The following is a 143,138-nucleotide window of genomic DNA, read 5'->3' on the forward strand; positions in this document are numbered from 1 at the left end:
TGGAACATCCACCTCAAAACTGATTCTATCTGGATACAATGGATTCATCATTATTACCTTCCTAGTGTCTTTATTTGGGATGCTTTATCTCTACGAACCTCTTCGCCAATATGAAAGTCTATTACCTCTCTTAAGGACCAGCTTGTTACAGAATGTGGTAGCCAGCACCAAGCTATTGCACTGATGACTACTTGGAGCAATGGAGAACTTCCTTTTACTGCTCAATCCTATGATTTCTTGCATTTCAAATGTGATCTTGTCCCTTGGGCTAAAGTGGTTTGAGAAACTTGGTCTTTGCCCAAGTATAATTTCATTTTGTGGCTAGTGGTTAAGGGGAAGCTTCGCACTCGTGATAGGCTTCGGTTCTTGGATATTAACCTTTTATGTGTTTTCTGCCGACTTTATGAAGAGACCCATAATCATTTATTTCCAGCTATCCTCGGACTTCTCTACTTTAGAGGATGGCAAAATCATGGCTTCGTTTGCATAGGAGCATGTCAACCATTAATAGTGCAATCCGTGGCTTTCTTTCTAACAAAAACAATTTTGTTGGCAGAATGTGTAAAGTTTCCCTTGGTATTTTGATCTACTTGATTTGGGAAGAGAAAAACAAGAGGGTATTTGATAATTCTTGCACTCATGTATCTCTTGTTTTTCATAAATTCCAGATTCTCTTCTATATGGTTCTGCATTTTCATGAATAAATTATCTTTCAGGGCAATTGTTGTTTTGTTTGTTGGGGCCTAGTGTTCTTTCGCTGCTGGTGATGGCTTTTCTCGGATGGGGTTGTAGTGTTGGTTAGATGTTGTCCATCTTTTGGTTGTGGCTATTTGTGATGTCTTATCTGCTGGCTTGCTTGATGGTTGTCTTGATGGAGGGTGTGCTTTGATTGGTTGATGTGGTTAGTGATGCCTTTTGCTTTATTTTTTGTCGTGTGTTAGGTAGGGCACCTTGTCTTTGATTTGATTCCTTTTCTAATCATTGTCAGCTTACTTTTTCAGTTATTTGTAACTCTTTTGGCTTTGTTGTATATGTTTTATCAGGGAGTTTGTTCCCTTTTTGTAAATCCTGTATATAAACTTACTGGTTCTCCAGCCTTGTAAATTTTTTGATCTGCTATATATACTTATATTTTGATCAAAATAATAATCATACTACATACCTTATTATTAACATAACCTAGTATGAAAAATGTTTTACCTTTGTTCCTTTACATCCTCTTCATAAACTTGAATACTCAAAGAACTCCTTATAACCAAGGATTCTCCTTGCACAACATACTTCATATCACTAAAATCATCTAGCTTTGACATTCCCTCCAAATCACCCTTACTAGCCAATTACACCTCTCTATCATCTCTTATAATCATAATTCTCTTATTTGGATATTCATGTGCACGATACCCAAGCCATTAACATCAAAAACACCTAATCTATCACTTATGCTTTAGTTGAGCAATATTTTCCCTTTTTTCCTTCAAAGCCATAGCTTGCTTCCTAACAAATAAAGGTTCAGCTATTTTAGGTGTAGTCATTGGTTTCATTGGTGCATTACCTTTTTTCTTAAAATTCGACTTCCAATCTTAAAAGGAACATGAATATCCACTTGGTTTCACACTACACTTTCTCCTAAACTATTTCTTTATTTTTACAGCCATATGTATCATATCATCAATCTCCATATAGTGCTACAATTCCACAATATTATCAATTTCTTTATTTAATTCATTCAAAAACCTAACCATCATAGCTACTTTATCCCCGGAAATATTAGCTCTAATTATAGTTACTCTCATCTTCTTAAAATACTCATCCACACTCCTAAAACCTTGTGATAAGGTTTGCAAATTAATTATAAATCTCTCTATTATAGTGAATACGTAAAAATCTTTTCCTCATGATTACCTTCATTTCCTCCCACGTGTCTATTGTCTTCTCTTCATTGCACCTTCTATTTATAACAAGTTGATTCCACCAACTAATTGCATAATCAATGAATTCAACTATAGCCAATTTAACCTTTTTTTTCTTTTAAATATATATGGCAATCAAACACAAACTCCACTTTTTCTCTTAATTCAATTAAGCCTCTAGATTACTCTTTCCTTGAAACATTGGGGAATTAAGAGATAAGAGGATTTTAGCTTTTAAATAAAATAGTTGTCGGAGAATAGTCTTGCTTATACAATGCGTTTTATCCCTTTAATTATACGCAACGTTTTAATTGCTTTAGTTTGATTTAAATGAGACAAAACGTGGAGCCTGCAGAGGGGAATTAGTTACAATCTGTCATAAATTTTCTAGAAGGCTCAGTCCTCATTACATCTTGCATGTAACAGAATTTGTAGGGAAGTTAGGAAACAAATTATTATGGATGAATAATGAATTCTGAGAATCTCTCTCTTTCTCTTCTTCTTCTTCTTCTATGGACGCTAACTCTTACCATCCATGGTTGGCCTTGACGGGGTAGCCTCGAGGCGCGTTTGAGGAGATTAAGGATCTTCTTCGTGGAATGATAGATCAAACCAAATATATTTTGCTGAAGTTGGAAGGAGATCACTACCCCTACAAGGCTTCTGTGATTGGTGATAAGGCAACAAAGGATATCACAGATATGAATAATGCTGTGAAGAATGTGGCTTCAAGAACACGTACAGATTCGCCTTTCTTTGGCAATTCTTTGTCCATTAGTAGTCTCACGTCTCTACCTAGTGTCCCTGCTTCAACTGTTGCACTTACAACAACTTCCAGTACTACTGCTCAATCTAAGCAAGATGAGTATGATGATGGTGGTGGAGAGGATCTATTCAACGACAATTTCATGGATGATTATCGGAGAATGGATGAGCCTGATCAGTATGAGCTCGTGGGGCTGGACGAATCGTTTGAGGATGACAGGGATACTGATCAGGTGATTCAGGATCGAAGGGCGGCTAAGTTGGAGCTTGAGGCTCGTGATGTTCGCTTTTCAAATCAGAAGCTCCTTCAGCTTCTGCATGACAATGATACGGATGATGACAGCTACAGGCCTTCAAAAGGGTCTAGAGCTGATTTCAGGCCTCCAAAAAGCTATGATGATGTTGATACTGATGATGATTTGCAGAGCTCACCAGGTAGATCACAGAGGAGCCATTCAAGGGAATATGTGCCCATGCCTGATCAGACAAAGGGTTTTCAAGATGAGGATGAAGATGGTGATGAAGGCGAGTTTGAGATGTACCGTGTCCAAGGAACTCCCAGGGAAAATATAGGTTGCCAGAGATGAAGTTTGTCGTTTCATTGCCAAGAAGTTTAAGGAATTCTTACTTACATATGTGAATCCAAAGAATGAAGATGGATATTTTGAATATGTTCGAAAGATAAACGAAGTGGTGTCAACCAATAAGTGTAGCTTGGAGAATGATTACAAACAATTTATATTTGTCCATCCCAATATTGCCATCTGGCTTGCTAATGCCCCTCAATCTGTCCTAGAGGTCATGGAAGAAGTAGCCATGAAAGTTGTCTTTGATTTACATCCTAACTACAGAAATTTCCATCAAAAGATCGATGTCTGCATCACCAACTTACCAGTCTATGATCAAATTAGAAACATTTGGCAGCTTCATTTGAACACTATGATTTGTGTTGGAGGAGTTGTGACTAGGCGATCCGGTGTCTTCCCTCAGTTGCAAGAGGTAAAATATGATTGCAACAAGTGTGGAGGGATTTTGGGATCATTCTTTCAGAATTCTTATTCAGAAGTCAAGGTTGGTTCTTGCCCTGAATGCCAATCAAAAAGGATCATTCACTATATATTAACATTGAACAGACAATATACAGGAATTACCAGAAGCTTACACTCCAAGAAAGCCCCGGAATTGCGCCTGCAGGTCGGCTTCCAAGATACAAGGAAGTGATATTGTTGAATGATTTGATTGACTGTGCACGCCCTGGGGAAGAAATTGAGGTCACTGGCATATGTACAAATAATTTTGACTTGTGTTTGAAAACAAAGAATGGATTTCCTATCTTTTCCTCTGTAATCGAAGCAAACTATGTCACAAAGAAGCAAGATCTCTTTCCTGCGTACAGGCTCGCTCTAGAGGGCGAAGAAGAAATTAAAAGGTTGTCTAAAACCCCAAGAATAGAGGAAAGGATTATCAAGTCTATTGCCCCATCCATCTATGGACACTAGGGCATTAAAACTGCATTAGCTTTGGCTATGTTTCGAGGCCAAGAGAAAAATGTTGAGGGGAAACACCGGCTGCGAGGAGGTATAAATGTGCTTCTCCTAGGTGATCCTGGCACTACAAAATCTCAATTTCTGAAGTATGTTGAAAGGACTGGACAGAGGCCCATGTATACTACTGGTAAAGGGGGTTTCTATTGTTGGTCTAACGACTGCAGTGCACAAGGACCCAAAGACATAAAAGTGGGACCCTTGAAGGAGGAGCCCTTGTTCTAGCTGATAAACGGATCTGCCTGATTGATAAGTTTGACAAGATGAATGATCAGGACAGGGTGAGCATCCATGATGCAATGGAGCAGCAGAGTATTAGTATATCCATAGCTAGTATTATTACTTCTCTCCATGCTCGGTGCTCAGATATTGTTGCTGTAAATCCTATTGAAGGAAGGTACGACTCCTCCAAAACATTTTCACAGAAAGTCAAGTTGATAGGTCCTATCGTTTCCCGTTTTGACATCCTTTGTGCTGTTAAGGATGTGGTTGAGCCCATAGCAGATGAGATGCTTGCAGAGTTTGTAATTGATACTCATTTCAAATCATAGGCCAAGGGTGCTAATATAGATGGGAGGTCCTATAGCGAGTCTCAGGAAGATCAAGCCTCTGCCAGGCCAGTTGATCCAGAGGTTCTTTCTCGAGATTTGCTGAAAAAGTATATTACCCATGCCAAGTTGAACATATCCCCAAGGTTTCATGATTCTGATATGGAAAAACTCACACAAGTTTATGCTGAGATGCAGAGAGAATCTTCGCATGGACAAGCGAAGATTCCCCGGGGGTTATTTGTGCAACCACCTCCAAGATCCCTCTTATTAAGGACGGTGCAAGAAATCTGGAGGTGATTTGCAGCAGCAAGAAATCTAGAGTGATTTGCAGCAGCAACCAAGCCTAGAATCATGCCTTGTAAATTGATACATTTAAGAAAATATAGTCCTTGAATAACTTTTGATAGCTGCAATTTCTCCTAGATGGATTTGTAAAGATAGTATAAAACAACATCATAAGCGTCAATGAAAGATGTTGAAAATCCCATTGTGAGCATCATCTCTTCAACGAGAATATGATCCTCATTTCACACATGTTTTCCACAAATTAGTCCAACTCCTCAAAACTCCCTCTTGTTGTTTTCAACATCACAACTCAAATCAATGAAAAACTCACACCCTTATTTTTTCTTCAATGGCGAGCGCAATATGAGGCTCTCCTAATTGACTATGATCTAATGGATTATGTTAATGGAGAATCACAATGCCCCTCCTCTGATGGTAACCCATCATCTATAGCCATGAAAAACCGATGGGTAAGGCAAGACAAGCTAATTCTTAGCGTCATTCTTGCATCCACCTCACCTTCAATCACGCCTTTCATTGCCACAGCCAAAACCTCACATGAGGCATGGAAACAATTATCAACACTGTATGCAAGCAAATCACGTACAAGGGCAACGCAACTCAAGGAAGAACTGACCTTGATTCAGCGTGGAAATCGACCAATCTCAGAGTATCTTCATACAGTTAAAAGCTTGGCTGATAAGATTGCTCTCATTGATCACCCCATCTCTGATGATGACTTAACCCTCTATGTCCTTCACGGGTTAGATCCAGAATTTCGTGAGAATGCCGCTCCTATTCGAGTAAGAGAAAAATCCCTTGCTTTTAAAGAGCTTTATGATTTGTTTGTTAGGCATGAGAGCTACTTGAGGAGGATGGAGGCTGCTACACAGCAGCTCGTGGCTACTGTAAATTTCACTAGCCATCGTTTTGGTTTCTCTACAACCCAGCAAACGAGGGGATGTAACAGAGGAAATGGACCTTCACGTCAACAAGGTCAACACCGTCCTTCAAATGGCTCATCTTGAGAGCGCCAGCGTAACAATAATTCAGCCCGCCCTATCTCAAACCACAGACGTTTCCAGCTAAAATGTCATTATTGTGATCAAACGGGTCACACAGCAAAGACCTTCCTGAAACTCCAATCCTCTGCAATGACTGCCATCTGTGCTGGCCCCTCAGATGGTCAAGAAAATAAATGGTTAAGTGACTTTACAGCCTTCATAATATCACGGGTGATCTACAAAACTTTTCCATTCACTCTGAATATGACAGGACTGATAAAGTTCTTCTTGATGATGGTACAGGTTTGGCGGTTATACATATTGGCTCTTTAACTTTACCCACGCCTAAAAAACCTTTCATTTACATGATACTTTATATGTTCTTCATATTCACAAGAATATCATTTCAGTTCATCACTTCACCAAACACTATAATATTTTCCTTAAACTTCACCCACTTTATTTTCTTGTGAAGGAACAATCCACTGAGGCAATACTTCTAAGAGGTGTGTGTGAGAATGGCATTTACATGTTTCCTTGTTTAATAAAATACCATTCCTAGTGTAATCAAGTGAGAAAATATACCATGTCATTTTATCAAATGGTTAATGAGGCTTGCTGTTTTTATTATTAGCTAAGTTGAAATCTTAGATGCAATGCTTAGATTTTAAATTTATTAAATATCTGTTAATGCATCTATTCAGGCTTAGTTTTCATTACCATTAACAAACACATAAAAGAATTTAATTTTTCACTGTATATCAAAATACAAATAATTATGAATTGGAATAATAATGTTCGTTTTATCATTCAAAGACAAATATTCAAACTTGTTATTAAGAATAACATGATTTTTTTCTTAGTACTCATTAGTTATTTTTGAATTGATATGAGCATATTAGTATGTAGGGTTTTTTTTTTATTTACTTTTTAAAGTATAGTAAAATGTCTCAATTATCTTTAAAAGCAAAAGTTTTTAAACTAATGTATATAAGCTTTTTCATATTTTTATATAGATGTTTTAATTATAATTAAATTGTATAAAGGACAACTTGGTTTTTTAATAAATATAAAGTATTATTTAAAAAATAAAAGTGACTGTCATGTATAATACATGTGCTAGTATGTGGGACATGCACACACCTTTTATGCGGCATATGACGGGGTGACAACCAAACAATGGTTTTGGGGCAGTGTTTGAATTGTCATGACTACCCCTCCATTCATGGACAATATGGTGGCCAATGGATCTCTAATTTTGCATTGATGATCTTTTTTTCCTGTCTTTCTTTCTCCTCATTGATTTTCTCGACTAACCTTCTAAATTTTCAAAGCAGCCTTCCAATTTGTTTTTTCTTTCATATTTGGTCCATTTTCTTTTGATTATTATTTCTTTTATCTTAAATAATTTTTAAAATTAGATTTTTTTTCAATTTCAATTAAGTGAATCTCCTTTAATTTTTTTATCTGTTAGATTTGGTCCCCATTCTTTTGATTATTATTTGTTCATTTGAGATATTTTTTTTAAAAAAAATTTAATGATTTCATCATTCTTCAATTTTTTTTCCTATTAAATTTAATCTTCATTCTTTTTATTGCTACTTTTTTACTTTGATAAAAAATTTAAATTGATATTTTTTTTATTTCATCTTTCATTATTAAATTAGTGGGGAATTGAGATTCTTGATTTAGTTTGATTCTAAGATTTCACAAGTTGATGAGTTTGAGAGATTAACCCAAGTTTAGGAGATTCGCTTGAATTTGCTAGGCAAATTTTAAAATTGAATTGTTTTCTGATTTTATCCTTAAATATTAAATTGTTTGGGAATTGAACTTCTTGATTGAGTTTAGGTCTAGGATTTCATGGGTTACGAGTTTGGAAGATTAATCCATGTTTAGAATATTTGCCCAAGTTTGCTTTTTTTTTTGCTTTTTTAAGCTCATGATTTTTCAATTTTATCATTCAAAATTTATTTAATTGGGGATTAGGCTTTGTAATTTTTTTTATTTTTTTTCTTTAGGATTTTTCACTAATTTTAAAAATAATTTAGATTATCTTGAGTCTTTTTATTTGTCATTCATTGTTAAACTTAGCTTTTTAAAAAAAGAAATTTTGTTTTTAAATTAAATTAATTGATTAAATATAAGCATGAAACGTTTACATCATGATATTTTATATGGTTTACTTTTCAAGTCGTTGCTATAACGAAACATGCGAGCTTTTTTAATGTCATCGTGCAACTTTTTGTTGTGATGTTAGAATTGTCACGATGAACTCTTTTTGGTAATGAAGAGGTGTCCAAAATGGAGCAACAATGAGTTTTCAATGGGCTTTTTTTTTTAGTATGATATTACTAGTTTATTTTTTATAGTAAATTATCGCTAATTTTTTTGTTTCCTCTATTTATGTTCAATTTCTTTTAATTATATTATTAAATTAATTGAGTTTATTGAATTCATTCAAATCAATGAATCGTGTCTAAAGTTTTTTTTTACTTATTTGAAAACACTATTATTGCATGGATATTTTTTTATGCTAGGAAAAATTTAGTTCATCGTGAGGAGTTATGCACAATAACTAGATGGCATGCCCGCGCACTACTGCGGGCTTATGAAAAAAAAAATATTTGATGATGTTATAATTGCAAACCAGTACTAGATAAATAATAGAAACTGAAGGTGTGATGAAGCCTATATTTCATGAGGGAAAAAAAATTGTGTTGGTGATCAAAAACTTAGAGATTAAATAGAATGAGTTGTGTGAAAAATATCGAAATTGTAAAGATATTGGAAGAGCAAAGACTTACATGATTGGAGAAGATTGATAGTGTCATTGATCATATTTTAAAAGTTAAACAACACACAGAATATTATATCTATTAAAAAAACATTAGGAAACCATGTAATCACTAATTATAAACAAAATTAATAGGGGCATTAAAGAGTTGCATTGCTTTCTAAGAGAGTTATATGTTGTTGAAGTAGTTCATAGGGGCATGCGAAATTAATAGGAAAATAGCCTGTGAAGTCGCAATAGCCTGTGAAGTCGCTACATAAACAAAATTATTGTGTGGTCCTGTTGATGGAGAATTCCTGCAAATGAAAAGGCAAGTAGCCATATTAGTGGTCAAATGAAGAAAAAAGTTGCAAAAAGAAAGGGAAAGTGGAGATAATGTGCTGTCAATTTGTAAAAAAAGAAAGAAGAAGAAGAAAAAAGTAAAGTTTAAAATGATAGTAGACGATGATGAAAAAAAAGAAGTTAGAAATGAAGGGCATGTGGTTTTCATAACTAAACTTGTGTGTAGAATCAATTGTGAAGAGTTGTTAAATAGTTGTTTTATTTTTTATAATTTAATTGGCATGAATAGAATGAGTCATCTATGAAACTTATAAACATGAAATTGCTCCACCTAAAATGTTTGTTTTATTTCTTAAAGTAACGTAGATAATAAAAAAATTATACTATTTCTACACCTAAAATATTTATTTTATTTTTTAAAGCAACTTTATAAAAAGTTACACAACAATAAAATAACTCAACGATATCATTATATTATGAACAAATAACAACACATCCACACTTAGAACATAGAGTAAGAAACATAACCAACAAATTAAATAAGTAAAAAAAAAAACTAAAAATCTCAATGCATGCTTTCTCGACATTTTATGGCAACCAGTGTATATATACAAACATCATAATCAAGTTGAAGAACAAAAAATCCTAAAGATGCAAAGAAAAAGTCTTTGAAAAATCTAACTAATTGAGGCAACTTTAATGTGCAACAACTTGAAACTACCATAACATAAAATTTATAGATGTGATTAAAAGAATATAATTGCTAAACCCATATGATAAAAGCATTAAAAAGCAATAAATGGCTCTACCCACAATGATCAACAATGTAAATTTGACACTTTGTTTTTACAACCCAATCAAAAGTGCTCACATGTTTTTTTTTCGCTCTTTGTATGTAGCCTAAACAAAGATACAACCTAAATGATAATAACTCTTTATTCACATCAAAAAATCCTCAGCGCTAGTAATTCAACATACCATCTAAAGACTGTTTTTCTTGTTGAAGTGAATTCAACACACCTACAATCATCATCAGTTTCAGCTCAACAACATGCAGTTATGGCAACAATATTCACCCTAAAAAAAGCATTAAAAACTCTCAGACCCCTATCTTGGTTAAGGATGCGCAGAACAAAGCAACTACCAACTTGCATTCTTGTTTCTTAAATTCCAAGTTCTAAATGCAACAATCCTTCTCTTCATTTTGTTTTCCAACCACCAACCACAATTCAAATAGCATTCGTTTGGCCTATGAAGTATTTTTCAATAAAATCTACAATATCTATTTACTAGCACTTGCAACCATATTTTTTTCTTTTGTCCAAAAGGGAACAAACCAAAGCTTATTAGACTTAGCTAAAAAAATAAACCAAACAAAAAATTTGAATTTCTTACTTATAGGCATACGATAGCAAATACCAAGTTAATTAATCTACCAACTTAAAAAGATTGGCCTAAAATACTCATTGACTTCTAAATTGTTTTTTTATAAAAAAAAAATTGTGTGCAACTAAACATCAATTCAAATGAAACTTGTGTGACCAATAAAGTATTTTTTAATAGAACCTAGAGTATTTACTTTCCTTGAAAGGAAAGCAAATCAAAGTTTATTAGACTTAGTTAAGAAAGAAATAACAAAAAAGAATGAATTAGTTACTTGAGTCATCACTATCATTATATGCCGACAGTGGCAAAGACCAAGTTAATTAATTTACCAGCTTAAAAAGGCTGGCCTAATATGTTCATTGACTTTTAAACCGTTTATTATAAGAGGAAACGTGTGCAAGTACGCATCCAAGTGACGATAACAATAAACGCTCAAAGGATTGGTCGAAGTGAAGAGATTTTAAGGTACCTAAAATGCAATCTTGGTGAGCAAGGGTATAACAAAATGTTTAACTTGACCAACCAATTATTCAAAGCAATGCGCCAAACTTAAAAAACATTTCATGCTGCACTAAATGAATGACTGGAATAAAAAAGGGTCAACCATGAAAAGAATAAACATAAATTACAATATGAATCGGCCAAATAAATAAAGATGGGAATTTAAAGCACAAATTTGACGGCCATTAAAGGGGAAGAAAATAAAGGACAAACATTTTTCAAAACAAACTCCTAGCAAGCAATGCCTTCGCTGGGTGGTTAAAAAGCATATGGAAAAATAGAGAAGCTAGTTATAAAGTCCAACAAAGCAAGAAAGAGACAACCATTAATTTTTCAGACCATAAATACTTACATATACTAGCAGAGTAAGGCAAGCAAGTCTTAATCCCAACAAAACAGCAACCCAACCGAAAAGAAGGATAGAAAAGCTCAATAAATTTGTTGATAACAAACGTACCACACAAATTAATTATGAAGAAAATACAATGCAAGCAGGAAAAAATAACAAACCAAAGCAAAAAAAAAAAAGAAGCAACGTATACAGTTAAAAGCACAATGAAATGCAAGGAAAGGCAAAAATATTGGTGTAATTTGTAAATGAATAAAGAAAGAAAATATATATATCTCATATTGGAAAGAAACACTCCTTCTTAATCTCAAAAGTATAGATTTCTATTATGTAGTAAATTAAGTCATGGTAGACAAACTCTCCTATTTGGCTTCTTAATGCTATTATATGGATATTTATAATATCAAAAGATAGCATTTAGAACTTGGAACTTAATATGAACAGTTATATTGTTTGATGAACACATATATTGTTTGATGAATAGTCATAGTTTTTCATCAACAATCATATTATTTCATTGTTATGTTTTAATGTCTATAAAAGCATGTTACTACACAGAATATATATATATATATATATATATATATATATATATATATATATATATATAATTTTCTTGGTCTTATCTTCTCATTCTCTTAGAGGCTTAGATGGCTTAATTATATCCTAGAGCTGTTGTCTCTATGTGAGACAAATAAACATCTTAAAGATAATGTTTTCACACCTCTAAGCCAACTCTATATTTTTTTTCCATACTAAATATTTTTAACAATTTTAAGGTGTTTATGTGATGGAGACAAATATGAATTCTAAAGTCAAATTTGCTAAAGATGTCAAAATTCAACTATCTCGGTTCGATGGTACGAATTACACAAGATAGATGGACAAGATGGTATTTCTGCTTACTTCATTAAAGATTTAGAGGGTGCTTGACAGTGTGGTAGCGGTTGCTTTTCAAATAACTTTTTGTGCCGAAATGCATGCCAATGATTTTTTTTATTTTTTAAAAATTATTTTTAACATCAGCACATCAAAATGATCCAAAACGTACAAACCATATTAAATTTTAGCAAAAAAAATTAAATTTTTTGGGAACGCGGTGCAAACCGCGTTCCCAAACATGTTCTTAATATACTTTTTACCCGAATATATCTACACTACCTAAACCATAAGAAGATGAATCTGCTACCATTAAGATTGCATGAGTAAAACGTGAAGAAGATGTATTGCTTTGTCGAGGGCATTTACTGAATACTTTAACCAGTCGACGTTACGACATCTTCTCCAAATTAAATTCGCCAAAAGAAATTTAAGATGCCTTAGAACACACTAAAAGCAGGAAAAATCAGGTTCTGATCATTTTCTTACTTTTAAATTTTCTAAGTATGAGATTGCTATTAATAAGCCAATCATGGATCAAGTCTATGAAATTCAAATGCTGATATCAAAACTTAGTGATTTGGATATCAAAGTTCATAATTCGCTTTAAGTGGGGGTTATTTTATCAAAACTTCCTCCATCCTAAAATGAATATAGGAAGAAGATGTTGCATTCTACAGACAATTATACATTTGAATAGTTTCAAACACACTTGCAAATTGAGGTTCAATCTCATATGCGTGAATTGCAAACAACAAATTCTAAAGTGAATTTTATTATTGAAACTGGTTTGACAATGAATCAAAACAATCAACTACTAGAAAATCAGCAAAAACCAATGGAATTACCAACAGAATTTTTTTGTCTGTAATTTTTACCAACGAATATAATTATATCTCTAATTTGGTGGTATATACCGACAGACCTTTGTTGTCGGTACTAATTATTGACGGCATAGACTCCATCAGCAATACAGTCGATATATACAAACAGACTTTCGTTGGTATATACCGATCGTATTGCCGATGAATTAGAATTTTGAAAGGGTGAAACAGTGTGATGATGTGGAGTTTTTTCAAATGATTTTACCAATGAAATGACCAAGGGATTCAAACCAGGATCTCCGTGCATTGATGTGGACCATTCACCGTCAGAATGACCGACGGGTATACCGAAGGGATGTGTCTGTCGGTGATTCCATCGGTAATAGCCAATATATACCCACTCTATCGACTCTCTCCTCCTCTATTTCTACTTCTTCTTCCATATCCCAAATCTCTCCTCCCAAACTGCAACCAACCACCCATCTCAACTCTCCCCCTCTTCTCAACACAAGCACTCAAGTTTCTTATACTTTTATACGTGGTCACAACATCCATTTTTTGATTGATTTATTATGGATTTTATCATTTTTTTTGTAAGTAAATCTATCCTTTTTAGTTTTAACATTTAAATGTCAATTTTATTATTATTTTATTTTTTTAGTATATGTATTTTGTTAACGTATGTACTTGTTTGATTGTTATTTGTCAAAGAAACTTGTAGTATGAATGTAAAATTTTATAGTTGTTATAGTTTGTTTTCGATTTTATCAAATTATATTTGTTTGTAAATTGTTGAAACTTTGTTTGAATTACACCGAATTAGATGTGTTGTGATGAAATAAATAATAGTTTGTTTAACAGGTCCGTTTTAATTTTTATCAATTTTATTGTGGAGTTGTGATTTCTGTAAATTTATATATGTATAAATTTGTATGAACGTTGATAATTGATAATTGATAATAAATATTTAACATAAGTTTTTTTTTAGTTTGTTGGATAATGTCGGGGCAAACCAATATTTTTGTAAATTTATTTACGTAACATAGTTAATTAATACATGTTGTCGTCATAATTTTATAGAGGTTCGATAGAAGTCATGGATGTATTAAGACTCACCCCAAGAATTACGGAGGATGGATCATTGTAATGGGGTTCAGGGTTTTATTAATTTTGCAACATCTATTCCGAGGAATTTTACTGATAGCGGTATAGGTATCCATGCAGGAAGTGTAAAAATAAAAAGTTTCTACATCAAGATGTTGTGACGATGCATCTTTTAACCAAAGGGTTCGTGGAGGATTACCTGTGTTGGTATGTACACGGAGAACTATTTATTCCTAATGAGAGTATGGTAGAAAGGGTGGTTGGGTCAACTTCTAGTGCTAGCAACGTGCATGAAGTTGTAAATGACAATAGTAATCCTTATAGAAATATGGTTATGGATGCAATAAGAATGAATGAAGGTAATGTCAGTTAATGTCCAATCATAGAAGAAGAACCTAATGCAGATGCAACAAGGTTTTTTTATCTGTTGAAATATTCTGACGAACTATTATGGGATGGCTACATGAACCACAGTAAATTATGGACCATAGCACAGGTGTTCACCATCAAGTCAGATCATGGGTTAAGTGAGGCTGGTTATGACAAAATTATTGAATGGGCGAGAAACATTTTACTTAAAGGGAACAGGCTGAAAGAGAACTTCTATACTGCAATGTCCATGATAAAACCCCTCGGTTTAGGATACCATTAATTAACATATGCCCTAACTTCTGCATTTTATACTACCTTAAAAATGTTGAGCTGACCGAGTGCATGACATGTGGACATTCCCGTTACAAACCCAGAACTGGCAGGGGAAAGACTCTCGTGGCACATAAAAAACTTAGATACTTCTCAATCACACCTAGACTGTATAGGTTATTCATATCATCAAGGACTGCTGAGCACATGACATGGCACCAATCATATAATACGGTTGATGGAGTGATGGTGTATCCTTCTGACGGCAAAGCATGGAAACACTTTAATAGTGTGCATCCTTATTTTTCAGCTGAATTAAGGAACGTGCATCTTGGGTTGTATACAGATGGATTCAACCCATTCGGGTCATTTATTGCTCCTTATTCTTGGTGGCCGGTCATACTGATGGTTTATAACTTGCCACCGGGAAGTGTATGAGGCTGGAGTTCATGTTTTTATCTATGGTCATACTAGGTCCAAGCAGTTCGGGCTGGAATATAGATGTTTGTCTTCGACCGTTGATTGATGAGTTGACGCAATTGTGGTCCTCCAGAGCTTTGACTTATAATATCTCGAGGAAACAGAATTTTGTTATAAGACCGACTTTGATATGGACTATCAATAATTACCCAGCTTATGGAATGATTTCTGGTTGGAGCACGCATGGAAAACTAGTATGTCCATACTATATGAAAAACAACAAGTCATTCACACTAACAAACGGAGGTAAAACTTCTTTTTTTTACTATCACTATCGTTTTTTGCCACCAAATCACAGGTACAGAAATAACAGAAAGGATTTCTTTGTTAGCAGAGTTCAAAAGGATGTTGCACCCCCGTGTTTTTCTAGTGAAGAATTGTATGATGTTGTATCAGAGTACGATGACATTATGTTTGGTCTCCAATCAGGTAAGCAGAAGTTTCCTGATTTTGGTTTGACCCACAATTGGGTAAAGCGAAGTATCTTTTAGGAGCTTCCTTATTGGAAGACCAATCTTCTCCGCCATAACCTTGACATCATGCATATTGAAAAGAACATGTTTGAGAACAATTTCAACACCGTCGTAGATGTGAAGGGGAAGGCAAAAGACAACATCAAGGCTAGATTGGATTTAGCGTTTGTTTGTAACCGTAAAATTATGGAGTTGGTTTGGGATGAGTCACGGGTTGCAAAACTAAAAGCAAGCTTCGTGTTAGAGAAAAACGCATAACTACTAGTCTATAAATGGCTTAAGAGTCTGTGTTTTTTCAATGGACACGCCTCCAACATATCAAGGCTGATCAATATAGAGGAATGCAAATTATATGGAATAAAGAGTCATGACTGCCACGTGTTTATGCAAACACTCATTCCATTAGCTTTTCGTGATTTGTTGCCAAAAAGGATATGGAATGCACTCACGGAGATCAGTCATTTCTTTAGAGATATATGCTCCAACAAGTTTAATGTTGATCACATTGAAAGGCTTGAAACAAATATCGTCGAGACAATATGCAAACTTGAGATGATATTTCATTCATCATTTTTTTACTCAATGAAACATCTACTCGTACATTTGCCGTATGAGGTAAAAGTTGGAGGATTAGTCCAGTATAGATGGATGTATCCATTTGAGGGGTTAGTTATTACAATTGCAATGTAATTCATAATTAAAAGTTTTTTCATTATTTTTTTAATTGATAATTTTTGTTTAATTCTATATATACAGGAACTTTTTCAATCTTAAAAACAAAGGTTAAGAATAAGGCGCATGTTGAGGCTTCAATATGTGAGGCCTATATTGTTGAGGAAATCTTAACATTTATCTCATACTATTTCGAACCTCATTTGAGAATGAGAATCAATCGTGTTCCACGGCATGATGATGGTGGTGAAGTGCTTTCAAGTGGGAATTGTTAATATTCTCCAATCCTAGTCAATCCACACCTAAAAATGCCATAAGGGGAAGATATTTGTTTGAAATAGAGTTCAGACAAACACACAATTATGTCCTATTTAACCGTGATGAGCTGAGACCTTTTATTAAGTAAGTAAATGTACTACTTAAACTTTGTCAAGAGTGTACTATTTATATATTATGATATCATAAACTCATATAATTTGGAATAACCTTGCAGGCAACATCGATGATATTTACTGTCCAATAACTCATAGTTGACCGAATCCCAAATCTTTCAATTATAAGATGAACAATTTGTCACGTGGTTTAGAACACATGTAAGTCCTATCACAAACTCATTATCTCTTACAAGATAACTGTACGTCAATATTACAGAATGTCTGTTTATTGATTATTGTTGTATTTGATATACAAGGTTTATCAAATGAGAGGTAATGCTGCTATTTCACTATCTTAAGTCAAGTGCTATAACGGGCATTTCATTAATGGATATATGTTTCATACTGAAGAATACAGGCATGAAAGAAAGACATACAATAGCGGTATTTGTATTAAGGGATTGACTTCTAGTGAGTTTGAAGTTTACTACTATGGGAAATTAGAAGAGGTCGTTGAATTGCAATATCATAGCAAGTAGAATACAATATTTTTATTCAAATGTTATTGGTATGATACAACTGACAGAGAAATAAGAGTAGATCCTCACTATGGTCTCATTGAAATCAACTCAAAACTAGACTTCGCAATGTAAACGATGTCTTTGTTTTCACAAAGCAATGCCAACAAGTTTATTACATATACACCCATTCCTTTAGAAAGGACCGATCAAGAGTTGATTGGTTATCTGTTTTAAAAACAAAACCCAGGGGTCATGTCGAGGTTGTTCAGGATGAGAACGAAGACACAAGTGTGATAAATAAAGTCTTTCAAACTAATAAGTTGGTTGAACCATACCGAGTTACTCCTTCGATTGACTTAGAAGAAAATTCAAATTTTCATGTTTTCGATTATAATTTTGTTGATGTTAATGCAAAGGAGTTAAATGTTGTTTTGAGCTCTGGTAGACTAGAGAATGTTGATGAAAAAGATGATAACCACATTGAAGAGTGCGATGAAGCTGATAACAATTCAATTGAGGACGAAGATGAAAATTCTGACTAAATATGATCAGAACACAAAAGAGTAAAGCCTTTTTTTTATTATGTAATATTATGGATGATATTTAGGAACATAAAATATTTATTTTATAATTGTTTGTTATTGTTATTGTGTTGTGCGTGCGGTAAGTTTGCAATTTAAGCGTTTGTGCAGGAGGATAAATAGGCAATACAAACAAAACATGTAAAAATATGACATAACTACCGATGACATGTGTCCCATCGGTATTTCACCGAGAGTTACAAAAATATTTACAGCATTTACCACCATCACCAACGGCCATACCGATGGAATGTGTCTCGTTGGTATTTCACCGAGAGTTGCAAAACAATTACAGCATTTGCCACCATCGCTAACGACCCTACCGACAGAAAGTGTCTCGTCGGTATTTTACCAAGAGTTATAAAAACATTATTGTTCATGCCACAATCACCGATGGAATCACCGACGAAAGGTGCAAATTCCAATGCGTGCGATTGTTAGACTACTAGGTCGGTCGGCACATTTACCAACGGAAGCTGCAAATCCAATGCGCGTGTGCTCTGACACCTTTTTATTGATGGACTTCAAAAAATCTAGAGGGATTTTAAAAAATTTAGTGCGAAATTCAAAAAATACCAACGGCAATTACCGACGGAAATGAACGTCACCGCCCAAGAAAATATTATTTTAAGTTCCGTCGGTAATATTGCAGTATAAAACCCAGCCCCCCTTCTTTGGTTCATTTTTTCTTCGTTCCTCCTCCTTCATCTTCTCTTCTCCTCTACGTTTCTCATTTCATTGTTATTGTTTTGATTGTAGTTTTCAACATATTAAAAGGTATGATTCTCCTTTCTTTATCTTTGTATTTTTTTTACTTTTTTTTTATTTTAATTATGATTATTTTTGTTATGTTTTTTGTTTTGTGTATTGCTTGTAGATAAAATCTTGAAATCAACACACTATTAAAGAAAACATTTTTCATTCCTAAAGTCTTTAGTTTTTTCTTTTTATTTGTTTAATTTATTTTATTGTTTGTATTGCCATAATAATTGAAAATTTTGTTAATTTGAATTGTTATTGTTGAATTTACCTTTAAAATGTTAATTGAAATATAGAATTAAATTTAATTATTTTATCTTAATTTTATTATATTATTGTTTGTTATGTTTTGTATTATTTCGATTAATTTTAATTGTTATTTATGAATTTATATAGATGTTAGTTGAAAATATATAGATGTTAAATTTCTATAGATGTTAGATTGTATATAAGATTTTGCAATGCAGTCAATTGGCTTGTGGATATTATCAATATTTGTAGGTATGAAAACTGTGGGTAATCTCTAATATAGAGAAGATGCTGATGAATTTTTTTTAAATAATTAAATTTAATTATTTAATTATTCGTATCAATTTGTGTAGATGTGTAAAATGAACATTTAATTATTTTATTGTTTGTATTGTAATAATTATTTGAAAATTTTGTTGAATTTTAATTATTATTGTTGAATTTATCATGGAAATGATAATTGGAAATGAAGAATTAAATTTAATTATTTTGTCTCAATGCTATTCTATTATTGCTTCTTATGTTTTTTATTATTTCCATTAATTTTAATTGTTATTTATGTATTTCTATAGATGTTAGTTGAAAATATATAGATGTTAAATTTTTATAGATGTTAGGTTGTATATAAGATTTTCCAATTGGTTTGTGGTTATTGTAAATATTTGTAAGTTTGAAAACTGTGGGTAGTCTACAGTATAGGGGAGGTGCTACAGAATTTTTTTAAAATAATCAAAGTTAATTATGTAATTATTCGTATAAATTTGTGTAGAGGCGTAGAATGAAATCAACAACACATCGTCAGCAAATGGTTGCAGCTAGTTCTTTTAGCAGCGATGATGACTTATCCTTAGGTGCTGATCATGAAGAGACACTTGCGCCAACTTGTGATGCTGCCTCTTCTAGCGCGATTTCACAGTGTAGAAGCGGTGTGCCTTCACATCAAGGTCAATTCACCCGCAAGTACCGGGCATAATGGAAGGATGACCTTTCATTTTAGTTTTTTTTTATACTTATAACATAATTTATGAACAACTAATTAATATTTTATTAATTTTATTTAATTTCAGGTTTACAAACATTGAGGCTGCCCCAACAATAACATCGACGTTTAAATCATCGATGGAGATTCCATTATTTCAATGGAGTCAAGTTTCCAAACATCCTAAGTGGAGATCTAATATTGATGCATGGTTTCGACGATTTCAAGTAGGTGTTAACTTCTAATTTCCAGCTTATTTTTAATCAATTATTTTTATAATTTTATATCTTGTACTATTTTTATTTTAAATGAATTATTTATACACAACACAAATTTGAGTGGGATAGCGCGAACAACAATGTTGTGAGGAGGGTATGAGAGAATCACGCGACAACTAGGTAACATCGAAAATAATGTAATTTTTTGTTCTAAATTCTAATTTGTTACTATGAAAATAAGTTGTGTAATTTTTGGTATGACACACAAAAAAAACAAAAAGATATGCGAGAGATAATGGTTTAGAAAGCTGGAATGAGGTGGTGGTTTGACGGGAATTCAAACTGTCATTCATATCAGGGGATATATGGACGCAATATATTGAGCATATAATGTCTGAGCGGTTCACACGACACTCACAAATTGACACAAAACCACATCAACTCTCCCAATACTGTAAAAAGATCCAATGTAAGAGCAAATAGGTGTTATTAATAATGCCCCTGCCCATTTATTCCTGTAGCATAACTAATCTAAGAAAACAGCTGAAGAAAGGCTAGCGAAGCCAAACCTTATGCATGTTAGTGGAAACAATAGAAGACGAAGCAAATCCAAACAAACTAGCCAAAGTCTGCAATAGCTAACCCATCCATGAACCTGAAGGAAAAAAGAACACTAAAAGCATATACGGGCTCAAGGGACTCTTCCAATCAACAGTCCCATAAGTTTGAGTGAATAATATTTTTACAACATGATTTAACTTTTTTTTTTTGTTAATTATTAATTATAATATATCACGTAAGTTTAAATAGAGAAACTCGTTAAGGAAAAGAAAAATACATGTATGAAAAACTTATCTAGGAGGAGGCGAATTTTGCAGCTATGGTAAATAAAAACATTGTTTTCATTTTTATATAAGCAATTTGTTTTTCGGCAAGAATAATTAACAGAAATAAAATCCTAAGCAAACCACATTTTTTTACTTTGATTGTGTAGTTTTTATGTTTAAAAATATTTTTAGAAAAACTTGTATTTTTTTAATATTTTAAAATAAAATTTTTAAATATTTTAATATATTAATTTTAAAAATAAATTTTAAAAAATAAAAAATATTATCTCAAAATATTTTTAAAAAATACTATAAGAAAAAATCAAATGAATTTTTTGCAGTGTTAGTTATGCGATAATAGTTATTAAAAAAATAAAATAATATTTTTTTAATAAAAATTTTGATATTAAAATGATTTAAAAATATTAAAATAGTTTAGTTTAAATTAAATTTCTTTTAATTATTTTTAATAAACATAAACAGACCATCATTCCAGAGTATAATCCGCAAAACAGTAAGAACAAAAAGCACGCGAACACCCTACCGCCACATAGTTCCAAACCCACAGCCACCAGCCAGCCGCAACCCAGTGATCTTCATCATCATCATCATCATCAGCAGCAGCAGCAGCAGCAGCGGCGGCGCCGTCGTCTCCACTCTGCAGCAATGGCAGAAGTGCCTTCACTTGGTTTGCCTTCTCTTTTCGAACTTTATCTTACTTTCGTTTGATGAAATTGTTGGATTACTTTTGAAATAGTTTGTTTACGTGTTTGAGATGTAAATCTGAAGATTCTTTGCATGTAAAATTTACGGGGCATTCTTGAGATGTGAGATTTGATTTTTATTTGTTGGATTTGGTAATACGGTGTGGATTAATTCGCTGAAATGGATGGATTCTGGGATTTGCTTCTCTCTCGAGAGAACCCATGTGCTGGTTCCTTTCAATTCAAGAGATGATTTGTTAAGCGGGCACGGTATACCCGTTTATTACTTCTTTATCCTTTAACATGATACCCATGGGGATGTGGGCTTGGGCTGGGGTATGGTCAGGTATGGTTTATGGAGTATTTTTAAACAGCTTTGGGATGTGTATATGCATCTATTAATCAGGTTCCTCTACCCATTTCCATGATGAGGACAATAAAGATACAATTCTTGGTGATATTTTTGTTTTTGGTTATGCTTTTAAGTGTTGCATTAGCAATCAAGTGGAGCTTTATACATCTCAGATTGCAATCAATTTTGAAAATTTCGATGCTTACTTTGTTTACACATGTTTTTTAATGATAGATATTGCGGAGGAGATTCGTTCGTTACAGCTTGACTCAGCAGGTTGTGTTAGCATTTTATTATTTAAATGAAGTATTAGTTTTACTTTTTATTTATTTATTTAATGTTCGGGATAGAAATTGAATTATTTAATGTAATCTTAGCATCAGAGGTAAATGGGGTGATTAATCCAGAAGATGCAAAGCCAGAAGAAGTTGAGGAGGTGGATAAAATGGAGGAAGGTTGGTGGTACAGTGAAATTCTTGCCTAGAACTTTCTTGTTGTAATTTTTTGTGTGAAAATAAGTGTACCTTAATGTCCAAAAGGTTGGTGGTACAGTGAAATTCTTGCCTAGAACTTTCTTGTTGTAATTTTTTGTGTGAAAATAAGTGTACCTTAATGTCCAAAAGGTCTGACATAGTTCTGGTATGATTCTGGCTAAATTAGAAATGGGGTGTCTTCAGTAATGCTTAATTTAACTATTCTGTATCTTGCAGATAGCTAACTATCAAATATATGGAAATTGAATCAAGGTGCTAAACAAAATTAAAGCCCTGACTAGTTGTGGAATCAATTAGCTTCCTTTTCTGCATTTGAACTTGTCATGGATTAGGTGAATGTCTTCTACAATTGAACCATTTCAATTGTGATACTTAATGTTATGATTTTGCATATAGGAGTTGATGGATTGGTGTAGATCTAGCATCCTCTATATTTGGGTTCTAAACTTACTATTGACAGTGGTCTATTGGATACCATGAAACATGAAACACTTAGTGACGAAATAAATGGAAGGAAAGTAAGGACTATTGGATACCATAAAACATGAAATGCTTAGTGACGAAATAAATGGAAGGAAAGTAAATGCTTGTCCCATTTGGTTATTGACCCCTCATCATGTTGGTCCCTGTGTTCTTTCCTTCTCAGTCGTTGTGGCTTAAATTTGCAGTTTGTTTTACTGATGAATGAGCATTTCACTTTTGCCTTATAGTTTAATAGAGCACCATTGGGTGATAGTTCCTATTAGATTAGACAATGTTGTCAAGAGGCGCCTAGGCGCTCCAGGCGAGGCAAGGCAAGGCCTCAATGCCTTTATTAGTCTCATGCGTTGGATTTCAATGGGGCGCTGCCCAGGCGAGCGCCTTGTGAGTGGGTGCAAGGTGCTAAGGCTAGCGCTTGCTTGAAGTTCTTCCTTTTTTGTTGAATTTATCGTATTTTTTAAATGATTTATGAATTGACCTATTTGTCCATTTTTTTAATTTGCCACAAGAAACAACTTAGGGGTATTTTTTGTAAAAACTAAGATTAGGGTAAAAGAATTAAAAAAATCATTAAAGTGGGAGACAAACAGACAATGAAGGAGACTTAGAAGAGACACCAATCACATTTTCTTTTTTCAATAGTGGGAGTCAAAGAACAACACATTTGTATAGTTAATACTTTAATTTTTTCTAAACAAGTGCAATATAGTTTGAGAGATGAGGATTTCAATTATAATCATGAAATGGAGGATATGGAGGATTCAAGTGAAGGAGAGGAAAGCATGGATGGAGATGTTTTTGAAGATTAATGAATAATGATGATGATATTTAATTTTGCTTTTTAATCTATTTGGCTACTTACTACTTTAAATTATCTTATTTTGTTTTAAGGGTGAAAAATATAACTTTATATGACTATATTATGGTATTTTATATTCTCTTTTGATTTTCTAATGATCTAATCTTAATTGGAAAGATATATATTTTAGATTTATATAATATAATATATATTTTTAATTTATAGCATATTGCCTTGGTTCATTCGGGTGTGTGCCTAACGCCTCGGGCATTTTACAGGCGTAGTGCCCTTTTCCTTTTACAACATTGAGATTACATACCTTGAAATATCTCGTGATAAAAGAAATGAAAGGAAAAGAAAATGCCCTTACCAATAATGGTGGATTGATCACTCGATGTGGTGCTTGTGTTTGTTTCTTCTCTGCCAATGCGGCTTCATTTTATATTTTTGTTGGTTGTTTCATTGCTCTTTGTTTTTCTTCTCGTGTCTTCATCCCCTTCACTCAGCTGCACACCAACTTATGTGCATAAAAAAAATAATACAAACAACATATGCTTAGTGCTTGTTTGTCTTGAAAAAACATCAAATTGATGTTTTTTTAGTGCTTTCCGATGATTTTGATGTGCTGATGTCAAAAATAAAAATAAAATATGAAAACAAATTATTTTGATGCATTTCGAAGTGAAAAAACACTTTTGAAAAGCTCTTTGCACCACAATACCAAACACATACTTAATGCAAATGTATACATGTTTGTATATCTTAACAAAAGAACATACAAATAGCACCGTACACCTGTTTTTTGTTTGCAAAGCAATTGATATCTATGCATCTTCTGTATTATTGTGAGTAGGTATTTCTTTTTTACTGCTAATCTGATATACTGTTGATGGGCTCCCACTTTTCTTGTTCAGATATTAAGATTTGTGGATAAGTTTGATATCAAACCATTGTCTGACAGGTTTTGCTTTGGATGTTTTCAGATTCAAATGATAATGTCACCATAAGCACTCAGGAAATGCAGGTTGAGACATCCAAAGGTATTTTGGGAGTATCCTTCTATTTTTCATTATACATTGATATTTATGCATGCATTATGATTTTTGACGTATTCACATGATGTTTTGTTAGTTATACACGTTCTTGTTACCATTCCTTACTTGTCTTTTGTTTTGTAGTGAAAGATAAGCAAGTACCTGTATCAGAAGATGTGGGAGCTCCGGTTGAGATGGAAGAAGACAATAAGAAGCGACACTTAAATGTTGTTTTTATCGGTCATGTTGGTAGGTTAATATGCTTCACAATTTTGCCAAATTAAATGATGGCCTTGTGATTACTTATTTGTTTTGTCCTTTTGCTACTTACCCAATGGTTACTACACTACTGCCACCATGCATTAGGTTGTTGAGTGGTTATTGTTACTATCATCTGATTGGTGCATTGTTGAAGTAAAAATTATTGTCATGCTGCAAGTAGTTGTCTTGATTGGTGCATTTTTTTATTAAGAATGTTGTTTTCAATTTCATTATCTAACTCTGCAATGGCGTTCTGTATCTGGTTTACTCAGTTTTCGTGCCTCTTCTAAAAAATTAGTTGTTATCGTCCATTAGTGTAGTAGTTAATGTTCTGTGTCTGGTTGCAGATGCTGGTAAGTCAACCACTGGGGGCCAGATACTCTTTCTTAGTGGACAGGTGGATGATCGCACAATCCAGAAATATGAGAAAGAAGCCAAGGAAAAAAGTAGAGAAAGTTGGTAGGTCCTTTTTTTATATATATAATTTGGATTTATCTGAATGGTATTTTCAGTTCCCCTTTTTGCAAGGGTATGCAAATTGGCTGTTTTATTTGGTATAGCTTTATGACTGGTCTGCATTATCTTTTTTTTTGTTTTTTTCATTGTGACTTCCATTATTTTTAGATTGCTAGATTGGCTGTTGTTATTGCCTAGAATACATGTAATGTTGTTGAAATTTCTTGTCTTTCATTTGGCAGCTGGATTGGAAAAAACATGTAACGGGAGAAACTTGTTACAGTTGTTTGTAATGTTATTTTAGTTTTCTCTTTTGTTTGTGGTACTAACTTGTAGTGATGCAAGGAAAGACAAATTGATACAACATGATTCAAGATTATCATGCTTGAACTCTTTGCTTGCCTCCATTGTTTTGCAATGTTTCTGATTGATGCATGTGAATGATAAACTCCTTTTTGAGCAAAATCAGGAAACTATTTAATTAAATTCCTAGGAAGACCAGTCTTGTGGTGGTATGGAAGTCACAGATTCCTTGAATGTCCTGCATCCCCTTTTGGTAATATGGAAAGAAATTGTCGACCAGAACCACATTCTGTTTGCGTGTGGTTGTAGCTAAGCACCTGACTCTTTTAGTCTTAGTTTGCTCTGTTGCGGCTGGTACTTGTTTGTGTACGCTTGAAACCACCCAACAAACAAGGAGAGAGGCTGCCTCTGGGCTTCTTAGAATGATTTGAGATGAGCTACAAATCATACATATTACATATTAAATAATACATGTACATACTACATATTAAATCATGCATGTCTGAACCTACCAGGTGCAATAGTTTTAAGCTTACTGAAATTTTACTCTGCAATGGGCTCCTCTGATATAGAACTTATATGATTTGTAGATGTTATCTAACCACCTCTATAGAAATTAATTCTGTTAGAGTTTGTGTCAACCGTAAGGGTTAAATATATGAGCTAATCAAGGGGAATAGTTGTTGTCTTAATTAATCTTTAGATAACAAGTCACATAACAGGATTAGAATGGTTTTGTTCCAAAAAAGAACTTATCAAATGAGATTAAGCGATTCATTTACTCAAAAAAAATTCCAAGTATACATATTATTTGCTTATGTTCAGGATTATGTTTTTTTAATAATCCTGCATTATTCTTTCTTCTCAATCTCATTGATGCTTTGAGTTTTTTCTGCATTTTTATCAAATGATCCCTCATTCTTAGTCTTTCAAACTGTTGCTGTTTTTCCCAAGTTCTGAACAGAATACTCCTTAAATAATTTTTGCTTCCATAGATTTGCTTAATACGTTTTGATGACCATGATTATTTTCCATTTGCTAGGTATATGGCTTATATTATGGACACCAATGAGGAGGAGAGGGTTAAGGTATGGTTCTGTAACAATTGTGTATCCGTGGAGCCAGATTTTTTTATTCTATTTTTGTTAATACTGCTTCAATTTCCATTATTTTAATGTTCATTTGTATGCCAAACTGATTTTAATCCCACTTTAAACATTTATTTGTATAATGTTTATTGCAGGGCAAAACAGTTGAAGTTGGAAGAGCGTACTTTGAAACAGAGACATCAAGATTTACAATTTTAGATGCACCGGTGAGAAATTACATCTTCAAAATATTGTTTCCACTTTCTTCACTCCAGTTATTTCTATCCATTATTTCAATGATAAATGAGTTTTGCTAGATGAGATATTTATAGTGAAAATGAAGCTAGCTATGCATGACATTCTTCTCCCGAGGAGTGGGTCCTGAAAAAAAATGTTATTGGTGCATGTTTTTGGCCAGCAAGGAAATATGGTCAATTCAAGTGTCGAGGGGGAGAAATGGACCATACATGGCATATGTTGAAATGATAAAGAAGAATCTAGCATTTAGACATCTTACGAGAGATTTTACTCCACAACCTAGTTTTGTAATGATACTAAGTTGAGTGGAGTGTGTGGTTTTTGCTTGGTTACTTGCCTTTTTTTCTTTCTTCATCTCACTCATTTCCATCCCTCCTTGTTTTCTATCCATACTTCAATGTGCTCTGCAACATTTACCCTTGATATAGACCACTTGATATAATGTAAATACTGTAAATAAAAACTTCCTGACAATATTACTCAATAATAAAAGTACAAATAACTTGAAAAATTGTCCTTGTATGTGTCAGCCTTTATCACTTAGATTAGTTGTGCCTTGTAGTGGGAAAGATGAGAAAAAGCCTTCACAAGAAACTAGTCTTCCATCCTGTTACGTTGCAGTAATAGGGTTTGAAAGTAATGGTTGTCCTTTGTTGTTGAGAGACTTTGTCTTACCAATTGAAAAAGGATAATTCTGATTTTTCATGGATTTGATCACTGATTTCACAGTAACTAGAGCAGATGACCAAGTGGTTAGATTCTGTGATCATCCTTTGCTCCTTAAGGTCTGTGGATGATGACATATAGTCCTCAATGCACATTGTGATTCTTTCTATAGTGCCATGTATTCATTTGGGGAGAGCTTGCAAAAGCTTGTAGCAGCATTTGTTCTTGTTAGTTTTCATCTTTCTCAAGTTCTTGTTGCAGCTGTTTGTGTTTGACTGGTTGATATATTTAAATTGAAGGCTTGTTTGATTCGAGGATGCTTGAAAACATCAAATATATTCTCACCCAGCAACTAGGAGCTGCTAGATTCAAGGAAGCATTCTAGCAAAATATAATAGTATAGAAAGAGGATATATTCAAGACATGCTAGAGTTGTTCTACCAAGCTCAAAAAAATGGAGTGTGCATTTGGTTCCAACCAAAATAATTCGCTAAACTGATGGATTGTCTTCAGTTGTTTTTTTTCCTTCCTGAAACAGAAGATAGCAAAACTTGAAAATAACAGGACTAATCATTCTTTGAATTATCCAAGTTATTTGGAAACAAGATATCATTCTTTGTTTCAAAAGAGGATTTCTTGATTCCTCTTCTTTCTTCAAAACCATGTATCCTAGTACCCTTTTTCTGCCACTATATGTGCATATGCATGTCTATTGACCTACGCATCTATAGAAAGAGAAGGTGCAATGATGAGATCACTATCTCGTTAATCTGATATTAACATGGGGAAAAATCTTGTCCATTCATAAATGGACTGAGCATCTTGTCTTTGATTTTTCCTTTTTCTATTATTTTCAAATCTTTTCCTGCACAATCATTTGTGTGACTGTCATTTCATGGCATTCCTTCTGTAGTTATTGGAAGTGAAGTTCTCATTGGTGCTTTGAAATCTCTTGCAACTCTCTTTTTCTTTCTCTTAAGCTCTTTCTTTGAATTTATTCAAATTGAGCAAATCAAAATTCAACATTTTAGCTATTCCAGTGGCTGACATTAGATTCTTAAATAGTTTTAACAGCTCTCATGCTGCAACATGTTCTTTATAGAACACTTCTAATTTTGAGATGTATTAGTCTCTTGATGGACATGCTCCAAAAGGTATAGAAGGGAACATGCTTGGTTTTGTCAGTGTGATTGAGGTGATATGCAATTTCTTTAAACATGGAATGGTTTGGGGAAAGAATTAGAATGGATAGCACTGTCAAACCATGCAAAAAGAAACTTTTGTTTCATTTCTTTTGAGGCAACTTCGGCAAAACTAATAGTTTTGGCTCCATTAGAAATTCTTCATGATTGTCTGATCACGTTCTACTCTGAAATTATGAGCTGCGGCAATTCTTTTGTTTTTCTGTGCTGATTTATTTTTAATTTCATGCAATAGGAAAGAAACCCTTCCTTGCATCTTTAGGTTGTTTTGTGCTGATTTATTTCGAATTTTGGTTTTCATTTCTAATTTAATATCCTCACTTTTTGTTGGGAAGTACCTATAATTTTGCCGTTCTTGAATCTTCAGGGCCACAAGAGTTATGTTCCAAATATGATTAGTGGAGCATCTCAGGCTGATATTGGTGTGCTAGTAAGTTTGTACCAAACTCTTTGTTTTCCACTTTTACTTTCTCTTTCATGAATTATTGATTTTAAATTTTTTGACAGACCTCTATCTCATTATTAGGTTATTTCTGCTCGGAAAGGAGAATTTGAAACTGGCTATGAGAGAGGAGGGCAGACCCGTGAGCATGTTCAACTTGCAAAGACCTTGGGTGTGTCTAAGCTGCTTGTTGTTGTGAATAAAATGGATGATCCAACTGTGAACTGGTCAAAAGAAAGGTGCTTTTCCCTGTTCAGCAGTGTGTGCCTCCCGTGGATGTGCATATAATTACATGTCCTTTCTTTGTGGGCATAATGTGCATGTGTGGAAGCACCTGCATGCTTCTTCTGGGTTTGTCCTGTGATAGTTTCTTTCTGCTGGCTGTTTTGATTTTTTTTCGTAATTTCTCCCAGGTATGATGAGATCGAATCAAAGATGGTACCTTTCCTCAAGCTTTCTGGCTACAATGTGAAGAAAGGTACTGGGGCATTTTCTTCTGTGGTCTAATGCTTTAAACTTTTCCTTTCCTAAAATGTTTAGGCTTTGTTTGGAGCTTTTGTTTTTGTTTTCATTTTATTAACTGTGAAAGGGTCTGAGGTGTTATATAGATTCTGAATCTGGACACCTTCGTAGATTGCTTGTTTAGTAATTAAAGAGGCCTGAAACTTTGAATAATATACAGCGGGGAATGAACTAAATTTGGTAAATTCTGTGCAATGCTTTGATTAAGATTCCTTAGGTGTCCTTTTGATAAGAGAGTTGTTTCATATTTAATTCTCCAATGGGATGAAGTAACCTCAAGTCCCATTCTCATCTTTTCTAATTACCATACTTGTAGCGTTGCTCTAGAAATCCTGCTGGGTTATTCGGTCAACATCTTTACTGTTAAAGGTATGTGTCAATGGTCTAGGTACATTTTTATTGGTGAAATTTGCAAACTAGACTTTGTTTGGGTAAGGATGGTTGTAGCCTTTTCCAAGCTTTTTAAGCTTTTATTCTAAAAGCCAATGTAAAAGGTCTATTGTGAACTTTTAAAAGTTGCTTTGAAAAGATTTGGAAGCCAAAAGTAAGAAGCTACCAAATGAGGCTTGTAGGCTTTTGAATCTTGTTTAATATAGAACATGCTACAGAACATATTACCAAACACCCTTACAACCAGTCACAACTACAACAGCTACAACTTACAGACTTTGTTTGGGTAAGAAGCTACGACAAAAAAAAGTCGTAGCTATAAAAAATGGAGCCTAAATCTTGTGGATGTTTTCAAGCATGACTGGTTGTCAAAAATTTCTCTGAGTTGACATGGTTACTATTTAAATTTCTTGCACATTTGGCATCATCTTAACTATTTGAACATCAAGGATAACATGCTGTCATCTGAATCTGTCTGATTGCTTTTTCATGATGATTTTGTCTCTAATATCAGTAAATGGTTTGATTACATGGGATGGTACTTTTTTGTTACAGATGTCCAATTCCTACCAATATCTGGTCTGCTTGGCACCAACATGAAAACAAGAATGGGTAAGGCTATATGTCCATGGTGGAATGGCCCATGCCTTTTTGAGGCCCTTGATGCTATTGAAGTTCCTCCACGAGATCCAAAGGGTCCTTTTAGGTAAAGTTGCATCCCTGCCCCCACTTTTTCTGTCCATCCCTGCATCGAATTTTTCTCTTAGTTGATCTTTTTATCTTCTTTTTTTCCCCTTTTTGGCATGCATGTTTTTCTACATGCTTAAATTGAATGTAATGGTACCGACACTAACAATTCTTTTGAATGAGTTGAAATGTTCTGATATGAGAGAATGCTTCTTGTGAAGTTTTAGCAGCAGTGGTCATGGCTACTATATTGATGATATTTTACAAGAAACATTGATTGATTTAATTCTTTACTGTGTCAAAATAAATTTCTTATTATATGATTTTTAAATTTGCAGGATGCCTATTATTGACAAATTTAAGGACATGGGAACTGTTGTCATGGGCAAAGTAGAGTCTGGTAGTGTGACAGAGGGTGATTCCTTGTTGGTCATGCCAAACAAGGTGTGTGTGCTCTGACCTGTGTTTCACTTCTTGCTCTCTCTATTTTATTGTTTAAGTTGTGATATAATGCCTCGTGTACACCTATCCACAGACTATGGTGAAAGTTCTTGCTGTATATTGCGATGAAAACAAGGTAAGATGTGCAGGACCAGGAGAAAATGTACGGGTTAGATTATCTGGAATTGATGATGAGGATATATTGTCTGGTTTTGTGCTTTCAAGTGTTGGTAAGTTTTTTTAAGTTCGTTCTTAGAAGTTACAAATAAAGGTTCATTAATCTTTGATGTTGTGAAAAGAGCTAATTTGATCTGCAACAAGTTGATGTTAAGTATTTGGTTGTGTGTGAGTTTTGTCATATTTTCCTCTGGCTTCTTTGTTGTTGGCCTGACTTTTTTAATTTGTACTTCTTTATGCAGTAAGGCCAATCACTGCAGTTACAGAGTTTGATGCACAGTTGCAAATCCTTGAACTAGTGGATAATGTATGCCTTTGAGTTTTAATTTTGTTTTTCATTTTCCTTTATTTTCTCATCTCTTTAGTAGCTTGTCATATCTAGGACTTTATCTTAGATCTGCCTTGATGTAACTAAAGCAGAAAATTGTTGTTGCTATTCTAGGCAATTTTTACAGCTGGCTACAAGGCTGTCTTGCACATACATGCTGTTGTTGAGGAGTGTGAGATTGTTCAGCTGCTGCAGCAAATTGATCCAAAGACAAGGAAACCTATGAAAAAGAAAGTCCTCTTTGTGAAGAATGGTGCCATAGTTGTCTGCCGTGTTCAGGTATTAGGATATGACTTGCATGGCATTTTTCTCTAGAAATTGGTGCCTGCAACTTTGCTTTACTTTTTAACATTTATATGCCCACAATTGTTTATTGTGCATGCCTGTACATTCAAACATAGATTACTTATTAGTGTATTTCAATGAGACATAATTAATTTGATAAAACTTTTTTAATATTTATTAGATCTTCCCTTGCCATTATCCCTGTTAGGTAAACAACTTGATATGCATTGAGAAGTTTTCAGATTTTGCACAACTCGGCAGGTTTACTCTTCGTACTGAGGGTAACTTACCACACTTAACATTTAATGATGTGTGATTTGTTCATTTGTTGAGATCCCATCTCAAGTGGAGTGTTGTGTCTTCCAGGGAAAACAGTTGCAGTGGGAAAAGTCATGGAACTTCCTTTGGGTTATAATTCTTAAAACAATTTTGCGTTAAAGGTGAGGGTGTTGCATTCTAAACCCATGCATTTTTCTTTATCCGTAATTAAGCTGTTATACCATGCAAACTAAGTCCAGCTTTGCACTTGTATATGCTCTCTTGTATTGGAATGATTGAAGTTCTATTTTGTTGTTTTGGTTTAAGACGTAATATTTGTCTCTGTTTTAAATTAATAATTTGTACGTTTCTTATTTTGGTTTGTTTGCTAAACATTATTTTGGCATTCGTCTGCTGCATCAGTCTACTGTCCTTATTGTGTACATGCCTCTGAATTTTGTTTTTTTGATGGGACCTCAAAATATATTACATGCACTTATTCTATGTAAATGGACAAATGTTTTGATTGGGAGCTGGCCTTTTTTTCTTCTCAATATAGAGGTGATTTTTATTGAATTATTCTCCAAGCAGCTTGTTTAAAATCATTTCTTCATCTAATTGTAATGCTAGAAATTATCCAATGCCATTTATCTACTTGGTTCACTCCAAAGGAAAATCCTGATTGCTTGTGTTGTGAGAGAAAAAATTGACTAATAACTATCATTAGACTGAGTTCCTTTGTGAGTAAAAGATTCTTATTTTGCACACAATTGGTCCACCTCGTCAAAGTAACTGATTTTTTATGACAGGCAATCTGACATCAAAAGGACAACTTTGTGTATTTCGGCAGTACATCTACATGTGTTGGTTCGTATATTTGGGGGAAGGAGCTCCTTTAGTAGTTTTTGGATGCTGGGTTATGAGCATGTGTTCCCCAAACCGCCCCCGCCCCCCCCCCCCCCCCCCCCCCCCGTTCCAGAGCATTGATGCTTTAGATGCTTAAGCATAGAATATACCTGATATACCAATGGCTGCTCATTGATAAATTTGTCTGTTGAAGTTTGTCCAGTATGGGGTTTTTTCCTGACTTGATTCCCATAAAGCAGAACATGTTATTGAGTTAATTAAATGTTTCCAGTGGGTGTTTTTTTCGCGACATGATTCCCAAGATGAGCATATTTATGGCTTTCATTTTGATGCCCCCTTAGTTGTACACCTTTTCTAAAGCTCTACTTTATTTTTTTTAATGGGAAAATATACGCCTAGTTACTTTTTATAATTATATCTTTGCAATGACATGTCAAAGCCTATATGTTTTCCTGGAAGATTAAAATTATTCTTATGATTATGATGACATTTTTGCCAGAAACCGCTATATGTTAGAATTAAGGGATTATAATTTTGTTTTCTTTTATTTGAAAATGAACATGTCTATAGTGAATAGTGATAAATTTATTCATTATCAATACTAGTGTTTTTAAAATCAGGATTTTAGGTCACAAAAACATGGAACTTGGGAGATGATCGAAAAAAGACTACTTGAGTACTCGTTGATAGGCCTCCCAGTTTTATTTAAAAAAAAACAAACGAGAAAAGCAGGCCTGGGCTTCCAAGTCTAAGCATGCCTAGTTTTTTTTTACTATGGCGAGGCATGTGAGTTTGATCTATTAGTGTTTGAATTTTTTTAATTATTTTTACTAGTTATTTTTATTTAAATATTGATTTTTTGTAGTTGCATAATATTTTAAAAATATTAATTTAATTTTTATTGAATTTTTTATATATATTTTTTATATAAATTAGTTGTATTTGTATGGATTTATTTTTATAATAACATATTATTTTTTAATAGTATTTAGCCACTAAGATAAAGTGAATGAAAAAGTTTACAAATAAAAAAGATAAACGATGTAAAATATTTGAATGTGTAATTGTTTTATATTTCTACTGTGAAGATTAATTTTTCATTTTAATATTTAATTAGTTTCAACAATTGTTTTTTGGTTTATCACTTCATATATTTCCTAGTTTATTTGATAAAGTATAAACATCTTTTCATTTATGAATTAAAAAAAAAATTGATGCAAAAAACATATCCATAACTTTAGAAATTGACTTTGAAATCCTATTTGCAATGTAAACAAGAAGTTTTCATTTATGAATTAAAAAAATTATGATATTTTAAAATACATCAATATCATTAACTTTTTTTTATTATTATATTCAAAATTAATTTAGAATTCTACCTATGGTGTAATGCAAGTGATAAAACTAATTAATATATTTATATTCATGTAGTTAGGTTTATTTAAGGGTGAAGATCAAATGACTTGATGATAATTGTATCATCCTCCTTAAAACTCCAAGTTGTTATACATAATCTCAAGTTTAGAATAATTAGAATTCAGGAATATTTTTTTTTTTAAATGTATACATCAATATTTTTGTATTTCTATTGAAATTTAAACAAAATCTCATTTATATGGAAGACATCTTAATTATCCACATCATTTAATCACACATCATCATCAAATTTATTTACTTTATTAAATAATAAAAATCACACACACACACACAACATAGTATTACCAAATTTAGAAAACTCAATCAACATGGTATTCTTTTCAAATACCAATAAACCTAATATTTACTCTATTATTTTTTAATTTGGTATTTCTAATTTGAAAATCAATCAATCTAGTATTTTCTTCCAATACCAATAAAAATCCAATATCCATTCCCAATATTTTTGAATTTAGTATTTCTAATTTGAAAGTCAACCAATCTGGTATTCTCTTTTGAATACAAATAAAATCAAATATTCATTCTTGGATATTTTTGAATTCAGTATTTTTGGTTTGGAAACCAATCAATCTAATATTTTCTTCGAATACAAATAAAAATCAAATATCCATTTTTGAATATTTCTAAATTTGTTTAGGTTTTTCTCATTCTTTAATTCTTTTCTTAATTAAACATAACTAACTACTTATATTAAATCTCCATATAACCACCCATATTAATATTTGACAAAAAAAAACATATAAATAAATTTAATTAAAATACATTGTTCATCTATTTATGTTTGTCTGTCGCACTACAGTTCCCACCGTCAACGACCCTCTAATAATCTCTCTTGCATTATCAAAACAAATTCAATATATATATATAACCTATTTTTTCCACCATTATACCATAACTCCAATAATTTCTTCACTAACCCTAAATCCCTCTTCATGGCCGGTTGGGCTCTTAACCAAACAAGGAATTCAATTCAAGTTTTTTTTTCTTTTGTTGTTTTGAAATCCTTATCCAAATAACTTTTGATTCTAATTAACACATTCACTTTTATAATTATTCAAATTTAATTCAAATATTCACAACTTTTATCCTATAATTTCATAGAAAAAAATTTAACAGATTCATTCAACAATTTCTTTAATTACACATCAACCCATTACTTCTTTCTCACGTGTATTATCATTAACCTGTTCACAAAACACTGACTTAACATCCATGCATTTAGCACAATTCCAAACATATTGCTTAATTATGTTAAATTCATAAACATATCATTATAAATGCATGAATCAAAACATCAAACCACTTGTTTACAACAAAAAATGAAGAAGAAAAGCTCTAGAATCTAGCTTTCTCCTCCTCCCAAATCCGGCAGTGCAACCCTGGTTTTTCCCAAGGATTTTTCTTGATTTCTAAGCCAAATTCCTATGAAATCTCTCCTTAATCCTTCCCTCTTTTATGTCTAGTATTTGTTTTGGTGTAATTTGAGGTGAAAAAGTCAAGAAAAATCAGACTAATTCCCCCCCTTTTCTCACCGTAAACAGCTAGCCATAAATGGATTCCTAAGCAAGCCATTCATGTATTTATACCCCTCATTTGTTTTTTTAGAGTCCCCCAAGTTCTCTAAATTCCTATTTTAACCCCACTATTTTATCTCCTATTTGATTCAATTTTTTTTTTTTATCAACAATTGATATTAATCAATTTCACAATTGTCTAATTAGTTTTATTTATTCATTTGTCTCTTTTTTTTTTAGTTTTTGGCTTGATTAATAATTTAATAAATTACTTATCCTATAAAATTTTGATAGAGCTTAGGGTATTCTAGGAAATTTAGCAGCGAAATTATTTCAAACACCCTTAACACAAGAGGCATTAAAGTAAATTCAAAAATATTATTTGGATGGGGTTTTAATTTAATATGTGTTTAAATCCTATGAGTTTGGTTATTTAGACCTACAAATAGTTGAAACTTGATTATGTATAACTCTTCGTTAATTGTAAATTCTATGTTTTTATTATTTCTAGTCTAGTTGAATGTCTTGTCTCTATTTGTTTTTGTTAATTTGGTAAGTGAGTAATATATAATAAATGAGTAATATAATTTAATATGAATAATATATAAAGTTGAGAATGAGTCACTTTCTATAAAGTTTAAGTTTTTTTTTTAATGTAATCCAATCTTAATTATTTACCTAAATCCTTGAAAAGAACTTAAATTTTTTATGGTGCTTCACTATTCATATAAATAATAAAACATCTTAATATATTTTTTAACTATGTTATGATAATTCCATAAAATAGTTGAGTTGATTAACGTTTAAAACAAGCAAAGGTTGCAAAGCTAGCAGGCACATATATTTTTTGAATTAAAACAAGCAAGAAGGGATAAGCGCATGGGCCTAACCAAGCCTGCGTGCACTTGGCTTGCTACACACACATGTTCTTTGATGTGAATTTTCTTTTTCTTTGGTTTTTCTTTTACATTTTGAAAGATTTTTATCAGATTCATTTACTCTTTAGTTAGTTTTTATGTGATTTTTAATACTATTATAAATTTTTAATTGAATTTAATAATTCTTTTTCAATTATTATATATCTGATCTGAGAATTATAATGCTAATAATTAATTGTTCATGAAAATTTGATAGAAATTAATTTTTTATTATTAATTTTTTTTAGATTGATTTTGAATTTAATATGTGAAATACTATCCAATTCATGGTACCAAGAACTCCTTCATGTACCATTGCAAGCCCCCATGGAGTAGAGAAAAAAAAAATCCCAAAATCAGAGCCTCCAAAATTTACAGATACTATATTCAAGCCCTAAAGCTCTAGATTTTCTAAAACAATATCCAGAAACAGCTGCTTTGTATATAGTTAAATGTACCTTTGTTAACACTACGTCCTAAGTTGTTGCTGCTCTTAAGAGGATCCCCTATGTTGAGATGCTTAATAGGAAATTCAGGGGCACCATTCTCGAGTTCTTTCATCAGAAATGCAAACATGTCTCTACAGTTCCTCAGAAACTCCTGACTGAGAAGTAACTCATTCCCATTGTTATCTATTGACCCTGTCAATGAAAAATGGGTCTTAAGTAATCAAGTAAAAAAATGGGATGCTATCCAAACACATGTAAATGCTCACCCATTTGTGGGAAGGATCATATGGGAATGGGGCCATTTATACTGACACAATAGTTGTCCCAATCAAAGGTGCTGTAATAGTCCAAAAATTTGTAGAGGACCTGTAAGCATAACATGAAGTTAGCTAACTTATGCATAATGCAAAAAGGAATTGCTGAAATGAAAAGCACTCACTGCTAAAGGACGGGATAGAGATGAATGGAAATTATCAACGACATTCAAAACCAATATTTGTAATGCATATGTTGAGATCAAGCCATGGTGTGCACCGAGAATTCGGCTCTCATGAAAACACCATGCTTTGATCAAGATAACGCTGCGTTTGAAAAGATGATCTCGACCAATAAGTTGGTCAACCTGAGAAGCAATTAGCATCAGAGAAGTCAGATATGTATTTGGATTCTCATTTAAATTTATGACTAAATTCAAATATGCAGAGAGAGAGAGAGAGAGAGAGAGATGTCTCACTTAGTGAACGAGCAAAGATTTGCAAGAGCCCACCCACCCACACACATAAAGAACAATCTAATTTTAAAAAGCTCGCCCATCGAATTAGTTAATAAAAGCTGAGAAAAAAAATTAAAGAAGAATGAAATGGTAGTTTTACAGAAATGTTGAAGATTTCTTATGCCAATAAAGAAAAAAAATAGAGGAACAAAAAGGAATGTGGATAATGGAAACGGAAAGATCCAAATAGACCAACCAGATGATAATACTAAGAACTGAAAAGTAGAAACAACGACAAAAAGAAACAAGAATCAAAAGAGAACTCTTGCAAGGAGGAGCATCTATCACCAATACCTATCAAAAAAAAAAAAAAAAACAGAAAAACAACCAAGTCTTGATCTTTCTTTTCCAAGTAATTCTCATATATCTTCACAGGAATCTCAACCCCGTCAAAATAAAGGAAAATGTAATATAATTGAGGTAGACTTCACAGAATGGACCCACAATTAGGTTACACATGCCACATGGCTAGTATATTTATAGAAGACAGCAAGTTGCTCAGCATTCTGAGACTGAGGTATACTGTAGGATCATACCTGCTCTAAAAAGCATAATGCGAAGGGCCCTCCCATTTGATTGAAAGAGATGTCAACGGCAATATTCTTTACAGAGCATTTTATGACCTTAACCTGCCATCCAAATTCCCAGCATTGAAGCAACATACACAAGAAAATAGCTCCGTTTTGATTCAGAAAATTGTTAAACACTCTTGATTTATGATTAAAGGAGGACAATAGAGAAGACAGCCATTACCAAAACAAGATAGTTGAAGTAATGAGCTAAGTTTTTATTCGCACAAATAAAAAAGAAGCATTAGAACTTGTATAAACCAAATGGAGCATTGCCAAAAAAGGATTCATTGCCAAAAAAGCAAAAAACCATGACAAGTGCAAGTTATGTGCAGCAGCAAAAAGTTTTTATCTGAGAGTGAAACTATTGCATCAAATAGAGCCTTCAGTTGATTGAAACATGTGAAGTGTAGCACTTAAAGTGAAACGATGTACAAAATGCATACTCATTGGATTATAAGGGCGGATGTAACATGTTCATGCAGATCACCAAAAGTCATTTCAAAATCATAGAATTAGATAATCAAGTTCCATAACTTGTTTTCAAACATCACTTTGACTCAAAGATGAACACCCGCAATTGAAATTATTAGAAATTAGGATACTCTAGCCTAAAAGTTGTTCTAATACATGCAATCAAAAGATAAGATTATTGTGTTTTATTTTGGAATAGTTGTTTCCCTCAAATTAATGTTCCAAATTGAAAACACTCCATATTTTGGAACAGGATTTCACATTGAAAATATCTAGGAGTAAAAGGATTTATCGTAGCTCTGATTTTGACCCATCTTAATACAGAACTCACATTTCAATTAGATACACTATTGAGAAGCTCTTCTACAAGTATTTGATGACGGGTTAAAACCTAGTTACAGAGAAACCTCCAAATTGTGTCATGTTTCTGGTAAACTTCAATAAGAATGCTAACAAAGTTGTAATGGAAGAAGTTTCCTCTTCTGAATGAATGAATGAACAGTAGTTCCCTATCAGTACTAGCTCCAAAGACTAAGAAGTTGCCAACATCAACTGTAATTGTTCTGTTACATTTTCAAGAAATTATATAGTAGCCAAAACCTTGAAACTACATCATAACCAGAGTCCAAACTCAGGCTATAATGAATTCTTTCTTATTTTACCAGCTACCAAATTAGGAATCAGATTGAGAAATTTGATCTTGTACATGCTGAGTGAAGTTCCAGTTTTCTCATTGACTTCTACCAACTCTTCGACAAGCAAAAAAAGGATGGTTACAAATTCACCTACTATCCCCTAGGTTTTTAACAAATTATGTCCTTCCATTGCATCTGTGAAATTGAATGAGGCGCCGCTCATCTCCTTCTCACATATGGAATGATACAAGAAAATTGGGATGAACAGGGTGTGGAGGGTAACGGTGCCAATACTGGTGGTATTATAGTTAATGTTGGCAGAAAGCAGGCTGTATCATTGCCAAATTCAAGAGATATGGTTTTCAGATGTTTGCTTGGGAAGTTCACAGCCTCAGATCATTATACAAAGGGATCATTTAACATCTACTCCTAAAACTCAACGCAATATGTTGCACACATTTGAGCACACATACACATGCACACACAGAATACATGTGCATGCTCTCATGTGCGTGAGTATGTGCTGGTAAATTTATTATGAATAAATCAGTTGTCAGTTGAATTTTCTACGGATGCAAGGAAGATTTTAGAAACTTAACCAATGACAAAAATAATAATAATTGCAAGTACAAAATTCCAAAACAAGAAAGCACATTATGCTTGGTTTACATGATCTTGGAAAAAGTAAATACGATCTCTTTCGTAAGTGTTCCAAGATGTGTTGGACATTATTACATGGGCATCTTGTCAATAAATGATGAATAAGGTTGCACCGTGGTCTTTGGTGTAGAGAAGCATACTATAAATCATAGCCCATATTCTTGGAGTACCTAGAAGTAATTGGAAGTAAAGTATTGTGAAGAGAGAATTTATCAACCACCTAAATACATGCAGTCATAGTCAACAGTATCAGCTTGCAAGTACATCATCAAGCTCATTGTTGTACACGATGGTTAGAGAGACAATAAAAGACAACTTAAATAATGTGCTGAAGGATAAGTTTATGGGTCCACATAACACCTTAATATTTGACTCGAGCACAAAGTCATCACTTTTAAAGAAGGGTTGGAGTTGGAAAAAATTAACCTGAGCTTGAATATACTGGACATCATTTACTTGGAACCCCAGGTCCTGCTCTTCACATTGGAGGAGAGTGAAGACATCCCTGGCCAAATCTTCCTCCATGCTTTGATGGCTGAGGATCATCAGGTCAATATCTCCATCTGGAAGATAGGTTTTCAGTGGGATCGAACCAAATGGAAAGACCTGTAAAAATAGAATGCCAATGCACGGTAAGTTTATGTTAATGTAACTTCAGGGAAGAAACCCCCCCCCCCCCCCTCAAAGAGTGGATGCCCTGGTTATTTCTGTCAAATGTCCAAAACAAGCAAAAAGCAATCATGAGTAATAGTCTTGTATATATGCACACAAGGATGTGTTAAAATGTCAGATCCATGTGAAGGATGAAGGCGTCGACTTTCAAATCCCAAGAATATGTATCCAACTAAATGGCATTCATTATTGCTGAAAAGATCAAGCAACTTTTACATGAAACACTTCAGAAAGCTAGCCTGAATTTTAAAAGGCAGACCCATATAGATAGCTCGTAGATTTTCAGGCTAAACACTTATCTCAACATCCAGTGAGGCTACAACAGAATGCTTTATGATAAAGAAACCAGCAAAGTCATCCTCCAGGTGAATAACTTGAGATGAGCCCGCTAATCAACTATTGCAGTTCAAATTCTCATGTTTCCAATGCTAAAAGCAGAGAGTAGTCTCTAATGAGAATGCCCATGTCATAATTAGTTTATTCACTATTTCAATAGGAAAACATTGGAACAAACTTCTGACAGGCACATGATTGTACGCACTAACGAGAAAGATCTATATATGGAAACTGAGAGGGAAAAAAAAAGGAAACTAATTTATTCAACATTTCTGCCACCAGAAAGAGAATCACCTAGAAAGGCAGTGGACAAATCTCACCTCAACTGCAAAATAACCCTTAATTAAACTCCGAACATAATCAATGACTTCCTTCCTTTTCTGCTCCGAAACAAAAGCAGGTTGAATGGTATATAATATCTCTTGGGTCCTTTTCTCAACCATTAGCCATAGTTCCGAATCAATAAATGGGTGTGGACCAAGTGAGGAGGAGGAGGAGGAGGTTGAGGTGGAAAAGGAGGGAGGTGAAAAACTCCTTTGAAGATTTCCCATATCCAAGTTATGAGATAGATGCTTCAATTCCAGGAAGAGCAGCCTAAGAACACTAAAAAATGCAGTGGCCCATTGACAATTTCAAATCTGACTACAAATAATCAGTACAGCAAAATGTTGAAAGTTAAAGATTAAAAAAGTTTCAAATGCAAAAAGGATAAATATTTTTAGCAGAAAATATACGGATTCATAGAAGCCAGTATTAATAACAGATTAGGGAACCCATGGTGACTAGTGAAGAAGAAAACCCTAAGAGTGTTAAGAATAAACAAACTAAACATGAAATTGGCACCAAGTTGAGAAGCAAACCAACAATTTCAATGCTTCTTGAGAAGTTGAAGCTGCTTTCACATCGGCTGCAGACTGGAACTGCATATCATTTTCTGAGATTTTTTCACAAAGCCTTCTTATACGATGATATCTTAAAAGTTCTAAACTAGTGAAAATCTGGAACTATAAAAAAAATGCTGCAAGTTATCTTAAAAATGGAGCACAATTTTTAGAACAGGATTTGAGATTGGAACACTAACATAAATAAGATTGCACTATCAAGGAAAATAATTGGTCTCTACAAATATGGATTGAAGAAAGAGAAGAGCACAGCGATGATAATAACAAGAAAATCATTCCTACTTCCACCCCTCTCCCTTTCTTTTCAACTTGAAGGGAAGCTTCACGAGTTCATTAGTAGATGAGCATAAGTGAAATTAACAATGCCAAAGAGATAATAAGGAAAAGTTTGGATAAATCTTCTTGTTGTTGGGTGTCCAAATGTAAAATACTTGTGTCAGGCTTCACAGCCAAAAAAGGAGCCTTGCCTATCATAAATTTGCCGAGATTCTCTTGGCAAAGTGGCTTCTTCTTCATTAATGGGCCAACACGGAATGTAAGAAGGTTATAATAGTTTTCCAAATATGCACATAGCGCTTTTAGTATTGACAAAAAAAATCAATTTTTATCCACTTCTCATTACATCTCACCTAATCCCTATTTTTCTAGTCCAAATTATGCAAAAGGTATATTGGTAGCTCCCTTCAAGGATAAATGTTTTGACTCGTTCCCAGTTATCACCTATTAATTGCATTCATTGCATGGAGATGCAGTATTGATAGACTTAATTTTCTGGCCTTTTTTGGTAAAATTATCAGATACTAGCATAACAGAAAATTATGGAAATACATGATATGTTTGAGGACGTGCAATATTATTTAGCGCTCCTGGAATTAACTAAAATCTGTGACTAAAACATGTAATTGAGCTCCATGAATAGCCCAAGTATCTCAGGATGACCTAACAAGGTATGTTGCTAGGACCTTATTCATGAAGTCACAACATAGATACAAATATTTGATATATTGAATTCAATGAACCATATAAAAAGGAGATATCCACCAAAGTATCATAGGTACCAAACAAAACAGAGCATTTCCTTGTAAAAGGATTATGTATCTTTCCAATTACAGTACCTAGTTTGTATGGGAGGCCATCTTGAGTATAGAAGATAAATTGGTGAACTTCAATGATTTGGCCATCTTTCAGACCTAACAGTTGAGATCAAGCTTTCTTGAAGGCCATCCTTCTTAATCCGACAAGAGAAATGAAGGGCGGGCTTCAATGATGCTGTATTCCATAGATTGATAAAGCAGTCCTAAAACTCAATGTGAGCTTGTATATAGCCTTATAAGTTACAAGGAAAATCCATTCTCTCCGTACCATGAAGACCGCTATGTAATCGAACCTAGAATTTTGACACAAACCCCCATCCTCAATGACATGAGTTGGGCACAGGTGGCTGAGTCATGCAATAGACGTTACTTTATCTAAAAACAAGGTTGGCTCATCAACCCAAGGACTAATGTGACCTGGCACAACTAGTCTCAAGCTATGGAGGGCAAGTTGTGGTTCTCCGAAACGACAAATGGATACCCCTTTGCCAAAAAGAGTGAGAGAGAGTTGTTACTTTATCCAACGACGACATGACAAAAGCTACAAATGGTTGATACTGAAGGTCAATGCAAATTCTAATGGTCAAATGTTTTTCAATCCAAAGGTCTGATACAAATGGTTGGCATAGTTCCGAGCTCTGGTAACAGATTTTGCTAAGCTCAACTACATGATGTCCTTGGATAAAAAAGAATGATATAATTGCATAGAACGTTCATAACGAAATTCCAAATTGAACAAATATCCCACTATACCTTTTCAAAATTAAGCAAACATGATGCTGCAACCATAGGTCAGTTGAGGGCATCCGATTCGGCATTTCTATTGAACGACCATTATGATTATTATTCACTGCTGATTAAAATCACAAATTATAATGCTGGAACTGTTCTTTCACACAACAACTATGTGAACTTTTCTATCACAATCCCTGCTTCAAGAACCAACCACCCAGGCCAAATTCTTCTGTACCAGTTCAGGCTTCGAATCCAGTAGTTACAGTAACAATGTGGGCATTGACCATTGAGGATTTACTGATTCAGGATAAGACAAGCAAATAAGGGAGGAGGGGAGAGAAGAAAGGTAAAAGAAAAGAGGAGAAGAAAGTGACTGCTCTTATGCTTTCACCAAATTCTAATAAACTCTAAAACCGCATTAGGAATACATTTTTGAAAAGGAAAACCAAAGGAAATTGCACCAAATAGGAAACATAAAATATTCCAAGTAAAAAAACTACAAGTAAATAGGAAATACAGCTAAAAAATTCGAAATTCTCTAATAAAACCAATTAGTTAAACGGCCAAATAATAAATCCAGCAGTCTTTATTCCCTCCCTATCTATTACAATATACTAAAAATGGAAGCAAAAGCAGAAAGACCTTAAAAACTTGGAAGAAGTTCACCTTAGTAAGACCCAGATTTGCTTCTTTCTTCTTTTTTCCTTTGCCTTATTGCTCTGATTACCTTCCAAATCTTTGAACTTCTCGCTGCTGCTGCTGCTGCCCTCATGCATGTAGTACAAACGGCTCATCATCTCTCTGTTCAAAGTCACACAAAAATAAACCCTTACCTTTCAGTTCCCTGACTGAAACCTAAGACTTAGCCAGCCCCTCAACCACAAAATTATACTACTACTACCCAGAGGTTCCAAAAGTAGGGAAGATTGATGATGACGCGGCAAAATCTTGGTGGGGTTTGCTTCCTCAGTTCAAAAGATATCTGGGCCGTTCATATGCAGTTAAATTTTTTTATCCATATATATATATATATATATATATATATATAAACCCCACTAAAAGTAGAACTGCCCAACCCAAACACTTTCCCGCCATGTTGACTCTCTCTCCTAAAGCCCCATTTCTCTACAAACCCCAAAACCCTAACCCTAAAATTCAACATTATAAACCACAAAATAACGGGATTTACTGCAAATCCGAGCTCCAAAGCGAAAGGGGTCTCGAATTTGAGACCGGAGAGACCTTCTTTCGCCATGAAAGTGCTAAAGGCCGAGACTTGGGGGTATTAGCAGCATCCCTGTACAATCAATCCAAAGGGAAATTACGGGTGCTTGACGCATTGTGTGGGTGTGGAATCCGGTCCTTGCGCTACTTAATGGAAGCGAAAGCGGATTTTGTACTGGCAAATGATGCTAATGATGAGCACAGGAGGGTTATTTTAGAGAATTTGAAGAGAGTAGACAGAGGTTTTGGGGATGAGAGAAAATGGGTTGTTACACATTTAGATGCTAATAGAGTGTTGAGTGAGTGTTACTTGCATAAGGATTTTTTTGATTTGATTGATATTGATTCGTTTGGGAGTGATATTTCCTTGTTTTTGAGGTCTGCAATGAACACATTAAGTTTTGATGGATTGCTTTATGTTACTTCTACTGATGGCCACTCTTCAGGCGGTCACCATCCTGACCAGTGAGTATTTGAACTGCATTTCAAGCAATTTTGTTACTTCTTTTTATTACATGAACTACTTGTACAAAGTGACGTCTAGTTCTGTTGATAGACTGAATTGCATTGTTTGTTAAAACTTAAAATTAATAGCTAGTACCATGTCTTGTTGTTTGCTTGTTAAACTTGGACACTGGTATCCTTGAAAGTAGAAGATATGTAGTGAAAATTGCACTAATAGTTGATCTGGTTTCTTTCTGTGAACATTGATTGTCAAAATTTGATGCTTTATTGCTTTTGGTTGAATGAGTTTGCAACTTGTTTACTGCCTCAAGTAGAACGGTTATGATTTGTGTATTTTTATGTCTAGTTCTTTAGCTGCATATGGAGCATATGTACGTCCTATGCCATATTCGAATGAGGTTGGTTTGCGAATGCTTATAGGTGGGGCTGTGCGGGAAGCTTCTGTGCTTGGCTATTATATCACACCACTTTTTTCTTACTACTCGTATCATGGACCTGTTTTTAGGGTCATGCTAAGAGTAAATCGAGGGAAGCTACTTGAAAACAGGTGGTCTTTCTGTTAATTGCTATGTTACTGCTTTTTGAGTTCAATTCTCTACCATGCTATTGGTATTTTTAATTACAAATGACTTTACCTTTAATTACAGGCATTATGGTTTCATCACCTACTGCAACAATTGTGGAAATTCACAAGAATTTTCATGGGCTGAACTTGGTCAGATTAGTTGCTCTTGCAGTGGATCACATGTAAATTTTCACTTACAATTCTCCTCACATCATTATTTGAACTGTTTCCCTCTAACTTCTTACATTTATCTTCCTCTCTTGTGGTACAATCTCTTGCTCTGCAGTTCTCAATATGGTGCATGACATCATAAGTCTCAGAAGAGTATTTTTTCCAACTATGAATTGTTATGATACATGCTAAATCTCAGGTTTTCCCCAGGGCTCTAGGTCGCTCGTTATTTCAGGGCCCCTGTGGACAGGACCTCTTCATAGTGCTGCCTACATTAGTAAAATGATAAATTTGGCTGAGGAATGGGGATGGATAGGAAATGGTGCAGAAACTGATCTGGGAAAACTTCTGAAACAGATGTTGGATGAAAGTGATCCCAGATTAAAATCTGGATACATCAAGATGGATGAGGTCTTTTTTTGCAAATGTCATCTTCTACTTTGGCCTCTTTATCTCATTGTGCTAAGATACGTGGCAATATACAAATTGTAATGAAGATTTGTCATCTATTTTATTGTTTCAGGTGGCAAGCCGGGCCAAAATCAATTCTCCTCCACTAAGGACCATGATGAGTGCAATGCAAAAGGTATACTTCTCTTCCTTGGGGACACTTTATCATGATCGACCAAGGGCTAGGAGCCATGATGGGACAATACAATGTTCATTTAACTTGCTTTATCTCTTTAAGAGATTCTAAACATGGAACAGCTGTTAGGGATAGAATTCAAAACGATATAAGCATGTATTGTCTTGTAATTCTGTAGTTTCCCTGAGTAGGTAAAGCTGCTTTATATTTTTATTCTAATTAGGTTTCCAGGTATGGGGGATTCAACTTCCCTGGGGTTGTGATAGCTCTATTGGATCTCCAATTGACATTAATAATACTCACAGCCTGTAGGGTTTTGGTTGTTTCAGGAGGGATATGCTACAAGCAGGTCGCACATTGCTTCAAATGCAATCAAGACAGATTGTCCCATGTCAGTATGCATCAGGATTTCTAAGGAACTACAGGGTGTTGATAGTTTTTCTGTATAATTTTGGAGCAAACATACTTGCTGTAGGAGCTGAACATTAATCATTCATTATGAGAGGGTAAGGTGGATTCTTATACAGGCTGAATCCTATAACTGCTGCAGCCACTGCTAATACATTGTATGCATGTGTGTGAGGAATGAAGAAATTGGTTAACATTGAAGATTGAAAAGTGTTACTTGTGAGAGAGCATTCGAGTTACCTCTACAATATGCGAGGTTGTAAATGAATCGAATCAATGGCGACCGGCTCTGAGTTTGACACAATGCAGACTTGTTTACATGGTGTGTATTACCATGGATACCCTCGGAAGATAAGATCCCGGCAAAAAGAAAGAAACGATAGATTATAAGTTGAAGGAAGGTGAAAATGTATCGCCATGGACAGATTAACCATCCTAAGAATTTCGTGCTCCTTTTGTAAAATCAATCCAGAAAATATTATTGAAGCCTCATCAACTTTAGCCAGTGTTTAGATGATGTTTGGATATGCTGGTGCGGCTGCGGTTGAAAAAAAAGCAATGTCATACATGTTTGGTTAACCACAAACCACATTTTGTTTTTATGTGGGTCTGCGGTGCAATTGTAAAAAATAAAAAGCAATTACACATTGCTTTTCATGCGTTTCTCCTCTCTCTCATCATCGATAATTTTACAATTACTTTTCCAACTGTCCTCTGTCCCTCTTTCAATTTCCCAACTATCACAAAAAAAAAACCCAACAAATTGATGATGGAAGGTTGTTGTAGATTAATAATGCCCAGTTTCAACATTTCCCTAAACTATTCCTTCATGCATTTCACCTCTCTCTCACCACCGAAACTTCCCCAATAACCACTGTCAATTACGGTCCTCACATCCTCACAAATTTTTTTCTTGTTTCGGTTGCAGATCAATGTAATTGATGAACTAAAACTCCAATTTCCTTCCCCAAATTGTTCTCCTCTCTCTTCTCTTGCTACAACCCCATTTCTATTTTGCCCTGAAACCACCAATGCCGGAGCAAGCTTCTTCCCCTCTGTCCATTCTTTCCCAACGAAGATCGAAAACACAAACCTTCACCAATTTGTCCTTCCACTGTTACAATTGCAGAAAACCCCCAAGAGATTCGTGCTAGGAAAGGTCCACGAGCGAGATACTAGTAAGTACTGTGCGTTTCCCTTGTCAATTTTGTTTCACATGTTGCTCAAAATCTAATTTCTGTAATGGGTCTCTATTGTTTTTGTTTTTCCAGAACAAAGCTGCAGCACCGTGGTGGTTTGCAGAACATAGACAGAGACTGAGGTCAATTCCTGTCTTATCTCCATCTTCATTTTTGTTTTTTTAGATAAAAAATTGCATGTCTGTGCTGCTACATGCTCTATTACTATTAACACTGCAATTGTTGAATTGATCTATAAATTTCATTTTTGTTGCTGCTTGTGTTCTATTTACTATGTCTTCATCAAATTATTTGAATTTATAGCAAATTTCATTGCTTCTTCTGCTTGTCCTCTGCTTTGCATATGTTTTTAATTTTTTTTCTACTTGAAAACTTGCATTTCTGTGATGCTTCTATGTATTGTGTTACCCATGTTAATTTTGTAGTAATTGTAGCTCAAAATCTATTTTATCTTCTGAGTCTCCATTATATCTTTTTGCATGACAAAGCTACAGAACCGTGCTAGTTTGGACACCTAAAGAGATAGATTGAGGTAAGTTCCTGCCTTTTCTCCATCTTCATTTTCAATTTTTTAGATGAAAAATTACATGTCTGTGTACCTGCATGATCAATTATTGTGTGTTCTGCAATTGACAAATTCCATAGCTGTTGCTGATTGTCTTCTGTTTACCGTGCCTTCGTCATTTGTTTTGAATTTAAAAGAGTTTAATTGCTTCCATATACTGCTTGTCTGTTGTTCTTTGTTCTGGTTTTGTTTTTTATGTCTACTACCAGCTGACAGTGCTGTTGCTGGATTATTTGCTTATTGGAAACAATGTGATGCTTTGAAATTTCATTTATGTGTTGTTCTTCATGGTCTGATATGTTTGCTATGCACATTGATATTGTTTCTATTTGAGCAATCGTTGATGCCTTTACTGTGCGTGTGTTTAGTGTAATCATAATAAGTGCCTTGTTAGCATGTCGTGTAGGATTACTTTTATTTCTACTTGTGCAGTCAAAATCAGAATTTTGAGTGTTTTTTTTTTTGTGTTTGCATACTGTGAAAGAAAGCTGGGTTTCTTTGAATGTAGAAATAGATTTTATTCTGTTTGTTTTTTTCCCTCTGTTTTTAGCTTCCAAATAGCATGATGGCAATGAAGTGTTGCTTGATAAATAAAAAATTATCTCATGGCTGAAACTGAGTTTTCTGAACAGTTGAAATTAATAGGTTTCAATTAGTTTTCATTACAAATTAACATAAACATTCTCATTCAAATACATGCATGGTTAATGTTTGTTGCTAATCACACAACTTTTGTAAATGCTGAACATTGAGTGTTTTATTAGTGTTTAAGTCCACGGTTTATGTATGTACCACAATGTAATTCATATCATTTATTGATTTCAAACTTTTGTTAAATGTGTTAAAAGATATCATGGAAGGTCTTGAATCTTTTGATAAAGCTGCTTGGACAAAGGAAATGTTGCATATATTTTGTGATATATACATTAAGGCAATTGATATGGGAATGAGACCTAATACTCATTTCGATAAAACGGGGTGGAAATTTCTTATAACATCATTTAAAGAACAAACTGGTCATGCATTCACTATAACACAGTTGAAAAACAAATGGGATGGATGCAAAAAGGATTGGAGGATATGGAATAAGCTGGTTTCTGAAACTGGTGTTGGCTGGAATAGTGAGTTAGGCACAATTGCCGCTAGCGATGAGTGGTGGAAACAAAAAATTCAAGTACATTCCTTGTCATCCTAACAATTTCTTTTATTATTGTCAAATTCCAACCCCAAAATTTTAGTAGTCTGATCCTTCATTACTTGATTTAATTTATATGCAGGAAATTAGAGGAGCCAAAAACTTCAGACGTGTCGGTATTAAGCTGTCTTTGAAGAATAAATTTGACCGAATGTATTCCAACATTGTCGCAACTAGAGCGTATGCATGGGCTCCTTCATCAGGTGTACCTGTTGGTAGTGATGTCGATCCTAGTACAAGCAATGCCGACATTGCTCATGATGGTTTGGAAGAGGGCAGCAGTGATTCAGAGGAAGATGTGATTCCAGATTTCCAGACTAACATGGCTCGAATGGTTGGAAGGATAAATATGTCTAACAGCAGCAACACAAAAAGTGGTGGCAAAAGAAAAGAACGAGATCATTATGACGTGCGAGGTAGAAAGAAGAAAATAACTGGAATTGGTGTTTAGCTGTTGTCAAGGTGCAATCATCTACTTGAGAGTATGTCGACTAAGAGTGATTCGACTTCTTTGAATATGGATCGCGAAGGTTGTAGTATTCGCGAGGTGATGGATGAGCTGCACTCAATTCCTAGAGTTTCAATTGAAGATGAGTTTCATGACTTCGCTACGAAGTATCTTAGTTTAAGAAGGAAAAGAGAAATGTGGGCCAGTATGGGTGATAAGCAACAGAAGTTGAGATGGTTGCAACGAATATATGCACAAACTAAACGTGCTTAGCTGACATGGTATGATTTAAGTTTCTTAACTGTTAATCAATTAATTATGTTCAAGTGCTTACGATATTTATACATGTTTATTTTTTTGTTGAAGAGTAATGGGATGCCAGTTTTTAAAAGAGTAGTTTCCATTTGCCGAAGTTTGTCCAAGACATTGTATTATTCCACATTTCATGTTAAGACATATGAGCATATCTGTTTGCGGTAATTTATGTACTATTATATTTATTAAACTGCTTTTCGGGAGTTAACAGACTTGTATGAGAAATTGTTGGTTGTAATGTTGTATTTTATCTACGAATTACAATGTTCAATGTTAATATTAAATGGTTGACCCTTTAATGGAATTGGTTGTTAATTTACCTTAACTGTTCTGTTCCCTGTATTTTTTTCTTTATTGCCGTGAGGTTTGATAGGAATAATAATACATGTTGCTGGTGTTTCTTTCCTTGGCTGTATTTTTTTCCATTGGGTAGCTATTGTGAGCTTATGATGTCTGAAAAGAAACCCCTTTTGCAGTTTACCGTTGCTGTTTTTTTCTTTGCTGCCGTGAGGTCTGATGGGACTAATAATACATGCTGCTGTGTTTTTTTCCTTAGCTGTAATTTTTTCCATTGGTTAGCTACTGTGAGATTGACATGCTGCTGGTGATTCTTTCCTTGGTTGTATTTGTTTCCATTGGGTAGCTATTGTGAGCTTGTGAGGTCTGAAAAGAAACCCCTTTTACAGTTACTGTTGGTGTTTTTTTCTTTGTTGCCGTGAGGTCTGATGGGACTAATGTTGTTGGTGTTTCTTCCTTTTCTAAAAGCTTGATCTTGCTGCTGGTTTTTAACTTTTAACTCTGTTTTTATTCCTTTTAACTCTAGTTTGAAAGACTACATGTCAGGATGGTGTACATATATGAGCTGTAACATTATATGCTACTTTTACAGCATATACATACATGTGAATGTACTTATGTTGAAAGCTCAAAAATTGTAAAATAGACGTAAAGAGCATTGAAATTTTTCTATATAAAGAGGAATGTTTGCATCATATTTTTCACTGAACTAGCTTTCTTCATAACAAGCTTCTCAAACCTCTCAATTGCATTTTATACAAGCAAGTAGAATACTCCTTTTTTGTTGGCTTTACAGGTATGGAAAAAACTTATGTCGCACCAACTCTTTGATAGTTTGTTTATTGAATGATATTTAATTATTTAAAGTTTTTTATTAACAACATATAATTTTTTTCTTGTTTACATGTAATTGAAGTTATGGATGATCCATGATTTAATGACATATTTAATGAAGATTTCGATGGTAATTATGATAATGTAATGAACTGCATTGTAGACCAAATTAATTATCCTAGTTGTGAATGTAGTGGTGTTTCAGTTGATGGTGTCGAAGATGATAGTAATGGAAACGACTCTGACGACAATAATGACGATGATGATGATGATGACGACGTTGACGATGACAGTTATGGTGACGATGCATTTATTATAAGGAGGCATTTTGATAGAAAAAATTAATTATATGCACAATTGGAGCTATAAACATGTATTATATTAATTATATGTATAAAGAACCATATATGGTTTCCTATAACACAGGGATGCCTTGGTTGTTGGAGGTTTTAAGAGGTCATTAGAAACGAAGTGTTAACATGTTCAGGATGGACGCAACCACTTTGTTGAGTTTGTGCACCGAATTAGAAATGCACCATGGCTTAAAATCGTCAAGAAGAATAAGCGTTATTGAAAAGGTGGCAATGTTTCTATTTACAATAGCAGTTGGGGCGTCAAATACACAAGTGTAGGAAAGATTCCAGCATTCAGGTGAAACTATTAGTAGATGTTTTAAAGAAGTGCTTAAATCATTATATTTGTTTGTTGTGGAAGTCATAAAACCAGTAGATCCATAATTTACGAGCACACCAAGAGAAATTGCTATGAATCCAAGATTTATGCCACATTTCAAGGTAAGATGAATTTTTTTTATAATTAAGTTGTTCAGAGGAGTATGAAATATGTTATAAATGTTTATGAGTATTATAAATGTTTTTGTGGCACGTAGAATTGTGTCGGTGCAATTGATGGAACACATGTTCGTGCCTGCATACCATCTGCAAATAAAATTCCATTTATTGGAAGAAAAGGTGTACCAACATAAAATATCATGGCCGCTTGTAGTTTCGACATACAATTCATGTTCGTGTGGGCAGGATGGAAAGACAGTGATACGATACGCGTATTTTTCTTGAGGCTATTAACAATAGCAATATCAAATTTCCAAGACCTCCGGAAGGTTATGATTTTGACTAAATTGAAGATTTGGTAATTGAAGGAATATAATTTTTTTCCAGTTTTGTTTAAAATTACCATGTTATTTTTTGCAGAAAAATACTATTTGGTTGATGCTGGATATCCAACGAGTATGGGTATTTAGGTCCCTATAAAGACGAGAGGTATCACTTCTAAGAATTTAGGCGTCGTGGACAACCAAGTGGTCAGAAAGAAATATTTAATCGTGCACACTCGTCACTACGTAACGTGATCGAACGTTCTTTTGGGGCATGGAAACAGAGGTGGAAAATTTTGCAAAACATGCCTGCTTATCCATACAAGACACAAGTTGAGATTGTAGTTGCATCAATGGCACTACATAACTATATTAGAAGGAGTTCGCAAGATGATGCAGTTTTTTCCGAGTATGATCGCAACCCTAATTTAATTCCAAATGACTTTTTACCTGATATTGTTCAAGGTTCGGCCGTTCAAGGCTCACAGAGGCCTTCACGTATGGATTTTGTACGCGATGAAATTGCAAATAGTTTAATGGAACAATAAAAGAGTACATTAATGCATGAGGATTTTTCATTTTGTCATGTAATCATAATTACAAAACACCTATGTTTTGGAATTATATATGTGTGTTTATTTATGTCCTTTTAATTAATTCAAATCAAATATAAAATATAAAGCATATTAACCAAAAACAAGAAAGTATTTTTTTTAACCACAGTTTTATCAAACACAAAACTGTTTTTTTTCGACCACAATTTCAACCACAGTAGTTTAACCAAACACAAGAAACTGTTTTTTTTTAAATCACATCTTCAACGACAGTTTTAACCAAACACCAATTTTTTTTTAAATCAACCTCACAAAAAGTACTTTTTATTAAACTGCTTTTTTCACACCACAACCACAAAAGCTAGCACAATACCAAACACGCTCTTAGTTCAGTAAGATTGCTAAGCAAGGTTGAGTTCAAGCTATGCCTTCATTGTCTAAAATACCATGAGACTATTTGGAAACGCGGTCCAACCAGTATTTTAAAAAAAATTAATATTTTTTAGTGTTTTTTTTATCGTTGTGATGTGCTGATATTAAAAATAATTTGTAAAAAATAAAAAATATATTATTTTGATATATTTCTGAGTAAAAAATATTTTAAAAAATAATTATAATCATATTCTAAAATATATCCAAAAAGAGTTTTTATTTTGTTTATGCACTGTGTATCTTTTAAATAAACACATTATCAAAATCACTAAGAATAGAATCAAAGTTATTAAAGGCCAGGAACTAGTGAGTGAGAGAGGGACTTTACATTTTATTATCAAAGCCAAAATATAAAAAAAAAGTTTTCATATGAGAATAGAAAGAGATGGAACTAAACATTTTAAATATAATATTATAGACATATAACCTTATTAAATATTTTTTAAATAAAATCTATTAGTATTTTTTTTTCATTTTTAAAACCTTAATAATTTTTTTTCATAGGGAAAAGGCCAAATTAGTTAGTGTATCTCAAATATGTGAGGCATTGTTTAAACCATGTGAAATACTTACCTTTCCTTTTTCATTCTTTATGATGCTTATTTTTTACAAAATAAAATCATTACAAATTTATATAAAATGAAACAATATAATATTTAGATTTAATTACTCTTATACCAAAATAGTAATAAAAACAAACACAAATAATACAATTAATTACCAGTTTTTTTTTGGTGTTGTAATCATTTTCATGTGGGAGATGCATTCTTTTTCTTTTGTTCACTCTATGTTCTCTTCCCTCTCCTTTGGTTTATTAAATCGATTATGTTTAATTGGTTTATTTTCAAAATATATTTCTTCCATAAAAAGTCATAAGAGTCAACTTTCATTATATGGTTATGAATAATGAAACCATAACATTCACTTGTATTTCATAAAATCAAAAAGGTTTTTAATCAATTGCTCTAAAATGATTCTTAAAAATACCAAACTCTCATTCAATTGTGTTTCTCAATAAAGAATATCAAAGATTAAATAACTTCTTTTCATTTCTACTAAATAGTTCATAAACTCATTGAAGTGATATTGAGCTCCATGAAAAGAAGAAATGATTTTTTTTTAATGTTGTAACCAATATCACCAAGATAATATTTACTTACAAATAAAAATAAATTATATTACTAAGTTTATCTAATTTAGACATTTTAGATGATTATTGCATATAATAAATATTTTATTTTATACTTTCTGAAATTTTTAAACCACTATATCTTAATAGTGCATCACCTAAAACATGTGAATCGTGTGCACTTCTTTCTTATCTAACTAAAACATATGTAAATTTCAAATCAAAAGTTATAGCAGCTAAAATATTTTATGTTATTCTTTCTTTTCAAACTCAGAACTTTTCTTGAATTTCAACATGAACATTTGCAGGAACACAAATATCATCAATTGCTCCCACACATTCTTATTAAATATGAAATAATAATGATAAATTTTTTTTTCTTAATGTAATTAATTAATGTATAAAAATATCAATATTGTTCTTTTTCCTTAAAATAAATATAAAATCTTTGATTATTCATTATCTCTATAGAAACCAAATCACCTAGATCTTTAATAAGAAGTTTTTACAACTTAAGAATTGTCTTTAATACAATTATATAGTAATGATGCATAGCTTCAACAGACTAATAGTTTATACCACTAATAAAATAAAATCTAAGATTTCAGCCTATAATTTATAATAACATAATCCATTTACTCTTACTTTCTAAAAGACACATATTGAATTAATCGTAATAGGTTATAGGTTATGACAGGTGAGAAGTATCATGCTCATTTGTTCACACAATAACATCTGTTATGATTCCAATAATGATAAGGGCATAAGGTCTTTCTCGAATTTTAGGGTTCATGCCGGCCATCTCAGCAATACCTCTGGCATGGTCACTAATGGGACTGTATCCATTGATTGTCAACCTAGTGGCAATGGTGCTCAATATTTCGAGGGCAGCTACAACAATACCATACTTAGTTACCAAAGAGAACCTAGCAAAAATGTTGATTGCCAGAGCAAGGATAGGAATAATGACAGATTTGTATCCCATCGCAAGCCTAAAAATAGCATTAGTGGCAGCTCCAGTTAGGCAGGAATCAAAATCTTCTTGAATGGGGCTGTACACATTGCTGGTATAATACTCTACTACCAATCCCATAATAAATCCAGCCCAGAGACCAACAACAACACACAAAAAGAGTTGCCAATTCTCGACAACTTCCTGGGTTCTGAAGTTGAAGATGGTAAAGGAAGATGGGGGAGCCATCCAACTATCAATGGCAATTCCAACAATCATCAAAACAGTGGAGATGATGAGTTGATTCTTTAGTGATAGCTCAATTTCATTCACAGCTTTAATTTTGAAGAAATCAGTTGCAGATAAGGTGATTATCAAATAAGCAGTGGTATCTACAAAACTGACTAGGAGGATATGACCTTGGAGTTAATTCATAATTGATTCCAAAAGAGGAGATGGAAGCAACAACCAAAGCAGCACAAGAGGACTCGGCATATGAGTTGAAAAGATTAGATACAATGTCAGCTATATCAGCAGCATTATCGGCACTCACATCACAATTATTCTGCAACCGATCAATAATCTTCAAACCTTAAGCGTGCCCATGTGATGCAATCTTGGAATGTCATGTATTTTTACTTCCCAAGGCACTCAAGAACACGTTCCAAGGTGTCCTTTGACTGAGCATCACCAGCTCTGATCATATCATTAATAAAATCTCTGGATTTGAAAGATGGGCATTAACTTCTGTCGAAGTTTTTTCAACCAATCCCTCGAACTCAAATCGAGCCCATGTCAGGCAATGATCAATGTTATGTGGGAACGAATGCACAATCCATAAAGGTGCTTGTTTCTCTAGTGGGTCCCTTGAAGCGCTATAATTTTTAGTCAAGGTGAGAAATGATCGTCTGAGAGTTGCATTTGGCACCCAAGGTTCCTGGCATGAAAAGAGACTTTTGGAAGTATAAGCGCCTCTGGTCAACATGAAGTCTTGCATTGACGTTTTCAAAAGCATTGACAACAGCAGTTAAGTTCTCCTATAGAGGTAGAGTAGAAGTAGTTGTGGAGGAGGCTGAGGAAGACAATGACGAGGGTGAGTTTATGCCAAATAGAGGCGTAGCGGAAGTTGAGGAATAGGAATAGGAAAAGGAAAAGGAGGTTGAGCCAAACAAGATTGGGGATGAAGTTGTTCCAGAGAGGGATGAGCTTGTACCTGTTCCAAACAGAGGCGAAGGAGCGAATGATGATGATGTAGTTGTGCCAAACAAGATGGAACCTATGTTTGATGTAGAAGGAGAGCCAGGAGTGGAATTGCTAGAAGAAAAAACTGTATTCCAAGTCAAAGTAAAGAGAGTTGATGCAGGCGAACAAGATTACATCGGCATGGTCTGTGTTGCAATTCCCAAAGCAATTCCAGTAGCAAGAACCTGAGCACTTCCAGCACTCTTCGAATAAATGGTGCCTTCAACAACCCCAGCAACCTTGCAAGGGTAAAGATTTTCTTCCGACTTTTGCAACATAGATTTGGTTTGATCTATCATTCCATCTCTTATACCACTTGTTGCATGTTGAACTGAAAAGAATCATGCTAGGATTTCTTTCAAGCATTTGGGTGAATTTTGAGAGTTCATTGTCAAGGCCAGCAATGGCTTGTATTGATTAGTATCCATAGAAGAAAAAGAAGCAATAGAGAGTGTGTGAGAGAAGGATATAAATTCTATAATTTCATGTCTACATGATTTTCCAAAGTTTATTACAGACCTATATATAAGGAATTTCCTTGTCTAAACCAGCCTCCCAAGCTTAAGATGATGCATAAATGGTTCTTCTTCTTTAGTCATCCCTTTCTCTGTGAAATAAAGACAAGTAACAATAGACATGCAAGATCGCCAATATCCATGATGAACCTGGCACAAATTCAGGATATTTAAAGTTTGAACCTTCAAATGTCTGATCAGGTACGCATAAAAATCAACTTCCGCCATCACATCCCAATCCCAATCTACTTGGGGCGAAATATCATGAACTTCGTTTTTTTCCTCCCCAACAAATCTAGCTAAATTTAAACGTGGCGAGAACACTGGCTGAATTTGACTTAATTCCATGTATTACCAATATAATTGCTGTAGAAACACACAATGATAGGATATAAATAAAAATGACATTAAACTGAGGTCCATGATATTCCTGAAGCATCCTCATCAGTCAAAACTTTCGACAACCTAAAATAATTCATAAGTCTTAACAGTAAATATATATAAAAAAAAAATCATCAAGTTCAAATAGCTTCATGAAGCAAAACAGCCAACAAAAGTGTTTGGTTTGATTTGATTCTCTAGACACGAGCAGGAGCTGCCCCAGTAGGCCGAGGTGCTTGGCCAGGTTGACCAGGCTGACCAGGCTTCGGCATGTCATCCTGAAACATGGAAGACAAGAATGCCAATGAGTAGACTTGAATGCAGGCAGAAATTATATCAAAATGATTTTGAAATTAGGACTAGAAAGTAGCCATAGGATAATTATTCACAAGACCAACTCAGACCAAATGATTTTGAAAATTCATTTCCAGAAATTACAACTCCAAAAAAACAAAAAGACTTGAATGCACAAGCAAGGTACATTATCTTAAAAATGAAAAGCATTTATAAATACATTAACATAGAACATGAGGTTATCTATACAATGGCATATCCAATTCCTAGTTATAAACTATATATTAATACAGATGCACATGAAAAACAGAACAATGGCATCGGAAACACCCAAGTTCAACAAGGACAGACAACAATTATATCAAAATGTGTAGACAAGCATTTTCACCAGTATAATAAATAAAACACGACATTATCAAACATCAATAAGAGCTAAAATATAAAAAATCTAACATTAAATCCAACAAAATAACGCAAGTAATTGAATACTTGATAATAAACAGAATCATGATTAATTATACATTGAAAGCAAGAAATAAAAGATGAGGTGGAAAAAAAGTACCCTGCGTCTAATGAAACGCTGTGGAGGCTCCCTCTTCCTGCGCTCAGAGCTAGAGCGAACCCTCACAACACGGGAGTGAATAGCACAAGAGACACAGTACTGCATCTTGATATAAAGTTTAGGCAAGACATATCCTGATAACACAACAAAGAAACATTGAGAAACACAAATCAATCACCAAATTGAGCATAATTAAACTGGTTTAGTGAGTCAATTACCGTCATAAACACAAGACTCTTGAACATCCCTAACAGCAGCTTGCTCCACTATGTTCCTCACTAGAAACCTCTTAATTGCCTTGTCCTTTAATTATTCATCAAAATTAAAAATAAAAAAACAAACAAATCAAAATCAATGATCTTTCCAAAAAATATAATGATTTAGAGAGCGAAAAGTAAGAAAGTGTGAGTACCTTGGGACAGCATTTTCCGCAGTTGGAGCACCGGATGAACTTAACATGTCCACGGCCGTGCTTGTTGCGTCCTCCATTCCTACGCTTGAATGTCTGCACAGTTCACAAAACAAACAAACAGATCTTCAAAGCAAGAAAACGGATGGAGTGTCTCATAAGATAGATGAGATCTGACGGACTCACCATGGCTACTGACGGTGGTTAGTGAAGAAGGCAGCTTAGGTATCTGGCTCTTCAGCACGGCTGCTAGGGTTTTTTTTAAGTGGTAAGAGATGAAACAGTTTGCAAAATTAGACCATTTATAGTGAGTTTCTGTGTGGCGCTCCCTAGCATTCTAGGAATTATTGTTTTTATTACTATGCCCTCGCTCTTCAATGACCGGGCCGGCTTTAATTTGGACCGAAAGGCCTTTAAGTTTCTTTTTAAAAAAAAGATCCCTTTAAAATTATAACAGTAATATACAAATTTTCTAAAACTTTTATTAAAATTACAATTATAACAATAACATTATAGTTATAATTATGTTATTATAATCATAATTATTATACGCTTTAAAAGAATAGGATTTTTAATTTTTTATAACACAATTATTTTGTAGTTAAGTCGTTTAAGGTGCACCTAATAGGATATGGGTTGTGGGTGCGAATACTATGTCTCACACCTATTTTTCTAAATTTTGATAGACAATTTATCATATGTCATAATTTTTTAAAAAAAATAATAAAGGATCGACAACATGTTATGAACCCTCTTAATAGAAAGAAAGAAAGAAGAGTCAGACTCATATTCACATGGCCTACTACTAGTTAGGCTAGGAATTTAGCGTGGCTCATTGCTGAATTCTTCTCTTTGGTTTTTTTTACACTCTAAAAAATTTACTAGATTCATTTACTTTTAAGTTTTGACATGATTCTTAAATATTATTATAAATTTTTATTTGAATTTTAATAAAACGTAGTATATATGAAAATTTGAAATATACGATTATAAGATAAAACTTTTGAACTTTTGAATTGATACATTATGTTGTAGGAAAAGAAAATATTGCATATGTAAAAGACTTATTGTCCTTTTGACTACCTTAATTTGTGTAATTTTATAGATAATTTCTTCACTAAAATTATAAATTAAAAAAAATTGAGTGAATTTTAGGGATGCGTGTAATTAATGTCCAAAAATAGAAGAAAAAAATATAAAAAAGATAAAAATATATTTAGTTAAGAAGACAAAGATGAAAATACAAAATAAATATATTTTTAGAATAATTATAACTAAATTCCTATATTTTTTTAAAAAGACGCATGGGTCTGGCATGGTTGCCAGACCTAGGCGCTTAGGTCATGCAAGGCCTAGGCACGGGTCTGACATGGTTGTCAGACTCAGGCACTTAGGTCTGACTTTTTTCTTAACAAAACATTAGAAGTCCACAAGAAATTATTAGTTCAATATCCTGAGACCATTCAACATATTTGCATGAGTACCCAAGATATCTGGGTCTGACAACCATTTCAGGCCCAAACGCCTTATATGTGGCACTCATGCTAGTAAAAACGCATTGGGTCTGGCAACCATGTTTGGGTCTGACATGGTTGCTAGGCCCGAGAGCCTTGGGTCTGGTATTCAAAAATAAACGCATGGATCTAACATAGTTGTCAGACCTAGTCGTTTGGGTTAAAAATAAAATTAAAAAATATTAAAAAATAACAGTGCAAAAGCAAACCTAAATCTATATTTTGAAATTTTAAGAATCAATTAACTGCTTTTATTGAACAAGAGAAGAAGGGAATAGGTTATAATTAACGCTCTCAAGCTCACTTTTTACTATCTAAACATAGTTATTAGATCCAAGACGCCTAGGTCTGGCATTCAAAAATAGAAGCATGACTCTGGCATGATTGTCAAGTCTAGACGCTTGTGTCAAAAATAAAATTTAAAAAATAATAGTGCAAAAGAAAACCTAAATCTATATTTTGAAATTTTAAGGATCAATTAATTGGTTTTATTAAACAAGAGAAGAAGGGAATACATTATAATTAACGCTCTCAAGCTCATTTTTTGTTATTTAAGTATAGTTATCAGACTCAAGGCGCTTGGGTTTGACATGGTTACGAGACCCAAGGTGCTTGGGTCTGGCAAAGAGTTGAGTGGAGGTTTAAAAATTAACCCATTTGATTAAGTTTAATAACACTATTAAAACATTCTCCATACTTTTAATATTTTTTCATATATTTTTTTTAAAATTAATATTGACTCGTTGCAAAGCGCGAGTCAATATACTAGCATTACTTATACATAGTTTTTATTTGATGACAAGAGTATTATCATATCAACTTGGAGGTACTTCATGTTTTTTCTAGGTGTAATTTTCTTATTCACTCACCTTGTTCTATTTTGTGTTTTTTTGTTTTTCTTTTGAGTTGACATGCCTTGAAAGTTTATATGTTATAAATATGTTGTGTTTAAAATTTTCCATGTTTTTTCACCTTCTAATTCCCTGAATATGATGTTTTAAAAGAATGTATATGTTCGATTTGTCCCTAAAATGGATTAAGCAATTTAATGAGTTTATTCACCAATTCATATTATTTTTCTCTTCAATTGACATGGATCCAAGATACACAACAAATGGTTTGGATTGGTGACGAGCTTCACCTAGCACATGGCTTTGAGGCTATAAAATGATGGAAGTAGGTATTTTTACATGGCTAGTGCCGTATCTTGTCTTTGGATAGCATTAGAGAATTTAGCTTGGTGAACTCAAAGTTAAGGTCTAATTATTACTTTAATGCAGCCTTTGCTAGTAAGTTAGAGCAGTTTAGCTCAAAATAACTTATTTTTTATTTATTTTATTAATATAGATGTTTGAATGCTTATGTTTACTTCAACTTATTCTATGAGCACTGAAATTAACGATCATGTAAGTTTTTAATGGCCCTAAAGAAACTTAAACTCATGATCATTGGAAAGCAAACCCAAGACCTGATCAGTTAAATTACTCCTTAAGGTTAACTTAGTTTTTTTTCCTTTAGCTCACATCCAACAATCCAAACATGGATGGCATTACATGATTCTAACGATCAAGGGTTTAGTTTTTGTCCTAACAGATTACCAATAAAGAGGAACTTTAGGTAAAACCCTTAGGCTAATGTAGTAATCACCATATGATGTCTTGCTTAACTCTAACAACTTTATGCTTTCCATAAGTTTAGGTTATAATGGCCTAAACTAATAAATAGGATGAGCTACGGTCATCCCTAATTTAGCTTTAAATCATTTACTCAAAAAGACTTTAGATTTGACATAAAGTAAATCCATCAAATAAGTTAGACGATAAATGGTAAAGATTGGTTGTGTTTGTATTTGCTTCTCCTTCTTATCATGCTGATGATGGGAGCAGCTAAGTAACCATTCACTATGGATGCCTGGAACTAGACTAAGAGCTTGCAGAGCAAGAGGGAAGAGCAGAAAGCAGCTGATAAAGCTGCTGGTATTGATTTGCCTAGATGATGAATCTCTGGTACAGTGCAACTGAGCTATTCAATTTACCGGAAAGTACCTGTCACTTGGGCTTGATGATCTGATATATAATTCTCCTTTTGGTGGTTACAGCTAGAAAACAGAGTTTCTCCTCTGCATGCTTTTTTAAAAGACAGAGCGCATCATGATCTTATTCTAGATGTCTGTATTTTTTCCCTTTATTTTTATGCATCTATTCTTTATTTTTTATTTTGATTGATTTATTTGCTTGAAACAAAGCGCATCATTGTTAAGGAATCCCACTCATGCTGAAACAAGTCACCAGCAGATATTCTTTTACTTTCTGATAGTTAGCTCTCTTGGTTTGGTTCATAGTTCTGCAAGGCATTGCAAAGATATTCTGAAGCTCTGGAGATTATAAATCTCACCCAGAGATTGCTTATACAGTGATAGATGATATGTTTATTTTCTATTTATTTTGTTCTCCATCTTCAGGAACTGCCTTGATCAACTTGACCCTTGGATTTAGACTCCAAAAAAAGCACAAGGCTTAGCATTCCTCTATAATAATAGAGAACAACCATGTTGGGTTCATTGCTGTACACAGGGGAAGGAAAACATAACAATTAGCTTTTTATTAAAGCGTCTACATTGCTACTGAGATTGGGTTGGTTTCCATTGACAACCAAATTGCAAGAGCTTTACTCATTCGATCTTGATGGTATTTCTAATTGACCACCTACAAGCTAATGCAACAGTTGGGTTCCTGGCATCAGTTTCAATGTTGTTTGCTGGCCATTGTGTATTTGTTGCTTGTTATTTATTTCTGTCTCTCATCACAACAACTTAACTTTAGCCCCTAATTCCATAACCTTTCCTACTTGCCCGCAGTTCCATTGTTCTATACCTATACGATCTGCCACTATCTTCTAGATTTTGCTGGGCTCTATTGCCCTTCTCAATTAGTTCTTGTTGATGTGAAAATATAAATTATTTCGCTCTTGTTTGCTTGTGCTTGCTGACAATGGGTGACCTTAGAGAAGCCAACATCCAATATCTTTTATGAGAGTTCTATTGGTGCTCCAAACAATGACACTGAACAAGGCATTTATTGTTGGGTTGTTGCTATTGCATGTGCAGCAAATGGACAGCACCAACCATTGACTATTGGCAGCCACCATTGTTGAAGAAAAGATGGAGTTGGCAGCCACCTTTGTTGAAGAAGAGCTGGAGTTGGCAATCACCTTTGTTGAAGAAGTGCTGGAGAAGGTTGCCATGAAATGCCTATAAAAGAGGCATATTTTGTGAGAGCAAGATTGTGAGAGTGAGTGAGAACATGATGGAGTTGGCAGCCATATACAGCAGAGTGTGTGAGCTGGAAGTTGAGTGATCCTCCTCTACATGTATTTATTGTAACCCTTTCTCTAGCTCTAATACAATGACTCTCTCCCGTGGATGTAGGTGGTTTGCCGAACCACGTTAAATATTGTGTCAGTGTGCTTAAGCCTCCTTTGAGCAACTATCAGTACACCACCGGTCCGCGCATGGGGTGCCGGAATCCCCAACAATTGGTATCAGAGTTTATGGTTTAAAGTGGTGTTTGATTTTTGCTAAAAAATGAAAGTTCTCAAAATGGTGTTTTGACCATACCACTGTGTAGAGGAGGCCGAGACGAAGCCACTGGTGAAAACGGCGTCAAAAACGGACGTCGGACATACCCGCACGCGCCCTCACGCGCCGACGAGGTGGCAGTCTATAGTAAGCATGCAAAGGATGACGTCAGCATGACATGATTGTGATGTCAGCATGCACAGCAGGCATGCCAGGGATGACATCAACATGATGTAATTGTGATGTCAGTATGCACAGTTGGCATGCCATGTCAGCGACCAGTCATCTGCCATGTCATCACCGCGGGACCCACCTGACACGTCATCAGCCGCGAGATGAGCCGAGCTGTTTATGGAGCCGAGTCGAGCCGCGAGCCGAGGAATAAGATTCTGTACAGCAGAGTCGACGTGCAACCGGATCTGAGATTGAATCTGGGTCGTTCATCAAGCCAGAATTGTTTTGATCAAATCTTAGCCGTTTGAAATGCGATTTGGACGATTTCATACTTGTTTCCAACTAATTTGATCGTTCCGGATGCAATGGTATGGTCCGATCATTGAGATTTGAGACCGAAAGTGGTGGTGGTTAATTAACAAAAGAGATTGCCCGATTAGGAGGCATCCGATGGTCTTCATGGTGGACGTTGGAGATGAAGAAGAAGAAATCGCACATGTTTACCCAATTGCATGTGCTGAACTGCTAAGTGGGGAGAATTTTAATTGCCTTGAGGGAAGGCAAAATTGGGACACTCTGGACACCCGATCAACTGGACAATTTGAGGTGAAGAGTGGAAATTGACGAAGACCAATCTTGACGAATCTAAGCACTGGTAGTCTCGCCAGATATTGAGAAATCATGTATTAAACCAGTATATTCCAGATCACTTGTAAAGAAAAGCCGCAACAAAGCTAGCAAATGGTTGTATATACGGAAAGACAGTACGATGGATAGATATGGCCTGAGAAGTTCTGTCTAGGAGATTGGGTTTTAAGCGGGACCAGTGTGACCCCTCCAATCTTTCCTGGGAACTTGCTTAGTGGAAGGATTATCCATACGGTACTATTTTCGTATATATAACAGTTTGTATTGAAACGGTTGAAGACTAGCAAGACGACGGAACAAGGGAACAGTTGGGTTCCGTATGTTCAAGGATATGATGAAGTGGTGATTTCTCCAAAGAAGTTAGATTTGGTGACTGTGATTTCTTGAGGGAGAATTGATGAAGACCCTGATAATGGAAGAGAAATACAGCAAGGGGATAAAGATTGGCACCCTATTTTGACTTGGACAAGTGTTATGACAGGATGAGCTGCTGTTAAACATAAGCAAGGAATAGGGAAAAATCTGGAGAACAGAAATTGCACGAGGGCATACGGAGATTGTGCAGGAGTACCCGTAGGATCTAACGAAGTACTGTAATGAGACAACAAGTGCAAGGAGAAGAAGTGTTCCCAGATGAAGCTCAGAGTAGAGACTGTGAAAATTTGTACAACAGGAAGTCTCTTGTGCTCTTGATGAAGACAACAAGCGAAGACCTTTCCAATGCATGCAAGGATGGAAAGAGAGCTGTTGTGCAAGCACCTAATTGAGGGGGTGCAAACGCCTGTGATAAAAGGCGACCGCCTATGATGAAAGGCGAAGACACCAGAGAGAGTTGGTGTAGGTGGAGCTGTCAAACAGAAAGGCACAAAAGCTCCAAACATAGAAATCGAGGTGGAGGATTGCGAGGAGTATACCGCAAGTTTCTCTTTCTATGTGATTAGTGGCAGTTATCTCTCCCATAGTGCACATGGTGGTAGAGAATTCTGGAGCCAATTTGAAGCATCTCAGCTGAAGGAGGATGCGACCACCTATGAAAGGTGAAGACACCTTAGATGGAAGGTGTGTGAGGGCCGTGATAGAAGCCTCAGTTCAGACCGCCCCATGACAACAGGCGAAGACGCCTTAGAGAAGGTGTGAGGGCCGTGATATGAGCCCAGTTCAGAACGCCCTAGAGTCAATGTGATGGCTAGATATGAGTGGACAGATGTATAGCCAATGAAGTGGCTATGATGAGTATGGAGACAAATGCAGGATTGACTTTCATGGATATTGCCCCCATGCTAAAGATCAATGAGCTAAAAGACATTTACCTTGGACAATAAATATGTGACTTGTGGAGCATTAAGACGCGGCTGCTATGAAGGAGCAGAGGGCATGCGCAGGTTCCGGGAACGAGTTGACTCTTGTCAAGGTGGTGAGCTCGGTAATGACATTGTAATACTCAGAGTATGAAGACAGATATGGATCAACCTTTAATGGGCTGCCCCCATGGTAAAAGGTGGAGAGCTACCTGGACTCTTACGACTAAGAGCGAGAGACTCACGGAGAAGTAAGGCGTGGTTCCTAGGGTGGAACAGAGGGCAGGCGCAACTCCTGGATGAGTAGACTCTTGGAAGAGTGGTGGGCTCGTGATCATATTGAGATACTCAGATAATGACCGTCGCACTTGGAAATAGAAATTTCTGTTTGAGGAGGTGTTGTAAGCCTTGATGTAAGGCTTGATGAATCATTCCGGACCGAGCATGGTTGATACGCTCGAAGGGGAATGTTATGTTCCAGAGACAAGCGTTAACACTCTTCAGATGTGAAATGGCAGACCATCTGGTTGTAGTGATCCTTTTGTGTGAGAAAAGGTGTGCTTTGGTAACTCTGGTGATTGAAAGGTTTGGCGAGTACCTGTAAACTAGGCCACAGATGCTCTCAGAATGGTAAACTTGGAAGAGCTGCAAGATGCAAGCCTGTGCTGAAGAAGCAAGAGGACAGTTGCCCCACATGAATGGCAAATGGGGTGATTGTTGGGTTATTGCCATTGCATGTGCAGCAAATAGATAGCACCAACCATTGACTATTGGCAGCCACCATTGTTGAAGAAAAGATGGAGTTGGCAGCCACCTTTGTTGAAGAAGAGCTGGAGTTAGCAGCCACCTTTGTTGAAGAAGTGCTGGAGAAGGTTGCCATGAAATGCCTATAAAAGAGGCATATTTTATGAGAGCAAGATTGTGAGAGTGTGTGAGAACGTGAAGAGAAGAGAAGAAGAGAGAAAGAGGAGCTGCTGCCATGGGCAGCAGCCCTACTGCCATATGCAGCAGAGTGTGTGAGCTGGGAGTTGAGTGATCCTCCTCTACATGTATTTATTGTAACCCTTTCTTTAGCTCTAATACAATGACTCTCTCCCGTGGATGTAGGCGGTTTGCCGAACCACGTTAAATATTGTGTCAGTATGCTTAAACCTCCTTTGAGCAACTATTAGTACACCACTGGTCCGCGCATGGGGTGCCGGAATCCCCAACATTTATGATATTGAGAAGTCGTGTCTAAGGAGAGCAATGTGAGTGGAGAAGGTCCATGACACAAATTGCCTCAACAGAGGTAGAGGGCCAGGGGAACCAACAAGAACAACCAAAAGAAGCAGACCAAAACCTTCATTCGTTCAAGCCATGAACTTAATTTTAGCAAAGTTTAATGGCTATGAAGTCTTGCCAATTTCATTGATGTTTGTCTGAGATTCAATGAGATCAATTCAGAGGATTTGAACTAGTTGCTAAACCATACTGCGGGATTAAATTCTGAATTTAATCACTGTTTTGTTCAACGATGCCTTGCTTCTTTCTTTATTTGTTGATATTCTATTAAATTAGAGTGTTTGCTTGATTTTAAAATGCATGTTTTTGCTTTTTTGTACTTGTAATAAGCATAATATTAGATTAAACCCACTGGATAGTACTGTTGTTTTTAGACTTTCTTGACCGAATTGAATTTTAGTGTGTGTGTATATATATATATCCGGCTTTTGTATTTAACTATTTAAGGGGGATTTTTTTTATATAAAAAAATTCACTTTAAAGTTAGAACTTTGAGTTTTGGTATTATGTTTTAGTTTCCTCCAAAAAATAATCCCCATTAAATATAGCTATAGCTAGGCTGCTGTTCACGTTTCCTTTTCAAGAAAATAATGGAGTTCACTCCTGATGCAAACTGTATTTTTAAAAAATATTTTATTTTATTAAAATTTAATATGATTTATGTGTTTTATATCATTTTGATATGTTAATATTAAAAATAATTTTTTAAAAATAAAAAATATTATTAACATGCATTTCGGCACAAAAAATTATTTAAAAAGTAACCGTTTCCATACTGTCAAACACACTCTAATAACTTTATCAATTATAGAGTTTTAATAATAATATATTATGATTTCTTCAACTAACACTACGTAATCAACTTCTCTGTAATTAATAACAATTGTATGGAAATTATGCTGTTAATTTCTTTTTTTAATGGAAAATGTTCCATTAATTATAACTCACTTTAAACCAAACGTTTCTAAGAGATCCTTTGGCGCTACAGAGAAAGGCTATGAAAATAATATGTAAAGAATAAAGAAAATTTTTTTTATCTGGATGGTTTAAAAGGTATTTCCAGCATATGAATATTGTTTCTTTTTTCTTTTTGCTTGAATAAAAGAGTTGAATAATCATTTTATTATAATAACATTAATGAGTGATATATATATATATATATATATATATATATATATATATATATATACACATGGAAATATGAAAGGCCATGAGAGATTAATGTATACCTAAGAGTGCAAATTGTATAGGGTACAAGCAGAAATGATTGGGTTTGATAAAAAGAAAACCTTAAAGGAATAAGTATTGGGTATAAACCATAAGACAAGGCCCATGCATGCATCACGGGCACTAGGCGTTGTGCCTTAGCTTATAGATGCCAAACGTTTTCTTGAGCTCAAAGGCACCATGTGTCTGGGATCAACCATGCATGATGTTTGAACCTATGGGCACCAAGCACGCACCTAGTGTGGAGCATTGAGCGAGAGGAGCTGGGTGTTGGTCAAGGGAAACTAGGCATGGGTCATCATATGCGGGACATTAGTTGAGGGGAGCCGGGCAAGGAGTGCTGGGCATAGGGTACCAGGTGAGGGGAGCCAGGTATAAGGTGCTGATTAAGGGAGTCGCGCGAAGGGAGGTGGGTGTTGGTCAAACGGAGCAAGACACGAGGTACCGGTTAAGGGAGAGAGGCGAGAAGAGTCGGGGGTTGATCGAAGGGAGCCAAAAATGGGATGCTGGACATGGGACATCGATCAAGGGGAGCTAAGCATAGGGAGCCGATTAAAGAAGCTGGGCGAGGGGAGTGAGGGGCTAGTCGATGGGAGTCGCGCATGAAGAGCCCGATCAAGGGGAGACAAACGTGAGGTGTTGGGCATGAGGTGTCTGTCAAATAAGCTAAGTTAGGGGAGTTGAGGGCCAATTAAAGGGAAACAGGCACGGGGCACCAGGTGTTGTTTAAGGGGAGTCAAATGCGAGGTTTGGGTTCACTAAAAAACAATACGGGATCAAGAGTTGGGCCAACCCAAAAGCTTGTGCCTAAACTTGTTTCTAGGTCCTCTTTTATGCCTAAGCTATAATAAAAATGGGCTAAGATCAACAACAAGTTTGAAAATAATAATAATAATCTCGATCCATCACTAACCCTTCAAGTCCTTGGAATATAAAATACGTGAAGACTTAACTACTAACTTGGTTTCTTGGACGAGATTATAATTCTTTTTATCTAAACTATTTTGATGTAGTTTGAACTTATAAAGGTCAATAAATAAGGAGAGTTCTTTGGTTTCACCAATACAAGGCAAAAGGGAATATATAGAGGAACCCCTATTTTAGAAAAAAATTCAGGAGGCCATGGGAACTATGAAGGAAACCATATTTAGAAAAATTTCTAGCAGGCAGAGAGGAACCATATTGGAGGAATTCATACTTAGAAAAATTTCTAAGATGCCAAGGGAAACCCACAGAGGGGTTCATACTTAGAAAAATTTCTAGGAGGCTAAGGGAAACCATATTAAAAGAACCCATTCTTTAAAAACTTTTTAGGAGATAGAGGAGAACCCATGAAGGAACCCATACCATGAAGGGTCATCCTCAATAATAGCGTGAGGCCTAGAAGCTCCCTAAAGAGTCGTACTAATCTGAGATTACAATAGAGAGCAAGAGATTCGAGATCATCATTGGATATAGCGTAAGGCTTAGAAACCCCACTGGAGAGTCGTGCCAATTTAAGATCACATTAGATAGTAAAAGACTCGTGGTTGTCCCTGGAGATAACGTGTGGCCCAGAAGCCCTACCAGAGAATCGTGCCAATCTAAGATTGTATTTGAGAGTGGGAGACCTATGGTCATCCATGAAGATAGCATGAGGCCCGAAAACCCTATTGCAAAGTCATGCCAATACAAGATTGTACAGAAGAGTGGGAGACCTATGGTCATCCTTGGAGATAACATGAGGCCTAGAAACCTTATTGGAGAGTCGTGCTAATTCGAGATTGCACTAGAGATAAGAAGATAATAAATTGATAATAAGGATACAATGTACTTTATTTCTAAAATAAATTTACTTTCTTATCCATTATAGCATATTTTGAGATAATCTGAGTGCTAAGTGTGAGGGAGATTCTTTCCTACCATGTATTGGAGATGGTAGGTGTTTACCTTGACTGCCCAGATAACTTTTAATAGTTCATCCTATTTTGATTCAAATGAGTGGTAAACCTTTAGGATACACCAAATGCCCATAGGTAAGTCCCTCATAGTTTTTCCTTGAGCTTTGATTTCTATTAGGAGAATAATTCCACTTAGAAGGTTCTTAAGATTGACTTTCCTTGTAAAAATAAAGAGGTACATGTTGTAACATATTTACCTTTCCTACTCGTATATGATTTTTTATGACTTGTTTCACTTTGAGCAAACTTCTATCTAGTAATATATAAATTTTTCTCCATAGATCATGCTCCCTTACTCCATATATCAAGGCTTTAAGGCCACTGGCTTAAACAACTCTTTTACCTTGAGCATCTCCTTACTAAACCTCTTCAAATATGCTTGCGTGGGTAATGCCAAATAGCTCCATAAAGCTTCTCGTGGTAGGTATACTAGTGCTAAAATGTGTCATTAGCTAGGCAAAAAGGTCACTAAAGCTACCAACGAAATCCAGCTCTAAATTGTTATACTAGGCGTGCACAAACTCTTAGAAAGTTATGAGGAGTATCTTATACATCTCGTTGCTATCCTAGATGACATCCCCAAGCTACTTCACATGTTTTGCAATGCTATTTAAGATCATTAAGGCCATTTAGTTGTCCATACTTATTTTTTTAGAAATATAGTCTTAAGGGATTTGAGTTTCAATACTTTTCTAGACAAGGAAAAACCCTGCACCCAATAAGGGTTGTGGATATTCTTTTAAATGCATTTAAATACCGAGTGTCTCTTGGTATTTTATCTGATAGGCTTTAGGGACCCCAAAGAGTCTAGTGTAGAATGTCGGGATAGGTAACTGATGGGCTTTAGGGACCCTAAGAGTCTAGTGTAGAATGGCATGATAGGTAACTGATGCCCTTCTTATGGTAGACATGGAGCATGCTTGGAGACCCACTCTATGTGCGGGTATCACAATAGCATGAACTACCTCTAGAGGGATTTAGTGAACATGTAGGCAAAACACTCTCCTAAATGTCATTTTGCCTAGACTCCTCAGGGAAATGTAGTTGCCTACAAGCGCTGGAAGCAGTCAATGACGGTGGCACTAGGACTCTTAGTGTTGCTGAAGGTGTAAAAACTTGTTGGGGGTAACAAGGGCTGATTTTGACTTTGGCTTATCAATACTATCCGAGTGAGGAGTTGCACTTGATTTATGAGCTGTTGAAAGTCTTGTTGGTTAAAGGTGCCCAAGATGGTGGGGATGTCCATCACACGTCTTGCTCAAGTGTATCTTTATTGTATGTCATGGATGGCTTATAAATGTTAAAAAAAAAGAATTAATAGCTTTTTGATCATTTCTCACAGACAACGCCAATTAATGATATTCTAAAATCCAAAATGCTTAGGAATAAGGCTTTTGTGGTTGGATAATGAGTTAATAATGTAGTTATGTAAGATGATCAATTTTGATTAGCCAAGATGAGTTGCTGCTTGATGTGTGAAGATAAGTACCTGCAAAAAGTTGTATTTAGTGGATTTAGAGACTCTTAGATTTTTAAATAAGTATCTTTGTAGAGAGTGCAATAATATTTTGTAGAAAAAAAGACTTCACAAATAATATGTACAAAATGGAAAAATTATGAGCCTGATACCTAGGTGATTCAAAGGGTATTTATGGCCCATAAATATTGTCTTTTTGCTTGAGTGAAATGGTTAAAGAGTCATTTTTCCATAATAGCATTAATGAGAGATAAATATCTCTTACATAAATATTAATAAAATAAAAAATGATAGGTAAATAAAGACTTTTGTACACTTAGAGGTCCAAATTGAGTAGGGTGCAGACAAAAATGATTGGATTTGATAAAAAAAAACCCAAGGAAACAAGTGTTGTGTCCAAGCCACAAGGCATGCATTTTGCGATTGGGCTTAGACATGGAGCTCAAACCCATTGACACTAGGCACGCGTGTGGCACGGGGCCCCAGGAGTCTAGCGAGAGGAGTCGGGTATTGGTTGGGAAGACTAGGACATGAAAAAAATACTTATATATCCTCATCCATGAAAATAGAAACATTAATATATCTTGGTTGGCCTATAACAAAGACTACGGGTTTCATTCCCAACATTGCATGCTTTGAAAATTAAGTTCAAATGTAATGACAATTTCAAAATTAGCTTGGTTATGAGACAACCTTATTAGTGATAATCATTCGAATACTGGAGGATAGGGTTAACCAATAAACAAGAAATCTTGAGATAAAGATTCCTTGGAGCCACAGAAATACAAAGGACATTGAAAGAAAATAAGGCAGTAGCCTAGCTAGGTGATGCTTCAAGAAACGTAGTCCAATGAATTAGGAAGTTTGAATGACCTCCGCACACTCGGCAGTCCCTCAGTGTCGTTGTATTGGTCTCTAACTATTCCCTTAATGCTGTTTCCATTGCTAAAAACCTGGTTTCTCATGTTTGCCTTGCATTGTTGCACCTCATTCAAACTTCATTCTATTTTAGTATAATGATGTTTGACTTGTGTTTTAGTTTTTTAATATTTTATTTATGCTAAATTATTTTAAATTAAAATTCTTTTTAATCTTGATTGTTTACCGTTTAGAAATGTTTTAAATTTTAAAATTATATTTAGATACTTGAGATTATAGTTTTATTGTCTAAGTCAAAGTTAATTTATTTTTATTTTTAAATGAAAATCATGAATGTTAATATATATATATATATATTCTGTCATATTATTATATTATTGTGTTTTGTAGTATTTTGTAGATTATTTTGATTGATGAAAAGCAAAACGAGATATGAGAATCTAATCAATATTATTACTATAGGTTGGGTTTTTCTTTTAGGTTTGCCGAGAAAAATACTACAAAAAAATAATAATATAATAATACGAGAGAAAGTGCAAGCATCATTCTTAGAGAGAGAACGTGGGGTTTACCTAGTTTTGGAGATGTTGCTTTCTAGTCAAAGAAGTTGGAGACAGCTGCCCCAGCATGCTGACAAGCCCCACCTCTCTTCTTTTATTATTTGCTCCTCCACTTGTGAATCCAAGCCATGGTCTTGTTTCTATATCTATGATCCACGGCTGAGAATCGTGCAAAATCACAGGTCAGAGATTCGTCCTCTGTTTGATAAGAGTATTTATATGTAAGCTTTCTACCTTGCTTTCCTAAAATATCGTGCGACAGAGGAAGGTGTTTGTGGCAGGTCTCTGTCTCTGTCCAGTAAAATGGATGCATCAAGGGCCCGGTGAAGTTTGTTTAATTTGACTTTGTTACCAAATTGCACTTGTTCATGCCTTCGTACTTCCACTTTGCCATTTCCGTTCGTTGCTCCAAATTTAATATTTACTTGCGAGCGATTGCATTTTCCCTTCGTCGCTTTTGAGATCACCAGTGGTGTATAATATTTATAATGCAATCTTCCATTGCGGGGGAGATTAGGCACTCGAGGTAAGAGTGCCCTCCTAAGGTTACTTAGCAGAGTTGGGGACAAAAATAACCGACTCAAAATCAGCAATAGTCAGGAATAAAATAGGTAGATCAACTCAATCTAAAACTAGTAAGAGACTGACCCAAAGAAAATAGAGAAAAGAATTGGAAACCTAACAATAATAGTGGAGTCATCGTTAAACAATTAAAGTTATATGGTTTAGTTTTTAGGTAAGTCGTTGATATCCTTTTGAAACCCTCAATTACTTGACTCAAGTAATGGAGTGATTCAAAAAGTTCTTGCAAATGCTAAACATATCCGACTACAACCTCAGCAAATATCTAAGTTTAAATTCCTTTCTAAAGATTCAATAAAAAAGAAAAGATAAAAAAATAATTTTTGTTTTTTAACAGTTTAGGGAATGGAAGTTTAACTTTCTTTTGGTTCTCTCCGAAAAGAACTTTCACTTTTTGAACTCATTTTTTAAAAACTAAAAAAAAAAACTAGAAAGTTGAAAAAAATGGTTTTCTAACTCTAATAATTTTAAAAGAAAAAAAGAAAACTATTTCTACTTTTATTAAAAAAACAAAAAATGGGTTCATCAAAGGTATTCTATTTCTTAAAAAAATAATAAATAAATTTTCAAAATAAAAAAGAAATCCAATTTTATTATTTGGATTTAGAGAAGTATATGAATTAAATAAAACTAAAAATAAAAAAGATTCACTAATCAATAATCGTTTCGATTTAGAGAAGTATATGAATTAAATGAAACTAAAAACGACAAAGATTCACCTATCAATAATTGGACTATTTCTAAATTTTCCACTTCAATTCAATCTATGAATTGGATAAACTATTCACTAACAGATAAAAAAATGAAAGATCTGAGTGCCAGAACAAAGATAATAAGAAATCAAATAGATACATAAAAAATGGTATATTTCTTCCCTACAAAAGAAAAAAAATTATATCTATATCTAAAAATTTAAAACGAAAAATTGAATTGATTCATTTCTAGATCAAATTGATACATGAATGAATTTCATATATCATAATGGAATATGAGATATAAAACAATGTATATGGATGTCTCCTTGTTTTATATATTTTATATACTAGATTATATATGCTATGAGATATAGATGACAAATGGACCTTTACTGAATTTTTAATCGTGTACATATTATCATACTAAACTGACTAGCATTATTGGTATCAAATCAATAGGGATTTATACAAGCTAAATCTTTAATTTTCATTTTTAAAAATCACAAGATTGCTTTTTTGCTTTATTTATTTATTTATTGTATAATTAGTTAACTTGAATATGGAAAAATTAATCAATAAAAAGAATGAAAAAAATTATAGAATTTTCATTATAATTGAACTAATGAATTAATGATTACAAAGCCCTTACCATTTAAAATTCTAACTTTACCATCAAATTAGAAAAAAATTAATAGAACCTTAACAAAAACCATTCACCGCCATTCCCACACCAACGCTTCTCCTCCTTGACATGTAATCTTTTAAAGTACATCTAGAAAAAACTCTAGTCAGTTATCCAAATTCCTAATCTGACACACAAAATTATTACAAACCATAGCTAGCAGTAATAGATCAAAACCAAGATAACAACAAGAAGAAAAATGATAACAACTAAAACAATTATATTAGAGGAAGAAGTGCAACAATTAGTTGGTTAGGATTCTGTTAGGTGGTTAGACGAGAGGGAAACTCTTGTATATAGATGAAATGTAAAGAAATGTACAAGGCAGGTAATACGAAATTGATTCTATGTAGAATTGCAATTCTCTCTCAATCTCAATCTCAATCTCCTCCTCCTTTTCTTCCCTTTTCTTTTCTCCTATTTATATAGTTTATATTGTTTTCTTAAGGGAGACCTTAACAATTGAAATAAGAAATAGGTTTAATGCAAATTAGCAAGCATTACTAAATGATCCATTAGAGGTACCAATTAGGCCTATTATAAGGTCTAAAAATAAGAGGATCCAAGAGGAATTGATTGGGCTTGTAAAAGATCCCATATCGGAAGCGAGCGTCCAGAGCCAGGGCCTTATAAGTGCACGTTCACCTTGACTAGTAAGACGCGTTTAAAACCCTGAGGGGGACCTGGGTGGAAGCCTTGGGAATGGGTGGACTGGGAGGCCCGAAGGGGACAGTATCCGACAGGGTTGGTGTGCTGCGCTACTCTGAAAGACGTGTTTTGGGGCCATACGTGGCTGTCAAGAACAAACCCATGAGCGGGACCTAGGTGGAAGCCCTGGATTTGGGTGGACTGGGAGGCCCAAAGCAGACAATATCTTGCTAGTGAGGTGGGGTGTTACAGAGCAAATTTGGGATATTCGGGTTAACAAGTTGCAAATCTGTCAAACTAGACCTTTATGTATTTTTTTAGCCATATCTGGAGCTATAGGTTGAAGTTTGATGCGATTCTAGTTAGGTTAGAAACTAGACATCTCAAGATTTCTATCCATATATGGTAGGCCTAGTAAATAATCTAGACAAGAGAGAATGACGTGTTTGAAGTCACGATAAAAGGTATTGTACAGGTTTTGCTATTTGTTTCCTTATGATTTTTGGATTTCCTATTTAGCAACTATTTCTTTTATACAAGGAAAGCATATGTGGCAACAATTGAGATTATTTTGGCAAGGGTTTCCATGTCAGCAACTTGTGTTTCCTTTTATTTTGTGGATTTCTTCATTAGCAAGGTTTTCTTATAACTCAAGGACATTAGAGGCGGTTTTTGAACTTATTTTTTTCTATTACAGATTTTTACGCTAACATGCATAATTTTTTATCCGATCGTCAGAATTAGGTTGAAATTTTACTAGAAGATTTTAAAAACCTTATTTTATATACCGTTAAAATTTTATAACGACCGGAAATCAAGATGGCCTTGCAATAAAATCTAGAAGCTATAACATGAGATTTGTATTAGTTTTCTAGGTGATTTAAGATTTTTTCCCCTATTTAATTTATAACTCTTTTATTATTTTTTCATCTCTATTTGAGACCTTTTTACCTATTACAAACTTTGATTTTGTAATAATCTATCGTATGTGTGAGAGGAGATTCTCTTAACTTGGTTTTTTGTTGAACTACTCTGGCTTATCAAAGAATTAACCAAACTTTATGGCATCTTCTATATTACTTGTTCGTGTCTCTTCATAGACATTGGGTGGAGGTTTAATTTCTATAGTCTTGGTGCCTCAATTCAGATTATCGTTCTGTCAAGCTCAATCATAAACTTGAATTTAGCTGTCTTGGAAAATGTTGATTTAACTCTGAGGTTTTGGATCTTAATATTCATGAGGTTTACATAAGTTGATATTAGAGTAATGTTCTAAAATTATGTTATATCCCTTTATCTTTTAATTTCTGTGTTATTTAATCATTGTCGACATATATAACCTAGTTACGACAAAAGTAAAAAATAATATGAAAATTATTTATGATTTGGTTGTTTACAACTAAAAGAAGAAAGATCAAATAAATATCATAAAGGGAAAAAGCAAGGTTTAGGCCGCAAATCAGGGCTTTTCAGCAAATCTTGAATTTGGTAACTCAAATATGGAATTTCTTTATTCTGGGACTTCTTAGTGCCATATGTTGATTTTGAGATTATTTAGACATACTTGGTTGGGATATTTTTGAAAATTACAAAAAGAAATTCATAACAGGTATCTTTTTATAAAAGAATACTCTTTTGTTGTTGATTTCGAGTTTGCTACACAGAAAATGGTCTCAAATAATGTCTTTGCATAGTTTGGGATATTTGAGTCTTACTCCATTAGTTTTTTTTATTCTCGTAAATTTTTATCATTCATATTTGACATGAATTCATTTTTTTTCGTGATTTTGTATTGATAGTTTTTTTTATTGATTCTTGTGTCTATATATTATTTTGGATTGCGCCACTAAATCATCAATTTATTTTTTATTTGTTGTGAATTGGTTTATTAAAAAATAATTTTTTTTGATATTGAGTGGTAAAAGACTAAAGGTGAGCTTATTGTAGTCAAAAGCTGGAAATTTGAGTGAAACACGAGGAGAGTGATATCTATGGAGTGTAAACATGCGAGGACGTGTGTGAGGGTATATTTCTTTTTACTACTAACATAATTTTAAGATCTTGACAATATTAACCAAAAGTGCATCATCACTGCTAAAGGATAAGAATAATCTGGAATAGGGTTATTTAACTATACAACAACAATTAAAGATGATGAACATGAGGTTTATAAAGGTTATGAATGGGATGGATGGATTGAGAACCAAAGTGTCTAGCCTTCATGATGGGCTAGTTTGTTGGGGTCCCGAGGGTAGAAGGCTTGCAAGACGAGCTATTTCATCTGTAAAGGAGTTCATGGCCAAAAAATATAGATGAGGAGGCTGAGGATTTTGATTATAAACATAGGAACCACAAACATGAGGGAGTTCATCCACATGATTATTTCAACCATAGGAGAGAAAATAGAAATGATGGTTTTTGTGATGGTTTGGATAAAAACTTAGGGAGTATTAAGATGACGATTCCAACTTTTTAGGTCAGAAATGATCCTAAAGTATATTTGAAATAGGAGAAGAAAGTAGAGTTGATTTTTGACTGTCACCGTCACTCTAAGGAAATGAAAGTAAAACTTTTTGTTATTAACTGTACTGACTATGATATTATTTGGTGGGATCAAATTGTATTAAGTTAAAGAAGGAATGGAGAGAGACTCATAAAGAATTGGGATAAGATGAAAGCAATCATGAGAAAGATATTTGTTCCTGTATATTATTATAGAGAATAATTTTAGAGATTATAGAGTTTCACTTAAGGGTTAAAGAGTGTGGAGGGTTACAATAAGGAGATAAAGATTGCCATGATTAGAGCTAATGCTATAGAGAATAAAGAGACTATAATGGCAAGATTTTTGAATGGTTTGAATAATGAGATAACTAGTATGGTTGAATGACAATATTATATTAAGATAGAGGATTTGGTTTATATGACTACTAAGATAGAAAAGCAGTTAAAGAGGTAATTCATGTTATTTTTCATCTTGGAAGCCAAATTATAGGAGAGAGGGGGCTACCCTATCAAAGTCGAATACAATGGGAAGCAAACCTGAACCACCTAAAGCTACAAAAAAGGATTTAACCACTATTTGTTCAAGGTAAAACTAAAACTCAAATTCATCATAATTGTAATATTAAGTATTTTAGGTGTTTTGGTAATGAATATATAACTTCATTATGTCCAAACAAAAGGGTTATGGTTATAAGAGAACAAAGGAAGATTGAATTTGAAAAGGAAAAATCAGAGGAGGATGAGATGCCACCACTGAAGGATTGTGGTGATGTGAAGTATCTAGTTGATGGAGAGACTTTGATGATTAGGACATCACTTAATTTTTTGATTAAGCATGATGATGTAGAATAACAAAGAGAGAACATCTTTCATACTAGATGCCATATTCCCATATAAGTAATAAGACATGTCGTATGATTATTGATAGTGAGAGTTGTCCTAATATTGCTAGTGTTATATTTGTTAGAAAATTGAATATAAACACAATTAAGAATGAAAGACCACATACACGTCAATGGTTGAATGAATATGGTAAAGTAAAAGTTACTAAACAAATTTTAATTTTGTTTTTGGTTGGAGAGTATAAGGATAAGGTTTTGCGGGATGTGGTTCCTATGTATACTACTTATCTATTATTGGGGTGTTCTTGTCAATTTGATAGTAAGGACAAGCAAAATGGGTTTAAGAACATATATTCACTTAAAAAAAGATGGAAATACTTTCATACTTGTATTATTATTACCGAGACATGTTTATAAAGATCAATTGAAGCTAGAAAAAGAAAGTGAAGTTGAATAACTATGTGAGGATGTGAGGAAGGGTGAAAATAATAAAAGCCTTGAGAGAACATATTCAACCATGGTAGAGAAAAATAGGGTTTTGACTAATAGATAAGAAAAAAAAAGGAGATAAGAAAGAAAGGGTGAAAAAAAAAGAGAATGTGGAAAAAAAATTAGTTTTATGCTAAAAAGAATGAGATTAAGAATGTTTGTTTTCCTGACATGTTTATGATTTTTCTTGTTTATAAAGAGACATATTTTAACATTAACGAACTTAATTCTTGTATTCTTAGTGTTTGTGTTTCTTTCTTTCAAGATTATGAAGACATATTGCCCAAAAATGGCATTCCTATTGTGGATTCAAACACTAGTTCTTTTGAGGAGAGGGGGGATTATGTTAATCAACAAGCATCACTAAAGGATCCATTACATGTACCAATTAGGCCTATTACATGGTTAGAAACTAAGAGGATCCAAGAGAAATTGATTGAGTTGATTTTAGATATTGGGATAATAAGTTACAAATCTATCAAAATAGACCTTTATGTACTGTTTGGCGCCCCACTTCAGACAAGTAATTTGTAAGAGTTGACTGTTGACCTCCCGCGTGATTTTATCCCTCTCTTCCCTCAGCTTACAAAATTTCCCCGTTCCGTTTCTGCTGAAGGGCTTCTGCTCCCATCATCCCACTTCCGCTTGGTAATCTCGTAATTAAAAGCCAGAACCGCAGACTAATCTGTCACTCCGCCTTCTCCTTTAAAATAATACGAAGTACAGCTATGAGAGACATAATAATCTGCGTAAACAACACCCACACTCAACACAGCACGTGAAACACACATGATGAACAAACCTGGATGAAATCATGTTTTATTTTTATAGTGGCAAACACTCGTTGTAATGGCGCGTGAGAAAGTGAAAAGGACGTGGGGGCTACCGTGTATATAGTTCATGCCCGTCGGTCTATCTTCTTCTTCTTTCTTTTTCCTGACCCCTTTATGCTTTCTCTTCCCTCCCAATTTTCTCTCTTTTTCAATCTCAAAGACCCTAATTGTCCCTCTTTGATCATCAGCACCATCACCACAACCAAAATTCTCCTCGAAAAATCCATCTTGATTTTAGTGGGTCTTTGTTATATTAGGCACACTAACATTGAGATCAACCTAGACCTAAATTGTTCCACGTAGTTATAGACACGTATTTAGGTCTCATTTTGACATATATTATAAAGTTTTGTAGCCACTAGGCACTTTGGTTTTCAGAAGAGATCTCAGGAAAGAAGAGGAGAGGAGAGGAGAGGAGAGATTTGGAGAGAAGAAAGATCATGACTCCCTCAAATTTGGCAGGTCAGTTTGGTGACACAACTTATACTAAGGTATTTGTTGGAGGGTTGGCATGGGAAACACAAAAGGAGACCATGAAGAAATATTTTGAGCAGTTTGGTGAGATCTTGGAGGCTGTTGTCATCGCTGATAAGGCCACTGGCAGATCCAAAGGCTATGGATTTGTACGTTTCTGTTTTATTTCTTTTCCTTTAATGTTGTAAATAAGAGATGAGATCTTTGAAGCGAAAGAAAGATGTAGTACTTACATAGTTTTGCATGAAAAAAAGAAAGAATTTCATGGAGAATTATGCTATGTCTTGTCTTGTTTTTGAGGTAGTTAATTTGGGAGAATGTGCTGTTGCTATTTTAGGTAACTTTTCGGGAACCTGATGCAGCCATGAGGGCTTGTGTGGATGCTTCTCCGGTGATAGATGGGAGAAGAGCTAATTGTAATCTTGCATCTTTGGGTGTTCAGAGATCCAAACCCTCTACCCCAAAGCATGGTATACTAGCTACTTCTACTGGTTTTCCATACAATTATTTCATGTGGTAAATACGGATTTTGTCTCGATATACATTAATTGAGATCCAAAAAAAAAAGAGCTTTCGTATTGTACTTTTCGCTGTTTAAAGTCTAGGGATATATGCTGTAATATTTTCAGTAAATGTTATTATTTAATTCTTTGAGGAAGGATTATTAGCTAGTATTAAGTGGATATTCAGTGCTGATTAGTTTGTATATTCTGTTTCAAACACATTGACAGTCGAATCAAAATGCAGCATGAATATTCCTCCTAAATGGAGGAGATTCGTTCTGTTCTTTCCTTTGCGAGGGTTTTCGTGTGTGTGTGTGTGATTTGATCGAAAGTGTGCTAGCTCTTTGATTATTTTCGCTGATTTTAGTTGAAAAATAATATTGAATGTGTTGTGGTAGGAGCAGCAGGAAGGAACTTTAGGGTGATGAGCTCTTTTCAGACAGGGTTTGGAGGTGGCGTGGGAACAGCTTTTCCTTCAGCTGCGTCCTTCCCTCATTATGCCATCCAACAAGGGATACCGTATAATGTTTATGGGTAGGCTACTCTCTCTCTCTCTCTCTCTCTCTCTCTCTCTCTCTCTCTCTCCTATTTTGGGATGCTACATGCACGTGCAGTGCCACCTCATGCACACCCAACCCATTAAACTAGGGTGGTCGACAGCACCACGCTTCACCTGTATGAAGCCACTTTTCATCATATGCTCTCTCTCGCTCCCTCCCCCTCTCTCCCCAAGTGGTGGTACGTACAAACCAAGAGAAATGATAGCCATTCATTTATTTATTCCTTGCCGTCATCATTCACACATTCTTCTTGCTTCTCTCTCCCAAGACGACTCCTCTTGCTTAACCTTGCTCGACTTGCTTCTAGCCCTAAGTACGTACACATGTTAATGGTGATAATGGCTAGCTAGCTAGCACATTTGTACACTCACATCTTTAAAATACCGTTGGAAATCACCAACAAGCTCGTAGTGAATTCAATGTAACCATTAAGGTAGGCCAGACCCACTTGCAACAGACAAAAACCAAGCTCAAAAGTCTTGCTCTATACATTTAATTCATGATACACTTAACATTTTATTCATTTTTCACCTGAGGATTATATAGCCAAAATAGAAGATTTCTGCTTAAAATTAATGGCGTCGTGTTTCATTGTGATTGAAGATGATCGATTGCATGTTTTTGCCTTTGTCCGACATATTCATAAAAAAGAAAAGAAAAGAAAAGTCTCTAGCCCCTTGCAATTCTATCATTTTATGCATGCATACCAACAAATATATGCTAGCTGAAAGGCAAGCATTATAATGTTTTTTTTTCACAAGTCCCATGCAGCTGTTAAGTTTTGGAATTTTCGCTGAGTTCTTTACCAATCATCAAACACTAATCTTATTTCTTTTAACACTGTTTCAGGTACTCTTCATACTCGCCAGACTACACATACCCAGCGGTTTGTAGAAATTCTTGCTTTTCGTTTGCTTTTTCCACACTACATATCTTAGGATGCGTTTTGAAGCATGCATGCATGCTTGCTTGCTTGCTTTTAGCAGACAACGACTCTTTTACTTTTTTTATTTCAATTATTATTACTATTTTTTTCCCTTCATATTGAAGACTTCCTTTCTAGTTGCTCAAATAGTTTTTCCTTGAAAATAATTTGAATGACTCACTGTTTCAAAAGAATTTCACGTTGTGTCAGAGTACTGTACATATTGACATGCATGGCAACATTTAACAAGTATTTTGTTATCCTTTCTCTTAAAGGTTCAAAATGGAAAGACGTTATAAGTATGATATTTGTTAGGCATATCTACAATTTCTTTTGTCATCATGTGAATTATTGATGGAGGGAAACATGCATCCGGTTTTATCATCAATTGAAGCTAGTCAGATGCTTAAAAAGTTAGGTTGGATTTTGCTTACTATGCTGCCATGTTTGGTGGCCGATGTTGCCATTTTAACTTTTATTACCACTACTGTCGACACGACAATACAGTTGTTTTGTACAACTTTAATTTGTGCAACAAATATTATTCACTGATTGATGTGCGAATGCAACTCTTTATTTTAGAGACATTGTTTTTCTCTAGAGAGATAGTTAAAAATGCTCTTAATTGTTGATGCTTCGCTGGAAACATGTATATATATATATATAGACTTATAGCATATAAAGAATCGTTTTGGGTTAGAGAAGGAAAATAGTGTTAAGATTTGTAGATCATGATGCCCTTCCATTGTATGTGCTCAATACGCTAAATTAAAGGGATCGATGTCATGATGCTTTGTCTTGTTATTCTTTGTCAATTTGAACATGGACAGTACCATATGATCCATTCTCCGCAACACTTTCATGGACCGGCTGTGAGGGCCGGTATGATTTTTCTGTTAGATTGTGAGAAGACGTACAGGAATAAGTTAAAACTTCAACAAATCCTGTTTCTTGGCTACATAGATTTCCTCAAAACCAAGATTTTAAATATTGTGCACACCCCAACACTCTGACAATTACCAATGATTTGGTTGGATTTTATCCTCTAATGACTTGTTTGGATTTTGGGTTTCGTGGTGCAGAGCTACTACAATATGTATGGAGGGGCAACTGCCCAGTACCCTATGTATGGAACTGGGCATGGTGGAATGATGAATGGTGCGGCTGCAGCCTTTTACCCCTATCTCCAATTTGGAGAAGGGAGTACTGGAGGAGCCACCAGCTACAGCAACACTTCTGGGCAGAGCTATGGTGTCCAGTACCCACACCACCTGTTTCAGTATTCATCCATTAATTCAACTACTGGAGGATATCCACAACATTATGGTGCACCTATGTCTCTTGCCCCAACTGCAGCCTTGCCATCAGGTTTGCCCTCTTTATTATGGCTTCTTCTTATATATCTGGCCTTTAATGTTTCGACCAAATTTTGGACTGGAAAATTTGATTTTCATCGATATATATGTATAGTATCATTTACTTTTCCGCTTCACCAAGGAGGGTAAGTGACATTTTCATATGAAAAATTTTAAACTATGCTTTCAATCATCCTCTTATATTTGAAATTCCACTGATTCATTTTTCAAACAAACATGTCCATGGATCAATAGCTTGAAAAAATTTAACAGCAAGAAGTGGTCCAAGTAATTATTGTCCTCTTATTAATTATGCCCTTTTCTTTTTGGAGGAGTACTAATATCTTTGGCAGTGTGTTTTGCTGTACCACAGGCGTGACCATGGCTCTACAAGCTCCACCAATTCCTCATCGCTAGAGGGTGTCCGAATCTAGCCACTACTATTCTATGTGTTTCCTCAGCTGCTTCATTTGAGGCCTCGAAAACCTTCGGCCTAACCATGGTTCTCTTTCTTTCTCTTCCTAACACAAGCCCATGCTTGGCTGTTGGGCTCTTGCACAAGCAAACCCCCCATAGGGGTTAAAATCATCTCCAAGAATTGGAGAGGCATGCATCTCCTTTCATTGCATCTTTTTGAAAGAAGGGTTCCTTGAAGAGAACCAATACCTTATGTAATCACCAACTCTAGCTATTGGATTAGCTTGGTTGGAAAAAGTTTTCAATCACTAAGCCCAGAAAGGCCAAGTAAAACAACCATTTTGCAAATTTTAGCCTAGGCAAGGCTAATCAACTTACAATGGTTTGCAAAATTGTAAATTGATCAAGAAAAATAGCAAACCCTTTATTTTCAAAGAAAATTTTTTAAATGGGTAATCCCTCCAGCAATGGCTAATCACCTCGAGTTGAAGAGGCCGTTTTAGCAAAATCATGGGCAAGGTTGCCCACAGTTTTTTTTTGTGCATTAACATTTAGCTAGCTAGTCTTTAGGATTTTAGAACTAGGACAATGCAGTCATGTTTACATAAATGCTTTTACCAACTTTTAATTCATCTTAAACGTGTTTTAACACAAAAAAAAAAAAAACTTTCCTTTGGTTGAGGGAAGAAAATCCTATTAACTCTAGTTTTTTCTTTCTTGTAAATTTAATGGGGCTAAACTTTGGGAGTTTTTGCCCCTTTCAGTAAGCAATAGGAGGGGGTAGTGTTTGTTTATTTTGCATTTAGTTTTTATCTTATTACGTCATGCTAAGAACTCCATAAATGGATGTGGAGCTCACAGCACCTGCATGTAACCCAGGGAGATATTTTGGTTCCCATGGGTTCTTCTCCTCTAACCCACCAACCATGGTTAGGGCTTAGGTCACCTTTACCAATCTATGCCCTTCTCTCCAACTCTCTCTCTCTTCCTGCTCATGTCTCTCTCCACCTCTCTCTCTCTCTCCATGGAACTTTTACCTGGAGATGCACCAAAATACTTTTTATATTATGTATGAGCCTATGGTTTGGATTGTAACTAGAAAGCTACTTAGGACAGCATTCATTCTCCAACCATGGTGGTTGAGATTGGACGTTACTTCTATGTCTTAATTCTGGACTACTATGCGTACTTCTTCGCATGCATGAGAAGCAACTTTAATTATTTGAAGTTAACAATTTTGTCATGGTGAATTTCTTCACAATTTTGTCATGGTAATTTTCAATTTTTGGTATTGAAAATTATCATGATTTGACGGAGAGCAATCACGTTATTGTATGCATGCTTGTATTGATGATTTGATCAACCTTTTGGCACAACCTTGTGTAAGTAAATCTTTTCTTTTCTTTAATCAGAACAAGGAGTATTTTTTATTTTTTTTCACTTGGTGTAAAGCAGCATATGACCATTTTATAATAACTAGGGACTAAGAAAAGCTGTCGTAATAAGTGTTTTTTTTATGAAAAACAATGAGCTTTATTAAAGAAGAGCGGCAAGACAGAACAGGCCATGAAGAAAATGGCAAGCTAAAGCAAAAGGATGGAAGAAAATAAACTAAAAGAGGAGCATGGAATTAGAACCAGGCTATGAAATCCTCAAATCTACCCCAAGCTTTGTATTGGCAAGCAACTGCAATCCCTTATGGTGTGAATGAAGCTGACTTTCCTCGCAGCTTTAACATTTACCGCAGTAGAGTTGAAATGAATTTGCATCCTCCATGACTTTGTTGAACCATCACTTATCCAACAAACTGCTTTGATTGAATCTAAATCCACCACCCACTCAAATGTCTCTACTATATGCTCAAATAATATTAAATCAATATCCCTTTTTTTATTTGTATGTTGTGATATTTGGAGGCTTGGAATAAAATCTTTGTGACGTAGAAGAGCGGGGATAAGAAGAGGTTTATTATAAGTTAAAATCTTCAAAAATAAAAACATCATAAATATAAGAAGATTTTTAAAATATTTAATTTTATTCCTTCATGTGTCTTTCATTTGCCAAAAAAAAAATTACAACTCTTTATATAAAAAAAACTAGAAAACCCTAATAATACTTAATAGAAAAAAAAATAAATTAGGGAAAATATCCCCTTCAATTAGAAAAAAGAAAACTAGAAAAGAATTATAGTAAAGAATAGGAAAATAAAATAAGAAGAAATAAAACTAACTAAGAAAATATCTATTTTCTTAAAAAAGCTCCTACATCAATCTCTCCGGGTTGGAAGAAACATGTCCTTGAGTTCAATCTTCAATTAGAAGTTGTCCTTTATAAATAACATCTTTTTATGTGCAAATCACCCTATTGTGGATTCTTGACATTTTTGTGACAACCAACTCATTATGTATCCCTAACAAAACACTTTTATATGGGTCCTTTCATCATAGATCTCATCACTAAGATTTCAAATGACAACACATGGTGTAGATAAAAAAAAACACACTAGTTCTTGGACATTGTTTCTTGATGGGGGAACCTCCTGATCATCCCCTGCTATACAAGCACGTCTATTCTATAACTTCTTCTAGCCATGATTGTTCTACAACACACAACAAAGAAAAATAACTACTAAGGATTGTTGGGCTCTAATATCAAATGGCGCAGGCGAAGCGAAGGATAAAGGGGTTTTTACAAGTCAAAAACCCTGAAGGACCAAGAACACCATAAATATAGGAAAACTCTCAAAATACTTAATTTTATTCTTCTATGTCTCTCATTTTTCAAAAGGCTATTACAACCCTTTATATAGAAAAAACTAAATACCCTAATAATATTAAATAGAAAAATAAATAAATAAATTAGGGGAAAATATCCCTTTCAAATAGGAAAAAACTAGAAAAATATCATAATAAAAAATAGAAAAATAAAATAGGAAGAAATAAATTAACTAAAATATTTATTTTTCTAAAATAGCTCCTATATTAGTTTGTTTATTACAACTTTAGTTGACATTTTTGTGTGATGTTTATCTCAATAAAATCTATTCAAATAGTGGGGATTTTGTGTCAAGGGAAATATGTTAAAAAAGATATGGTTTTTAAACTTTATATATGATGAAGTCATAGAAAAAGCACACCTAGAAATGGATTTTTCCTAGCTGAGTTTATTGGGCTTTGAAAATTGGCCTAACAAAGTTACATGGTAGTTCAATTGGGCTGGAAAAAAATTAGCCCAAGGTAGCTCGATTGATCTGAGAGATTTAACCAAACCAATCCTCGGTAGGGTAAGCCCAAATTATTATTTTTTACATCATTTACCCCCCAAGTCATGTAAATGTACATGTTTGGAAGACTTGAACTAGTTAAAAAAAAATACTAAAAGTGTAAAAGTTTATCTTTATATGTGCAAAAAAATATTGCCTTTATAGGCATGCCTTTAAATATTTGTTGTTTTTTAAAATTTTAGAGACAAATGGTTACAAGAACCTGGAGATAATTGATCATAAGACTAGAAGACAATTGGAGAATCAATTGAGATTTGCTATTGAAATTCTAACAAGACATTTCATGTTTAAAAACATGGAGATATGCTATTTAAAAAAAAATCAAACGATGATGGAGATATAATTTTTTAGATTTACATTATATAAAGTAGTACCTCACGAGGATTTTTTTTTTATTTGTTCATATTGTATCTCTTCTTATACGATTTAGGCATAGTTAGATTCAGATTTTGGCGTAAACTTTTCTACTATTCAGTTTTACGCTATAGAGCATAACTTTCAAGTTGATCGTTGGATTGAGCTGAGATTTTCAAACATGTTATTCTATATTGAGTTAAAATTTTAGACAGATCAGAGTTTGAGAAGGTATTATTTCAGAGGGTTAAAGTTACTAGACAAATCTTGTCAAATATGTATGTCTAGACCTTCGTTTACTGTTCAGACTACATCTAGATCTACATAAAGAATTATGCTAAGATTCAAATTAGGTTGGAAAGTACACATTCGTACCTTTTTGGAAATATATGGTAGGCCTACTAATTCATATGGACAAAGAAAAATGGCGTGTTTGAAGTCAACACTGAAATCTATCAAGAATATACAAAAAGTGAAAAAATATTGTTTCCTTGTGTATTATGGATTTCAGTCAATACAAGGATTCCTTTATGCTCTTGTAAACAAGAGTGTGGTAGTTATTGAATTATCTATTCTATAAAGATTTCATGTCAAACAATGAGACATTTATGGTATCAGCTATTATCCATAATTTGCAAGAATTTTATATCCATTATGGAATGTATATGGTGGCAAGGAGGCTTAGGACTCTTTTTTTATTTTACGGAATTTTCTTATTCAAAATAGAGATTATGAGAGGTTATTTAAAGGAGATATTTTAGCAATTTTCCTTTCTGTTTTTTTATAATAGTTGGAAAAAGGAAGAAACTTTAGCATTTAAGACAACATCTTTCAAGCAAGGAAAAGGGATTAATGAACGACATAAAGGGATATTCTTTCTTCTACAAGTTTGATAACTTGTATTAATATGAATATTTTTTAAGGATTATTTATTTTCTTAATTACTATTTGGGATAATTATATTTTAGTTTTAGGGCTTTTATTTTTATTAGATTTGTATTGGCCCAAAATCAATGTTTAGATTTATTTTCGACATTAGGCTTACACTTAGATGAGTTTTTTAGTTAATGTCCATTGGTATGTAGCCTAATATGGGATTATTAGGGTTATTATTTTAGGAATATATTATGTTTTGTTTTGTTGCAAGTTTAGGCAGCCTTTAGACATTAATAAAATTCAGTTTTTCTTAATCGAACTTTTTTTTTTCTAGGACAAAAAGTAAATCTGACTTATTAAGGTATAACTGACCTTATATCATCTTTTACAATCATTCAATACTTTTAGTTCTTAGTTACAGGTTAACTCTGGATCAAGATTCAACCAAACCTGATTATTCAACTTTCTTAGGGAAATTATCATCTTCGTTGTTGGTTGCGTGACAACATAATCACGAGGCTCACATCATCTTCCTTCATAAATTTTTTAAAGTGCTTTTTTTTGGATATCAGTCTTTCTATCTCTTTTAATGATTGTATGACACTTTTATGTATTGTTTCCATAATCATGATGAATGAGATAAAAATTTTTGGGGTTCCTTATATTAGAACCACTTTTCATTGGAAGTGAGTATTACAAAAGGTTTTTTCTGTTTATGGAAACCAACTCCTCTCAGCAAATGTTATTATGAGAGGTAGAGTTACGAGCTTGAGGAATGTCAGACAGTCATGAGTGTGCCCTTGATACTTCTTTTGGATGATCTTGTTAGATATTGATGGCATGATGGAGACTCTTCTTATGTATGGAAACTTGGGTGCCTTTATCTAGTCATACTAGCTTCTTCTGGTGTCTTTGTCTAGTTACACTAGCTTCTTCTACCCTGATGTAGTTTTTCATTGTGTGTTTGATGCTAAGGAGGTTTTGTCAGGAACTATGTATAACCTTTCCCATAAGAAATAGTTGTACACTTCACTGACCAGGGCTTCGGTGGTGATGGGCTCAAGCAGATTCTACATACTTAGCATTTTCTCATTGAATCTTTAGAGATATGCTTTCATGTTTTCATCGTTTCATTGTTTAATGGAAAAAAGCTTTGTGGTGCTCTTTTTGGCAGGAATATTGGCATTGAAATGAAAGATGAGATTCATAAAGAGATCAAGAAGACTTAGGATGAAGCCATGTTTAAGGCTATAATACCACATCTAGTAGATTCATGAAAAGTTGCAAGGAAAATCAGGTACATGGCGTCATTTTTTATTGTCACTGGCTCCAAGATGCTTCTAACATTTTGTATGTGCTTTCTAGGGTCTGTTAGGCCATTATAATTGTCTAAGTTGGCTTTAGAAATGACATAATCCTTAGTAAGGTGAGTGTGTAGCACTCTATGACAAAGCATAAACTCTTTCACTTGGTGGGAATAGTGTGCATGAGTTGAGGTTGGTCTAGTCCTGTGCATGTCTTAAGTTTTTTATGATGGGGAACATATGAACAAGAAGATCAAGACTCAAAAAATATTGATGGAAATGGCCATATTTATGGCCTGGATTTGCTGGAGAGCACTGGCCAATTTGAAAGGTTGGAGTATGGTGCCTATTAGTTATATTGTTTTGCCATTTTCTTCTTGAAACTAGAGTTATGTGCATCTAGTGGTGTGGGTTGAATTTTCCATTAGTTGTACTATATATAGTGAAGTTTTTTTATACGACTAGAAAAATGTTGTTGAGTACTTGCGTATGTTAGAAGAGTTGTTGGATACCTAAGGGAACTTAAATCCATGTAGGAGATTAGTTACCATCCCATATAGTAGAATCTCACTAGCCATAGAATTTTTTTATAAAAGTTGAAGGGGAATGAAAAGGCTTTTTGTTTTAACTCCTATAGACGACATCACTAATAAAGTTATAGAAAAACTTTACATATAAATGGACTTTTTTTTGCTGAGTTATGAGCTTGAGTTGTACCTACAAAACAAGTTCTTTGTGGAATAAGGGATACTTTGATGCTTAAGTTAGTATTCGAGTTTTGGATGCTTAAGTGATAAGCATAAAAATCAAAAAGATGAAAAATATATTTTTTATAAGTAGAAAAGGTATTTATATTCTTTGTGTTCTCTGTGTGGAGAGATACATATACTTACCTAAGTAAGTTCTCATTTCTTTTTCCTTTTAACTTATATTTTTCATTAGCAAGAATAAGGTTATTTTCTCTTAATCACATTATATAAACTATTTCATTCACTCATAATTTCCTCACATACAAATTTATATCAAATATTTCCTATTTTTCACTTACCATGGCTGGCTCCTTCTCTCTTTCAATCACCATAATTCCTTCTTTATTTTTCCTTGATTTACACATGTACACATTCAAAAACAAATTATTTTAATCCACCCCTAAATTTCTTCTTCCATGACCGGCTATACACCATACAACACAACAATAAGTTTTGTCAGATTTTTCTATAATTTCACTAGTATGACAACTAAATACAAATCAATAATACTAATTGAAACTAATTTTTCAAAAACTTCAATTCATCCATATCAAACACTAAATACAACTTGAAAATTTCAACTCAAATAATCTAATCCCCATGTAAACTTGTTAAAATCAATAATACTAATTGAAACTAATTTTTCAAAAACCCCAATTCATCCATATCAAACACTTAATACAACTTGAAAATTTCAACTCAAATCATCTAATTCTCATATAAACTTGTTAAAATCAAAAGAGAATACCTTACCAAGTACTTGTATAAGCCTTAAATGTGCTCCAAATGAATTTCTAGAATTCCCTTTCTTTGTTCCTTCCTTGGTCGGCCCTCTCTTCCCTTTTCTTTACCTCATCACACTTATTTTCCTCTTAATTTGGTGTTAAACACACTTAATTCTTACTAATCTTCAAGGTTTGCTCTTTAATTTCTATTTTTTCCTAAGTTTTTTTCCTAAGTCTCCTAAGAATTTTCTAGAGTTCTTACCTTTTCTCTCATATAGTTTTAGTTGGCCAAGCATCCCACACACACACACACACACCATAATTTGATTAATTTTTTATATGTCCCATTTTTATAACTTTCATATTTCTGAGTAAATTTTACCTAATTATGAGACCTGTTTTTATTAACTTTAAAATAGGGCATTTCAAATTTCATTATACTATATGTTACCATAAGTCTTTTATCATTTATTTATTCTATTTGGTTATAATTCGTGTTTTTGTGTTTTTAATTTTTCAGATATTTTTCATAATTCATTTTTTTCAGGGGGCAATAGGTCGTGTTTTCCAAACAAGCTTATATCCTAAAACTAGCAGCATGAAAATTACATTTAAGGCCGTGTTTGGCAAACACACCTTAAAGAAAAAAAAAGAGTTTTTTTGTTGGAAAAAAATAAGGCATGTCAAACATGCCTATAAGTATAGGTTGGTCTTAGCTCATCCACATGGGCTGGGCTTAGTGGGCCCAAGACTCGAGCCCACGCATACAGGTTGGTCTTAGGCCCAGTCCAACCTGATTTTGTTCGGGCCGACAAATGACCCAAAGGATTTTTTATAAAACTTAGCCCACCCACACGGGCTGGGCTGAGGTAAGAGGCCCAACCTCCATTTCTTTACCACTATTATGCATGTTGCAAGTTGGTTTTTCCAGCCATAATACAATTATCCAAGCATGATTTACATGGAAAGGCATGAAGAGAAGAAGCTTACATGGCATGGGAAGGAGCTTGCTGGTGGCGATGCTTCCATTGTTGGTGGCTCACGGTGGCTACTAGAGAAGGAAGAAAAAGAAACAGTGGAGTTAGTTGTTGATGGTTAATAGTGCATGAAGGGTTGGTTTTATTTCATTGCAAAGGAAAAATGTTTGTTTTTTTAGTCTTCTTCTAGTCTATGTGCAAGATGGTGGTTGATTTTATTCTCTTTTCTCTCTCCTTTGTTCTAGTTTTTTCCCTCTCTTTTCTCCTAGTTTTTCTCTTTTTCTTCACCTAAATTTCACCCCTATTTATAGAGGGTGAAAGAGGTGTCCAGGGTCCCTTCCAAGCATCAAACCAGGTTGTTAAGGCTAGCTAGTCAGCAACTTTGGGTTGATTTTTTAGCGGTTTGTTGGATGGAAAATCAACGGGAATAGGGTTAACGATGTAGTACAAAATCAGGGCTACTAGAGGGTGCATTTGTGTCTTATCTGAGGCATGGATGCATTAAAAGGCTTTTGCATAAAAGGTCTCTCAATCAGCTTTTACAGGACCAAAAGAAGAAGACAATGAATAGTGCTAGAAGACGCGCCGTCTAGCTTTATTTTTTTTACTAGGCGTTGACCAAAATGAAGCCGTTTTAAACCAAAACATGTCATTTCATTTAAATGAAACGATGTTGTTTTGGTCATCCTAAACTAAATTAGGTCATAGATCCCTTTTTTTTATTTCAACCCTCAATCTTTGAATTTGTTCAATTAGGTCCTCAATTGAATTCTGATTTGAGAATTAATTCAATTTTACCCCTATAAAATTTTAGAAAGACCCTCTGATTATTGATCTTTGATCTCGGTTATTTTCAATTATGTCCTTAATTGATCTTCAAACTTCTAATTTTTTTAATTTTACCTCTATTTTCAACCGAATTTGATCCATGAATTCATGCACCTTATTTAGGGGGTGCCTTATTCTATGTGTATATTTTTCCTTTATCCATAAAGGAGGAAAACTATCCTACAACACATAGTCGGGATATATCTTGATTAGGACCTTAACCTTTGTTTTAGTGTTCATATCAAATTCAAGCCAATAAAATATTTTAAGTGTTTTTGTTCATATGTGCTTGTTGTTCGTGTGATATGTTGATATATGGTTGTAAGAGGAATTTGGTTATGAAGTTGCTTTCTTCTTCCTTCTTCCCTATCGAAACTTCCCATTTTCATCTCTTCCTCCTTTTTAACTAGCAAAGGGATGTGCTACTAAAAAGTTGGCTGAAGAATCTTTATATTTATTGGAAGCCTTGAAACTTCTGCATCTGAATGTTGACTAAAATTGTGCTTCTAGAAGGTTCCCCTCCCAGCCTTTCCTTGTGGTTTTGGAGTTTCTTTACTCCATTTATATAATCCTAGTGTTATTTTCTGGATAAAGAGGATTTATAAACATATGGATTGCTTACCCGCTGAAAGTACAACATGCATCTAAAATGGTTTCCAATCTTCTTGTGTTAATTTTCTTTTACCACTCCCTCGCTGGTAGCTAATTTCTTATAATGTTCTCAGTATATAGAAGTTGTTTCTAACTTTTAAAGCGTTTAGTTTTTTTGTTTCTTTATTGTATATTTTATTCAATTTGATTTTAGCTGAATACCCTTTAAACATACTAGGTTGTCTGAAGTGATACATAAACCTGATGGTGTTTCTGAAGTTGTTTCAAACTCTTTGATTCCTTTGCATTATTCATTCTATTGGTTTTCTGGACTTGCTTCTGATTATTACTGTCTAAACAGGAATGCACTTGGGAAACGTAGTGATGTTAGAGATGGTTTAGCATTGCATGCATGCTTTAGAGCGTGTTTGGCAGTGTGGTTGCGGGTACTTTTCAAATAACTTTTCGTGCCAAAATGCATGCCAACGATGTTTTTTCATTTTTTAAAAATTATTTTTGACATCAGCACATCAAAACGATCCAAAACGTACAAACCATATTAAATTTTAGCAAAAAAAAAAAACAAAAAATTTTTAAATTTTTTGGGAACGCGGCCGCAGCCGCGTTCCCAAACAGTGCCTTAACTTTCCAGGCTGTCTCTCTTCTACTGGCATGCAGGTTCTGCTGGTCATGGTACCAAGGCATCCATACAAATGGTTTTCTAGGTGTCTTGCAACTTTGGATATTATGTCTTGTTATGTAACTAAAACTGGAATTTTGCAGATCGCATATTTGCTCGATATTCTACTTTCAAGGGCAAACCTGCGCTCTCTGTTGAACCTGTTCTTCCAACTTTCTCCAAGTTCGGTGGAAGTATAACTTTTTGTTGCTTGTATACTTCTGTCCACCTCAAACAGAGTTGCTCCTCATCTTTCTTCTTTCTTAACAGTCTGGGAATCTTAGAGTTGACTGACGTGGTTCCATGATGTTGACTTTCTTACCTGCTATAGGTGAGCGTAAGTATAACTACGAAAAGAGACAGGTAAAGTTTTCTTGATTTTTTCATCACTGCTATCTTGCTCTATTTATCAATCATGCCCAGGCCATCTTTTCACCACAGGACTTGATCACTCCATTCATCTTTTCTTTCTTTAAATTTATATTATAAACAAATCATACAAGGAATATTATGAAGGGATTTACCTACATTGATGATATTGTGAAGGGTTGTTTGGGTTCATTGGATACAGCAGAGAAGAGTACCGGGAGTGGAGGGAAGAAGAAAGGGTCGGCACAATTGAGGGTTTTCAATTTGGGGAGTACATTTCCTGTGCCAGTTACTGATCTTGTTAGTATTTTGGAAAGGCTTTTGAAGGTTAAGGCTAAAAGGAATGTTATGAAGTTGCCACGCAACGGGGATGTTCCATATACACACGCAAATATTAGTTATGCTCAGAAGGAATTTGGATATAAGCCTACCACGGATCTGCAGACAGGGTTGAAGAAATTCGTGCGGTGGTACCTTAGTTACTACGGAGACAAGAAGGCTGTTGGGCGAAAGCTTCAACTTGGTTTTTCTCATCACCTTCCTTACAACATACTAACTTACAATAGCGTCAGCTGAATATGTGCCAAGTTTGCATGCCATGGCAGCTGAAGAACTGCGCCTTATCAAATGTAAACTGCCATCTTATGGGTCAAAAGAAGGACCACCTACAATCAAATTTAGGTCGTCCGGAAGGGTATAGGCCGTCTATCAGGCCAGGATTCTATTCTTTCAAAATACTTGACAGGTATGGTGCCGTCAAAACCTTCTGTCAAAATCACCCTATTGTCTGAAATGTAAAGCTTCATCCCCTCTGAAATCAAACATAATTGCAAACACAGAACAAGGAATCAGTTATCACCCATGCTTGTCCGCCATTATACTAAATTTTTTACTCAACATGTATACATATTTTATCTAACTTGTTTTCTGGTTGAAAAGATCACAGGTGTTGATGTTTATACCTTCAAGTGCTTTTCTGACATCAAGAAATATCAAAACATTAACATCCCGTCTCATACCTGAAAGATGAAAAGTCAAATATATCATACAAAGCCATCAACAATCTTAAAAAGTATGCTAAGTGATTTATCAATTAGATAGCCTTGCTTCATTGAACATGAGCTAATCAAGGTTCAGATTTGAGAAACAATTGCAAATGGCACCAACAAAAGATACTCCCAGCTAGCAACTAAAGCACTCCCTCCCTTCTTCCATCACTGGCTTTCTTTCAAATTAGGGCTACAAAAGGGTGTTCTTGTAAACATTGGAGCACTCAAGTAAAATCTATTGAAATGACCTGCCATTCGTTACCATGGGCAATTTTCCTTTTTAGTCATGTAGATGCTGGCCAGTAAAATTCAGATCCACAAAATTTTGGTAAAGGCTTGCTATTTTGGGAAGAGTTCATACTAAACAGATAGGCAGACTCTATTGTCCGCCACCCCCCAACCTATGGAAAAAAAACCTGCACTCTACATTTTGACTCTTCCTTCAAATCTTAAAAGACAATGATCGCATGATATCTCTAGAACATGAAGCCATGAATGTCAAAAGAACAACTTAAAAGCAAGTTTCCTTATGTATCTTACCACTAATCACCTCAACATCTGTTGGCAAACCACTGGAGAAGTGAACATGCAATCTTTGCATTCTCTTTAAACCGGATTCCAAAATTGAGTCCAGATTCTTCTTATAGGTCCCATGTACACACACTGCATTAGGGAAGGAGGTAATGAACCAAATAACAACCTAAAAAAAAATGGAAAATAGAAAAGTCCTATTTGAGAGGATGGAAATATAGCATAGTAGTAACTTTTACCTGTAATTTCCTCGGGCGAAAGAATTGCTTTTAACAGACTTTCAGATTCAACTGTCTACACATGCATAAGAAACCCGTTCAGACTAAACTAATGCACATCCTTCTTCTTTTGAGAAAACATCATAATGAATGACACAACACCCTGGTATACACAGAACTACTTTTAACATAAATTCAAGTGGTACAAAGAAAAATAGTGAAACCTGTGTAGTTCTGTAACAAACAGTTTGATGGTCACAAGTATGAGGAACATATATGTCAAAGTTAACAAAGCATAAAATTTGTAAGTAAACATAAATTTCATAAACAGCATAAAATCTTCTCATTTTCTGTTTCTTTAATCCTAAAGTGAATATTACAAAGACATCCAAGGTTCTAACTTGACAGGATTAAAATTTTCATCCAGATTGATTTTCAGACATTTTCCAGATAAGTTCAGCTAATTATTTTGCTTTGCTACTAGTGCCCTAAGCAATCAATAAAGGCATAAATATATCAAGAATTATCAAACATGCTGGGGCAGCAAAAGCATGAGAACCAATTTTGTTATGTTATTATTGCAAAATCTCACTCTTAAGACACAGTTGAATGTCCAAGTTTTGCTCGTAATCACAAAGATAAGCTACTGGGATGAATAGATTGCTGTTTCACAGTAAATATCTATCACCTTTATCGAGTGGCCTTGGTTAGCACGTATCAGAAGCTCCCCACCTTCTTCCAGGAGGCTAAATCGCTGCTTATTATCTTTTCTAACAGCCTGAATTTGCAACAACAAAAGATGTTATCTCTAGGCAGTTTATTCAAAAACAAAAATAAACAAAGGTATAGAACTTCATTGTGCGGAGTGACAACAAGTTTCAATAATATGAGCTCCAGGTGTTGCGTAAGTTTTACAGAGAAGCCAAACCTTCTGTTATAAATTTAGCAATTGTAAAAATCATATTTCATTAACAGCAGGATAAGAATCTGGTGAACTAGAATATAAATACATGTATCTTTTATCCATCATAACTGTTCTTACCTTGTACATAGACATACAGCAGCCATCAACATTATGGGAGTAAGAAAGTAAATAAACATGGCCCCAAACATCACAACTTACTATTTAATGGTGCTTTTATGGTTGGAAAATTTGTATTCCAAAAGAAGTATGGTAAGAAACCAAGTCTAAAAAGGAAAATAAAGTTATAAGTCATGTCCTACGAATTTACAAACATCCTTGGCAATCATTCGTCAATCTCTGTCAGACACTCTTTGAAACATCAAAGTAAGTAAGTTTTCTATTAATGCAGGAAAAAAATGATACAATACGCGAGCTATATTCTCCCTCACCCCACATTGTTTCCTAGAGAAATCAATGCTCGATCAAATAGTACCAAGAAAATCATTTGCCTAACAGGAACAAAGATGCAAATGTATGTAAGGAAAAGTATTTACTGAACCAACCTCTTTAACATCATCATCAGTATGTGATCTTAACGGAACATTAGCAAATGTTTTCATATTGAGCTTTAGTAAATCCTCAACTTTGACAAACCCATCACTCCGCATATTCAAGTTCAACTCTGAAGCTTTATGACGCAAGATCCGTGTCCTGAAAATGTTCAATTATATAAAAGAATGATTTTAACCTAAAAACTTAAATGGTTAAGAAAGATCTTAAAATATAATTTATATTATTTTTAAGATATAAAGGTTAACACTAATTTATACTTAGTTTTATTAATTATAATTACATAATGAGATTCAAAACTGTTACCGTTGGTTAACAAGTCACTAATAATATGTCAAAAAACAATATAAGCCCAAAAGCTTAAGTTATCACCTAGATATCATTTATATTATTACGTGACAAATTAGACACAAAATCAACAAAATTGTTTCACATCATTCATAATATGCTTCCACTAAAAATTAATAATCTCAACAAAAATTCAAAATATAACGACAAAAAAAAGTGTAATGTTCAAGGTTGTGCTTACAGTAATCTGCCAAGTGCATCAATTTTATCCTTACTAGATCCCCTTCTGCCGCGGCCTCGGCCTCTAGACCCTTCTCTATCGTTTTGCATCTCCAAACCTCTTCCTCTGCCACCAATACCCAATTTTGTATTTTAGAAGAAAATCAAACAAAACCAAGTGAAAAGGGGAATTATATCAGGTGAGCAGAATAAGAAACGTACCCTCTATTGGAATGAGAAAAGGAAGAGCTCATGTTGTTGTTTGTATTGTTTTTTATGGAAGCAGCAAAAGCAAAAGGAGGAGACCGCTTATGAAAAATAGAGGAGGTTGCAAGATAGATATGACAGCAGCCTAGAATTCGAACACTGCTTATAAAAGCCCACATATCATATGGAACTCTGGAACGTAACTACAGTGGCAGAACTAGGGGCTAGGAGCCCGTACCCTGCAAAAATTTAAAATTCCCCAGAAATAAACCAGTAGGGGTTAGTGGCTGGAATGAGGGAATGAGGTTTTCCAAATTTTCCACATATCATCATGAAACTCGCTTCTCCTTTTTTCTGTTTAATGAATTTTTTCGGACAAAATTACCCATGAACTTTTCATCTTGTTACAAGTATATCCTCTATATATTCTCATCTCATTGAATCTTATGCCCTAGCTTTTCTTTTTTTCTGGGCAGCAATTCCATTTCATTCTTCATTTCTATCTCCCCTGTGGAAATTGCAATCAAGTTCGTTCCTTTTTGGTGCTTTGAGGTACTTTATTTCTTGAGCCACGTTTTATTTAATATGTAAATGAACTTTTTTTTTCTTTTTCTTTTTTTGCGATTTTTTTTCATTTTGATTGGAAATATGAAAAGGGATGGTGGGTTTAATTTTGATACAGGTGTAAATTACTTTCTTTAGTGTAAGTTTATATTATCTCTCTTTAAAAAAAAAAAAAATTGCAGTGGCAGGTCAAGAAAGCTCATGGTTGGAACTGGGCAGTGTTTTCTTTTGAATGGCTTTATTTTCTTATGAAGGTAAAACTAACTCTTTCTCTCTGTATATATAATGTTTTTGATGGAATCTAGATCATTTATAGGCTGCAATGTTATCCGGGTATTGGTCACTTTTAGAGAAAATTTTAAGAATTTGAGAAAGTATGCAAAACCCACTTTGTATTCGTTTATTGGATTAAGAAAGACCAAAAACAGCTCATCATTAGTTATTTGATGATATGAATATTGAGTCTTCATTGCCCTGCAGCGTAATAGGTTTGAAGGGAATCTTGATTCTGGGGTTGTTGATATTAGTGCTTACATTATTGAATTACAAGGAACTCACAAGTTATACTTTCTTGCTATAAGATAAGAAAAGAGGTGGTTTAGTGGAGGCTTTGTTTCTGGAAATTCCAGTTGTGGTAATTCAAAGAGAAGTTCTTGTCGTGGGAGTTTTTAGTTCATAAGTTCTGCTTGGTTTGCATCAAACAGGAACGATGCATTTTTATTTTAGTTCTTATACTTATAATATATCTTCTGTTTGCTCTTGATCAACTGATTTCAATGATTGTTTATTCCTTTATATAGGACTTGGTTAATGAGTAATCTTGAAATTTGTAGAGTTAAGACTTGTGATAATAGAAGCAATAAAAGAAATAGATCGTCATGTGTAAAAAAAAAAAAGCAATGAAGAAAATCTGTAACTTTAGGCCTGCAAACAAAAACCTTTGATTAATGCTTGAAAGATTATTTACAGTGGTTTAGCTCCTTCATTCACCTAGTTTTTACATGTTTTTATCATCACATTCTCTCTTTGCGATTCCAAATAGTATATCAATTAGCAAACCCAGGTTCTAATAAGCAAAACAAAACCATTTGTCTCTCCAAGGATATAGCTAAGTTTGTTCATAATTCATGTGCATAAAAAAAATTGTTTTCAATGTTTTGTTTCCCCTTATGTTTCATAAGCAAAGTCAGGCCTGCATTTTTATGAAAATATGCAATATGAGTTGAAGAAAACTGTATTCTTCAATCTTTAAGTCATGATAATTTTTTATCCAAAGCTGGTTGTTCTTAGTTCTTCATTTAGCAGCTTGGGTTCTAGTTTTTAAAGAAAAAACAGTAGCATGAAATGAAATACAGGTTTTCTTTATTCTCTTCATCTAATGGTAGTATAATTATTTTTGTCCCATGCTTACAGTCTGTTGTTAAGAAAAGAGAAAAAAGCAGTTCATCATACTCCTGATTCATGAATGAGGAAAGGAAAGTATGTCCAGTAGCTTGTTAGTTTTTTTCTGGTAATAGATTCATCCCTAAGTTTTCACTTCCCTATTTGTTAAGTCTACAACATGGACATATCTTACTGATGTTATCATGCAAAGTTTTTTCTCGTTTGCAAGTTGTAAATTTGCATTCCAGTTTTCTCTGAGAAAAAGAAGCAATAAAGCAAATTTGAGTCTGCAAAGCATGAAATGAAAATGCACCTAGTTTTCTTAGTTCACATTTTGTTTGCATGATCTTGACATCTCTCACATTTTACTCTCTGAGGATCCACTCTCTCCCCCACAAAACATTTTTAATGTTTGTTGTTAAAGAGTTTCATCTTCACTTCATAATTTGCAAGTTTTGGGGGACAAAGCTTGCCACTAATGCTCTAAGTGTTCAGCAGGCTCCGGTGGGGAACAGTAATCCTCCAAAATTTGTGGTTACTGTCCTATATATGTGCCCAGTTAAAGCCCTCTTCTCCAAATTTCAGATGCCTTAAAAATTACAAACCCTGAAAAAATCTCAGAAACCTCTTCTCTTCCCTTTCTGCCTTGTTATTAATAATAGGAGGAAGATGAAAAACAACATGATGGACATGTGGAAAATCATCCACATCCCTGACAAACCACCGATCCCTCCTAACCAGCAACCCACTGGTGAGTTATCAAAACCAAACACACACTCCCATATGATTACTCTGCTTTTTTCAATTTTTAATAAATATATTTATCTTGGTTTATTGCGCAGTGAATGTGTTGGCATCAGTTATTGATCCAAAGCATGCTAATACCCTTATAAGGTCACTCACATTTACTAAGAATTTTTTATTTATTTGAGACTTTATGAAATTGTATTAATGTGAAAAAATTAAAATAAAATTGTGTAGGCGATTAAATCAGATAGCTCCTTTTGAAAATCTATGCCATGTCAAGCGGATTCGAAAGAAGCATCTTGAAGGAGGTACTGGTTGTTTGTTGTTGTTGTTGTTGTTGTTGTTATCACAAGTGTTTTACTGATGTTTTTTTGTGTTGGTTTTAGTAAGTGAACTGCAGCAAATGAAAGCATTTTTCTTTTTTAAATTAGTTTTCATTTTATTTTATTTTTTCCTAGTCAAGGAGAACAGAATGATCAAGCTTGATTTAAATTTTCACCTATAAAATTACGAGCTCTGGTTGTCCTCCTCTTTTTTCAAGAGATTGATGTTAAATAATAAGTGGCACCATTTGAAGAATGATTTTGGGAACCATACCATCTATGCATGCCACTTTTTCTCCATTGTACTTGGGATATATATATTGATACATTGATGATGCAGTAGTCAAAGAGTGCTCTTTTTTACAGGAAAAACTCAGCTTTCAGTAATTTTATGTCTTGCTTCTGAGGATAACAGTCTGTTGAACAGCTTGCCACAAGATGTACAAGAGTTGAGCAATTCCTACCAGTTGAGTCCTTTTGTTACAAAAGTGGGTTGTTATTCTTTTCCCCCCCCTGATAAGATGCATATATTCATTACTAATTGCATTTAAAAATGGTCAAGACTAGTGAATTATGAACTAAACTTTAATCAATTCCAGGTTTGCAAATATGCCGCGACATCCAAAGAAGAGTGGGAAGAACAATGCAAGCTATGGCCAACCTCATACCATCCACCTACCTAGTAAGTTCTAAATTATGCTTCTGTATTGTTTCTCATATGTTTTTTTCCTCTATTTTTCTTCATTATATTGTAAATACTAAGTTAGTTTTAAGAGTGAAGAGTACAACTGTTAAGGGACTTTTTTCCCTTCTGATCTTTCATATCGAAAAGAAACAAAACTTCGGAATCCCAACAACTGCTTTGCTTCTTTGACTGAAGAGTTGAGCACCCATTGCTGTGGCTTGTGCTACCTATAGGCATTGTTGTTGCAATCAGGGTTGTCATAATATGATCTTTGACGACTTCTATGTGTAGACAGTTTAGATGGGTTCGTGTATAATGTGCTATATCAGCTGGTAAGTCATTCTAGTAGAAAATCCTGCACTGAAATTTTTCTTTTCTTAATTTTTACCTCCACCAGATTCTCTTATTCTCTTCATTAACTTTGTATCTAAAAGAACTTGTTTTTGAGAAATTTTATCTACATTTAAAACGCAGAATATTAGTTTGACAAATGGCTCAAACTCCTAGTAAAAGCTTAGCCCCTTTAACTTTATCTGTTTTTCTCTGATTATTATTCATTATTCTTTTGTTTATAGAACTAATTACTCTCTATTAAAAAAAAAATCATCTACTTATTATACACTTTATGTTAAGTTTCTTTCCTTCTATACACCTTTTGATTTTCAAGCTTGATTACTTCTGTTTTATGCATGCATCTATCATTTGTCTTGTCTATTTCTGAATTCACCTCATGTCAATTTGTATACATAAATCTTAGAGGTTGTCCTATGGTTATCCTCCAGTTCAATACTCATTGATCGTAAGTAGGATCCTGACTTTCACAACCTTGCTGAGCTGTTGTGCATTCACTCAAGAGTTTGAGTTAATACGAGCAGGTATATTTAGCATGTCAAAAGTTTAGGATTCCATATTTTGGAGGCATGAACTAAAAATGTTAGAAAACTGTGTAATTGAAACAAAATCCCTGAGTTTGAGCTATCAACACTTTATTTATGCATCAATCATATTTTTGCTATGTCTTGAGGAGCTTATTGTTATACTCATGTCTCATAGTTCGTCAGTTATTGACATTGTGAAAAATCCACAAGAGCGATGTTATATTATACTTTAGAGCAAATGAAAAGGTTGACATAATTGTTTGTACTTTGTTTTCTCACTGTTGATGATAAATTCAATATTTGTGAAGAAAAGAGCCGAGGGCTATGATCAAGGGAGAAAGGAAATATGAATTTTGAACTCCATGGTAGATATCTGCAGCACCACACTAACCAGTCTCTAGTTAAAGAAAGTTTTATTGAGAAAGAAGCAAAAACACATAAACTCCCTCCAAACCATTGCATAACAACTATCCCTTACCAAAAAAAGAGGTTCAAAAGTTATTTTTTCAATTAAAAAAAATGCCCTTTTCTTTAGCTGTACTCTTTATCTAAATTCCTAACTTGAATTTGCTGTGTTCTGTTCTTCTAATTTCAGCAATATTGATGGGATTACTGGATTCAGTGAAGAGGATTCATTGTCAGTTTTCAGCTTCATGAAAGTTGCTATTGAGTTGGCAAAATCTGGTGATGGTTTGGTAATTATGTAATTTCTTCTATAAACTAAACTTATTTCTGTAAAGGGATGCAATGATAGGGTAGTCTACTTACCTTACAAAGCTTCTACTTGGGTGCTGTAAATTTTTAATTGGCATTTTTTCTTGTCTGGTACTTGTTGTTTTCAAGTCTCAACTACGCTGTGAACTTGCAATTTGTGACATAAACTAAACTAGTTGCCATTTAATCTGAATGCTGTAACTTTTGACTTCATTTGCTCTCAGAGATACTAGAGTGTTGTTCGCTCACACCTGATTCAGAACATAGCAATTGCATTTATAATAAAACATACATTTATGCTGAATCTTTGTATATCGTGTCTGAACTTGCCTCTTGTTCTTGTTTCTGCAGATTGTCAATGCTGCAGTTATAGTGGATCCTTCAGTTCCGCAGATCATTACAAATGGACGTGATCAAATCTTCTCGTGGCATGCTCCCACAAACAAGACTTGCATCAGAAATGACTGCATTGAACAGTCCACGACCCTTATTTCTCATCAGTCTAATGGAGCAGCAAGTCTTATAACAGAAGTGCTTCCAAATGCTTCGCCTGGTGAACCTGAAAGTTTGTCTTATGTGGTGTCTTGTTTAAACCCTTGGAAGTGGTCTGAACAGCGATCAGATACAGCTAATTCTTGTTATTGGCATCCTTTACGACATGCTGCTGTTGTTGCCATTGAATCTTCTGCTGACAGGGACAGACGCCTGTTCCCTGGTTTAGGAGATGCTGAAGAGAAAACCTTTGAAACTTCACAATCATCTTATGTTGGTTCCCCAGTGAAAAGACAAAAGACGAGTGTTGCAAATGTGAGTTGTTTCTGTGCCCTGTTTTTGGACAATCTTATAAAATAGTGCTTTTGACAGGTACCTTTTACCTAATTATTTGAGTTGATGGGAATGGTTGGTGGGCAGCATCTTATTCTCAGCCAATGCTAAAAATAATAACGACTTCCCCTTGTTTAGTGACTACATTTTCTCAAGGTGATTGGTTGAAATGGATCTCAGCTTCATGTTATTCTATTTCAGGTCGAGAAGAAGGAAGCGGATCCTCCTGACATGCCTTCAAATTCTGTACCAGAGAGACCTTATCTGTGCACTGGTTATGACATCTATCTTGTGTGGGAGCCATGTATAATGTAAGTTTGTCATGCCAACAGTCCCTTTTCTTTTATTAGTTTCTCCCTGATTTCCCTCTTTATATTACTGTAATTTTTCAAAAATAGCCTTTTCCAACTTCAATGATTATGCTGTCAGTAAAGAATTGAGTGCAGTAACTGGCTTGGCTTTCTTTTCTTTTCTTTTCTTTTCTTTTTTTTTTTTTTTTGTTTCTATCTGTTTTCGGTCTTATAGGTTTTTTCAATATTCCTTCGACTAATTATCGACCATTTTTACCTTTAAGGTGTGCAATGGCACTTGTTCATCAGAGAATTAGACGAATATTTTATGCTTTCCCCAATCCAATTACTGGTGCATTGGGAAGTGTTCACAGACTACAAGGAGAGAAAAGCTTAAACCATCATTATGCTGTATTCAGAATCTGTGTGCCTGAAGAAGTTCTTGATATAGCTGGAGACAGCAAGAGCTGCTGATGTCAACTGAAGTGCCAACCACTGTTAGTTAACAAGATTGGTCCAGGTCATGATAGAATTTAATTGAGCATTTTTTTCAAGGAATAGGATTTTAACTTTTGCACCAAGAAGATGAATGCATGATTTTTCTCTTAGCAAATGCAGAAGTTCCTTACAGAGCTTTGGACTGCAGAAATGTGCTCCTGGGTTCTCAAAGCCAATATGTATTATGGCTTCATTTGAAGGTGCTGATGATTGATTCACAGATCGTTGACCTTCATGGATTATGTACACATTTAATTCAAACACTTCACGTGTGCTAACCATACACTTTCTATTCGAAGCTGCTACTTTCAGAAAGTATTTCGTGTTTTTCTGCTACCATTTGTGGTGGATTAAAGAATTGGAGGGTGCTACCCCAGAAACAAAAAGAAATCATTATGAAACGCGCACTCTGCCTGCTAGTCAACAACATAAGATGTTTGTGAGTGTTTGATCAAACAGAATTATTAGCCTTCATCTTTCAATTTTTGGGTTAGAAAAGGGAGCGAAGGTGCTAACCTTTACGTAGTTTTAAACAGGATTATAAGAGTTCCTGTGATGTAAATGAATGCAGGCTACGAAAGCATTATAGATAATAGTATTTGTTGAGAGTCCAATATTTGCAAGGTATGCAACCAATAATTTCGAAAAATCAAGAATGGGTTCCGTCTTGCTTCAAAGGAAAAAAGGATTCCTAAAGTAAAACAATTGTCCTTTTTTCATATAAAAAAAAAACAACAAATTTATCTCTTGCGTGCTCTATAAGAGTGGATTATATCTTTTCAATAAGCAAAAATATTACTGTCACAGTAGACATTTTTGCAGAGGCGGGCTAAACCTGACCTATCTAACAGCAAATGGATGTCTTGACCATGGGGAGGAGTTGGTGAATAACACAAAGATCCTCAGAAAAAGCCATGAAATCTGCATTACTGTTAGCCTATCAGCACATGAATGGCATTCCAAGTCTACCATATCCTTCTATCCAACGCAAGTCAAGAATATGAACAGTCAAGCCAAGAGAAATTTGAAAAGGTTTCATTTGATTTGAAAAGAAAAAATATCGAATCTTTCTTCGAATTCATTTATATAAAGAATTCTTGCATGACTTCAGCCAAAATCTGAAACAGCTACAGCGCAGTACTACCAGCTCGACAACTCACTATTTCACTTGACGGCTCAAGTATCACTAGTTCAATTCCATCAGGCAAGAAACCTTCTGGGCTGATCACAACTTTGCTGTATTCTTTTCTTATCAGAACCCACCTTGTTCCTCAACTTTGCCAACAGAATTCAACAAGGAGTGAAACAACATTATCAAATTATGACAGGATTGACTCTTAATTAGCATGAATCGTAGACTCGGTCAAATTTGATTTCCACTACCTTGAGGCAGAGATGAGCGCTTGTGGCAGGTTCAAGTACTTTTGACCAAAACGTAAAATATATTACCAGCAAGTTTGTGAATGTGATTAGTTACATTATGTAAACACACAAAAAAAATCACGTGTATAAAGTAAGGTAACGGTGTACATAATCACCTCCTCCAACCAATTAAAACAGCAGAGAAATTTTTTATGAAAAAAGGTACAATTTCATGCAGTTTCAGCAACAACTCCAGAAATTTCCTAATTGGATGGAGGAACTATAAAGATTGGCTGACCAATGTTAGAGCAACTTTAATGAGGACATTTTACTTGATGCTACAGTGACAAGCCACCCTAAAGTAACAAGGAATGGCTAGAGAAAATGTTCTAATCAAAATTAAAAAAAGACACTTTGATATCCATTAGAATTAAATTATCCTCTGTATACAGTCCATTATTGCTGGTAATAAAACCTATGTTCTCAAAATACTTTTAAATCCAAAGGGATACACATACTTCCAACACCATATACCATATTCACCATGTGAAATTCAATTGGTGGAAATCTCGAATTCTATTTTCGACAAGCAAATTTGCTAAAAGAAAGGTTAGGAAAACACCACACAATTGCACTCTTATGAATGATTTTAAGATTAATTTATAGCAAAGAAAGAATGCGGAAAGACCATCATCTGTACAAAAGAGAAATTATGGCAATCATCATTCACATATGGAGATTCAACTAAGAATATATATAAGAAAGAGCATATAAGAATGGAATACAGATTTTAAGATTACATCACAACTCATAATCCATAATGTATAATTATAAACAAAACAATAACACAAGCCATAGTAGACAAATGACAAGCATGTGCATATACATTCCAGTTATGATACTGTACACAGAATTTAATAAACTTACGTGATTCCACGGTGTAATTTCCAGCACATAACTCCACTATTTAATATCAGCTCACAATATCTGATGTGTTGCGTTCATCCATGTGAACCACTCCAAACAAACTGGTCCTTTCACTTTTAACTATAGGTGAATTTCTTTTTCAAATTTGAGATCAATGAGTACACCTTAAACCACCACAGATTGATAGCCAAATTACAAATAGAATCAAACAAATGGCCACATCAATAGCTAGAACAATCCTTACTTGGCGCCACCACTTCTTTCGAATACTTTGAGAGCTTGTTCTAATCCTCATTGAACCCAAATCCTTTTGTAGGGATATTGAAGAACCTACTCCAGCTTGATTATTGGAATCCAATGCAGTTGAATCGAGCTTAGCCCCTCTATCGGTAGATTTTCTATGCTCTTCTAACTCAATATCTCTTATTGTAATAACATGATCCTTTGACTTCCTTTTGTCTTGCTTGTTTGATTTACCTAACAAAGGGGCTTTGGTAGAACTGACAACTTCAATTTGTCCATTTGCATTAACAGGTGATGGAGAGAGGCCTAAGTTATCAGATGAGGAACTCTCACCAGCCCAACCATTGCTAGAGACATGCTCTAATGAAGTTACCAAGCGATGAATAACAGGCACTAGTTGTTCTTGTATATTGATCGAGTTCATACCGGAAAAACTTCCTCTAGAACCCTTTCTAGCTACCTTCTTGAATTCATCTCTTACATGCTCTAAAAATTGAAGTACACCTGGGTTTCCAAGACCCTCGTCAACAATCGTAAAATAAACAAAACCATCTTCTATAAAAAATCCAAAAGTTTTTTTAGCAATCGTCTCAAAATACCACTTGTGATATGAGGGAGGCCTTTCCAAGCACAGCGCTGCCACATTCTCAATCTCAATGTCTGCCCCACTATACACATACAAGGTGCGATTACCCTTTGCTACGCAGCAGTAATGGACAGTATTGTGCATTGAACTCATTTAAATGATACCTACCAAAAACTAGTCTAAAAAGTCCTTATCTTGAATAAATTCTTTTGAGCTTCCCAAAAAAAAAGAGACACAAACTATCTATTTCTTTCTCCAACTAGTTTCATCTTTAACAAGCACCTGGTTTTGACCACACAGAAGACAGTCCAAACTCAGAATTTTCAAGCATCTAAAGAAAAGCAATTTGGAAATAGATAATCTTCGTATATTCCTCAACCAAGTGGGCAAGCTCCAAACAAAACACAAGAAATTAGTAGACAAAAACGTCAAGGGTACCCAACAAATACCAACACAATTCTTCAACTAAGTATCCAAAGTCAAGAAAGACGTCCTCATGCCTCTCTTCAAACCATCAAAATCAGCAAACAAGCTAACCCAGTTAGAGGTATCCTGCAATTAAGTCAACAATCATATTATCATCAGATTTAGCACAAACCCAGTAACATAAATAAACACAAATTTCATTTAAGCCAACCCCGTATCCACTAACAGCTAAAACTACCCAGATTACATATACATAAAATTTGACCAAAATCCAACAAAAAAATTCAAGTAAAAAGATCCAGCCCAGAAAAGTTGAAAACTTTATCTAACCATCATTCACTAAAATCAAGCTCTTCTTCTTCCCAGTAAATCAAAAGATGAAAAAAAGATCAACCCCATGCAAATCATAACAGCTAGAATTACATTGATGACAAAATTGTTAGAAACCAAATAGATCATATGATAAAGAGTTTGTGGATAACATCGTTTACCTGTAAAATTCCAAGCGGTAGGAAAGACGACCAGCGCAGAGACGAAAGAGGTTTGGTTTGGAAGGTGGATTGAAGAAAACAGAGAGGGAGTTAAAAAGAAAGGATTGTTTTGACTGCAGCGCTGCTGGCTTGACAGTTTGACTCAATCACTTTGCCCTCTTTCTATAACTGTACTTTAATTATCCCATTAACTTCATTCATCTCTTTGTTGTTGTTTGTCATTATTGTTATAACAATTTTTTTATTATTTTTTTAATGTTAGGAATATTTTTAAAATTATAAAATAAAAAAAAATAAAAAAACCTAACCAAGTCAAACTATTATATTTTAATAGCAATATTATATGTTGAAAATTCTATAAAAATTGTATCATTGTTTCAGTGGCATTATTGTCATTATAATTATTCCATTGAAAAAGCTAGAGTAATAGCAGAATGAGGTTTCAATGTTAATTTTGAGGTATATTTCAGTGGTGTAATGGGAATTGATTTTATGGAATGAAACTTGATTTATAGATAAATATTAAAATTAAAAAAAAAGATTGAAATTAACAAAAAAAAAGATTTTATTTGGATAATTTAATCCCTATGATTTTTAGTATACTAAATGTTTGGTTCTTTTTATTTTGACACTGCATATTTTAATTTTATCAACATTGGAAAAAAAATGAGAAAATCACAAACAAAATTGAGAAAAGAAAATGATCCTATTATTATATTCTAGCTATCAAAACAACCAATTTTTGTGTGAATGAGTTTTTTTCTCAATAGTAACTCAATTGAGGTGGTATTTTTTTCTAAAGATGTTGGAAATGTACATTGAGGTCTATATAATTTTATTTTATTTGTTTAAATTTTTTTTAAAGTGTTTTTTTTGTTGATAATTGGTTTATCAAAGTTTTTATTATGTTTTGTGATGTTTTTAAATGAAAATAAATAAAAAAATAGATTTTGAAGGTTCATAAACTTAAAATTTAATTTCCAGTAACCAGAGGTGGCAAAAAACTGACCAGGTGAAGACATGTTGCTTACCACTGCAAATGACTTATCGCTTAATTATAACAAAAAATAAAATGGAGGACTCGTTGTCCTCTACCAAGAAAAAAAATCAAGTGCAGACTTGGGCTTTCAGGCACGGGAGCTCTAGCTTTTGGATTAGAGGCCGCACAAGTGGGATTCACATAATAGACCCATTAACCATTGATATCTTTTTTTTTTATTTTTTTATTTCATTTAATGTTTTCTATTTAAATATTAATTAATTACATCTTTTTCTATTTTTTAAACTATTTAGTTTAACTTTACTTTTAAAGCAATGATTTTTTTTAATATTGTTTTAGTTTTATAATGCTTCAAAAAGATTAGTTTTATTTATCTTTGATTTTTTTCCTTTTATATTTTACATAAATTTATATAATATATTTATATAAATGAAAATATTTTTTTTATTAGCAGTGCCTATATATAAAGCATAAATATCTTTTTATTTCTCAATAAAAAACATTATGATACACATAACACATTTATTTCTTTCTCTTATGTTATAAATTGATTTTAGGGTTTAAAGTTTTAGCTTCTTGCTTTATTATTTATTTAGTTAACACCACATTTTATATTTATTTTAATTTATTTTATTAAGTATAAAAAACATTCTTTTTTCTAATTAAAAATAAATATGATACCCAAAGACACATTCATAATAAAAGCACTTTTATCTTTTACATTAAAAATTAATTTTAAACCTTACCCACAACATAGCATGAATATAATGCTAGTACTTATACTTAAAGCTATAAATTAATACATGATATATTTTGGGCTTCAATTTGAATTGTAAGTTGTTTATTATAGTTTGACTTTGATATTTTTAGATTTACTTTAATTGTTTTTATATACTTTTACGAGTATGCTAAGCAACACCAAATTAAAATGCAAAATTAAATTTTTATCTAATATTAATAAGAAAATCAATATAAAAATTATTTTATTATTTACCCTATAAGATTAATGTCTAAAACTTAATATAGAAAAATGTATTTTCTTAATGTGTGCATTAAGAATAGCTTAATGTACATTTATTTTCAAAACATCCTTGAATATTAAACACAACAACAAAATTTGATAATAAATATTTAGTTTTTTTAGTCATTAATAAATTATGTTACTGTGTAAATCTTTTATACACGTGGAACGTCATGTGTATAGAAGATGAGTAGATCGGCTATGATGATAAGCCATTCAACTTTAATGGTGGATTGTTCAACTATAAAGATAAATTATTTGGCTATAATGGTCCAAACCTATAACAAAGATAGAGATATTAGTAAGTTTTTAGTAGATAATAATAAGAGGATGAGAGCTAAAAAGAGAGTATTATATTACAAATGAGTAGATCGGCCATGATGATAAGCCATTCAACTTTAATGGTAGATTGTTCAAAGAGAAATACCCGCATCTATTTGTCAACACAGGTATATAACCTAAATTTCAAGGACAAAATTTCTACTAAAAGGGGAGAATGTAAACTTTGAGAATAAACTTTTACAAAAAAAATACAATAATAAAATGTGGGAGTTAAATGTGTGAAAAAAATCAAATAGATTCAATTACTAAAGGGGGATTTAAAAAGATGAAAAGAAGTGCAACTCAAATTGTGGGGGGAGATATGCCAAAGTGCAATTAAGAAAGAATAAGACTATAAATACCTTATTCTCTCTTCCATGTGGCCGGCTGTACCAAGACAAGAAGGAAGGGGGAGATTTTAGATTTTCCTCTACCAAAATTGAGAGGAAAGCACCAAAATTAGTAGGGCTATACAAACTCTAAACTTCTAAGTAGAGAGAACATTCCTTGACAAAGGAATTAACAATGAAACAAGTGAAGAAATTATGAGGAAAAGAGAAAGAGATGGTTGGCTGCTTGCAAGAAGGGAGGCGCTAAAAATCTTCAACCAAATTTGAGTTGAAATCCAAATTTCCTTCAGGTAAGGGCTCTAAACCTAATTGTGAAAACCAATTTAAAATTTGATTAAGAATTACGTTGCACCAATTTTAAAATTTCAAAATTAGGGTTGTTGAGTGAAATTTGGAAGAATTGCAGAATTTGATAGAATTAGGTTAATTGAAGTGTTATAAGTTGCCTTGAATATGAAATCATGCAAGAATACCAAAGAAAAAAAATCAATGATCAAGGGACATGAGTGGTCAGTCATGTAGGGGTTGAATGAGAGGAAAATAAATTCTAAATTTTTCTTGATAAACCTTTATGATATGTTGTTATGATATGAACAATGAGTAAATGAAACAAACAATTGCATGGAAAGGAAAAGGGGACCCCTAGCCCCTTTAGGACAAGTTTTGACCAAGACCAAATTGAAGAGAGGGGGGAAGAGTTTTGGGATGTCATATGTTAATGATGCATAAATTAGGTTTGGTAGAAAGTTCACTAATGAAGGAAAGCATGATAATTTGGTAGTAGGGAACTTCATGAATCAAATGTGTGTGGTACATAAAGAGAAAATGAGGGTATTAACCTTATGTATAGCCTATGGCATATGTAAACCCCCGATCAAAAAGAAAAGAAAGGTACGAAAAGTGCTGGTGTAAACATCAGCGAAAAATCAGTAATGTTGTCGTGACATGGGAATAAACCATGACTAAAAATGAAAAATAAATATAGTAAAGTGGCTTCGATGAGACAATAAAATAATTGGGTGCTTTATGCAGGGATGGAATAAGGAGATTTTGATTTTTTGGAGAAAAATCATAAATCAACTAGTTTTATGTTAAAAATTCATAACTCTCGATCGGGTTGTCAGAAAAATCTGAAAATATTCGTGGAGACTTATAATATATTTTCTTAGCTTGGGTTAAAATTTCAAAATTTTTAGATAAATTGGGATTGTTTTAGAAAAAATGCAATTTGACCAGTTTTGCGCTATCGCACATAACTTTTGATATGATTGACAAATTGAGTTGAAACTTTGTATGGAGCATTCTAATATATTATTTTACTATAGGGTAAAGTTTCAGAATTTTTAGAATATGAGGTCTGGTGACTTTTAGAATTTGCACGAAAAAGTACCAGTAACCGGGTAAAAAACATATATATACCAGAAACACATATTGATATAATTAAAAGAAAGATAGAATAAATTAGTTGAAATGCCAGCCTTTAAAGGGCTGTTTCCAGCCTACCAAAAGGAAAAAGAAAAGAAAAGAAAATGACTCATGGGGACTAAATAGATTTAAACATGAAAGGCAAGGGCTTAAATGCAAATAATGAAAATTTTACTATATAAACCCCAATTTGCTTGGGGTGTCCAGCGGGTTACATGGAGAGAAAGGGGAGTTAGGGATTTTCTACATTTCTCTACAATTCTCTCATCCATTCTTGAAAATAATACATGATTATGGAGAGTTAAGATAATTAAAAAGGTTTATGATGAGCTACACTAAATATTTGAGTGATCTAAGGGTTTTAAAGCTAGTGGAGGAAGAATGAAGTGGGGAGAAAGGAAGAAGAAGGAGGGAGAAAAAAAGGGTGGTTTCACCTTGAGGTTTCTTCTAATTAAATTCCTTGTTATCTTAGTAGTAAATATGATTGTATTGTGTTGATTGTAGAAATTTCATACATGTATGCTTGGGTGATGATGGGCTTGATTATGGAACTTTGTGATTAGCATATTGGTTGTAGTAATTTGTGATATTGTGATGAAATTTTATTTGTTGGCATGAGAATTGAATGGGTTAGTGTTTAATTGAGTAAAAAGTTGAAGAAATTTCATGCTACCCTTTACTTGAAATTTTGGCATTGGTAGAAAAATGTAGGGAATATATGTGATTGATGAAAAGGAAAATTACCATGCTTAAATGAATAAAATTAATCTTAGATGAGGTTTTGAAAACTAGAATCAAAGAAGAATTGATCCCTCCTTGGATGTTTTAAAAAAATAAATTCGGCAAGGTTAAATGATGGAAGAAGAGGAAAATTGTATTTGACTAAGTTAGAATTTTAGTGTGAATGGAAATATATTTAATAGGGTTAAGTAATGCATAAACAAGTAGGATGCAAAAAAGAAAAAGAAAAAAAGAAAATAAATGCCATCCTTACTAAACTAATAAATTTGGCAAAGTGAAGAAAGAAATAAAAGGATGGAATGTGGATGTGGGTAATGATAAAATTAGTGTTGAAATATGTTAAGAAACATGGTGAGAAGGTTTGAATTGCAAATTAAATAGGATGGAAAAAAAATCTGAATTTTTCCATCTTATAAAGATTTGACCAAGTTCATGAAAATAAATGAATTGAGTTGTTTAAGTTGGTTGTTAAATTATGACAAAATCCTTGTTTAATCTTATTGTTGTAATATATAAGGATTGGGAAAATGGTGGAATTGAAGTCATGGAATGGATAAAACAACCAATTTATTACTTGGATAGACCATGGCAATAAATGTATTATAAATAAAATAATTGGTTATGGGTAAAGTAGTTTATTAGTGATTTATGAATGTGAAGTTTAAATTTAATTTCGCGATGGCGAAATAAATATAAATTATTTCAGAAAGAAATAATTGTATAAGTGATTTAGTAATTCTTGTTGGTACAGGAGAGTTGCCTATGGGAGGACAATATCAAGGTCGTGCATTCCGTGACCAGACTACAGGTAGGTGCCCGACACCTAATCTATTTAGAAAATTTTACGAATGTTAAGATGTAGAAAATTTTTATAATGCCATTTTAAATATGAACATTGATGTGATATTATTATTAAGAAAATTGAAAAGTTATAACTGCCTAATGAGGAATTGGCGGCGGTGGAACCGATTGAAGGATTGTAATGATTGATACGAACGGTATCATATATTTTTGAAAAAAAGATTGTAGTGCGTTATGCTTTTAATTTATAATAAAGTAATTTTATGATATTATTATGTATATTATGGTTGTGCTAATTGTGGACAAATTTATACGTTGAATCAGCGCCCGGGAAAAGCGGCGGATGAATTAGTGACCCGGTAAAGGGGTCAGTGCCTGGAGAAATAGGACGGACGAAGTAGTGACCCGGTAAAGGGGGTCAGTGCCCGGGAAAAGGGGCGGATGAATTAGTGACCTGGTAAAGGGGTCAGTGCCTGGAGAAATTGGGTGGCTGAATTAGTGACCCGGTAAAGGGGGTCAGCGCTCGAGAAAATGGGCGAGTGAATTAGTAACCCGGTAAAGGGGTCAGTGCCTGGAGAAATTGGGTGGCTGAATTAGTGACCCGGTAAAGGGGGTCAGCACCAGGGAAAAATGGGCGGATGAATTAGTGACCCGGTAAAGGGGTCAGTGCCTGGAGAAATTGGGCGGATGAATTAGTGACCCGGTAAAGGGGGTCAGCACCCGGGAAAAATGGGCGGATGAATTAGTGGCCCGGTAAACGGGGGTCAATGCCCGGAGAAATTGGACGGATGAATTAGTGACTCAAAAAAGGGAGTCAGTGCCCGAAAGATTAGACAGATGAATTGTGATCTGGTAAAGGGGGTTAGTGCCCAGAAAATTAGGCATATGAATCAGTGGCCCGATAAGGGGGTCAATGCCCGGCAAATTAGATGAATAAATAAGAGACCCGATGATGGGGTCGATGCCTAAGAATTGGGCAGATAAATAAGAGATCTAGTGATGGGGGTGGTGCCGGGAATTGGATGAATGGATTAATGACCCGGTAACGAGGTTAATGTCAAATGTTAGATGGTTGGATTTTTGGATAGTCAAAAGTAATGGTCTGAACATGGGATCAATGCTGAGTTTGGGTAAATATGATAGATGCCTGGTAAATGGGCATAATGGGAGGAATTACTTGTCTGGATGTTTGAGACTAATGTTCTGGTTAAAGGGTTACTAATAGAAGCAATTATCGAGTGGATAATTGGTATACGCAGTATAATGTTAATATGGAATCTTAAATTATTTTTGAAAAAAAAATATTTTATCAGAAAAAAAACGTGTATTGTGATTGAATACGTGAAAACGATTGAGATGTCATGATAATTCTTGTTTCCGAATTATTGCAGCGTTATACCCCGTTTTGGACAATGAGCATTACTAACTGGTGAAGGTCGAATGCTTGGTGAGGAGGAATGAGAGTGGTTGGCTGATCAAGAAATTATTGCATGGCTTGGATTGAGAAAAAAATGTTCCTAAATGGTTGGGAAGGGCCGAATAGAATTGTTAGGGCGATCCTGGACAAGGAGTTATTACTTGGTATTGATCAGTTAGTGCTGGTACATGACACTATTTACTGGAGTGATACTGTTGATTAGTGTCCAGGAATTACTGAAGATGTTAATGGAAGGGCACTAGGGATCGAGGCTTTAAACATAAATTCTAATTACAGGTTTAGATCGAAGGGTTTGTGCCTTAGTCTATAAAGTTGTTGTAAAGCATTAGTGACTCAGACAGGGAGAAAGGAACCGTAATTGATGGAACCGAATAGGAACCTAGTTCCTTTCATAGGAACTAGTGGTTATTCAGTGTTAGAAATGAAATTGTTAGAATGGAAGATGTGATGTGATAGTATAGGGTATAAGCAATGGGGAGTACTCACGTTAAAAATAACGGTTAATAAAACAAGTTTATGATATTTGTTAGCAGGATGACGTGATCGAATGGGTGAATGCGTAGATCTCAAGATGGATATTCAAGATGATGTCGAACAGAGTAATTGAGATGGTCATTGGCATAACAATGACTGGATTAAAGTGATTAGTCGATTTCACTATTAGAAAATGTGAAATAAATGGGTGATTCTGCGTAAAGATAAGGGATAACTGTTTTAGAAAGGATGGGTGGTATACCCAACTAGCATGAGCAAGAGTAAGTGCAGTTACGGAAATACAGAGGTGCAATATACTTTAATGAACTGAGATCTTGTGGACAAAACATGTCGAGGTCTTACGGACAAAGAGCATGTTGTGACTTATAACCTACCGATAGCATGAAAGTGTAGGGAATCAGTGGTTCTACTTTTATGTAATTATAGTTGTTCATTTTTACATAAATATTAGTTCTATGCAGGACTTCTACCATGAACGACAAGAAGAAATTTTCCATTACGAGACAGTTGTTTTAGGAGTAGTTCGGATAGTATTAAATTTTCTGGGAGTTGTAACCACAGAGAAAAGGAGAAAAAGTATTTATGTTTTTCTTATTTCTTAGTGATTATGTTTCTATTATATCAAATGCCAATTTATTTCCTTAACCATGTATTATTTATTATGGTACATTGTGTGTGGAACTAAGACGTTATAGATATCGGAAAAAAAAAATCCTTATTTTCCTGAGTTCAAGGCTCATGGGAATTGTATTTATCATGAAAAAAAATCTCGGGGTGTAACAACATATCTTAGAAGGATTTATGAAGCATAGGAATAGTTGTCTTGAGAGAAGAAAGGAAAATGAAGATAATTGAAATTTCATCTAAAAACCGTTGACGAAACTGGACAAAATTGTCTCCTTGATTCCAAAAAGGATTCAAGCCTAAATATGATGAGATTCGAGGAAAGTTTCTTATAGGAGTTATAAATAAGGATGTTAGCTTTCCAAAGAGTCTGACCCTGCTTAATTTGGAGCTCTAGAATACCAAATATAGATAAATATATAGGGAGAGGTCGAGCTGTCACCTCTAATGACAAATTCAGCTAATTGGAAAAACAGAGAAATTTAGTCATGTTAGGGGTAGAATCCGGTTTCCTTCCCTTTAAAAAATGTGTAGTGTCATTTCTCGATGTTTGAAAGGAAATAAACCATATTTGAAATTGAAATTGTGATGTTAGTTATGATTTGATAATGAACCGTAATATTTAGAGATGTAATGGAAACGCAAATGTAAGAAAAACAATTGTAAAAAGGGGAATAAACATTGTTGTTGTTATTATTTTTATTTTGTAAAATGTGACTTGAGTAAGAAATAATTTTGTATGCTTGTGAATTTAGGAGGAACTGCAAGAGGGGCACAACAGCAGCAAGGAAGCACGAGTCGAGCTTCTGCAGTAAGTAGGTCTTTCATACCTATACATTTTTAAATAACAGTAATTTTGATACTCTGCTCAATTCTTGAATTTTATATCTATGGGTGAAGTCGTAAAGAGAAAAGATAAGGTGAAATAAGTGAGAAATAACAAATTGATTTGAGTAATTGATTTGATTAAGAATATGAGCTATATTAATGAACTTTATTGATGATCGCTTCTTGAATGTAATTAGCCGGTCCTGAGTACGGGAGGCTAATAATATTGGTGAGGTTTATTAACATCGGCATGATCATTCCTAAAAATGAGAGATACTGAACTTGATTAACTATTTGGGGTAAAAATAGTTAATGATATTGATGGGTGACATCGATATCAGCAATCACATGAAACTTGATTAGTTATTCCTAATGTGAAAGCTAATGATATCAAAAATCTTTGACATTCGTATTCTTGGAAATAGCCCAAGGTGTTAGGGATAATTGATTGACTATTTCCGGTTGGAGATAATCAATGACATCAATCGGTTGCGTTGATGTTAGTATTTACAATGAACTTGATTAGTCAGTCCCAATAATAGTGATTAATGATACTAATGAGATTCATTAATGTTGGCATTACCTTTCAGGTTTTGGGAAGAAGTGTTATGATGGTATTCTTGATGGAGAATGATTAAAGGTGTTAATGAAATGGAGATTAGCATATTGAAAGAATTATTCCTTCAGCCTTAAAAATACGGATGTTGGTTAAAATTTATGGAATGAAAAAGGAGGGAAATGTTTAGTGATTCCTAGAACAATGAACCTGGAAGTATTAGATGGAATTTAGATGGGGAATTGTAAGAAATTATGATAGTAGCATTGTATATATATATTTGTTTTCTCTTCTCTATGATATTATTGCTTTTAATATAATTATTTTCAAATATTATATTGTTGCAGGTCCATTATATTCACAACAAGAATAATATTTTAAATCCTTTAGTTTTTGTGTTATTAAAAACTAAATGAACGTTGATGTATTTTGTCTTTCAAGAAACTATATTACTTGAATTGTAGTAGCGTCATTTAAATCAAATGTTTGAACATAAATTGTGTTATTATGTATTTATAATCTTAATGCATGTTTGTTTCGTTTATCGAAGAATTAATTTATGTCTGACTTTAAAATATTGATATTTGGAATATTGTGTTTGTACTCTTGAATAATATGATGTTTGAGACCCTAAATGATTAGAATGTGTATGAGCAATGAATAATGGTTGTGTATAGATGATTTGTTGATAACTTGGGACCTCCTGGTATATGGGAGACTCTATCGAAATTTTGGTAAACATTTTGGTAAACTTTATATGAGTTTAACAAAAAAAAAATCACCATGTTTTTTCCTTTTTATGAGTGATGTGTTGGTCTCGAAAATGAGGATGTTACATATTCAATTGTCATATTAATTTATAGTCCTGAACCAATATAAAGGAATCATTCCTTAGCCTCATTTAGAGAAAACTACCACAACATTAATCTGCAAAATTATTTAAATGACAAGAAATTTAAAAACATGTTAAATAACATACTTAACAATATTACTTAAAGAATAAATGAAATCATGTATTTGGGATCAATATATACCTCTTAGTCTAAGGTGCTTTACTCCTCGTATATATTCTCTGCAGCTATTTCATCTTATTTTCAAGATTTTTCATTGTTGACCACATTTCTCTATTCTTTCTCAAACCCAAACACTCAGTAGCAAATCCATGAAAATCATCTTCAATATTTACTCCTTCAATTTAGTGAAGCTCGCTCATAACCACATGAATACTATACCTTTTTCCTATCTTTGCTAATAGATATTGAATCACTATTATTTGACATGTTGTCAACTAATTAATCCCAACATGACAGAAGTTGTAACCAAATTCCAGAATATTTGTTTTTTACCAGTTTGAACCACAAAACGTTCTCTTTTTTTTTCTCTTGCAACTACTACGTGTGTTGTTATAACTAGACATAAACCCCTCTAACCATGTTACAAACATCGTCGACAAAATTTAGAATTCCATCCTTTTCCAAATCACCGCATCCTTCTTTCAAATCAGGCTAATCAACATTAGCATTGTGATTGCTATCAACACCAATATTATCATCACACAAAACTCTAGATGATGGTGCTCACGCATACTCTTCAGTAGCAATAATGTTTGAGAACATTCTATCACACTTCAAATGTAAAGACGGTTTGATACTAGCTTGCCTAAACTTTTTTGCTCCTTTTATTTCCTACACAAAACGAATAAAATTATTTAATGCAACTTTAAATAATTTATTAATTACTAAACTAAGATTTAAACAAATTAAAGATTAAAGATAATGACAAATAGCCTAAATTTTTGCTTTCCACTACTCATCACTAGCAGAAATTGTTCCTAATTCATTACTCCAACCCACACCAGTTTTATAAATGAGCTCCGTCCATATCCTTCAATTCTTTTTGTAGCCATCCTATTTGTTCTTCAATTGTGCCTTAATGAATGCATGATCAATTTGTTCTTTGAAGGATGTCAACAAATATTTCAAACCAGCTTTGTCGAAATGAGTATTTGATCTCATTCCTATATCAATAGCCTTGATGCAAAGGTCATAAAAAACATGCAACATTTCTTTAATCCAAGCAGCTTTATCCATAGTTTCAAGACTTTCCATTCCTAGTTGGATAACATATTTTAAAGCTAACGTAATGAATTATAACATGCTTAAAATTTGACTAATCTTTGATGGAAGTATAGTTAACATAAAGGTAGTCAAACAATTAACGAAGTAGACAAAATTGAAATGAAAAGAAAAAGACTTCTAGTCATAGTTTTGAAACCCGGCCCGGCTCGGCGGGTCGACCTGGGACCCGGCCGACCCGAGGTGGAATCGGGCCGGGTTGAAGAAAAAATAGGGGAAGGAAAACCCTGGTTGACCCGGCAAGACCCGATTAAAAACTCGATTGCAACCTGTTGACTTTTTTTTTTAACTAAAGCGACGTTGTTTTGATTAAAAAAAAAAAGAATTGAGCCAGTCAAAATCCAGAACCCGAGCCTTGGACCGGGCTGGGTTTGAAAACTATGCTTCTAGTCCCAAAAATAAACTTAGATCATCAAATATATATGTGGTAGTTAGATCAAACATGTAAAAAATATATGTTATGGCATTAGCTAAACTTAATTAACATCCTATCAAAAGTTAATGGCTAGAAAAAGCCATAGTTATATAGAGAATATGAGAGTGAAAACTTAGAAAAACATGTATAAACAATTTAGTCAGTATACAATGATTAGCTAAAGAAGAGAACCTTATGGAGTATTAATTTATGTATATTAATTTGGTTAGTATACAAACTTTAAAAATTAATTTCTTCTTGTATATTAATTTCTGTCAATTCATATACACAAAACCTTATAAAGTATTTAATTTGTGTAAGTACAATTTTCACTCAAATAGTTATTTTTTTGCTTTTCTAATTACATAACAAGTCTGATGCCCAACATAAACTCCTCTTTTAACCTTTTTTATTGTCTCATTTACTGATCTTGAAACATCATCTCTCTCTCTCTCTCTCTGCATAATCCCTTTCAGTTTTTCAGTTTTTCTTGTGTCAGCAAAAAACTTAATTCAAATCTTTCATAATAGAGTACATGATGAAAGTAAAAAGGGTCCAACATAACATCCTATAAATAAGAACAATCAACAAAGTTTGCAGTATTGTAAACCTAGTAATGCAGATGGTTAATTAACCTACTTCACAACACCTAAAGTTTTTTTTTTCATGTCGACAGCAAACCTAGTAATGCAGATGGTTAATTAACCTACTTCACAACATCAAATGTTCATAATATTGTAAATAAGAACAATACACGACACCTAAACTTTAATTCTTGTGTAATTAAAATAGGTATTTAGTTAAATATTTATAAAGAAAGAAACATATTACCTACTTTACAACACCTTTTCTTGTTCCCGGACAAGTTTTCAAGATCCCCTTATTATTGTGCCTCTAAAATCAACACAAATCTGCAAATAGATTTATCAAAAATACATACGAGATTGTGAGAAACAATAAAAAAAAATAGACTTTATTTCTTTCTTTCTTTTTCTGTAACGACAAAACAAGAAGATGCCAGATTATGTATTAATTTTGAAGAAGACAAGTACAAAAGAAAGAAAAAATTGTTCATGGTGTCAACACCAAAAAACAATGAAACAAATTACCTTTTTAAACAAATCTACAAGATTACATTGGAGAAGCTCGGGTAGAAAAAAGGAAGGAAAATTATTTTTGATAGCAGACGAGAGAAAATGGTCGAAGAAGACAGAAATCTAGAATTTTTTGTGAGAGAAGAGGAATCTAACCAATCAAAAAAAGATTGCAAATTATATTTGCTCTGATTTTTTGCTCTGATTTTTTAGACGATAAATTGTTGAAGTTTTGAGAAATTTGATATTCTAACAATTTTTTTTTTCTCTTCTAATATGTGTCAATCAGTAGATCTTGAAAAATGAGGTGAGGTAAGGTGCTTTTTGCAAAGATAGTTTGTCTTGCTTTTGTTCAAGAGATTCAACCTCAATTCTTGATGGTTCCACTAAAATAAAAACTGAATTGTAACCCTAACCAAACATAAATTCTTGTGGCTCTCTAAAAAAAAACTCACATGAAACAACACTATTACAGCACCTAAATGCATATTTGAATATCCAATTAAGCCCTTTCTTTTAATAAATTTGCAACTTTTCATTTTCTTAGGCAATCATTGGTAATGAAATACACCTCTACTCAACATGCATGTGCTCCTGGAACGTGCTTACATGTCAGGATGATTGTAAACTTACAGAATTTCATGTTATTGGGGATAAGGAAATAGCTCTGCGTATCATCCCAATTACTTTCTAAATATGCAGAGCAAGGGCACATACTTCCGAGAATTGTGAAATTTTTGTCATGACTTGATTGCTCATAGTAAATGGATGTATTCACACTCTTTCCTTTTGCAACCCGGTTAAAACCATGTTTTTCAAACATTTAAATTTTTATTTAAAATATTTTTTTTATATTTTTAAATTATTTTGTTATATTAATATAAAAATAATTTTTAAAAAATTTTAAAAATTATTTTAATATATTTCCAAATAAATAACACTTTAAATACATCTTCTCCCACGTCCTTGAACACCACCACCATGTTAAGAATACAATGCATCAATTCTTGATAAATTACAGGCTAAAACAGTACCATACAGAAGTACAGATGTCAGCTATACAATCCCCCGCCTTCGTATCACATTATCCATCTGCATTGATGATGCCAATCCTGTGGACAAAATGACTCCCTCCTCGAATGATGCAAGTCTTGGTAGCCGGATCATATATTTAAGCCTCTTTCGGATTTTCACGTCGACATGAGAAACAATGGACCTTGCCGGCTGGCAACATCTATTTTGTGCAACTCCTCTTCTTGCTTGGAGAGCAACATGAAGGGGGATGGCCAATGGATTCGGTGAAGGGCACCATCAGCTTCGTTCTCTCACTTTATGCATGACATTGAGCTACTAAGAGACAATAAAAAGAGAATTTCAATGGCTTATCAAAATATGTCATATTCTATGCAACATCAACAACAGGCTGATAGAATAATCCATGATAAATGAAACACCAATTACAGTTGACCGATTCTATATTCAGGCTTGTAACATGAGTGCATTGCAGATCCTGAAATTATAACTATAATTATGTGTGTGAAGACAAGAATACAGGTGTAAATTTCCAGAATTGTCATGATATTGAAATGCTTGTTGGTCACATGACAAGTTGAAATTAGAAAATGACCAGAGCAGAAACTGCTCTTGTTAGGAACCTCAGATCTTGGAAGTTAAAATTTGAGGTGTGTGTGTGTGTGTGTGTGTGTGTGTGTGTGTATTCACTTCAAGAACTTGCAAAAGTACCAGAAGAATCTCTACTATTCTCATGCTCTTCGGCTTCGTTCCTTGCAAACCTGAACTCTCTCCCTTGATCAGCACATTCAGATCTTTGCTCTTCTCCAGCACTGTTTTGAAGAGTCCTGGATTCTTCATCCATTGACTGAGAGAGTGGTGTCGCATGTGATTCTTCACAACTTTCTGGCCTTGGTTGAACAGATGCTTCCTCACCATTCTCTGCCGCAGAATATTCCTGAACAGTTTCTACTTGATTTCTAGGTGGTTCACTGGGAGCTTTGACTGATGCAAGGAGGGAAAGACGGCAGAGGGGGCAGGTAATGTGGTTGGTAAGCCAATGGTCAATGCAGTCCATGTGAAATGTGTGGCCACATGCAGGTATTTGTTGAAGTTTATCATCTGCTTGGTAGTCGCCCAAGCATACCGGGCATCTGTGTTCATAAAGTGAGCACCTCATCAGATAATCAAAGCTCAGAATTAAATGCTCAGATACTTTTATAGGTGCAATTTCTGAATTACAGCCTCATGCCTCAGAAGATGTAAAATGGCAAAGTAGTGATTAAAATTTTCCCTATCGTTTAGCCAATGAGTAAAGATGTTTGCCATCTTATTGAGCTCATGAGTGTGGTTTTATGTTTCATTATGTCTTCAAAATTCTATTCTAGTTCATTTGTTCAAAAAAAAAAATTAGCTCTAACTCACTGCATATGCTGTTAGAAAATAAAGAATTTCATGGTCTGTGCCCTTATCCAAGAACCCACAATATTGATAATGTTTCTTTGTATATGATTCAGCTCTCTCATCAAAATCAAGGAACAACATTGAGTAAATATATAGCAACATTGTTGTATATGACAAATTCTTCCTAACAACCTTCAAGTTAAAATTCCAGCAATTAAGGCACTCACTGAATACAAAAGTATAGAACATATAATTGCATCATATGTTTCCGAAGCATTTCAGAAATAAATCCCTCCTGTAGGAAACATAGATAAAATAAAAGCTGGAACAGAATTAATTCATGAAATCCCTCTGAATGTCATTAATTCAAGGTCAGCTCATGTCATGAGTTATCACAGAAAGCTCAGCTCATGCATACTACATGTCACAAATTTAAGACTTCATATATATATATATTTGTTAAGAGCACCGCATAAATTCTCTCACAGAATTATTTCTAGATAAAGTATAGAATACAGAGAATCAAACTATAAGGTTGTGGATTCTATTGTATTACTTCACAATAACTTGTTCAGATGTGCTTGCAGAGCAGACTTGGATAATTATAAATGAAATAGACCCAAGAACTCATTTGGGCCCTAACTTCCTCTATGCAAAACTATAAGAACAATGGCATGAGGGAAAACTTTCACTTTCAGCTGGACCATGTACCACCTAGCCCCAGCCTCTGGCTGCGGATGCATAAAACCCCAAATCTAACCATTTTAAAACATTGAAGTACATTTTCTTTTTTCATGGAAAATGATGCACACCAGTAGTCAGGCCAGCTCTTTTAAATATGGAAAACTAGGTAAAGTACTTTTGTTTTTAATAAAAAATGCTTGAAATATGATCTACACTTTCCACAATATAACCGTGATCATATTTACATCTTTTCCTTACTTTTCAAAGATGACCCTTTGACTGCATCTCAGAACTCCTAGCTTTGTGAGCATAGTCAATTGATCATCATTATAGTGGCTCAAGCTATCTTGAGACGGAAGCAGGTAAAATATGAAACCATTCTACTTAGCTTCTGCGTACATAATGGTTTCCTTGTGAAACGGCCTTGCAGGATCCAAATAAAAAGACCATTATTGATGCACTCGAATTATTTGTCACGTGAGCAAAACCAATGCTTTGATTTTTCTTATAATAATGAGGAAAAGAATTATCATGTTAAAATATGACAATAATGCCAGCCAAAGTCATATAAATCAAAATTCAAGTACTTGTGGAATTCAAATTAGAAATTGTCCCTTGATTAGAAAATATAGTGATGACATGGGATTTGATCTTATACAAGAATGATCCCTCAACCATCATATACAGAACAGAACATTAAAAATTTAAACTCTACTTGCTTGCTCATCGTTGTTTTTTAATTTATTTAATCCAAAGGAGTGACAACATAGCACAATCATTAACGATGTTCTTTGCATCAAAATCTCTACGTGATAAATAATACTCAATTCAAAAGTTTATAAGTGGACTGAATAGAAGCTAACAGAAACATGGCCAACAACTACTACATCACATTGTCAATCTGTGATGACAACACCGAATGAGCATTAGACACTTGCAAGTCACAGCACAGAAACCCTCACACAGGAAGGGGGGGGGGGGGGGGGGGGGGAAGCATGCTGAAAATGATCGTGCTAAAACACCATAATATTCCGCCTAAAATCCTCCCACCTCCACTCCTCTTAGCATATAAAAGCAAGCTAGTATCATGAGCTCTTTTTTTTTAAGCTCCTAAACATATACATATATTGATAAGATTATGATTCAAATATATTTATAAAGCAAAAGCAAAAGCAAAATAATAAGTCTACCAAATTTAAAAAGGATACAAGAAAATATTCAAAGAGTAAAACAAATCAAGAAAAGCGTACTCACTGTGTATCTCTGACGGAGAAGCTTTCCTTGTATACAATAACGGGAAGCATTTCTCTCAATTCTTTCTTCAAACCCATCTCAACCTGCTAATTCACAACCAAAAGTACGTAACCAAATTGACATTGCATACACGCGAATTATGAAAAGGCATACAAAGGGCCAAAACCTCATCTTACTCTAGAGATGTCAACAGTGTGGTCTTGCAAAGAAGCTCGCATTCTAAGAGATGCCCAATCAACCCTTCTACGACGAAGATAGAACAAATAAAACAAGAAGAGGAGGATGAAAGTGAAGAAAATTGGAACAGAAAAGATGAAAGCTTGGTATAACTTCAGCTCAGTTGAAGCTACCGGTGATCGTGAAGTAGAAGAGGCTGTTGTTGAACAGCAACTAGGCGGCTCAGATTTGGAACGAGACATCGCAAATTAGTACACTAAGTTCAATTATAAACAACCCAAGATTCACATAAATCATAGAACACAAAAAATGCAAGCTGTGAAGAGAACCCAGATGGGAAATAAAGCTTAGAAATATATTTGATGGATTGAGAAGGGAGCAAAAATAAGCAAATCAAGGAAGAAAGGAAATGTTGTTTTTAAATCTTGAAGGGCACAAGAATAAACAATTAAGAAAGAGTTAAATTGTTTAGAAAATGAGAGAGAATAAGAAAATGGGGGAATTAAAATAGATAAAAGCAGCAAGGAGAGGAAATGTAAGTGTGCTCTAAATAATAAAGGAGGGATCACGAGATGAAGGAGTGAAGGGCAGGGTAAGGTAAGGTAGGTGAAACATCATGAGCAGACGCACAAGCTGGGTTTGTCTTCGGATATCTGTGAAAACTGGAAAAGCAAATTTATTTATCTGTTTTTGTTTTCTGGATAAGTGATAAAAAAAGACGAGAGTGCTTTGAACTGTGAAAAAAAAAATATTTTCTTTTTTTTCTGATCTAGGGAGTTTGCGTCACGTGGAAGACCCTGAATCTCCTCCACAAAACGTTGCCATAGTAACCTGATGTTTATACTTGAATCTAATGTAAGAAAAAAAATTAAAAAATTATTACACTAACCAAAAAATAATTAAAAAAATTCGTGGTACGGAAAAAAAAACTATTTTAACCTGAGCAGCTGTTTTTTTTTTAAAGACTAGTTCGGCTGATTGAAGTTTTTTTTTTAAATATTTTATTTTAAAAAATATATCATAATAATATTTTTTTAAAAAAAATTATTTTTGATATCAACGTATTAAAATAATCTAAAAACACTAAAAAATATTAATTTAAAGTAAAAAAATAAAATAAAATTTAACTTTTAAAAAATTATTTTTAAAATATAAAAACAAACAGGATATGTAGAGTCATGGATCTAGCATCCTAGTTAGTATCATCTTTTTTTTTGGTGCATTGTGTTTGTCGGTGAAAATAATTTAACTTTCTTGTTTTTAAGTATTTGTAAGTGTCCGAGTCAGTTTACGAGTACCTCGATGAATTTTTTAATATCCTGAAGTTAACTATCATGTAAGTTTCTAGTACCTTTAAAATTTATGACACTCAAACCAGTAATCTTTAAAAAGCAAATTCAGAATTTAACCAATTAAATTACACCCCTAAATATTTATATATGATTTAACTTCTGATTGTGCGTTGTGCATGAAAATTTTGCAGCACTCTCAAGCCTCAGCAGCGGCATATCTGAGTACCCTTCTTCAATTCTTCTGTAGTATATGTTCTTGATTTCTCGATGTTTCTGGTTTCTGTAAAATCAATATGTTCTTATCATCAAAAAATCAACACCAAATATCCTTTGATTTCACTAGCAGTAGAAGAGACTACAGAATTGACTACCACATGGTATCTGATGATGAGCCGTCACTTTGGAAATCTAAGCCTTCAGCCCCACCAACCTTCCCCTGCTGTTAATTCTAACCCCGTTGTTACGTGGATAAATGTAGAAAAAACAGTCGACGATCAATAACATATAATAAATGTATTAATTCATAGGTCTAAATCTTAAATTGTTAGCTCAATTTTGTGTTATTAAATTTTCTTGGCATTAAATATTTATTTATATTAAATTATTAATGTCACTTTTATGTTTAATATTTTTCTTGTATTTTTAATATTTTTCTTCTATTTTGTTTTAATGAGCAGATGGCCTACTGCATGAACATTAAATAAAATACACCAATAAGTTTAAATTTAAATTAAAAAATATTATTTTGAAATGACTTAAAACAAATTACAAATAATAATAATAAAACACTATATGCCAAAAAAGAATCTTTATTGTGCACGTCATTATTCTAATCAAGAAGCACATCAAGAATATTACACTTTGATTTCTCGACATCAAAACTTGAAATTCAAAATATATAATTATAACATGATAAATTATATTAGAAGATATAAAAATTAAAAAATTATATTTTTATCATATATTTTTAATAAATACCTTGATTTTTTAGCTAATTATTACTCGTTGTTACATGTAATTTTCCAACAAATTCCACAAACAAAATAGAAAACAAATATTATATTTAGTGCCTAGAAAATTTAATAACACAAGATTGACACTAACAATTTAATACAAATAAATATTTTATAGCAAAAATATTAAAAAATCAACAAGTTAAGAGTCAAGTTTTTTCCAGGTCAACAAGTCGAACCAGGTTTTTGACCGAGTTAATCAAAACATATTTTCAACTTGAATTTCATATTAAACTTCTAGGGCAATCTAGGTTTTATCATTATGATTTCATCACTAATTTTAATCAAAATATATTTTATTTATTAAAAAAACATTAATTATTATATTATTATAAAAAATAAAATTTTATAATTTTATGTCAAATTCACATCTAAAACCGGTTTATTAGAACTGGTTTTAGCTCTATTTTCGTTTAAATTTTTAAAAAAATTTCAGTTTAGTTTTTATAAATAAAAATCAAACAAAACTAAAAATCATTATCCTTGCTTAAATCATAAATCTCTCCTATCCCATTCCTGTCATGCTTTTCAAATATGGGATTTTTGTTTTTAGTATGTGAATTGTGATTATGGCAACTTTTCTCTTTATCTTATATATAGGTGCTTTCTTTTCTTTTTTTCTTTTTTTTTACTACTATAACGTATTTAAATTGAATGAAAATTGAGTATCACATTTTGTTTTTCAGAAAATTTTGTTATTTTTTGCATTTTACAAGTTAAAAATCGATTGGTATTGGTATTGCTCTTGATTGAAATGTACGACAATTTTAAATATAATTGGTGGTTAATTTTTATCTTTCATTTTCTTAGATTCAAATCTTAGAATTAATATTTAAAAAATATTAATTTTTTCTAATAAAACTTATTAAATTTTTATTTTTTAAATCATTTCTAGATTGATATGCAAATTAGAAGTGTCTAAAAAGACTAATCAACCGAGCAAATCATAAAAACAAAAAATAATAATTGAAAACACCAAATCAATAGAAAAAATCAAATAAATTGATTTAAAACCCAAAAAAATCATTCAATCCGATTTAGTTTCAATTTTATAAAGTTAAAACCATGTAAACCAAATTGGGTCGAGCTAGTTCAACCAAATTAGAAAAAAAATATATAAATAGAAACTTAACCTAACCCTAAAATATTTTTCCTTTAAACCTGTCAAGTTAACTAAGTCATGTTAGAGAAGCTTCAAATCTGGATTAAGCAAGAAGTTGAATCGGAAAAAATAATTAATTTTATTTTTGTTTTTTCAATTCTATCCTTGAAACTTTTTTTATCGATCAATTAAGTTATTTTTAAATAGATCAAGTTAACTGAATTACATCAAAATAACTTTTATATAGATTAATTTTAAACTTAAACCAGAATAAGATCGAGAAGTTTCAAGATTTGCAACTAAATTTAATATCAAATAGTTTTCTACCTCCTCAATTTTATACCCGCAGCAGTTCTTGAAACTGATTGAACCAGTAGCGACTCCTTATGACCACCACCACGACCAATACTTTCCCACAAGACAAATGGGGCACAGTTTGCTAGTACATAACCAAAACAGGCATAAAACGTGTATTCGGTGACTTGAAGCAGTATTGCTATCCCCTAAAATGGAGTTCAATATGGGACTGGATTTTTCCATGTTCAATAGGCATCCCCTAACCTCGAGTTCAATAGTGGACGGAATTTTTTCATGCTCAATAGGAATCTGGAAGAGGAACCAAGGAGGCGACAAAGAACAATAAATAAACAAATGCGAACTCGATCAAGACTACTGGTAATGGAGCACATGAAACATTTATCACCAGAAGCAAAATTGAAAGCAATAACTTCTATCCAATTCCATTAAAACTCCTAGTCAACACAAAAGTTGAAATGTAGCCAAGCCAACACGGACTCCCTTCATATGGTTCTACCACTCGCACTACATTATTACAACAGCAGCGGAAGGAGCTGCAAAGTCAAGATTCTGGCCAACACAAAACAAAGAGTAAAATGACAATTTGATGAAAGCAATCAAAGAGTGCACCCAAAATGAAACAAAATAGAAACAACAGTAGGATTTTCCTCTGACAAAATTAACCAGGAACCTTTCCACTTTCATAAATTCAAATACAAGTACAAACTTTGGAAACAAATTGACTGCAGCAAGCTCATAAGGCATGACATTATGTATACACTAAGTTTCTGTAATTTTTATGTACATACAGTATTATTATGTTAATCAGCGGTCTTGCTGTCAGTGCAATGGGACAGTCAATGCATGGCTTACAAAACATTCATTAAACATCCCTTCCCTTAAGCTTGACTTCTGCGAGTGAATTGGGTGATTTATTTGGGCTTAATGGAACGGTGCTGAACTTGTGAACCAAGACCTTGAAACATGGCAAAAATATGATGTAGAGTGCAGCCAGAATAAAGGGTGCTGCAACTAGCCATCCCAACAGCTGCAAAATCATTGTGTTAACATTAAATATCAGATAAAATAAGAATACCTATGAAACGAAACAAAAAAAAAATATTGAATCTACAGGTATAGCCACATATGGATTTAGCCCGTTTAAAAGTGCAGAATTGAAGGAGGAAACTGAAAAGAACAAGTCAAAGCATTGCTGATCCACTACAATAATTGGAAGTTCTATCTAATCTAAAATTTTACAACAATCAGCATTGGGAATCAAATTAGGTACTCAGAAACTGCTACTTGATTTTTAATACATCTTATTCTCCTTGTTTCTAATTTGAACTAATGGTGCATTGGACTTCGCTTATGCACAGTTCAAGTGCATGGGGTTTCTACCACTTCATCATTTGTTAACGCATATGCCCTATTAAAAAAAAATACCATCCACAGTCTTTAGAAAGTGGATAATTAATAAGACAGCAATTCCATAAACTGAAAGGATTTTGTACATCTGTGTGCTCTTGCATCCACATTCTTTAGAATGTGGCTCGATTCATCCTATATGTGGCTCGATTCATCCATCCTCTCAACATGAAGAACCATAATAACCTAAAATTATCATATGATGTTCTTAAAGCAAATTTTAGTCATGCAAATCAAGAACACTAACTCTGTACTCCCACCTCGGACACCAAAACATGTCCTAGATTACTCAATTTAAAGAAACCAATATCCTCTGGCCATGACGTTGTGGGACTCAAGAATCATCTGAAAGGTTAATTCACAAATACAGACCTACTCAATTAAAAAACCTTACACTACGAACAGGGCATTGCAATCACCCACTAGATGGTTCTACAGTGACATTCTCAACATTCATCCAGCATATAGGAGTAGCATAATTAGCAAATGCTGTGTCACTTGTACCAATTTGGCACCATGACCTTGGATCTTAGAACATTTGGAAAACACATTTCCTAGAAATGTTCACACTTCTTATTATCCAAGCTTCTTTTGTTAACAATGCCAGTCAACAGCTAAGGCATTAGGGAGAAAGGGTAACTGGCATACAGCAAACGAAGACCACAAGCCAAGTGGAGCACAAAATGCAAACTAGACATATAATATTGTTCAAGCTCAAGTTCATCAAAATAGATCGTGTTCAAAATAAGATGTAGCTTAAGCTGAGGAACATCATAGATTATGATCCCCTCAATCCTCAAAGAGATTGAGCACACAACTACAGATGTTGTGTATTTTATGCCATGGGGGAGTATTTGATTACCATATTACTCAACTGATTAACTGGAGGATGTAGTCTACAAATTATTCCTCCACCAGGATTACTATGTTTGGGAGGGTTGAAATTTATTTGAACCAGGATATATTTCGGTACTTCTATAATTTACATAAGAGCTGCAATTAGAATAAAGATAACTTTTCATGTCTAAGTGCTCCCTTGGAAAACTATTTCTTCAGACTTCTAAATTCAATGCTCTACTTCGTTGAATGCTCTACTTCGGTATACTGACTCATTTCTTGATCCCAAGATGTTAAACCTAATATTTTAAAGATTTTACTACGCAGAGAAGGAAAACATGGGTTTACAGTTGCGTTCCTTCATGTGAGATGGAGCAACAGCCTTGGTTACAACCAATTTGGCTACTTACCGCATGGGCAACACTTAATATAACTTCACGCGAAGCTTGTCCTGTGAAAACCTTTTTCAATGCATCAGATGTCAACGGAAAATGCGGTCCCCCGGACATAACTTCGCCAAAACGCACGAAGGGCACCACCAAACTTGAAAGTGAAACACAAAATTCAGAATTCAGAATAGAAAAACGAACCCAGTACGCTGCAAATGCACAAAAAGGGCAGCAAAGAGAAAATGCTATTATCATGTCCGAATGCATACCAACTCCCGTTAGTGCATTCAGAGACCCAAATCAAATCACCAAGTATTTCCTAAAGAAGCCGAACCTTATAACGCAAGATCAACGATGAAAATGGTTATGATCAGAAAGCAGAAATACCTCAACTCTAAAGGAGTAGCAATGAAGTTAGCTAACATCACAGTGGGAGCATGGCAAAGAGATCCAAGCAACGCAATAGCTACTCCACAAAGCAGAACAGTAACACCTACCCATCCAACCAAAATTCTTTATTTTAGTTAATAGCTTCAAGAACCATACAATATAATTTTATTTCATTTTATATATATAAAAAGCTTACCGCAAATGGGAAATATTCCGAGAGTAATACCAAGTGCCGTTGAGAGAGCCAATTGCTTCGGCTCTAAACCCCTGCAAAACGATATATAACAACAATCTATCAAATTCTATAAAAATAAAAAAAAATAAAAAAAAATTATATTAAAGAACCTGCTAAGGATTTGATAGAGAGGATCGACGATACTCTTGTTAAACCAAGCCATCAATCCCATCTTCGGTATCGCCATTTTTTCACTTCTTCTTTCGATCTTCTTGTATTTATTTATTAAATTATTAAATTAAAGTCATTTCCCTCCTCCTCATGTATTACCAGATTCTTTTTTACTCTTTAAAGAAGAGATATTCCGGTGAGGGGAAGAAAGGTAGTTGTAACTTCAAAGAATTGTGTTCGGTTTGCATCTGCTGTGACAATGTCACAGGAACGCTAGGTCGGTACCTTGTGGGATGGGGCCACCTCATTTTCCTTTTCTTAATTCCATTTTTTTTAGAGTGGCGTACTGTGTGGGTGAGAGACAGGTGTGCATTTCTCACCGCGCATGGATCTGTCGTTTTGCTGGAGAAGAAGAGTGATACGAGTCTGGATTGTAGAGTCAGCATGCTAAATTTATTTTAAAAAAAGAAAAAGATACCGACGTGAGTTCACTATGCTAAATTTCTTAAAGAATTATATATATATATATATATATATATATATATATATTAAATAAAAAAAATAGATATCAATTCCCAAAAAAAGTAAATTATAAAAGATAAAACTCAAAAAAATTAAAAAATAAAATCGACTCAACCTATATTAACTATATTAACTTGGTTAACATGCAATTTCAAACATGAGATTTAAATAACTTTATTAAAAAGAAAGCAGAAAAAATCACAAAACTTAAGGCTGAATAATTTAATGTCAAGACATAAAATTGAAAAAAAATTAATTTTATAAAAAAAATAAAAAAAATCAAAGTCAAATCAAGCTAATACTGAATTATGAGATTGAGATTGCCCATAAAAGATAAACATAAAAAAATCAAGAAGCAAAATTCTCAATCATCCAAATATCTAGGAATGAAATTAAAAAAAATCAATAAATAAAAGAATTAAAAAAAATAAAACAAATAGCAATCAAAAAGATAAAAACCAAGTTTTATATAAAAATTAAATGAATAAAATAATGAGAGATAAAATTTAAATAAATAAATAAATAAAAGGATTAAAAAACAAAATAAATAGCAATCAAAATCAAAAGAATAAGAACTAAGTTTAATATAAAAATTAAATGAATAAAATAACGAGAGATGAAATTGAAAAACAAAATAAATCAAAAAAAATATTAAAAAAATAGCAATCAAAATAATGAACACCAAATTGAACACAAAAATTAAATAAAATCAAATGCTGAGAAATAAAATTGAAAAACAAAATCAATTTCAAAAAGATATAAACAAAAAAATAGCAATAAAAAAATGATTAAAATTGATATAAAAACAAACTAAGAAAAAACATTTAATTTTTGAAAGGATAGACGTGGAATTCAAGGCGAGAAAAGAAAAAATATGATGAGAAGAGAAATAGCTTGTCGAAGTCACACCATCTGTCGTCTACCGACACGTGCCCCACCATTGAGAAAAGCTCGATAGGCTGCTCTCAACTCCACTGTGAAAGTTAGTGTTTGGCTGCTAAGAGACGTCATATGTGTCATTTGAATACGGTAGAGGCTCCCCACAAGCGTTAATCACTTTTGATTTTTAATTATATTTTATATTTATTAAAATACTAAATTGTCTCATCAAAACACTTGATTATAACCCAAAAACCATGATGAAAATATAAAAAAACTCTTGAACTCCAATTAAATAAATTTCACTTTCAAAGACAGTTTAGTCATTTGACTATTAAATGGTTGGAAATCTTGTGATATCTAATTTTTATCCCAGCTTAAATCACAGCAAAATTTCACATATAGCTCCAGATATGTCCCAAAAAATATACAAGATCTAGTCTAACAGATTTTACAAGATTTGTCTATTAACTTTGATCTTATGAAATAATATATCTTTGAACATTATTTGACCTGAAAATTTATCAAAATATAATTTTATATGTCTAGTATTTTTTTGTAATATTTTAACTCGTTTTGATATATGGTTTGAAAGGTATATTTAATCTCACAAAATTAGTTAATAAATATTTTAATATCGCATTCAGGTTTAGTTTATAGGTTTAGTTTATATAGACTCGATTTTTTTTTCTTATAGAGAATGTTTGTGCTCCCTACTATAAACAAACAAACACAGTGATTGTGTTTATAAATATCGACCATAGGATAAAACAAAGTTGTAAGACTTTAAATACTGAAAAACTCTATAAAATTACTATTTTAGTGTCTTTGTTTATAAATATCGGTTTGTTTGTTTTTTTATTTCACTAATTTTGTCGCTGTTTAATCATCTCTTTTTTTTTTCTTTCTAAAGGACAAGGATGAGAAAATAAAGACAAACAAACATGCAATAAGTATAATCATTTTCTTTAAGATAATCTATCGGCTTTGGAAAAACAAAAAAAACATTTTCCTTCAAACAAATAATGGATTCCTCTAAGATTATGTAAATGGAATGGAGTCTATGCCTGAAAAGTCACAGTAGCTTTCATACCACTTATTCCACTCGTACACAAGAAAAACGAATGATTCTTGTTATGCAATTTTCTTTTCGGAAAATAACTTTGATAGTTTGAGTAATCACAACATGTTAAAGAGGGATGAGTAAAAAATTTAAAAAATTGATTAAATTAAGAAAATTAGAAAAATAATAATTGAAAAAACCGAACCGTGAAAAGAAATCGATTAAACTGATTAAAATTTTAAAAAAACCAACCGGTTCGGTTTGGTTTCAGTTTTATAAGCTTGAAATCGAAAAAACCGAGCCGAACCCAAACAAAAAAAAAACCAAGCCAAACCAATTGGAATAAGTTTTTGTCATAAAAAATCGAATCGAAACCGGTCGGTTTGAACTGGTTTCGGTTTTTTTATAAAAATAATTTTCGGTTTGATTACTTTTTTTTATAAAAACCGAACCGAACAGAAAATGATCATCCCTACTGTCAAATGTGATTCCCTTTTTATGATTATGTGGAGTACACAAATTAGAATTCCTTTATAATTTTATAATAGTAAATATGAATAAAAAAATAATGTGATATATTTTTTTCCTTTTTTATTTTATATTTAATGATACACTCATATTATTTTGTTTTTAAATACTTAACTCTTAATTTTTTATGTGTGTTTTATGTTTTATAATAACTTACTTAACTTGTTTTGTACTTAACAGTGCCATAAAGACACAAAGTGTGGAAAAAAAATTAAATAAAGCATTTTTAATATAATATCAAGCAAAGAACTAGAAAATAGCATATTGAACAAGTCATTGGAGCTAAGAAGCGTAAATCCTAATTGCATCAGTAATCCAACTTGAACAAGGAATCTTAGTAGGATTAAGATTGGTCAGAGTATAAATCATGTGTATAGAATCTCTAGAGAAGATATGTTAAAATGTTGGGTTAAAATTTTCAAATATGCTAGAATGGACCTCATTGTACTCTTTGGATCATATATATATAAATACAAGTGGAATTTTGTTAGGATTTTAGTTTGGATAAAAACTAGACATCTAAGTTTTTTCATCTATATATGGTAGGCATGGTAACCCATCCTGATGAGAGAAAAGGACACTTAAGAAGTCAGGATTGAAATCTGCCAACAAACTTAGTTAAAAATAGCCTATCTTTCTAATAATGACATGGAAGTTCATTAATGATGTGGTGAGGGTCCCATATCACCGAAAAATATCTCTAGAAGATCAAAGTCAATGCACATGTTATTAAAGTCAGATTAGTGTAAGGAAACCTTAAAGTAATCTAATTAGGAATTAGTTATTAACTAGAAAAGTTTTTCACCTTCTCAATTTCATATAACCAATTCTAAGCTCTAAAATCTCTTTTATTGTTATCAGATTATTTTTTATCTTTTATCTTTTTTGAATTTGCAAGAAGTTTAGTTTTTAATTTTAAAAAGTTAGTACTCTTGAATCTTAAATTATCATGTGGATTTGTACTTGAAATTATTCTATATTTGATTGTGATACATGAATAAGTTATGTTTTTCTATGATTAAACTTAATGATTGATTATCTAAATTCTATATCATGCGCAACATATGTTTTTGGTTTTAAATCTATTACTAGTTAATTAGTTTATGTTAAATTCATGACTAATTAACTTAAGTAGCATGATTATCTAATTTTTGAATCCATGTTTTATTGTTTTTTACTTAGAAAACATAAGTCTTAATTAAATTAACTCCCTATATGTGTTTAATTATCATAAATCAATTACACTTATATTGATTTTAATATTGTCACGTAATTAATTATTGCATGCCTACTCAAGGTTATTATATGATTATAGTTAATTGATGCATGAATGCTAAGTTAACTAAAAAGGAAGGATAGGTAGGAAAAAACACTTGTTTTATTTCATGGTTGTTTTATTTATTATCACAAATCAGATTAAAAATCATATTTAAATTCAATTATTGATGTTTAATTATCCTTGAGGAATAATTCTTATAATTGAAGTTAAAACTTTTTCTCTATATATTTTATATTATGTCAAATTTATCTTTTAATTTTCAGAATTGGTTTCTTTCATTATCTTAGCTTTATAAATTGTTTTGAGCTAGTTTAGATCATATACAAAATCCCCTTTTTAATTAATTATCATTTAAATTACATATTAGTTGATCATCTTTAATTTATTTGTTTTAATCTAAATTTAAGTAGCTTGTTTTAATTGAGTAATTAAGTTCTAATACTAGTATTTTTGTGAGATGATACCCTTAATTTCTATACTATAAATCATTAATTTTAAAGGTTTAAATTTGCACAACTTCAATACTCGTCAAACTTTTGACGTCGTTGCTAGGGATACTAATCATTTTTTTTACTTGAATTAAGCTTTTGTTTCTTTTTTTTTTTAGTTTAGCTCATAGGTTGTATGTCTAACTCCAATTCCAAAAAAGAAATACAACCTAGCGAGGAAGCGTTAGATGAATTTTATAAAGCAAGAGTAGAGGCACTAAATTGATCTCCATGATAATTATTCGATCAAGATGATAATATGATAAGAGTTGTTAAGGATTACATCAAGTTCATTACATGCATTATTTTTGCATCACCAAGTACGTGTCCTTTATCAAGTGTGTTAGAGGAGAATGTGAATCAACAAGAAAACTTCATACCATGTATTTTTGAACAAGTGCCACAAGCAAATTCAATCAACAAACATGCCAAAATGGCAATTAAACAACCTTATACTTTTAAGGAGCTCGTTGCTCCAAACTTGAGCCAAAAACCATTTTGCATTAATTTTCCACAAATTTATGTTTATTTTGAGTTTAAGTCTAACCTTATTCATTAGCTTACTTTTTCCATAGCTTTGTATGTGATGATTCCTACAAGAATCTTAAATAATTTCAAGTTGTTTGCTCATGTATGAAACTCATTAGGGTCATAGAGGAACAAATCTAGTTTAGGACCTTTCCTTTTTTCTTTAAAAAAATTGGTATAAGATTGGTTGTATTATCTTTCCCTTGGATCCATGATCTCATAGGAAGAGATGCAATCATTAAAGAATACTTTATTGCATGGGTACTATGAAAAGAAAAGAAAGATATGGAATAAGGCAATTGAATAGGGGATTCTTGTATAGGTATTATAAAAAGTTTAAGAAACTATGTGTTAGTTACCCTCAACATCAAATTTCTAGGAAACTTCTTATTCAATACTTTTATGAGGAACTTAATCCCCAAGTTAGGATAATGATAGATGCAACTAGTATAGGAGTTTTAGTGGACAAAACACCCAAAGTTGTTAGACAATGATATCCAATAAGGCTGCCAATACTTAACAATTTGGCACAACGATTGACACACCCATTAAACTTGTTAATGAGATAAATTCTTCTAACTTTAAGCAAATATTATATACTCTTACCTTTTTGGTGTGTTTTTTAGTGACAGGTAACTCACAACAAGTTAAGACTTATGAAATTTGTATGATGCAAGGGCATACTATTAGTTATTTCTCAACTCTTCAAAGTGACCCTATAAATCAAGTTAATGTTATGGGAATAGTCTCATACCCA

At 33.7% G+C, this 143,138-nt stretch overlaps 12 protein-coding genes, 1 long non-coding RNA gene, 1 other non-coding gene and 2 pseudogenes across 24 annotated transcripts; 9 read left to right on the forward strand and 7 right to left on the reverse strand.

Annotated features, from left to right (window-relative positions):
* The first annotated feature begins 2,512 nt into the window (after positions 1-2,512).
* LOC133669943 (DNA replication licensing factor MCM2-like) lies at positions 2,513-6,086 on the forward strand (annotated as a pseudogene).
* A 15,361-nt stretch (positions 6,087-21,447) lies between these two features.
* On the forward strand, positions 21,448-33,865 carry LOC133670082 (uncharacterized). 4 transcript variants are annotated; one of them, XM_062090518.1, is made up of 19 exons: positions 21,448-21,647; positions 22,250-22,291; positions 22,393-22,477; positions 24,772-24,828; positions 24,967-25,071; positions 25,431-25,542; positions 26,885-26,930; positions 27,086-27,157; positions 29,424-29,486; positions 29,583-29,737; positions 29,912-29,976; positions 30,966-31,116; positions 31,436-31,541; positions 31,633-31,768; positions 31,958-32,022; positions 32,158-32,322; positions 32,537-32,609; positions 32,695-32,768; positions 33,396-33,865. In XM_062090518.1, exons 3-18 carry the CDS (start codon positions 22,426-22,428, stop codon positions 32,748-32,750), a joined length of 1,479 nt encoding a protein of 492 aa, XP_061946502.1. In that variant the 5' UTR covers positions 21,448-21,647; positions 22,250-22,291; positions 22,393-22,425; the 3' UTR covers positions 32,751-32,768; positions 33,396-33,865. The 4 variants fall into 4 exon arrangements, with proteins under 4 accessions (XP_061946502.1, XP_061946499.1, XP_061946501.1 ...); XM_062090515.1 differs by having other exon boundaries at positions 22,393-22,470; XM_062090517.1 differs by having other exon boundaries at positions 22,399-22,477.
* On the forward strand, positions 28,596-28,673 carry LOC133670309 (small nucleolar RNA U30). Its single transcript, XR_009834051.1, has one exon. It is a non-coding gene; the product is annotated as a small nucleolar RNA U30 (small nucleolar RNA).
* A 3,744-nt stretch (positions 33,866-37,609) lies between the features above and the next one.
* Positions 37,610-45,593, reverse strand: LOC133670272 (poly(A) RNA polymerase cid14-like). The gene is given in 7 exon segments (XM_062090802.1): positions 37,610-37,962; positions 38,037-38,136; positions 38,210-38,392; positions 39,079-39,171; positions 41,307-41,486; positions 42,209-44,916; positions 45,286-45,593. Coding segments are annotated over 6 exon segments (1,017 nt in total). The 5' UTR covers positions 42,440-44,916; positions 45,286-45,593; the 3' UTR covers positions 37,610-37,732.
* Positions 45,594-48,248, forward strand: LOC133670271 (tRNA (guanine(26)-N(2))-dimethyltransferase). Of its 3 annotated transcripts, none has more exons than XM_062090799.1 (6): positions 45,594-46,308; positions 46,655-46,855; positions 46,956-47,055; positions 47,255-47,471; positions 47,568-47,630; positions 47,960-48,248. In XM_062090799.1, exons 1-6 carry the CDS (start codon positions 45,713-45,715, stop codon positions 48,043-48,045), a joined length of 1,263 nt encoding a protein of 420 aa, XP_061946783.1. In that variant the 5' UTR covers positions 45,594-45,712; the 3' UTR covers positions 48,046-48,248. The 3 variants fall into 3 exon arrangements, with proteins under 3 accessions (XP_061946783.1, XP_061946782.1, XP_061946784.1); XM_062090798.1 differs by having other exon boundaries at positions 47,255-47,455; XM_062090800.1 differs by having other exon boundaries at positions 46,814-46,855; positions 47,255-47,455.
* Positions 48,249-49,743: 1,495 nt separating this feature from the next.
* On the forward strand, positions 49,744-51,916 carry LOC133669090 (uncharacterized). Its single transcript, XM_062089101.1, has 2 exons — positions 49,744-50,976; positions 51,080-51,916. The coding sequence occupies exons 1-2, from the start codon at positions 50,656-50,658 to the stop codon at positions 51,446-51,448; spliced, it is 690 nt and encodes a 229-aa protein (XP_061945085.1). The 5' UTR covers positions 49,744-50,655; the 3' UTR covers positions 51,449-51,916.
* Positions 51,917-56,841: 4,925 nt separating this feature from the next.
* LOC133669944 (pyrophosphate-energized vacuolar membrane proton pump 1-like) lies at positions 56,842-58,613 on the reverse strand (annotated as a pseudogene).
* A 603-nt stretch (positions 58,614-59,216) lies between these two features.
* LOC133669270 (small ribosomal subunit protein eS26x-like) lies at positions 59,217-60,821 on the reverse strand. Its single transcript, XM_062089338.1, has 5 exons — positions 60,662-60,821; positions 60,479-60,571; positions 60,285-60,369; positions 60,067-60,200; positions 59,217-59,488 (listed from the first exon to the last, which is right to left on the reverse strand). Exons 1-5 carry the CDS (start codon positions 60,662-60,664, stop codon positions 59,408-59,410), a joined length of 396 nt encoding a protein of 131 aa, XP_061945322.1. The 5' UTR covers positions 60,665-60,821; the 3' UTR covers positions 59,217-59,407.
* A 21,587-nt stretch (positions 60,822-82,408) lies between these two features.
* On the forward strand, positions 82,409-87,806 carry LOC133670011 (uncharacterized). Of its 3 annotated transcripts, none has more exons than XM_062090396.1 (6): positions 82,409-82,952; positions 83,141-83,273; positions 83,705-83,840; positions 84,716-84,752; positions 85,874-86,159; positions 86,520-87,806. In XM_062090396.1, exons 1-6 carry the CDS (start codon positions 82,770-82,772, stop codon positions 86,561-86,563), a joined length of 819 nt encoding a protein of 272 aa, XP_061946380.1. In that variant the 5' UTR covers positions 82,409-82,769; the 3' UTR covers positions 86,564-87,806. The 3 variants fall into 3 exon arrangements, with proteins under 3 accessions (XP_061946380.1, XP_061946381.1, XP_061946383.1); XM_062090397.1 differs by having other exon boundaries at positions 83,711-83,840; XM_062090399.1 differs by having other exon boundaries at positions 82,410-82,952; positions 86,500-87,806.
* Positions 87,807-97,408: 9,602 nt separating this feature from the next.
* Positions 97,409-98,033, forward strand: LOC133670203 (UDP-glucuronate 4-epimerase 2-like). Its single transcript, XM_062090713.1, has one exon. The coding sequence runs from the start codon at positions 97,440-97,442 to the stop codon at positions 97,872-97,874; it is 435 nt and encodes a 144-aa protein (XP_061946697.1). The 5' UTR covers positions 97,409-97,439; the 3' UTR covers positions 97,875-98,033.
* Positions 97,801-101,463, reverse strand: LOC133670201 (uncharacterized). Its single transcript, XM_062090711.1, has 8 exons — positions 101,300-101,463; positions 101,100-101,204; positions 100,564-100,711; positions 99,785-99,874; positions 99,118-99,172; positions 98,888-99,010; positions 98,261-98,317; positions 97,801-98,109 (listed from the first exon to the last, which is right to left on the reverse strand). The coding sequence occupies exons 1-8, from the start codon at positions 101,461-101,463 to the stop codon at positions 97,976-97,978; spliced, it is 876 nt and encodes a 291-aa protein (XP_061946695.1). The 3' UTR covers positions 97,801-97,975.
* Positions 101,464-101,754: 291 nt separating this feature from the next.
* Positions 101,755-108,506, forward strand: LOC133670200 (tRNA-specific adenosine deaminase TAD3). 2 transcript variants are annotated; one of them, XM_062090710.1, is made up of 11 exons: positions 101,755-101,836; positions 102,031-102,102; positions 103,727-103,982; positions 104,074-104,125; positions 104,213-104,286; positions 104,668-104,789; positions 104,901-104,983; positions 106,460-106,559; positions 106,930-107,385; positions 107,605-107,714; positions 107,978-108,506. In XM_062090710.1, the coding sequence occupies exons 3-11, from the start codon at positions 103,901-103,903 to the stop codon at positions 108,165-108,167; spliced, it is 1,269 nt and encodes a 422-aa protein (XP_061946694.1). In that variant the 5' UTR covers positions 101,755-101,836; positions 102,031-102,102; positions 103,727-103,900; the 3' UTR covers positions 108,168-108,506. The 2 variants fall into 2 exon arrangements, with proteins under 2 accessions (XP_061946694.1, XP_061946693.1); XM_062090709.1 differs by having other exon boundaries at positions 103,730-103,982.
* Positions 108,507-110,288: 1,782 nt separating this feature from the next.
* On the reverse strand, positions 110,289-112,403 carry LOC133670202 (phytolongin Phyl1.1-like). The gene is made up of 2 exons (XM_062090712.1): positions 112,227-112,403; positions 110,289-111,861 (listed from the first exon to the last, which is right to left on the reverse strand). Exon 2 carries the CDS (start codon positions 111,460-111,462, stop codon positions 110,632-110,634), a length of 831 nt encoding a protein of 276 aa, XP_061946696.1. The 5' UTR covers positions 111,463-111,861; positions 112,227-112,403; the 3' UTR covers positions 110,289-110,631.
* Positions 112,404-116,562: 4,159 nt separating this feature from the next.
* Positions 116,563-122,159, forward strand: LOC133669606 (uncharacterized). Its single transcript, XR_009833917.1, has 4 exons — positions 116,563-116,783; positions 117,836-117,892; positions 121,198-121,257; positions 121,861-122,159. It is a non-coding gene; the product is annotated as an uncharacterized LOC133669606 (long non-coding RNA).
* A 4,201-nt stretch (positions 122,160-126,360) lies between these two features.
* LOC133668961 (RING-H2 finger protein ATL7) lies at positions 126,361-130,724 on the reverse strand. 3 transcript variants are annotated; one of them, XM_062088975.1, is made up of 4 exons: positions 130,000-130,724; positions 129,824-129,909; positions 127,214-127,635; positions 126,361-126,817 (listed from the first exon to the last, which is right to left on the reverse strand). In XM_062088975.1, the coding sequence occupies exons 1-4, from the start codon at positions 130,240-130,242 to the stop codon at positions 126,801-126,803; spliced, it is 768 nt and encodes a 255-aa protein (XP_061944959.1). In that variant the 5' UTR covers positions 130,243-130,724; the 3' UTR covers positions 126,361-126,800. The 3 variants fall into 3 exon arrangements, with proteins under 3 accessions (XP_061944959.1, XP_061944956.1, XP_061944957.1); XM_062088972.1 differs by having other exon boundaries at positions 126,361-126,820; positions 130,000-130,720; XM_062088973.1 differs by having other exon boundaries at positions 126,361-126,820; positions 129,824-129,906; positions 130,000-130,718.
* Positions 130,725-134,367: 3,643 nt separating this feature from the next.
* LOC133669103 (uncharacterized) lies at positions 134,368-137,368 on the reverse strand. The gene is made up of 5 exons (XM_062089124.1): positions 137,094-137,368; positions 136,945-137,015; positions 136,746-136,851; positions 136,380-136,512; positions 134,368-134,752 (listed from the first exon to the last, which is right to left on the reverse strand). Exons 1-5 carry the CDS (start codon positions 137,168-137,170, stop codon positions 134,588-134,590), a joined length of 552 nt encoding a protein of 183 aa, XP_061945108.1. The 5' UTR covers positions 137,171-137,368; the 3' UTR covers positions 134,368-134,587.
* Positions 137,369-143,138: the final 5,770 nt, after the last annotated feature.

The sequence above is a fragment of the Populus nigra genome, chromosome 12 (assembly GCF_951802175.1).
Source record: "Populus nigra chromosome 12, ddPopNigr1.1, whole genome shotgun sequence".
Classification (NCBI taxonomy): Eukaryota; Viridiplantae; Streptophyta; class Magnoliopsida; order Malpighiales; family Salicaceae; genus Populus; species Populus nigra.

Excerpts from the sequence above, each read along its gene's own strand:
- LOC133669270 (XM_062089338.1), bottom strand. Across the intron at positions 60,201-60,284 it reads AGAGTCTTGTGTTTATGACG|GATATGTCTTGCCTAAACTT; the intron begins GTAATTGACTCA and ends TTGTGTTATCAG. Across the intron at positions 59,489-60,066 it reads AGCGTTTCATTAGACGCAGG|GATGACATGCCGAAGCCTGG; the intron begins GTACTTTTTTTC and ends TCCATGTTTCAG.
- LOC133670201 (XM_062090711.1), bottom strand. The coding sequence starts at position 101,463 with ATGTGGGCTTTTATAAGCAGTGTTCGAATTCTAGGCTGCTGTCATATC. Across the intron at positions 101,205-101,299 it reads TTTTCTCATTCCAATAGAGG|AGGAAGAGGTTTGGAGATGC; the intron begins GTACGTTTCTTA and ends TATTGGTGGCAG. Across the intron at positions 99,011-99,117 it reads TTCGCCCGAGGAAATTACAG|TGTGTGTACATGGGACCTAT; the intron begins GTAAAAGTTACT and ends TCCCTAATGCAG.
- LOC133670082 (XM_062090515.1), top strand. The coding sequence starts at position 21,626 with ATGGCAGAAGTGCCTTCACTTG. Across the intron at positions 22,292-22,392 it reads GTTACAGCTTGACTCAGCAG|CATCAGAGGTAAATGGGGTG; the intron begins GTTGTGTTAGCA and ends ATGTAATCTTAG. Across the intron at positions 27,158-29,423 it reads TTACAATTTTAGATGCACCG|GGCCACAAGAGTTATGTTCC; the intron begins GTGAGAAATTAC and ends TTGAATCTTCAG.
- LOC133670202 (XM_062090712.1), bottom strand. The coding sequence starts at position 111,462 with ATGAGTTCAATGCACAATACTGTCCATTACTGCTGCGTAGCAAAGGGT.
- LOC133670271 (XM_062090798.1), top strand. The coding sequence starts at position 45,713 with ATGTTGACTCTCTCTCCTAAAGCCCCATTTCTCTACAAACCCCAAAAC. Across the intron at positions 46,309-46,654 it reads GGCGGTCACCATCCTGACCA|TTCTTTAGCTGCATATGGAG; the intron begins GTGAGTATTTGA and ends TTTTATGTCTAG. Across the intron at positions 47,056-47,254 it reads GCTCTTGCAGTGGATCACAT|GGCTCTAGGTCGCTCGTTAT; the intron begins GTAAATTTTCAC and ends GGTTTTCCCCAG.
- LOC133669103 (XM_062089124.1), bottom strand. The coding sequence starts at position 137,170 with ATGGCGATACCGAAGATGGGATTGATGGCTTGGTTTAACAAGAGTATC. Across the intron at positions 137,016-137,093 it reads CTCTATCAAATCCTTAGCAG|GGGTTTAGAGCCGAAGCAAT; the intron begins GTTCTTTAATAT and ends ATCGTTTTGCAG. Across the intron at positions 136,513-136,745 it reads GCTACTCCTTTAGAGTTGAG|TTTGGTGGTGCCCTTCGTGC; the intron begins GTATTTCTGCTT and ends TTCACTTTCAAG.
- LOC133670203 (XM_062090713.1), top strand. The coding sequence starts at position 97,440 with ATGAAGGGATTTACCTACATTGATGATATTGTGAAGGGTTGTTTGGGT.
- LOC133670200 (XM_062090710.1), top strand. The coding sequence starts at position 103,901 with ATGAAAAACAACATGATGGACATGTGGAAAATCATCCACATCCCTGAC. Across the intron at positions 104,984-106,459 it reads TCATACCATCCACCTACCTA|CAATATTGATGGGATTACTG; the intron begins GTAAGTTCTAAA and ends TTCTAATTTCAG. Across the intron at positions 107,715-107,977 it reads GTGTGGGAGCCATGTATAAT|GTGTGCAATGGCACTTGTTC; the intron begins GTAAGTTTGTCA and ends TTTACCTTTAAG.
- LOC133670011 (XM_062090396.1), top strand. The coding sequence starts at position 82,770 with ATGACTCCCTCAAATTTGGCAGGTCAGTTTGGTGACACAACTTATACT. Across the intron at positions 84,753-85,873 it reads CAGACTACACATACCCAGCG|AGCTACTACAATATGTATGG; the intron begins GTTTGTAGAAAT and ends TTCGTGGTGCAG. Across the intron at positions 86,160-86,519 it reads AACTGCAGCCTTGCCATCAG|GCGTGACCATGGCTCTACAA; the intron begins GTTTGCCCTCTT and ends GCTGTACCACAG.
- LOC133668961 (XM_062088972.1), bottom strand. The coding sequence starts at position 130,242 with ATGTCTCGTTCCAAATCTGAGCCGCCTAGTTGCTGTTCAACAACAGCC. Across the intron at positions 129,910-129,999 it reads ACACTGTTGACATCTCTAGA|CAGGTTGAGATGGGTTTGAA; the intron begins GTAAGATGAGGT and ends GTTGTGAATTAG. Across the intron at positions 126,821-127,213 it reads GAATAGTAGAGATTCTTCTG|TAGCTCAATGTCATGCATAA; the intron begins GTACTTTTGCAA and ends ATTGTCTCTTAG.
- LOC133669090 (XM_062089101.1), top strand. The coding sequence starts at position 50,656 with ATGGAAGGTCTTGAATCTTTTGATAAAGCTGCTTGGACAAAGGAAATG. Across the intron at positions 50,977-51,079 it reads GGTGGAAACAAAAAATTCAA|GAAATTAGAGGAGCCAAAAA; the intron begins GTACATTCCTTG and ends ATTTATATGCAG.